We start from the raw sequence: 113,156 nt of genomic DNA, 5'->3' as shown, positions 1-113,156 counted from the left end.
ACATAACATAGATTCCACTAAATAAGACTTGGAATATGATTATAGGTCACACACAGCTGTCTCCATACTTGATGCAAGAAATATTGCTTGTGTTTGTGGCACTGTGTGCACACATGGCACTTAAATTTCACAGGCCGGAGTGAAATAATAGTGTTGAATCAGAATGAGGCATGCTCGGCCCTCTAGGGTGATTCTGTTTCCTCTTGGTCCAAAGACTGTGTCCTTCATCCTCCCTGCTTGCCCTTGTGCCTCTCATTTGCATGTCAGAGAACGAAGCAGCTCATTGGCTGAGGATGGGTTTGGGGAAAGCGGTCCCATCCTGCATCCATTAGACAATCACCTTTACCATTAACCCAGACTAAAGGCTCTCCTGAGAGCTGCTTGTCGCTCTGCATCACAGCGGTATCATACCATTAAAGAATTGACTTAGAAAGACACAGGGAGTGTAATGCCACACTTCTATGTAACTACTACAATTAACATTTACATATTGAATGTTCCAATTGAAATTGCAAAAAAGTGAAAGGAGTGCTTCATTACTTTTTCAGAATATTGAATAATCTCGATCTAAAAGAGGGATTAGTCATGACATTGTCCGTGTAAAAAAAAATCTGTATTTTTGTATGTTATTGATGATATTTCTGCAGGATTGTCGTGTTTTGATTGTGTAACTTCCAATGTATTTTCTTTGAAGTAATTATTCAGTCTCACAGGCGACAGACAATAAAGGACTTTGAGTCTGAAGGCCTTGAAAAGAATCCATTTAGATTTACCATTGAGATCCAAGTGTAGAATTTTTCATCTTTCAGGGTAAGGTCTGTGCCAAAAACCTACTGTTACATCAACATTTTGATTTTTAGATTCTAAAATGCGTCTATTGGTTAAAAGTCACCCAAATATCAGAAAAAACAAATCTACTGATAAAGATAATAACTTGAGAGAGATTCTGAGACCGATGTTGAATGAACCTAGGGACACGCAAAAACTTTTGAGTCCGTGTGTAGGCAAGAGAGATGATCTAATTTTCCTTTCAGTGGTCTAAAGTTTTGATAAGTTCACGACAGCATACTGTGTGTGTGGGCAGGTTTGGACTGGCGGCTCAGAGCTTTGTCTCTGGGAGGCAGCCTGAAGGCCAAGCTGCTGTTGTGAACTCTCCATAGAAACTTGAACAAATAACATGAAATTTCATCTGACCTCTAAAAAAAAGAGGAGAAAGGAAAGAGACAGCCAAATAACTTTCTGTTCCTGGTGTTTCACACCTCATATTTACTGCCTCTAACTTACCTGTACACATACACAGTTACACTTATATACAAACAGAGATGTATTCTTTACAGGTATTTATGCATCAAGTTGATCTTTTTTAAACATGAATAATAGATGTATAAATAAACACAGTGAACAGTAAAGACACAAAAGATGGCACTGTTATATTATTGCATTGTATTGCACAGCCCTGAGGTTTCTACTTTCTTGTAGGGGAGAATTTGTGAAAAACGAAACAAACTAAAAACCAAATATGAGCTTTTTGTCAAAGCCAGCACGATGTGTTGTGTTTTGTCTTCTCATCATGTTGTGTGAGGTTCCATGCTGATTACTGCAGAGTTCACACTGCTGGTGACCAGATATGCATCTGTGTGTTTCCCCATTAAAACTAATGACTGAAAGCATTGATATACACAGCATAAATGTAATGAGTAAGATGTAGACTTGGAGGGTGGAATATAGGGCGTCACTTCAATCTATGTGGCTTGAAAAATATCCAAAGCATGCTGATATACTGCTCTCAGGCCGAGAACAATATATCAGCTTCTTTTCGACCTCACTTTTCCATTCTTATTCAATCTGAAGTGGAAACAGAGAGACCGTGTGTTGCTATACGTTCGGCTGTGTGGAGAGGACATGCTGCTATGCAAAACAAAAAGTGTGAGATTTGAAATATCTAAGAAGTCTGTCTTGTGACTAAACTGGTGCTTCTGGTTGGAGCAAGATGCAACACATTGGGCTGAAGCATGAGGAAAAATAAGGTGAGGTAAAACGGAAGAGCAGCAGATAAATAAATCGTCATTATGGCAGCTGCTGACAATCATAGACTGGCAAGTCATTCTGCTGACAAGTGTATTGGTGTTTGGCAGGCATGGTGCAGTGTCATGGGACTCTGACAGTGATGTATTGTGTACCCATCAGAGTGTGTGCTCATGTGACACAAACAATGGGGCTGCAGTGGAGCATTGGTATGTTTCACTGCATAATGTTTACTGTTTATTTTGTATAGACTGTGTAGAAGTGTAACCATTTCAACTTCCTGCTCCTTTTAAAGTGCTCATGAGCAAAGGTGTTCCCAGAGGGTGAACTAGGGGGGCATAGTACCTGCCATGAAATCTGATTGGCCACCCCAGGTGCAGCCATTTACTATAATTGGCTATCAGAGGCAGGACTTATGATTGAACCACAACATTGAGCTCTATTTGAACAGGCAGCTTTGAGGCATTTCAATGAAGCAAATCTCTACTGTTGGGGACTTTTGGTGATACATCTTTTGAGTCTTTACAGATAAGGTATGATATTTATATGTTTCCAAACTGTTCTTAAATAGGAATCAAATAAAGGAATACAATGAATGTATGATACCTTAGTGTTTGTTGAAGGATTTGTTAAGACAGAAATGGTACAAAAAAAACAATTGAGTAATGTTTGTGGGGACATACTTCATCATGCCCCAGATTGGCAAACCAACTCAGAAAGTGTTAGACACACCCCTTGACTTGAAGAGGATTTCATCTTCTTATCATTAACTATTTATAACGTCATTCTCCCATTTCTTGTGTCTATTGATGAGTATATATTTAATGTAGAATGAGCTCTTTATTCACACTGTCCAATATTACCAGGCTACTTCTTTATGGAAAATCAACCTGTTTTACTGATGGTCAGAGAAGCACAGCTTTCACAGAGTACAACATTTATAGTCATTTATAGTTCTGAGATGCTCTCAGTTGTCCAGCTCCTGTGGATGTTAATTGTAAAGGTGACATTCACCATGACTCATGTCGATAATGACAATAATTACAAACCACAAAGCCCCCACATGTAGAGTGTACTCTTTCCACAAATTAAAGGTTGCTATGCATAATGATTCGAGGATATGAATGGGATAAGTGCAGGAAGTGAAAGTGGAGACACTCGAATCTCCTAAAAGCAACCAAGCATTTACCCTTTTTAGGCAAAACTTTTTGTTTTACTTGAGATACCCTTGGAAGTTACTAATACAAGTTTTATAAACATCACCATCCTGAGTCCTCTGCACATCTTGGCTGGATGAAAAGGTTGTCCTTGCTGTCAGCCGTTGATTAGCCATCCAGCGTGTTGTGGACACGGTTGTCTCCGTGTCTCGGTGGGAGGTCGGCAGGACTTGATGGATGTCTCTCTTTTGAGATTGCACAGCGCCGCGGAGAGGGAGGAGGACCCGGCCCTGTTATCTATTCATGCTGAGTTCCTTTCTGCTCTGCCTAAAATGGAGCAGGACCTCCCTCCACAGCGTGATTCCATCATCGCTGGATAGAGCTAAGGAGTGCATAAAAGAGAATAAGAAAAAGCACCTCTTCCGTTTCTGATCCCCAAGCACCTTTTAAGCAGAAATCCACTTAGAACTGGCATAAGTAGGGAGGGTGAAATCCCTTGATTTTCTACAAGAGCAGTGAATTTGAGGATAATCTTCACAGTATGTCGTTGTGGGATGCCTGTCTCGCAGACTGTGGGTACCCTCTCTAAAAATACCCACAGAGGCACGGTAAAACAGACAAATCCACACATACACTCACATGAACTCATTTACGACAACAGAAAAGCACCCCAAGACACTTTCGCACGAACACACAAACTCATTCCCTGACTCATTTTCTTTCACACCAGCTCAATAAGACTGCAGGACAGTGAATCCTATTAGATATGAGAAAACAAAGAAGGGAATGGCTCATTGAGGAGGAAAAAAAACCCACACTTTTGCTTCCTCTCTCTTTGCATATTCCTTCGTGATTCTGGCAAGACCAATGGGAGATTGATGTGTCTGTCCTTTTCATACCTTCTGTGACTGCTCAGCGAGGCGCAGGGCTCAATGAAACCAGCCAAATTCCTAAATGATGAATGTACACTAGTGCGTCCGCTGGGAGAAGAAACGAATCTCATATCAGCCGAGGGAGGAGGTTGATATTGAAAATCATCTGGAATTTCGCCTGGCATGATATTGGAAATCTTTATTCTAATTGCATGAATGAATTGAATGTGGTGTTCTGATAAATCCTCTCTGCCACCAAGGGAATTGTATAAATGAAACATCACCGATTGGTGTGTGTGTTTATTGTGTGTGTGCACGCGCGTGTGTTTGTCTGCCCGGGAGTCATTTTCACATTGCCTCGTGCTGTTGTTGATTGCTTGTTTACTCAAGCAAAAAGTCAGTTCACAATGTTAACATATCATATAAATGAAACTCTGACAAGATTTCCCCCCCCCCACATATTACAACATATCAAATTGTCATAAGAGGAACATTTCTCAAAATATCAGTTACGCTATGAAGGAAAGGGAGACAGCATATCAGTATAGAAAACCATTTTTTATTTCTCATAAGGCCGTCCTGTAATGTACTTTTATCTACTTGGGGGTAACTGTATGTTTCTCCATTGTGACTAATACTTTCTTGCTGTCAACTCAAATAAATCATCTTTCTCTGCGCTTCGCGAGGGAGATCTAAGAAACACAGTCAGGCAGTCGCCCATGACTGTCCGATTATGCTCCAAGTTTTTCTGCTGCTGTTTTATGTCCCTAATGCATCTGAGTGCAACGCTCAGGGGGTTGTTCCTAGTGCGGTTTTCTCTTGTGAGGCAGTTCTGTACAGTGTTTTCCTCATTTTTACAGAAACCACAAGCACTTTGGGGCTTAACCAAGGACATTGCTGAAAAACAAAAGGGACCAATACTTACTGTTATGACTCCACAGTGGCTTTTTTCCAATGCAAAGCAGTCCAACACACAACATACTGGGACAACAGCCTCTGAATACACCCAGTGGCTGATCAGATTTCCACCTTAAAGAGTCTTAAATATATATTTTTCAGCTTCTTGGATCTGTCATCTTATAGGTCATGTATTTATATATGTATATGTACACAATTATCTTACATACAAAGAAAAGAAGTGCTCATGAATTTACATCGGACATGCCCTCAAATAAAATCAAAATGTCCATCATGAAGGATGAAGGTGAAGCCAGAAGACCTCTTAAACAGCTTATCAGGCTGCTCGAGGTCTCGGCCACTGTAAACCCAGTGTTTTTTAAACAATTCTCATCCGAGTGTTTCAAAGCAAGGACGTCCAGCTGGGGTAGCGAGTCAAATACGAATGCCTTCCACACAGACATTAAAAGGATATTCAGGTTATTTCCTTCCATCGGCCCTTAGTTCTGTGTCCATGTCCCTCCACCGGATTACCTTTGGGCAGGGTGTATGCCTATCAATAATGTTTTAACCACCTCTAAATTACCCCCTGCAAAGCTGAATCAGTTTCTAAGAGTGAGCAGAGGGAGAGAAACAGAGACAGAGTCGGTCTGAAACTGGCCACAGCTGTGAGGAAGAGGAGAGTCACCAACATGGGGCTCATTGATCAAACAAGGGATTAGTCTAGTTTCAAATCCTTGGCACCACACGAGCAAAGCTGTTTTTATCTGGGTGGATATCCTTTCTGTGGTCCCAGGTAATCCAGTCGGTTGCCGTGGATGTAATAGTTTTAGTCCGTTCAGAGAAGAGAGAAAGGGTAGATGAGGGGAAAAGCCTGGCACGCAGCCCTGCAATGGGAGCTCTCTGTTAGGTCCTTGGATGAATCTGCAACACAGAGGAGGAAGAGGAGAGGAGAGAAAACACACATACACTTAGATAGAACAAAGGCATACAAGTGTGTGAGGATTACACCCAGAGGAATAGCTCCATACGCGTGTTTTCAAAAACAAGGGGAGGCTTTTGAACTGCGGAGGCTTTATAGAGCCCTGTCTCACCTCTTGGTGCCTGCTGCTACTAAAAACAGACGACTTATACGAGTGGAAACAGTGCAGAAATGGGGGGGTGTTTGGCATTTATAGGTATTGTGGGATATATTAGGAACGCTCTTCATACCCCAAAAAAACCTGGTGTGTTTCCATGCTGTGTATGTCTGCTATACAAATTGACACCCTGGCATATTCATGACTTTATTTCAGGCCCCCAAACCCCTCATTTACACCTTCATACCAAGCCAGCCAATCAAGGCAGAAGATTTCCAACCAACCCAATAAAATTACTTTGGCTTTGCTAAATGGGATCACATCCGCAGTGGAGACTGAGCTATATCTCTGTGACTCTGGTTCAGGGTCTCTTATTGAGCCTCGGTTGCAGGCCGGGACACATTTCAATACTACATTGTGCAACCTTGAGACTGCTATTGAATATCCTGCTTTTCAGCATCCTGCTCAACCTGAAGCTCAATAACTGTTTGCCGGATGTCTGCAGCAGTTAAAGCAACAAAGTTCCTTGTCCTCTTTTGACTGTCTGTGCAGCAAAAGCATGGTCGTTTGCCACAGTATTTCTCTAACTCACTTTGATCCTATTTTCACAGTTTTTTTTACTGCTTTAACATTGTACATTGAAGACATCTGAAGTCTAATGCACACTGTGGGGCCAATTAGAAATCCCATAATCCTGTTCAACAAGCAAACATAGCCATGACATTTCCAGCAGGCTTGGCAGGTGGTAGCCAGGTGTGTGGATTTGATTGTGGAGGGTGCTGTTGGCATACTGTGAGCTCATGGAGAGTCTCTGAGGTCCAATATGTTGGACATGTGAGCAAGAGCGCCAAACGCACGTTTCTGTGCGTGGGACTGTGTGCACCTGTATTCATCTAAATTGAATGTTGTGCTATTTTAGGATCATGCTTCAAACAACCAACAGAGGAGACGCTCAGGCATGATAATTTAGGTGTAATTTAGCATCAACAATGAATGTCACTGTAGTATAATGCAGAACAACTGTTTTTGTAGATTTGTGTTGGTGTTTAATGCTAACTGAGTCGTACAAAACGTAAAATGCTCAAATGCTGGATTCAAGTAAATCATTTAGGTCATTTTGACATCAATAACCTGTCGAAACAAAAAGATGCAGCTCCTTATTTTCTACCTCATCGAGGCAAACATGTTTTTAATCCTAGGCCTTGTTTTTCAATGAGCAGGATAAACTATGCTTCTCTATTAAACCTTTTTAAGATTTCAAAGATATATGATGCCTTGAAAATAGGCACGTGAGGTCAGAGTACAAGGACAGGTGTTCTGTCATGTGTTGCAATGGCATCACCTGTTGGCCTGCAAAAAACGCATACAGGAAGTGCACTTGTTTCAAAGGAAACAGGAAGTGTGCACTCTATAAAAGGAACAGGAAGTTGGAGGGTCTTCCTTTTGCCATAGTCAGAGCACACATGTGCCAACTACTGGAGAACTGACTTGTGCCGCTTAAGACGGCAACGGCTGTAAGTAATTTATTATGTATGATTGCAAGGTGGCTAGCCCTTAGTCGTTTTGACAGAATGTGGTTGCAGAATCTGTATTTTTGACTTGCTTATTGTAGCATGTAGTTTAGCTAAGCTTAGCATTTAGCTTAGCATGTAGCTTAGTTTAGCCCATAGCTTAGCATAGCATTTAGCTTAGTTTAGCCCTTAGCTTAGCATTTAGCTTAGCATTAATGTTATAATTGTATCACAAGTGAAATTGATTATTTAATTATGTAAGGTTATTTATAGCACCTTGCTAATCTGTGCATTTTCTTTGTTGTAGTTTTCACTGTGAATTCAACCTTGATGAATAAACAAGATCAACTGAGAACCTGACTCAATCATCATTTGAATCGAGGCTGACTGTCGAACTGCGTACCCACACACGTAGGGAGGACAGTTACAACAGGTGTTTTTGATGCAGGTCCCAGAATTTCTGTTTTCTAATTTCTGCAGTAACCTGGGTAAAAAAAAAACCTGGAAATGTTTGTAAAGATCCAGTATGAATTTTTTTTTTTTTTAATGCAGATCAGATCAATCATTTTCTGTCCTGAGATTATATACAGGATTGCACTGCCTTTACAATGGAATGAGCTGATATTACACCTTTTTAGTTTCTAGGATACTATAGTCTCTGAATCAAGTGATGAATGAAACAATTGGTACGCCACAGCCATTTTTTTCATTTCAGGAAAATCGTTTTGAATGCATAATGGCTTGCTAAGAAAAGTGTCATAAGTTGTCCCACAGCGCCATGTTAGGAGACACTTTCTGACTTCATGTCTATTATCGTTGCACCACAGCTTCCCCTCTGCGCATACTAAAAGTCTCATATTTAACATGACAGTGTCTTTCTCTGTACAGAATTGGTTACTTTTTCTCCATGACCCTTACATTCAGCAATCCTCTGAGGTTATCTTTCAAGCATTTGCATCCCTATTATCTATTGTAGGACGACACATATCCAAATGTATGTACTCTGTCAGAACACGAGCAGCAACAGGTTAGCCATAGCAGCTCACAGTCTGTCTCAGACCCAATCCACCTGAGGTTTGTTAGCGGAGAAATAAGGGCAGTATGCAAATGCTGTCAAATCAACCCCTTGCATTTGTGTGTGCGTGACTTCAAGTGTCCTCTGTTCTATTTTGTCCTCTGTCTCTTCAAATGAACAGTGCAGCAGGTAGCAGCGGATTGCTCAAGGATTTCCTGCCTATCCCATCTTTGCTGGCAACTAAGTAGTCTGCATTCTAATTTACAGGCCGCATTAAATTGCAATTTACTCAGACTTCAGTTAGTGAAAGGAGCCAAGGACAATTGCCTTAGCAAAAATAATTCAGTGCAAACACAACCCTACCCTATCCCTCTTTCTCTTTTAGTGCCGAACAAATCAATCATGCCAGCTTAGAAACCTCTTCAAACAAGAAACTAAAGAGCACCCTCTAAAAACAGAAGACTCCAGACAACAAAAGACACCAAGAACCATTTAATGTCACATTGACAATGAAATGTCACATTGACAATGAAAAAGGCAACGAGTATTAATTAATCAATAGCATTTGTAATGCACACCTCCACCATGAATCTGTATGAATATATCATGAGGATGAAACCCTGTCAATTGTTAAAACTTGAACTACATGTGTAAAAAAAAGTATTCATAATTAACCGCAGATGACCCACAGTTTGGTTTTATTTTCTACCTCATGATGACATCATACAGGATCACAGGTTGGGGGTGTAAGGGGTAGTGTGAAGCACAGAGGTGAAACAGATGATTTGTTGATGAAATAGAACTGTAACTGGAGCGTTCGCTTTGAGTTCATTCTGTTCCTCTGCAGTGTTCGGCCACCAGATTTGACATATTAAACAATGATGAGTGTGCTGGCAGGTCACTTCTGCTCTGAAACTGTCTCACAGATGGGCTACATTCTGTCACAGTGTGCTAGTTTGCCTGAAAAAGTGCCCTTCGGTTCTTTTTGAGGGATGTGGGTCTCTGAACAGCAAGTAAATCATGCTGGACAAGTCGGAGGTAACACACAGTGTATCAAATTGAATTACACACTTAGCATTCACTCATGGGAAATTATATATGTCATAGTGGCCTTGTGGAGTTAAAACGACTTCTGTAGATGAGTGTTTAAGTTGCCATTAGTAAACAAGTGATGTAAATTCTTGAAATGCCCGATGAGGATTGTAGTAGTAAGACATATTGTTTTCATATAACAACACTGGATTGAACAACCCTAACGTGAGGTTTTCATACGGAAGTACTCCTTTCACTCTCAATAAAGCAGTGCATAGGAACGAGAGGTGTTTTCATTACAGCTTCTCTCACTCTTCCAGTCCCTCTAAAAGTGTGTAATTGTTTGGAGGGAGCAGTCATGGATTGATCTATTTAGCAAGGGGAGTGGGTCATGCAGAACTATGGTGGGCGAGTTGGGAGGTGCTCCCCAGACTCTCTCTCACTGTGACTTCTCCAAACAAAAAAGGCCTGCCTTGTCTGCTGCTACAGAACAGGCAATGAAGGACTCCCTCTCTGAAAGACATAAAGAAAGAAAAGAAGAAACACCTGTGTCAGGCAAGGGCTCTGCTTGGCTTCTTACTTTTCATGCCAATTTCTTATGAAAGATGTTGGTGAAGTCCGTCTGTGTGGCCGTAGGTGTGTGTGTGTCTGTCTCATTGTTCTTCACTGACACTTTTCAATGAAACATAAACCTGCGGGAGAAATAGGATGGCGGACGATTTGAAAAAAGACAAAAACAAACAAACCAAAAAAAAAAATGAATGCTGGGTTGTTGGCTTGCTGGCTCGTGACAGAGCAAATACAAATGAGGCAATTTGGCCTGAGAGGCAGGTGAATGAGGAATGTTGATTAAAAAAGGGAGCAGAGTGCAGGATGAAAGGCCTTTCATGTAGCCTGTGGGCTATGTTGTTCGCTGATAGCTGCTTCAACAAGATCCTCAGAGGGGGATCAGGATATCAAGTGGCCTCTGATAAGAAGGGAAATGGGGAGAGGCCTGCCTGGGGCTGACCGCACACACACAGACACAGACGTATCAAACACATCAAACATGTGCATTTAAACACAACAAGGAGCACACATAGAAAGGAGCAAGTAGCATGTCACAGATTAGTGACTAATGGGATTGGCAGAACGGTGTAAGGCTCTGTAATCAAACCCACACAGTGGTAGATAGCAAAATCAGGACATGGAACAAAGGAGGCCATGAGAGGAAGGGGGACTGATCCTGCCATTACACGCTGTTCACAAACAACAAGGCTTTGCTGAGGGGGACCGTACCTAAATGTGTGTGTGTGTGTGTTTCCTTTAGTACTGTTAGCTGCTACTGTATATGCATTTCCACCATGCTGACTAATATATTGTAGTGATACATGTGCCTCTGTTTATGCCAAAAAAAAACGCTGCAACTTACTTTTCATTTATGCGTGCGCTTCCTGGGCTGGTTGATAAATATTTACAGAGGGTGGCGGTGCGTTCAGTATTTGTGTCACGCCTGCCTAATCATGCACAGCATGTAAACACACACTTGATTATTTTGCGCTGAGCATTTGGGTTAATGAGAAGTCATTGAACATGAGTTGGTCCCACTCCTACTGGCCGACAATCAAGTGCATTACAGAGAGACGAGAAAACAGAAACAAATAACAGCTTGAGAAAAAGACTAACCTTTACAGAAGCAAGAATGCAGCTCAATTTCTGTTGACGCATCCTCTGCATTTTGCTTCCAGAGGCTAAAAAGGGGAGTATGGCTGGGTGTTCTGCAAAGAGAGGGTCAAGAGAAAAGGACACGTGTGTATTGGGTAGAAAAGCAGCTTCAGGCCTGAGTTTTTGGCCCTTTTCTCTTAAGATTTTGATATTATCAGACCAAAGCGTTTTACTAAATGTGATGTATTAATGCTCTTTCTTCATTTGTGTGTGCAGATATGATAAACTGTGTTTCTTTTCATGTAAACTATCTTAAGAGGTTTCACTTAAAACATTTGTGCAAAGTAACACAAACAATCATGAGTTTACTTCTATCAAATTGTGCAAAGGACTGATTTGAAAATTAGAGATGCATTCTTTAGGGTGAACCAAGTTCGCAACCTTACCTTGACAGGATGAAAAGACCCCATTCCATCAAACTTCCCTCTGAAATATTTGGGTCTGTGGAGGCTGTGCAGGGGCCCCGTAAAAGCTTTATGTCTATTTGCTGGCATATAATCTGCAGAACAACCTTGAGAAGCCCTGTGTGGTCTAACCTTGACTGGTTATTCCCTCTCCCCCTGCCGTCACATTAGTCTCGGCTCGTATTCAGAGTCATTGTCACCAAGCTCTAAGAGAAGACGGGTTTGCCGATCGCGAACAGGTGGGGGGGGGGAATGAGTCAATTAAATGAATACAAATCGGGCGATCAACCTGTCACGGAGTGCAGGACTGCTTCTTTGAAGACTTAACTTGCTTCATTATTTTTGCATGCTGCAGTTGGAGTCAGTTTACAGAGCCGACAGGCAGAGAGAAACAGAGTGGCCGTTAACTTTATCTGTAAGAGGAGTGTGGCCTGAGGCAAGAGCCCACCTGTTTGTTTGTCTGCTTTATGTTTGTTCCTCACCTCAGCAGGCTCTTAGATAGGTTGCTAACACTGCACTGAGCCCACCTTGTTATACAGAGAGGGCACAGATGTGCTGAGCACTCTGGACATTTTCTATACAGCATGACTTCAGCACATTTGTTTTATCCACAGTTTGACCGTATACACATTTGTTATTAGTGGCCGATCACTCAGACATTAAGGAGAGGTTTGTCAAAGCTTCAATTCACAGTTGCCAAACACAGCCTCTTATAATTTATGGTGATATTTTTATTTATGTCAGGTCTTAGAGGTCAAATAAAAACAATACATCTATCTGCTATTTATTCCTTAGCTGTTTGCAAGTGGGGTGAGTTTGCTGATATGCACGCATGATTATGTTTGCAAGTATCTGCCTGGATTATATTTGCACATACAATGAGCTGCATACAGAACAGGCATATGCATGTATTGGACATGTGCAGTAAGTATACTTTTGTGCACCGCGAGTGCCGGTCTGTTCATGCAGGTAGATGCATTTGTGCTTCAGTGAGTGTGTATGTGTGCAGGAGCTCACTCTTGTGGTCTTGATTTTGTTCCCGGAGGAGCACATCCATCCAGAGTTGTCAGGCAGAGTCTTACACTCTTCTCCCTCCAGACACGGTTCCATCTCACACCACCATTTCCCAATTACAATGGACGCTGGGGAAGGTAAGCACAGACACAAAACAAAAAACAGCTTATTTTACCATACGGAGCCAAAAGAAGGAACGGAAGAAAAAACTTTAAAATAAAGAAAATGGAAAAAGGACATTTGATGGGCCCTTTTTTTTTTTTTTAAACAACGGTTCAAAAAGTAAACAGATGAATATGCAAATGCGAAAGTTTTTTTGTTTACATATGTGAAGGGGCCACTTGTATTTGTAAAGAAATACACAGAAGCACCCACACACTTTATTATGAGCAGCTCCAGAGATACACCCAGCCGAGTCCCTGAATGAATATTTTGCCTTCTCTCTGGGCCTCAGAGCAATTGTATCCTTGCTGCTTGGATACTTTTCCTGTTGACAATATTGTCTTATACAAACAGAAATTAATCATTATTTTGTTTTGCTATAGCTACATTGCATGTAGGGGAGCAATCTAATTTTTAATCAAAACTAATTGCCTCTCATTAACATCGACTGAATTCTTCCTCCAGCTATCAGACGAAAAACAAATATGTTCTCATCTTCTCATCAAGATCGTCTTCCCTCGTCTCTCTTCCTTTACATACCAATCCCGGCCATCAGCATGTGTGTGTATGTGAGTAAGTATATGTGATTTAAAAGTAAATTGCATCTTTAAGGTGATGCCAAATAAAGAACATTTTTTATGATATGTAAGTCCTCCCCTAATAAATCTTTCATACATCTTGTGAGTTAAATAAATAAATGCTCTTTGCATATTTCACCTGGTTCCAAATTATCAATTAATCACAATTACTCAAGGTAAACAAAATTTATTAGAAAACTATTTATATAAAGGAAACTAAAAATACTTTTTAGATTGTTTCCATAGTTTTTTCTTTGTGTAGAATCCAGATGTTTTGGCTTTTCAACCTCTCTGAGATGAATCCCACAAATCAAGACCATTTTTTTCTCAAAGTCAAGCTGCGATTCATTTATTAACCACGATGTGTGAAGGACTGTTCTCTTCTTCACACACCTCCGCAAGAGCTTCCTGACAGCAAACGTTCAAAGATCTGTGGAGTTTTAAAGGTGATAAATCGTCTCTTCTCTGTGTAGAAGTTTTCAGCAGGTATTTTGTTTTCTGAAAACTCGACCTTTAAAAACTCCTAACAGCACATTTCCTTTTCATCTTCGTGGAATAAAGTGGATGTCACTGACACGGTGAACGTGATCACTTTAACTTTTATTTCACTTTGCAAACACACTTCTGTAACATTACAAAAAAAATAAATCTCCCCCCTCAGGTTCTGCCTATGTTTCCAAGGTTACGGTGAATCCAGCAATCACTTATGAGTTAGAGCAGCATGCCCTCCTCCATTGATGGACAAAAACGGTTTTAAGTGCAGTCCAAAACAACAAAAAGCCTATTACGGTTCCAAATGAATAAACACATGGAAAAAAAAGAGTCACACCCCAGTGTTGTTCATTGAACTCACAGCCACTTCCTCAGTCCCTCCATGAGACCTGAGGATACTCAACCTCAGCATGAGGGCATCCACTGACAGGCTGTGAACTCGGCCTTTGGCTCTCCCCTCGGCTGTTTACCTTCTCTAATTACCACATGTTGGTCCATCATCCACTGTGCGCCCTCTGCCTTGCTGTTTCTCCCTCTGTCTTCATGCACGAGCTAAATATGTATTTCACATCATTAACCATGTTGCCATTCAGCGCTGTTTGAGGTGCAACACCATAACTATGCAGGAAGCCCTCGTTAGGAGGCAAATTATGATTCGGCATGAGGAAATGTGTTTAATCATCTCAAAAGAATCCAGATGATGATATGCGGCTGCGGAATCACTCTGTTTGGCCCCGTCTCTCACTGCAGAGCGGAATCGAGAAGTAATTCTTCAGGATTTATGTTCAACTATGTGAATGCAGAACGCACTTTTGAAATTGAAAATGGTGAAGTAACACCTGCAGACTGAAATCGATTCCTTTGACTGAAACCACTGAGTTAGAAAGCAGGGAGGTGAGAGAAAGGGAAGCTTAGAGAGGGCTGGAGATAAAAGTGCCGCCTCGCACATGCCGCTAAACATGAGAGCTGCTTTGCATGAACGTTGAATGATATTTATTGTACTTCACAGAACTGCATCTTCTCACCCTCTGTGCCCTGAAATGTGTGCACACAAAGCATAGATAATTTATACAATGGCAGCCTGAAACATCCAGCATTGTGTGGGCTTTTCAAGTATTCCTTTGTGTTCTTTTTTATTTTATATAAGATGACCATAAATTCCATTGCACGTTTTAGAACAGAGGGAGTTTAAGAAACACATCTGATCAAGGTACAATCCATGAACTTGATCTTACAGGTTTTTGAATAAACTCTTTCACTGATTTGAAAGTTTGTTATTAAACTAAACTGAAATGTATGGTGCACTTTTTCAACCTGTGAGCTGTGTTTTATATCACAGAGTTTCATCCAAAAGCTCGAGGTTGTTCAGTTAGTGCTTTAACAGGGTGATAAAATAAGAGAAAAATATCATCATCATCATCCAGACAAATGATCATTGGGATCTTTCCTTTGACCTCATCTTTTGCATTGAAGGCTTCCTTTGAGTTTTTTGAGTTTGATTCTTCAGTCTGAAGTCCTCGACAAGCTCTCAAGCAGAAACCAGCAGTCCTTTAGTTTACAGTGGGATGCTTAATTGTTCTTCATCAGTCCCGGCAAATATACAAATTGGAAATAAGTGCAATATCATTAGTCCCAAAACCTTGCTAATGACTAAAATATGCTTTGCCTATGTTTTTTTTTTTCAATTGGATGTTGAACCTCAACATGCAGAACCATGCAGAACAATGTCAACTACTTATATTATTGGTTTGCTGTGATTTGAGGTAGATTTTTTTGCTCAACTTTGGGGTATTTTTAAGATACTAGCACACTATTTGAACATGTCATTAAATACGACTAGGAATCTTTCAAATGATGTTCATAATATGGTAGCATCCACCAACTCATTACAAAAAATGGCATGGTCAAAATATCAAAGCTATATTATCGGTCTAATGTGTTTTTGCTTTTAGACAAGTTAAGATCCAGATACTGTAAACTAGAGCGGGGCCCTTAGTGACAGCTTCTCATTCTACTTTAAAAGTAACCTTAACCACTGAAAAAAGGAACTTGTAACAAATAAAAACAGCTAAAGGTACAGTCAAGTGAATGTTTGATGTCACAAGGTGCATATTTCTTTTGATTGTCCTCTAAGCTGTCTGGGAGTTTTTTTTAAAGTGAAAGAAACATTCAAAGGCTCAGAAGTGTTGTCTTTGTTCATCATTGTGGCTACAATGAGACGCTGCGATGGCTTATGTGGTGCGCGTAAAGGGACAAAATAGCATGCGAAAAATGCCTTTAAGAAAAATGCATGGTGATTGATGTGTTAACACTGACAGCCTTACTTACTAATATTCACATTTAAGTTTGATATTTTCCTTAAATATCTATGTCAATCACCCTACTGTATGTGGAGTACATTGAGTCCAACAAGGAACACTTGATAAGATATTGTATATACCGTATGCTATGCCTGGTCTGATGGCCACGGAGATCCAAACCAGAAACTCAAGACTAATTTGAACACACACTCTTCATGTCTGTACCCAGGCCAGGACATCTGGCTCTGACCTTGACCACTGGCGAGAAGCCAAGTCTGGGCTGGGATCCATGCATCACTCTCTGGTGACCACCGACCTCCAGCAGTCATTTTTCTTTAACTACTCCCAGTGCAGCTGTCAGCATAGAGGGTATAACCTTTGTTCCAACATCAGCAAACTTTACTCCTCCTCTGTGTCTGCTGGAGAATGTCCGTCGTCCACTGTTCAAACTACCCCTTTTAGACCGGCAATTAATTTCCAAATCCATCTGTTTATAAGCTGGAAACCTTCACGGTGGTTTAAAGCTGCGGCACCAATTAACATGATCCACACGTTGTCATAAAGAGGCTGCTGTTGACTGTCAAAAGTGACAGATGGGCCTGAAATAATCAGCGAACAAGGGCTGAAAGACTGTTTGATTCAAGATGTTAGCCATGTAGCAGGCTGGAGTCTCTAGCTTTGATGGACAAACAACCATGAATGGGACTTGAATTGATTGAGAAACACGAAGCGATGGACCTTTAACAAGTGCGTCTGTCAGATCGCTGGTGAGCTGGCAGTGTGATGGATTGAACCCGCTGACACGTCCCTGCCAGGTAGCAGAATGTTTGAACACCTTGACGGATGAGGAAGAGGATTGATTTCTGTCCGTGTCATAATGTGAATATGTGTGTGTGAGCTCCATAAAAAAGTTAATGTGTTTTAACTTGGAGGAAGGCACATCCCTTGCTGGACTGAAATTAATCACATCAAAATGATAGCCTTCCTGTGATGTAAGCCATAATGTCTTTTTCTCTCACTTATTTGTGTTCACTCACTTCTCACTTCAGTTAAGATCTCGAGCAGAAAGCGATTAAGCTTTAATTATTCGTCCCTCTGATAGGGTGAATTGTTCGATTTGGGGTACGAGATCGATGGTTGGCAACCAGCTTCACTTTCCTCTTTCACTAACTTATTTAGGTAAACTACAATCAAGATCTTTTGCTCTTCTCCTTAACTTGATACCATACCATACCTACATGTACTTGTTTCCCATTAGTTGGAATTCACTTGTAACAGCTTATCAAGGGTCAGAGCAACTTCCTAGGGGAAGACACACCGAATTGCTCCCGCTGCTTCGTTGGCGGTGTATGAATGCGTATGAATGGGATTAGTTACTTCTGATAGTCTCATTACAAAGCATTACTGCCATCAGAGTGTGAATGGGTGTGAATGTAGGTGTGACATGCAGTTTAAAAGAGCTTTGAGTAGTCAGAAGACTAGAAAAGCGCTATATGAGCTGAAGTCCATTTACCATAATGTAAGTATAAGGCTAAATAAAAAATATTAATTACAATTAAAAATTACAAAGACATTTCTCCATATGAATATAAATGAATTAGGTAATGTCCTATTAATCTATTTCTATGGTAATAGCACAAAAGAGATTTGAATATAATTGTCATAAAACAGATGGTTTATAGTATTCAAAGTCAGATATTGCAGAGTCTTATTTTACAGTATTGAGTACTATATAAAAGTATAGGATATATGAAAGTACCCAAATAAATATGAATGTTAAATATGCCTATATGCATCAAATGTTTCATGTATATTATAATAGTATAGAGAATTTGGTAGTCATATGTATAATAGAATATCAAATGTATGTTTAGCTATGAGTGATACGTGACCTGCTATATTAGTGCAAAGTAGTGGCCATGTAGGAGGAGGTTAATGGTAGTGACAGATAAGTACATGTGTTAAATAAATACGTTTACATCAGTGCCCTGCAAGTGTCCTGAGTGCTTAGATATGAACCAAACAAAAATGAACAATCAGTCATTCATTGACATAATGAGGTAAAAAAGAGTGAACTGCCTGATAAAAAAAACGAGTTAGAGGTTTGAGTTCCAGTTTTGTGTAACAGCAGTAAAGTATTGAAAGGGTCATGGGAGCATGACGTAAATGATGCAAGCGTATAATTACAGCAGGAGTGAGACTCAGACCCCTGATCTTGAGGTCAGCTTCAGAGAGTCATTATTCTACATTAATCTTTGGCCCTCTTACAGAAGAGCAAGCTGTGGTTTGATTAGCTATTCAGGAAATATCGTTTGGGTTTCTAATCACACATCTTCTATGAATTTCTGATTTTCTCATGGACTGCCCTGGCACCTGCAGATAGAAGTGGAATTCTTGTAATATTAGTTTCAGTGTGATCTCAAATGTACTCAAACTGGTTCTAGGAAATACCTGAGAATGTTGCACTTGAACATAGAAACAGCCACATTTGTCAGGAAAAATACTGCCAATCATGGAGGGAAAAGAGTGCTTAGAATGAATTTGGACCAAATTATTCACAACTTATATTAAATCTGTTGTGTTGTGGTCGTTAAAAATGTAGAACTGAACCTAAATGTTTAAAAATGTGTGTCTGCGTGTGCACTTTTAGCATCACTGTGGGAGTGTTCGTGAGTGAGTGGTGGATTTGGTGACTGTGTGTGCTTTTAGGTGTGTATTAATGGATGAACAATGACTCTTTTCCTGTTGTGTGGTTCTTCCTTTTCCGTTATGTAGGAACAAAAAGCATTTACCAAAATGAATCTCCCACACAGCGGACATGGATCTGCCTCCTGTTTCTCTTCACTTCTGCAGCTCAAACACAAACATACTTTTGTTACTCTACTAGTGAGAGTGAGAGAGAAAACTAAACTGAGGAGACCTCTGGCTCCAGCTGAGGGTCGGGTTGTCTCCTGGCAGGTTAAAGGTTGACAGTCTAATCACACCGTCCATGCTGGCAGAGCTTGACAGGATGAGGGAAAGATGGGGGAGAAAACCTGCTTCACAATCATTATCTTCAACAACTCAGGAGACTCAAAGCAATGTTGTCTCAAGAGGATTCTACAGTGTGTTTGTCTCTCCTTCCCTCAGCCTGTGTTTGTTTGTCAGTAAGTGAAAGGAGTTTATTTTTTCTTTGTATATAATGTGTTACCTTTGTCCATCCCCTAAGGCCAGATCTGCAGCAGGTTCGCATCTTACCAACCACATACAGAAGCTGACAGTTATGGCTAAGTGTGGGAGACAAACCGATGGGGAGCTGAGGCTTTATCAGGTGGGGGAGATATTACTAAGGTGTTTTTTGGTCTTTCCTCTCCTTGTAAACAGGTATGTATTAAAACTCTTAAAATCAGATTTTCTGATCTGAGGCTGGCTATCTGATCTTTGGCACAAATAAATAGAGGGACATGGCTTGCCAATAAGGAAAAATGTTATTAAGCGATATTTATACCCACATAGTTATATACTGAATCATCAAGCAATACATGTTTAACTAAAAATTGGCTTTCATGATAAGTTTGTATGTTGTCATTTGGAGAGAAAAAATCCTCAGAAACACCATTCTATACTGTTAAGATCATTTTGTTATTTTGACCAGTAATGTACAGAATGTGTTGCAGCACTCCCTGTCCCTTCCCCTTAAGTATAACCCATGTGTGTGTGTGTGTGTGTCCAAGATGTTTCTCAAATGTACCATGACAACCTGTCATGCTCGGCTCTGCGCGCCTACAGCAACACAGAAGGGTTCATTCCCCATCAGTGATCAGTGGTGAGTGGGCATCTGCGTGCATCTCTTACTGAAAGAGTTTACAGCAGCAACATGACAACAACACAAAGTGGTAGCATGTGTGCATATTAGGACATGTGCATGCCTGTGTTGGTTAAATGAGTGCATATTGTGTGGCTTTCTGTGTCCATGCCGTGGCTGAGGGCTTATAAGACTCATACAGTGGGATAAAGGCAGTGGTGCGGTGACGAGAGCCTAATCTGAGCTCGTGTGATCGGCCTGCCGACGCTACAGAGATATGAGCGTTTGACTTGTTAAAAGGGATGTTCTTCACTAAGAGCCTCGTTGGCCTTGACATAACTGGGACATAGTTCTCCTTGTCAAAGTTAATAATCAATTCCCACTACAGGGATAATCTGACAGCAGACCCCCGCCGAGCATGACACCTCCCCAACGCAAGCTGTCGTCACATCCTCATGTATTAATAACAACCAAAACAGTTACCAATAGCAACTGAAACAACCCCATGTTGCCTGATTCAAGAGGTAAACACTTGACTATGGTACTGATCTCCACTGTGTGCTTTGATGTAGGACTTTGATACTAATGACCCATAATACAACACATCAGGGAGTGTGTGTGTGTGTGTGTGTGTGTGTGTGTGTCCAAACCAAATGACCTCTGAAAATATACTTTTGATTTGCTCTATCAAAACACTGCCTATTCCTTTTTATTTTTTGTATTTTCGTTTTGCAGGAACATAACCTGTGTATGGAAAAATGGCAGCAGGTGTCCCCCAGGGGGCGGGGGATATGAGCTGGGCTGCAGCATCATTTCTCATCTGGATGGAACATTAATAACACCGAGACCCGGGGAGAAAGCTCCATCTGGGCCAGGCCGGTGCGGTGCTGAGGGAACAGGCCACTGACTCCACAAGTCTATAATCTCTCATGTAGCGCTGTGGCAGGCTGCAGGGCCCACTTGGAAATAAAATAAATAAATACAGGCATAACTTATACAGATGATCAAAAAGAATCCTTGAAAAGAGTGACCCCCACTTCCTGAGATGATTTATTTCCGATCGTAAAAAAAAAGATCCTTTAATTAAACGCCGTGTTTGCAGAGCATGACACTTGCGACTACAAATGAGCTCTTATGAATAATCACATAATTATTTCTTCTGCCCTTCAGCCCCTATCCCGTAGTGGTTTCGGTGTTAAATAAATAACAAACAGCCAGGTTTACTTTCAAGCAGGTAAAATGTATCTAAAGTGAGGAGGAAAAGGCCCCCACAGAAGGAAATAAAACTACGCAGTGGTGAGTTAATCCCCTCTTCTAGTATGGTGCAGCAGTGTTCAATACTGCAGCTCACTGCTCAGTGACTTGTCATTTCCATTTTTATCACCACTCCTTCTATAAGTGCTTGTTAATCAATACACTAACAGCAAGGACTCTCTCTGTGGTTGCCCGAAGCAGAGAGGCATGAAGTGTTAACAACATATCCCACATCTCCACCTCCATGCCTCAGTATGTGGAAATTATGTTTGGTGTTGTGTTTGTTGTCCATATTCTACTGGTTACTTTTTAAAGTATCTTTAAATCCTCTTTTTTTGCTGCATTTTTTTTTTCATCTGAGGGTTGCTTGTAAGTCGTGGGCAAAAAAAAAAAAGTCTTGGTCAGATGTCATGGTTTTTCAGGCCTTGTGTTAGGCCTCTCCAGGTCGCCCAGTCGGGGGAGATGGTGTCTGGCTGTCTGTCTGTCCTGTACAAGGACAACACAGTCTGCTAAAAAATCTCTATCTCAAGGTCAGTGCTCTGTAAATGTTTCATTCAGGTGATGCCTCCGATCGCAGAGCAAAGAAAATGTCTCAAGGACTGAAAATTCACCTGCTCACAGAAAAAGTTTTACAAGCCTTTGGTAATTTTTCATCAAACTGAGTGAAAGTTATTCTTCATTTTCCAGGATCTTCTTGAGTGTCAGCTGTGGCCAAACAACCCTGTGAAGCCCTCTGATACAAGCCTGTCTGGCCCTTCATGTAACATCCCTCATAATGAAGCCGTTTTTTGTGTCTATCTTTGCAAGAGGGCAGTCAGAGATGTGACTTTGATCTCTGCTGAAAGGTGGGGGTGAAGAGATCGAGACCGCGGAGCGATAAATGAGCTTCATGGAGCGAGCGGGGGCATCGCAGTTCTGTCTCGGTAGACTTGTGACTTCCTGTCGAATTTTTTCCCCCGTGAAGCCGCCTCTGCCTGATTGTTTTTCTCAGCTGAGGTAATTCAGGTGCACTCGCCTGGAGCTTCCCTGACTTGTGTTTATTAGTTATTCATTTCCATCAGCCTGAGCTGCCTTAGGCGATGTGATCTGCAACGTGCTCCCTGCTCAGGTGTTCAACAGCCCGGCTGGATCATCCTCCAGCTCCCACGATGCCTAGCAGCACAGCATTACTGGGTTCTTAATGGTTCAGTGTATTTTTATTATTAGGAAACTCGCAGAGAGAAAACAGAAAGCGTTAGAATATTAGAATATGCTGCAAGTTTGCGGTGTTTTTTAAAGCATGCGAAGGAGTATTTTTTAAATCCCTCATTAAAACGTGATTCTCTTTCAACTTGAATCTATCCACTGTTTCTAAAATTAAATGTAAATTTTCACCTCACATGTCATGTAGGCAGATGCAGGTAGGCAGAGTGAATCAATGAGAAATGTTCAATAAGGCACACATGGTCAAGGTAAGAATAAATTAACCAAATTCTGAAGAAATCTCTAGTTCTAAGTTTCCTTCCTTAGTCCCATGCGAAGTGTTTCTTGCAGTATTTTAAGAATATCATTCGAGTTTCAATTCATTTACAAATGACATGACTATACCAATATTTTTTTTAGCTGGAATATGATTGTTGATATTATGTTGTTGACAGTATTTTGCTTAAAAGCAATGCCCCATTTGTTGCTAATTTGAACTAATACATTAAACGTCCTCACCATCCACACAGGAGGGTTTGTTGCGTGTCGTTCCGGCCACTTTCCCCGGTAAACAGGAGCACTTGACTGTCTGAGAACGCTCCTCAATTCGATTCTTGTTACAGCACCGGTGGGCGGCAATCACCTCACACGTACCTCCCTCTGCAGAGACAAAGACACAGAAAAACAAGGTCAGAACATGCGCGGGAATGAAAAAAAAAATATGTCTCTGAAAATCACTTGAACAGAGCACATATTGCATAACAAACCTTTCCCCGGTTACATGTGTTTTTTATAACGTCAAAATACCAAAAAACAGCGACAATTTTATGAATGAGAGACATGCTTTGGCTAACTCGTCACATCATGTGAGGCATGCTGCAGTACAATCATTGGGCACTTACACTGTAAGTATGTGTAACAAATTGGCCCTTGAGGCATCTCAATTATGTCATTTAATTGCCTCTTAGCCAGTACGGGCTGTCCTTACTCCATACCAATCAGCCAATGATGAAGATCACATCATGCACTTCCTGCGTATTAATCCGCCCGCTTTTGCATCTTTAATATCTTCCAGATGTTATCAGTGTGATTAAAAAGGGATGAATCATTTGTCTATTCTTCTCCAGTGGAGACCTGAGAGTTGGCTTTGAATCCCACGACTGAGCCAATACAGTCTCAGGCTATTCTACACTAAAGCATTAACTCCAAAGCATAGGTGACATCAGTCAGAGAAAATGCTGCACAATAGGTCCCAGTCTGACAAAAGAGGATGTCAACAAAACACTGTGGAAAGAAAAGGCGATCTGTGCCAATGGCGGCGCTGGGTCAAAATAACAATGGGGAGGATTGCCCAGGGGAGGGAGAGGGGGTGATGGAGCTGAGGGACACCCTGAAAAGAGAGACAGGCAGAGAGACAGAGCTAGAGGACAAGGTGTGTCTGGCTGCCAGGGACTGGCCATGCTAGTGAGTAATGAGGGAGCCACTGGAAGTGCCCCCTTCACACAATTATAAAGCGTGGGGCTAATGCAGCCAGCGGAGCTGCAGGAGAGAGGCCCTCCATCACCACTCTCCCCTTTCCCTACGCCCCAGGAAAAACTCTTTATCTTCCCTTGACAGCCACTGCAACAGACACCGGCGTCCAACAATTAAACTGGAGCTCGTCCCCGGACAGAGGAGACGGGAGGAGAGAGGAGAGGAGCAGGGTTGAACTTATCCTCCTCAATCCACTGAATGCATAGAGTGCTAAAAGAACGGGAGACAACCAAATGCCACATTCCATATTGTTTGTGTCTGATTTCACTCGACCGTACCAGGTTTTAAAGAGAACATCCTGCTGCGGTGAGAAGATGCATTCGCTTCCACTGGCACGACAACAACCGGTGTGTGTTTCTCCTGCTCGGTTGGCTGTGCAAATGTTTGAAAAAGGCTTGCATCATGAATTACGGAGCTGAGCTCCCCGCTACCTCGACAAGTTTGGCAACAGCTTTCTTCTCCCATTCCCATCAATGTCTGCTGTGGCCAGACCAAAGGCCGCAGAGTCCTGGATTAAAAGGCAAACATTTGCAGTCCTGCTGGACCGTGCTGTCGTGCAGTATTAATGTCACTCTCTCGGAGCTTGTTGGATATTTCGGGGCAGGAGGAGGCAGAACACAGACTATAAAAGTGAGGAGAAGTATCCCTTGAGTGTGCTAAAACCTCAAACCCCACAATGTGTTGGCATGTTGAATATTTTACCGACAGCTTCCTGACCTGCAGACTTGCTTTCAAGTCAAAGCGGTTCTCTGAATAAGTGAAGACTTTACACTGCGTCACAGAATACTGAATTGGGTTGAATCCCCCCAAGCTTTGCTTAGGTGCCTGATTTGCAGCTTAGCACTTCACTGTTATAACCTGGGAACATCTGACTGGGGACAACAGAAGACAAGCTCTGTCATATTCACATCTCTTGTTCAGTGGCGCTTAAGGGGAGTTTGACATGTTGGAGGGAGCTCTGACAACAAACAGTGGTTGCATTAGGGTATCAAAGACATGATGGTTTCGTAAGGTGGGAGATAAACAAATATAGGAACTTGAGCAATTACCACATGTGCATGATTAAAAACTGCAATGCCAGTTCAGCTGATTTGCACACAACTTCCTCTGCCTGAAGACTCCAGGATTAAAATGTACAGTAAGTTTAAACCTTTAAAACACTTACATTTGCAATAAATTGACTACAAATCAGGTTTATTTAGGATTAATGTAGTTGAAGGAAGCCCATTATAAAGAATAGACAACATTCTTTCATTTTGAGGATTCAGATTGACATGGATTTAATCATGAAGTAAGAATTAGTGCAGCGAGGATTAAAAAAAATTTCATTACTTTAACTTTGCTTCAATATATTTTCTGAGAGGTAAGATCATAACTCAATCCAAAAAGCCTGCTACTCTACACAGCAGATCAAGTATTAAGTCACTGCCTGTGATTTTTTTATCTGCACTGAAATAAACTAATACACATTTTCTCCTTTACAAAAATGGAAGAATTTTAAAACAACTGTGAATCAGTTACGTTAAAACGAATAGTTTATGTGGCATTCATTTTGTAAATTAAAAAAATACTGATTTGGCACACGTGAACTCTTTGAATACTATTGAGTTTTTTGTGCATGTTTTGCTTTAAGACCTCTGATTGAACACAAATAATCAGAACACAACTTATTACATAAATCATTGTGCTCATTAAGATTATAATCATTGCCATCAGACTTGAGGAGTGTCCCTTTCACTCACACACACCTACAGAGATACTTGTGTGTGTCAGCCATGCGGCGAGGTCCAGCCATCAGCCAGGTGGACATTAGGCGTGATCACGATGAACCATCTGGTATGTGAAAGAGAGAGCAGAGTAAATGGCTTTACGATGACTCTACTGGGCCAGTCAAGAGAGCCACTTAGACGACAAATGGCCACTTGAACTAGACATAATCCCATTCAGGTAGCTGCTGGGGTAAATGGTCTGCCACTTTCTCCGTCTGTGTGTGTGGGGGTGTTTGTGTGTGAGGGTCTGTCACCGTAAGAGTTTGTCTTTGTGTGTATTTATGCATTTTATGTTCTGTGATATTCCACCATATTCTGTTAACTTCCTGGCTGGAAAACAGTAGCTGCAGTATTGGATTAGGACGACTCGCGACACAGCTGCAGAATGTGATGGATATAGTGCTGGGAGCCTGTCAGGCAGCTAAAGGGGTTAAACCAACCTGCTAAGATGGAGTGGGTGGCTGTGCACTCTAGCCTTTGGTGAGGGGAGGTGAAGGGCATCGATGGGACCACTGACTGGTCATTTTTCTCTCTGCGACCCACAGTGACAGCAGCCATTAAACGACTGGATGAGGTGATTATGTTTCAGGAAATCAATGCTTCATTGTTCTCAGCTTAGCCCAATTGCTAATTAGGAGCTGTTAATGAGGTAAGGCTGTAGAATGTGGAGACACATAGGGGGAAGGGGCTAAGAGAAAAAGAAGAAATTCATGCTTAAAACATATATTAGAGGATTTTCCACGGGGAACGGAAAGTTGAGTCGGGATAATGTTTACATTTGATTGTTAAAAAATGAAATAATGCAATGAAAAATCTTGCCAAAATGGTAATCCTCTAAATGTACAAAGACACATTTTCTGGATAATACTTTTGAAAATAAGGGGGCTGTGTTATACTCAATAAGTATTAATTACATCAGATATTGTCTTTGAAATAAATAAATGACTTCTACAATAACACTATACCACTTTCATAGGCACGTCATAGTGTGACATTTAGACGGGTTCAGCCCTTAAAAGTGTTCTGTTAGCCCTGTGCAATATACACATGTTTCTTGAGGCTTATGTTTCAAAGCCAGTGTAAATCCATGGCGAGTAAATATGAGTCTGAAAGGCCTTCAAATGCTATATTTGATATGGACCGAGAGAAGAGACTGAAACATATTAAGAAACCAGTAATTACTGCTGTCACAGATGACGAGAGACTCACACAGTTTGAAAAGTCCTAACTGATGGAGAAAGTATTTTCAACATCTTCTGAGGAGCCTGTCAGGAGGGTGTACGAGTTGTGTGACTGATAGGAGATGCAACGCAAACAAGGGATGTACATAACAGTGTGCTTTAACAGTGTAAGTTTATGTCTCCTTTGTTAACAAAACTAATATCCGGAAATGACTAGTTGGTTATTTATCTTTTTTTTTTAAAAGAAAATTTTCCTGAAAGCAATATACTGTATGAAAAAGAGGGTACATCTTATAATCAGACCTTCACAGAACCAAACACCAAACCTGGGGGGACAGAGCCTTCTCCATATGCCCTCTCCTCACAAATATTCAACACTGCACTGACTTATCCACATTCAAATCATTACTCAAAACTCACCTTTTCAAAAGAGCTTTTAATGTAAGATTGTGATGTGTGTTCTGTATATGTTTGGCTTATATGTTGTCGTCTAAACTTAAGTGTGCAAAATGGGTTTATCAGGGACATCTTATAGTCAGGCCTTAACAGGAATCATTTGAATACTTTAATCCATGCACAGTCACCAACAAAAGCTAAAACACCCAGCCACTGGTGGGTTGGTTTATTTCTGTGCACAAACTCAAGGTCATGGTAAAAAACATTTTTTTAAACATGACAGTTCATTCATCCAAAGGCTCCCGGCTCAGTGGAATGAAAGTGACATTTTCTTTGTATCCTCTGAGTGACAAAAAAACGAACTCAACTGGCAACCGATTTCCCTCTGATCTCACTGCATCTGGCAATTTTTATGACACAGAGATAAACGCAGGTGCTTCTGACTTTGTAACCATAAAAAAAACCCAACAAAACAACAAAAAGGTCCCCACTACACTTTGGCTGAGCTTGATCATTAACAATAGTAATCTATGCAGAGGAGCAATGATTGGTAATCACTGGTGCACCATCAGCAAGCTGTTTTTTTTTTTTTTACTCTGTCTCTCTCGCACTCAATCTTAACACTGCCTTTCACTCTGCTGTAGTTATTAAGTAATGACATATGGCCAAGGGAAGGAACTCAGAAAACTCAAGCCTCTCAAGGACTCGTTATAACCACTTCATCATTGTACACTTACATGAAAATGAGACGTTTGCGCAGGCACGATAGACTGCCCGAGTTGTTCTGCCAGACAGGCAGCTGCAGCATCAGCCACATCCCATCCTCTTGTTGTTGTTCCCCTGTGCCGCTGTAACTATCCACTGTCTAGGTACTAATTGTGAATTTACATCTCAGGTGGCTGGAATTATCGTTCCCATAGTCGGTAAGTAAGTGTAGACATGTGTAGAGCTAAAAATGTAAATCTGATACATGAGTGAGAGCTGTATTCAAATTTATTGCTGAAAATGAAGCCCATTTGGAAGACAATCTGAGACAGTCTCCGAATGCATTTTTTCAAGTGAATAAAGTTACTTTGTACAGTGCGCCAGAGAAGTTAATTCAAACCCCCGCAAAGTTTTATGAAGCAGAAGACTGTTTTTTTTTTCCTGCTAACTTTTTTTCTTTGTTAAATCATGCATGCATAATGCAAAATGACCTTTTTTTTTACTAGTTGTGATACACAGTTTTAAACATAATAAAAATAATCTGATTGAAATTTTGTCAGATATGTCTAAAATGAAGAAAAGTCCTATTCTGTTTGTCACAATAAGTTTCATGTTTTTCTGACGGGTATTGATGATCTGTTTCAAGAAGCAAAGGCATCAAAGTGTGCCAACTGTCCCCATGCATATATGTTTAATGACGCTCATCAGAATTTTGATTTCATTACTTAAACATCACACTGGAACCCCACCACCACCACCACCCGGATTATTTAGGATAATGTTTAAACGTGGTACAAAGCACTGCCTAGTGGATCAAATGGAGGCCTTGGAGGCAGTGCCAGGGAACTACTTTTCATGTCCTCCCTCTTGGCAACTGATACGTTTTATACATTCCAGCAGAAATTACAGAGAATTTCCTCTATTTCTGAAACAGGACCAATTAAAATGGAGAGTGTGGGGAGAGAGACCCCTTGGAGGAGTAGATTTATTCCGCCCAACTTTATTGTCATTATGGAGTATATCAATGCTAATGCTCTCTAAATCACACCTCCTGGAGTATGGAGGAGAGGTGTGCAGAAACAGAGAAACAGTGTGACTGCATGCATAGTGCATGTTTGTGTGTATGCACCACATAAGAGCTCTGCTGTTATTCATGTGCCTGGAGGTGTTAACATGGACAGTGACTGTGTGAATTCCACATGAGAGAGCACCCTTTGTCGGTAAAAGCATAAAGAAGATACATATCCTCTTACGTTTTTGGACATGGCCTACTCCTCCGCAGAGAAAGAGTTGTCCTGGCCTTTGAGAGTAAATCCTCCACTAAAGGCTGGAGCCCCGGCCACTTGTTCTCACGCTGAAGTCCTTTCCCAGAGAGCCGACTGGCGACGATGAATAATAAAAGATAGCCTCAAGGAAGGAAAGCTACCAGCTGTATTTGCACCATTCACAAAAAAAAACACATCTAGAGAAGAAGAGCTTTGGGACAGTAAAGACTGTCTCCAAGAATAACAAACAAATTAATCCCCGACATCGTTAATCACTCTTCATTCGAACTAAGACCCTTTTAACCCATGTGTCACTGACTCATCAGGAGCTGGAGTGGATACACAGTTTATCAAGCGCCCATCAGCACCCTGTTGCAGTGACCCGCAAGGTTCCTCTGACCTCAGCCTAGTGTGAAGGCTCCGGGCTGGTTTCTCACTGACCCGTCTGCGGCCTGGATCTCACTTTCCTCCCGAGGCAGAATCACCCACAGTAATGGGAGTAGACAAACAAGTGGACAAAGCAGCTACAGTAGCGCCTACAGCTACTGCAAACGTAAGGGAGGGAGGGAAAGAGAGACAGAGAGAGAGGGCGTAGAAGGGGAAGAAGAGCTCAAGCTGACTGACAGAGAGCACTGACCCAACTACGGTGAGTCACATGAAGCAATGTTGCTTTTTACCCTCAACTGGTATGGCTTACATCTGAATCAAGCTATAGTCTCAGAAAACTGCTCTACCACAGGGGGCCCAACTTACTGTAACTTGCTTTGTATTTGTTTAAAAAAAAGATCAGAAAGAATGCTGATTACCTTTTACAGCCATTCTTCATGCATGGAGACTTGGAAAATTGAGTTAAGGAAAAAAATAGTGCACCTATTGCACCACTGGTGGTAATAGTCTGACATCTTTAAAAGGTAATTCCATTAGTAGAAATAAGAGATTGGAGGTGATGTTGGCCGGGGCAGTGGTCGATTCTTAATCACCTGTATGGGTTTCCGCTCATGAGCCTGTATGACTCCAATGCTCACATCTTTATGGTTATTAAAGTTAACGATTGCTGCGTGCCTCATTTACCAAGGCCCTATCAATACCAGTTCAGCACCATGAAATTACCCCCGTCCAGAGGGAGCAGCGTGACAAACCGGATTAAGACGGGTTCTGTAATGCCCTGGCATATATAACTCTCCGTGTCATGGACTCAGTTTAGACCCACTGCCAAGCTCCAGCCCAGTGAAGGGAGGGGGGGGGAGCATGACAAGGGCTGCTGACACCCATTATAGCTTAAATGTCAATACTAGCTTTTATTACCTACATGGTTGTTCAGAAAGTGATGAAAACTAATGACTTGCAGGTAAAGAAGAAAGAAAAAAAAGCCCAGCTTCTCTGGGAAAAACACATTAAAAGTTTTCAGAAGTTTCCCTGTAGATGAATTGAGAGGATGATTATGGTAAATATATGCAGGATGTAACCTACTTCTGTGGTCTTTCAGGTGCAAGGATTACTTTATTGGATACTCTTTTATGTGCACAACAGTTATATTTTGTATGGAATTCATTGCAATTCAAATTTGGTAGAAAAAAACCCCGAAAAACCTGCAGGAAAAAAATGGCTTGTCTCTCCTCACTTAAATTTAGCTTATCTTATTTCCATGACAGGTGGGAGAAGCCAGAAATAGTGTAGTGCAGAGCCAGGAACATTATTGTTCTGAATATACTACATACTGTCACAGCCATATAAAGGGAGGCAATATTTAAAATCAGCATACTTGTCTTTTTGCCATTTTTTTCTTACTTTAATCCTCTCCTCTGGAATATTTCTCTGTGTTCCTCTTTCATCCTGACATACCAATAAAATCATCAGAACCAAGAAAGCAGGTATATAGGGCATCTCTCTGTGTTGTTCTGCAATGCTTCAGATGTGGAGTACCTGACCTCTGTCCAACGTCTGTATAACAGAGGTCAATGATTGCTCTAAATGAAGGACTGATGAATGAGAAACCAAAGTGTCCATTAAAATGTTTACACTTGCATTTTTGAATCGCACCACAGAGCAGCAGTCAAAACGTGACATTCTTCTTTGAAAAACTTTCAAATGCAGTGAGCCCTGATGAATGGTGGACCATGAGATTCAGTGCCCATCTTCTAAAATATAATAACAAGGAAAGAACACCTTTTAAAATGGCTGAAATTGAACTTCCGAGTACTGTTAAGTGCAATACATGAGCACTCCTGTATTGCATACTTATATTTTGTGACAAAGTATGACACAGTAGCGTGATGCAGAGAACATGGTGGCTGTCTCAACCAGTGATCACGCCATACAAGGGATTCTGCGTGTCGGGTCTGCAACGACAAGTCACTCTATAGGTTCAGGGGAGGTCTGCGTGGATTACACACAATGCATTATCTGATATGCATAATGCATCAGTAGGCACTTAACATCAAATTATGGTTGCATGCAGAAGAAATTCCCAGAGTAGTTTATGTAGAGAAAGGGCGCTTTGCTGTGAAAATAATCTCCACACTATCTGGACAGCGTAAGCAGCCAGGGAGCTGTGGGATAAATGCATTTCTGGGCCCTGTGTGCAATTAATTTAATCCAGATCACATTTTAATTCTGCCAATAAGTATTGAGGCATGAAATTACCAGGCGTTTTTTGATATCCTTCTTTTACTTACCCATTTATTTATGAGTTGATATATTGATAAAAAAATATATATAGTACAACACATTTATACACAAGTATTTTGATATACACTGGAACATATGCTCAACAAAACATGAATCTAAAAATTTAAGAAACAATTTTAAAAAGTGTAATAAATTATGCGTTTTCTCCATTAAATGATTGGGGAACATTTGAGTCCGCTTTCAGGCATGCACAGTTGTCTTTGTCTTCATAACAACATACTCTACAAAATGTCTAAATCTAGTTGATCTATTAACAATAGCTGACAGCTCTTGCATGTGCTCCATGACTCACTGCTTATACTTTCTCTTCTGGTCCTGTGTCATTGCCTGACATGTGCATGACAAACTGGTTCCCACTAAGCACCTTATTAAAACAGATATTGGCTTTTAAATGACGCCGCCGTGAGATGATTATATTGCAGAGCATTGATCACTTTCCCTAGGACTGACTTTCACATCATGATCAATATGTGCAAAAGCAAAAGGGAGGGAAATCAATGTGCTAAACACTTAGCTGCTGTTTGACAATGCAGAATAAAGGTGTCAAATGTGACATTTTGAGGCTGACCTTACTTTCCGGCGCAGTAAAGAGTGTGTTGTGGACTTTCAAGCAGATGAGGCTGTCACCAAAAGGTATCATTTCTCTTGACTGAAGAATTCTTATTCAAATTGGTCAGTCAACATCCACTTTTTCATACATGCCTATAAGATGATGGGTCATGCTCTGAAGAAATCACTTGATTCACATTTTTTTAAATATTAAATGTCCAAATGCACAAGGATTTTTTTTTTTACTTATCCACCATTAGTCATTAGGGTTGATCTTGTATTGGTCAAAACTTGCTGGAATGGGTTTGGGAAATGTTTTTTTACCTCAAGGTTATTGAATTGTCCTCGAAAAGACATGTTGTGATAATGGTTATACCTACGCTGTTATTCCGTCAAAATCTGATATCATATTGGTATTGAAATGTGGATTGACCAAAAAGAGATCTGGTTATATAATTCACCAGGTTTCCAACTTAATATTCTCTATATTTTATGAAATTATTAGTAATACTTGTACTTCTGTCACATTTTGTTCATAAATGAGTGCAACATTACATCTATGTCTTGTTTCGGGGTAGCATCCTTCAAAGGACCCAGCTGAGGGACCCAGCTTATTTACCCTGACCAGGTCTAGACTGGTCTTCCCTGTATGCATCACCAGCTGTCTCTGCCTTTTCCCTTATGTTTCTAAGCGCTGCCCCTGTTGCCTAGCAACCTCAACATCTGCTCCGGAACTATCTAACAAAACTCATGTCACATAAATTAGCCTATTGAAAGACAATTTGAAGTGTCAAGGCCCTTTTGTGATTTTAACATTAGTAATGGTAGCTATTGGGTTGATCAGAAATAACAATTACTTAAATGTTAAAGTATAACTCAGCCGCTTAAGAGTCTGCCAGCTTGTTGTCTACAATGAATCTCAGGATATGTTGGGCCACGAAGGATGGAAGAGGTCAAAAAGCTCCAGCAACACTTGTATTAAGAAGATCAATGCCCTGGATGGATCCTTCTTGGGCCATTAGGAATGGGACAGCCTCGACATTCTGCTGTGACGTAATCAGTTTTCAAATGTGCACCCTGAATGATGCAACCCCTAAAATTGAACTTAGCCCACGTATGACTTCCTTGAAAGACTGTCTGAAAAAATACAGCCTTCATAACCTGGGCATACACCAAGTAGTTCATGGTTTGCCCCTCCTTAAAGCAGCAGGTTTCAGACCTTTCCCTCTCACATGGAAAATCAGAACAGACACTTTTGTCTTCTAACTACGTCAGAATCTGTCACATAATTCTATTTAAATAAATTCCAAGCAAAAGAGGCATTGCAATCGTGATTGTTGCCATGCATTCCTAATGAATTAATGGATTTAATTGTAGACAACTATTGTGTGATTTGAAGAAAGGAACCAACATTAGTAATCCTCACCATCCTCAGCAATCTTTCCAAACTGAATCAGAGTAATTATCACTTTCAAAAAGCATTACAGATAACTACAGAACGAGGTGCTCAGTCTTATCAGAAGGCAGAATGTGACTTTTGAAAACACAGCACTCTACACAAAGTGCAACAAATTAACCAGGGACCAAATAGACATCGGACAATGTAGTCTATTTTGTGCCACAGAGCACTAAAATGAGGTTTTAACCCAATTCTCCACCAATGGGAAAGAAATGACTGAGCTAGTGAGAGTCAGATGGGGGGGTTACGTAGGGTTAAGAATGGGAGGGGAAGGCGAGCACAAAGTTATTTGCAGCCTGTAAAATTGAAACAATATGAGAACTGGAACACATATTGGCATCAGATTACTCACAGCGATATCCATCAAACCACACAATTCAGTCACTCAATATCATTACTGCAGGCTAGATAAGCTTTTAAGTTAGAGATAACATCTTGATGTGGTAGCACAAGTGGGAGACGAGTCCCAGTCTCATCTTTTTCCATTGTTGGGGCCACAACAGAGTAAAATGAAGCATGTACCAAAGCAAAGGGATGTGAGATGAAATGATTGACGAGTTTATCATCTCGACTCCCCATAGAGAGGAAGACAACAACAAACTTTAGCCTGTTTTCACATCTCTTTGAATCAATATTTTAGTGTTTATTAAGTGTGTTTTTGTATGAATCACATGTTCACTCTGTGTGCCGGGATAATACTGCAATCAAATGTTTTCATGTTTCCTGTGGCTTGTTTTTATACTCTGTCACTTTGGAAACAAACCGAATGGACTCTCTGAACGCTGGAACTCCGTAGAAAGAAAAGATAAAAAAGTTCAATCTTTTCTTTTTTTTGACTGAGAGTGATTACTTCATCATCCACAGCAATCGTCTGCAGAGAGGAATCAATCACGAATTGAAATATGCCATGATTCAGTCACAGAAACTATCCCCCATCTAGGAGATTAAATATCAGCTGTAATGAATGGCACAGGCTCTCGTAGCCATTAATTATAAAGATTAGAATCATGACTTTGTTTTGAACTCAAGCCCAGGCGATACTCAAGGTCACTCCCTCTTTTAAAGAACTTATACTTTCAGAGAAACACGCAGACAGAATACACAAAATGTTTACCAATATGTTTTTCTATCGCCTCAAGATTCGCTCATGAAAAACTCACGGTGACAAAACGACCAATTGATTGAATTTTTAGAGTCTTGTATAAACATTTACACCGAGCATTCACATACAGTGCATGTACCTTGAGCAATATACTGCCTCGTAACTGTGAAACCCTTAAGTAGAGATGAAATGAAAACCTGAATCTGCTCATCAGCCTTGCCTCTACATACCTGTAAATTTGATCTGTGCCACCAGGGTGGACTGTGAAATCATGTGGCTGCACATCAAAGTGTGACTGAACCCAGTGTGCATACTAATGCTAGAGCAATGCATGCAATGAGCTCTGTGATGGAGAGAGAGAGAGAGAGAGAGAGAGAGAGAGAGAGAGAGGGAGAGAGCAGGAGCACCCAGAGAGAATCTCCCTTCAAAGAAAAATAAATATATTGGAGAACTGAATTGTGTTGACATTTAGTGAATATTTTATCCAGGAGAAAAAATAAGGTTAAACACAATTTTCAAGTACATAAAGGTCTACTTCAGCTACTCTTCCATTCTGGTAGCAACTTTCCATCCACACATTATGGTTTAAAAAAAAAAAAAAAATCCCCCCTCCTGCTTAACATATCAGCTAAGGAGAGGATATGGCCTATATGGAGCCAAACGCAGCAGTCACAGTGTGTAGTCTCTTTATCCATCATATCTGCTGCATTATTTCCCTGGTCATTACCTGTGTTCTGCTGGTGCTCAAAGTCGTGACTGTGGAATCAGAGCCGGGAGGTAAATGATTGTCTGCTGGCTGCCAAACGAGAAACCTTGACAGGGGAAGGAAGAAAGGAGCCTCTGTGGGGCACTCTTGCAAAAGCTATGCCTATTTATGTCTGTTCTGTCTCCATCCATCCATCCATCTATCTATCCATCTATCCATCCATCTATCCATCCATCCATCCATCCATCTATCCATCCATCCCCAAGGTAGGTCAAAAGAAGATCCTGTTTGGCAGCTCATTTCTCAATCTGATGAAGCCGCTTGTTAGAGACTCATCAACTCTTCTCTGTGTCTCGCACTCAATCTCTCTCTCTCTCTTTCTCTCTCTCTCTCTCTCTCTCTCACACACACACACACACACACACACGTACACATACTTCAGTGCCATCTTTCACTCCAATACTTGTCTCAGAATGTCTCCATTTCAGTTTTTTTCACTGCCTTCCAGCGTTCCTTTTCTCACGTCTCAGGTCTCTCTCTCATTAAAGTTCTCTCCAACAGTGGAGTGAACTGAGAGGACGGATGGCATCTGACCCATCTGAACTGTGACGTGTTTGATGGGGTCGGATCACACCGTGTACAGCGTCTCGTCGACCCAGGTCATGCACCAGAGGTCACCGAGGCTCAGTGACCCCACTGGCTGGCAGCTGTTGGACTAAAAACGTTCCTTTTCCGTACAAAAATAAACATCTGGATATGGCACATATGCACACACAGCACTTTAAACTTTAAAAAAGATTCTAATAATTCAAAGTAATTATTGCAGTTAACTCTGTCATCTGAAACAGAAATTAACGACAGTGAATGCACATTTTCCTAATTGGCCCCTAATGGAATTGTACTGCTTGTCTTTTGCTTGACACAGTTGCAAAGAAGTGAGTTTTTGATTAAGTTCATCGCCGGCTAATTCATACATTAATTTCCCCATTATTGCCCTGATCTGTCAACACCTATGCACTCTAAACGGACGGAAATGCAATAAGGATATTTGCCAGCTGTTTCGCGCACACAAATCAAATTAGAGAGCAGCTCTCCAGGTTTAGCAACAGATGGTTGATGGAGGGGAGAGTAAATCCACAGTAGTTACTGCACTATGACACTCCTATGTTTATCTCCAAAGACCTTTCTGGAAGAGCCCTATTATCGCAACTGATGGCATTCTGCAACAGTAATCTGCCGCATGTTTTCAAAGCAGACGGACTCATTCAGCTGCACACAATAGCAGCTTTTAAAAATGTGTTTAAAAGGTCTCCTATCTTTCACTCTCAGAGTTGCTGTGGCTGAAGCAGATGCCAACTCCATTCAAAATAGAAATGTCTTCAGACCCGCCTGCTCCATTTGGATTTTCATTAATCATCCTCAAATTTGGCATGTGGGCCTCTGAGAAAAGTGCAGCTTTATGTTGACGTCACAAGAAGAGATTGACACGCCCTCTCTCCTGTCTTTGTTGGTATCAGCTGGAGGGCTCTGATAAGGCCGAGGAACACGATGGGACCCAGATTGTTGTCTGAGGGGTCTAGAGTTAAATGAACTGAAGCTAGATTACAGATGAAAGGGAATAAAGTGAAAAATGATGTTGATCTTTTAAATCAATCACAGAAAGAGTTGGGAATCAGGAAGAGAGAGAGTGGGGAGTGACATGCAGGAAATGAGCAACAGGTTCGGATTCCTTAACATGGGATGGGCGCACTAACCTCCAGGCTACAGGCGTCCCCTATGTTTCCATATCTCGAAAATTGAGTTCACAAATTAAGTGTTAAGGAAATCAAATGATGAAATATGAAACATCATTAGGAATTTTTTTTTTTTTTTTTAAATAGAGTTACAAGAGTAAGGGCTCTATGTTTTTGTAGTCTCTTTTGAAGTCTTGTTTTTTTTTTTGCCCCACCTGACCTTAAAATGTGTGTAATATCTGTGAAATATTTTGGCACCAAGCAGAGCTCAGGCGGAAGGTAAACCAAGTCTGTTTTTTGTTGCGAAAATCTTAAAATGTAAAAAAACCAGATGAATCAATTACTCTCCAAGTAGTAACTGCAGTCAAATCAGAACCAAAATGACCAATAGAAACGATTAAAATAAACGTATCATGAGGAAATCAAAAAGTTAATTTAAGTAACAAGAGTAAGAGCTCAACATTTGTGGAGGGGCACTGATCCCTGCAAAAAGCACTTTGATCTTTGGGTTTTCTATCACCTGACCTTTAAATTCGATTTGCTCGTCTGTGTGATATTTTGGCACCAAGCAGAGAGAAAGGTTAACAGGAGGACGAAGAACCATATCTGTCTCTGATGCAACATCACATACTGCAAGACTTTATCAATGAGAGCAAAGTAAATGCTTAAAGCAGATGCAAATTAACCTTTTAATTAATCACCCTCCAACTATTACATGTATTAAAATCTGCATTAGAAAATACATTATTCTTTCAGAATCTGTAGATAGATGATTTACACATAATGAAAAGTTCATTTAATCCCTGTAGTCTTCTGAAGGAAGCACAAACCATGTTGAGAAATTAACATCCCCTGAATTTAAAAGTGCCGTACCAGGGCACAGTTCCATTACACACCAACATCCACTGTGTAAAGTGACCATGATTAAATCACATGGAAAGGGCACCAGACTGCCTCTAAATAACAACACACAACTCTCAACACATTAGACTGGTCCATTAAATCTCTTACATTATTCTCTTTTTTAAGCCTGCACATTGTTTTGCAGCTGCTCGACAAACCTGTGTGCCAGTTCTTCCTTTCCAACTAATTTAGCAAAAACATACATTTTCATTTTTTATTCTTGGAATACAAAGAGGCAAATGTTCTCATGCACACCAAAAAATACGCTTCTTGCAGTGTTCTGAATGTGAACATGCTGATAAATGAGTTAGGAGAACATGGAATCAAATTTGAGGAACAGTATAATTTTTTTTATGTGTTATAGACTAAACATTTAATGTGATGTAATGGTTTAATCTTTGAAATAATCAACATATTAAGCTATGGTAAGAATAAACCTTGGTCACAGCTCTATGAGAGCTCCAGATGAAAAAGATGAAAGGAGACGGAGGAACAGGAAGCTCAATAAAAAGACAGATGGAACAGGTTGCCAGCCAGCGAGCTCGCCATACTGTTGTGTCTCCTCACATAACTCATCACAAAGCACTTCTCTCTTTTTTCTCCTTCCTTCATCAACACTAGGTCTCCCACTGACCTTGTCACAGCGCTCTACCAAAACTTTTCTAAGACTACACAGTCCAACTAAACTTTTCCCCTGCATGTGTTTGCTTGTTCGCTCCCGTTAGGAAGATAAACAGGAGCGTGAGTCCTGCTGGAATACCTGGAGACTTGTAATGTAAAACCTTTGATGCACAGTCTGGCTACGAAAAGGCTTTTAAAAAAACACTTAAATCAACTTCCTAAACTTCAGATCAAGATGATTTAACAGACATTAACTTTCTGCAACATTGGCACAACGACGAGAACCAAATAGAAAAGCATAAAAATGGTGAAATCCCAATTTCAACACTTCAGAATTGAAAATGACACAACGCTGGCTCATTGAAATTGCAAACACACCCCTCGATGGACAAATGAAAAGTTAACCACATAGAACTTTTAAACTCAGCAAAAAAAAGTTCCAAACTATTGATCGGTGCATATTGCACTGTGCTATAAAAGGGATTTATAACTGTCATATTGGTTTCTGCAAAGTCTTAAATCAGCCATGTTAATAGAAGATATCAGTCCTGCGCCCGTTACTCTGCAGTGTATGTCTCTGCAAAGCTGTGTGGATCAGAACACCTTGTCATACTGTAAGTCGTTCACCATTATGTTGAAAGGCAAATGGATGAAGTAATTAGGAACGCTCTGTTCGTTGCCACAAGTTGCCCACTCCCAGCTGTGGGCCACTGACTGCACCGGCCAGGTAATGAGCTGAGCTGGAGACACGGGAGACTCTGTATGTTGCTACAGGGGATGCCCTTACTGGAGCTGTGTTCTCAAGGTGTGGCTGGCTGCTCCCACAGAAAAGCACTGTTCATTCTGTGTTAATGAATCAATCAATTTCTCCCAGATAAATCACAGCGAACACCTCGCAACGCTCGACTGTCACCATGATGAATTCCTTCATTTCATGTAATAAGCTGGCTGGGAAGTGATTTATCCCTGGCATGCAGGCGCCCTGCTATATATACGGCAGTGGACAGAGGCGAGCGATACAAAATGAAGCGCAATATATATGTCAGTGAAATATTCTACATGAAGTCAGTGAATACGGTTGAGCCGCATGGAAACGCTTTAGTCTGAAATACAGTCGATATCAAAAGATTTCATTCATTCTCATGTTGGAGCAGCCTGGTATTGTTCTGCACAAAGGTTTCTCTGTGCTGCGTAGGGCCATGCCACACTAACATCATCATATGGACCGCTGACATTTGGACTTGAATTAAGCACTGAGACTTTTCAAGGCTCCTGTTCTCCATTCTCCTTATATTACAGAATGAGGCTGAGATAAGTGGGAGTATAAGAGTTACGTTTTAATGCTATTGATTGCCTTTGCTCGGCCCTCATTCAGGGTTAGGATTAAAAGCTGTTGTGATTTTCTTAAATGCAGACCTCTCTGGGTAAGTACGAGACGCTGTGTTCTAATCAATTCAAACCACTGCCGAGTTCAAAGCATCAAGCAAAACAATCCCAGCCAGTTTATATGTACTGATGTGAGTGTTATGGTGTTGTGCTTGTCCTAGTTAAGTGATGCTATTAGTGGACTGAAGTCCATCTGTCGCGTTTGACCCCCCAATACAAATAAAGTATATAATTTTTCACTTTAAAGGTATTGATCTCCTCTGCCTGATGGTGCAGTACTATTCTAATTTACTATATGGGAAATGTATATTGAAATGATCTTTACGAAGGTGATTGGGGCAATTAAAAAGTTGAATAATTCATCGGATTGAAAGGATATAGCAAGGAAATGTAATTAATTAGGGTGAATTCGGTGAACCTCATTCAAACAATGTGTAACACTGTATAAATGAAATACCATAATCATTCATCTTATTGATATCAAATGGCTTATATCAAAGACGAATCCTGGCAAAACTTCATTGAAGATTTAATTTGCAGAAGTGAAAAAGGCTCCAGATCCACATTTTAAAATAACCTCCACTTTAACATAAGATTGATTAGGAATCTATGAAAGATAAATTAATAAAGTCATTACACAGTTTCCAGTGCAGTGAAATAATGGAACTGAAATGTGGTGGCAAGTGCAACCAGTGTATAGAAATAATGTGACTTAGTAGACTCTTTCAAGAAGCTTTGAGATGACTAATCTGTTTCAACAGGCTGATGTGCAGAGACCCTTTGCACACATGACAGCATCAAAGCTAACAAAAAATACTGAAGGTGTTGCATTAAATTATGTCCATGTTTAACCAAAAATAGAATGTTTCAATAAATGTCTGTTTCAGAAAAGAAACAGAGAACTTTTTTTGATTCCTCCTTCCTCACCAGAAATTCAAAGTTCACACGCAGAATTAGCCCCCAAAGAGCTGTCAAAGCCCTAACCCGCATCATTACCACCACCTTTATGATGCTATCTGATAATTAATTAAAAATAAATGAGATGTTCCCTGAACTTATGGGCTGTAGAAATCGAAAGGTGATGTAGGAGGCTGCGCTTTAACGACTTAGGCAGGGTGATAATTAAGAAGCTGTCACCGTTTGTTACCTTGTCACTGCATGTGTGTCTGACTCTGCATGCCTGCGTTTGTGTGACCATGTGTGTGTGTGAACAGACCCAAGCCCCCTAATCTCTTAATATGCGTCTGAGGTCTCATTTGAGTTCAAAAGTCACCATTTAATTATACCGCAGCAAACACTTAATTTTCAATTATGATGAGGCCGGGGAGCTCACCTTGGAAAAGGACGACTCGGAGACAGGCGGACGGGGCCCCATCTAACCTTTCCAGAAATGGTTTCCATTTTTTTTTTCTACTCTGGAGTTTGTCGGTGTGCTTGATTTGCATGTAGCTGTGGTATAATGAAGGTCTCATGCAGGTGACCCTTTTTAGTTATGACTTAGAGGTCATGTTGCAGGGATGAGCTCTGGCTGCAAAGGAATCTGCCGTTTACTGGGCCAATTAGCACACACAGTTCCACCGACACACTCAAATGCTCATTTCACTCATGGACACTTCTTAGAAAATATTTTGGCCTGTCATCCTTCAGAAAGTGGTAAACAAAGGATTTATAGCAAGAAACATAACACAGCTAGAAAATAGGTTGTGATACATTTGTGCCACTTTAGTTTGAGTCATTATTCAGAAGATCATTTTCACCACAGGAAGTCACCTGCAGTGGTCAACCTGATTGATTTAGTGTGATATTGTGTGACTACATTTGAAGTCAAAGAAAGTATGTGGTACTAAAAGGTCACAAATTACACTTTACCATATTTTTCTAATACTAATATGGGCCCCCAGCCTGCCTAACAAACCCCCCCCAATTATGAGAAAAGCTCCATTTTCAGAAATGTGTGATCAAACAGGCTGTATAAATATTTTCCCTTTGTGACATCACAAAGGGCAGTAACCCCTCCCCCAGATGGGTGACACTTCCACAGCTAGGTGTTTATGCTGTCGTCTGAGTCTGCCAATAAACCTTCACAGACATGTTTTGGGGAGCTCTGAGATGTATTTACACTTGTTGAAAAGAATAATAATACTATGTAACCTTTAAACACAAACGCAATGAGAAACGCAATGACTTTAGCTTAGGCCAGAAAAAAAAAAACATTAGCTGAAATATTAATGTCTAAATACCGAAAGTGGAAGTTTTTCCAAAAGACTTCAATACAGAGTGGAAAAGTTGAGAGCATTTTACCAGTTGAAATTAGGTTAGCAATATGCAAAATTGCCCATTTTTATGTAGCCTTAAATCTATCAGAGTGGCAGCCAAAAGACAGCGCTCGGCAGGACGCTTTCCTCCCAACAGTTTGCATCGCTGAGCCCGAGCAGTGGGACAGTCTCACAACACAATGAGTGATGAAATGGCTCCTGATCCCAGCTCACTGCTTACTTCACTTTCCTTCTTCCTCCCTCTCTCTGTTTCTCTCTCTTGCTCACGCTTTCACTCAAATACTCCACTTAAACTGAAAGCTTCCCTTGTTCTCAGCGTCGAGGAGCAGATGCAGGTTGAAAGACATTTTCTTTTTTTCTGCGTCTCAGTGAGAAAATGAGCCTGCTTCTGGCATTCGTTGGAATGAGGCTTTTTTCTATGGAGAGCAGGTACAGTATGTGAGTGCCAGTTCTCAACATTTCCATTTTGCCAGACATATAAATATGTCCCCTTGCACTCTTTTCTCCCAGCTATAGCTACACCAAAGACCCATCTTGCTCAGCTGTCAGAGAAGAAGGAATAAAATGTAGTGAGGCTGGCAAGAAGATATAGCGATAAAGAAACTTTTTCTCTGTTAAAAGCAATTTCCTCAGCTCTTTGTATGATTCACTGCTGCTCATTTATCAGGAGAAACTACCTGCCAAACAGGAGAGAACATACACAATAACTAAATCCCAGCAGAGTTAAAGAAAGAGGAGGAAGGGAGGACTGAATGCAGCAAACAGCCCTGTTTCCCTTGGCTGACTCACTTTTGTCACAACTGAACCCAATCTGTTTCTCTTTCTCTCTCTCTCTTTTTTACCACTCAAACACCTACACTCATTCTAAGGTGACATCCGCCTGCATCATGAATTCAGGCTGAGAACTGGGAAATAGCAGCGCTCAGTGATGCTGACTAAGATTTGGTATATTCAGCCTCTGAAAATAACGGCTAACTCAGGAAGGGTTTAGTTATGTTTGAAGTGTACGGTAGATGATTACATGATAATGGTTGTGTCTCTGAAAGAATAAGCATAGGATAAATTGTCAATACTATCTTGTACAGTTTGGTCATTTATTAAATAAATTTAAAATGTTATCGTCCCTCTATTCATATCATTTACAAACTTCCTGTGAGGCTATACTCTGCAACGCAACTACTGTATGAACATGGCAGTTATTTTCTGTTGAATATAGCATGTTTTTGGTGCAGCAAGCTGCCTTTTAGGGAGAGAAAAAAAAACTACAAATCTGCTGTATGCAGCCCCCTGAGTAAAGCATCCATTCCCTTCTCAGGAACACTATGTTATCTGCAGGAGTTGTCAAGGATCAAAAACTTTGCCAAAGGGAGAGAGGATAAAAAATAAAAAACTACTGGTAACAGTAACCATTAGGGCTGGGTAAAAATATTGATTCATGTAGTGCAATATATTTTATTCCTATTACAATATTGATTGAAAAAAAATCCTGAAATTGATTATTAAGTTGTCAAAAATGAATTCATGTTCTAATCTAACAGTTGCACTTTTAAAAAAGCAGAAGGATTTGTGTTTAAGTGTCCATACAGATTGATGTTTTTCCATAACAGCACAGTAATGTTTACTACTTTGGCTATTTCAGCTCAGGCACTAATGTGCTCTTTAAAGCATTACTGTACTTATTTTTTTTTTAATAACTGTCCTCGACAAATAATGCACACATGACTATATAACAAATAGAAGAATTATCTGGGTATTTATCTCATTTATGCATATTACTGAATTGAAATCGAATCATATTGATCAATACTGAATCGGATAGATATCAAATCATGACCCAAAGAATCAAAGTTGAATTGAATTGTGAGGTTATTGACAAAACCTACCCCTAGTAATCATACAAAATGAAATAGTTATTTAAAATACATCTTAAAAACGACTGTAATGTCTTCCTATTTGTACAACGGGTCTACATGGCACTACTAAGAGACTACCTTCTTTACACTGAGACACTGCACATGGATTAAGGCCACACCCTGTTTATACATTTTTCATTCACGGATCACGTCCAGCCCAATCAATGGTGGGTGATCCGAACAGATCGTGGCTCGAGTGTGGTCCATTTCAATATGTTGCGTATGTTTGACTAAAATGAAGGCATGACCTCAGTGAATGAATCCAGAAGCGGGCAGTGGCAGTGGAAGATGACTTGGGCTGTCAGGACTCAGGTGGCACATGCTGCGTCAATGAAGCTCATAACGTTTTTATTTTTATTTCTGGATAACAACGACCATATTCTGATAAAAAAAAAAAAATCTGTGTCCATCTCATTATCTGTGCCTTTCCTAATTCTTATTCAAACTCAGATTGTCACTACTGCATGTTCAACATAAAATGCACTCTTTAGGCAATGCTAACATGAAGCTATGTTACGAGGATACCCTGTCCGTTTGGGCCCTCAAGAACAGTAACTGTGGAAGATACCAACTGGTCTCTTTGAAAGTTTTACTTCATGGCCATTGAAAAGAAGAAAAATGTCAACATCCTGCACTACCTTATTTAACATAGATGATGTGTCACCTTTGGTCAAGCATCAGAAACACCTATTGTTCCACTTTTCTTCCACATCAAATTTCACTGATTGCTCAAACTATTTTTATATTGTCCTCATCCTCATCTCTGACTGGAGCATCGTGTTATCTGAGGGCTTGCTCTGCTGCATACACCAGCTGGCACTTCACCAACACAATTTCAAGAATGCAACCTAAAATATAACCCCTGTTTTCTTACAACTCATTTAGAATAGTGTATTTGAGCCAAAGTACTCGAAGAATGTGCAGATTCTTCTGGGACGTACAGAAGGCAATATGCATTGACAAATGCCAATCTGTATGAGTGGCTGAGCACACTGCTTCTAATTTCCTTTTTCTTTTTTCAACTGTTCTCTCTTAATGAGCAGAGGAGACCTTGAGGCTCTGCTTTCTCTTCAGCACTATAGGGAGCATTTAGACAACTAAACAGCACCTGGGCCGCATGCTAAAACATGTGGTAGCCATCTGTGATATTTCCAGACTGTAATAGAGGAAAAGGCTTAGAGGAAAGCAGTGCACAGTTCACAACTTACTGAACACATCAATGTCTGCATGTATCCACTGAGACTTGTACACTGGACAGCAACACTTCATGCTCAAGCGAGAAATTCTGCAGCATAAAATTTGAAGAGGTGGGGGGTCTGACAGGGTCTCGATTGGACAGCAAATTGGTCTGCACTATTTAATATAATCAAAGAAAATAGTCTGAGTCAAATTGCAAGTGATGGAAGCAGAGAAGAGGATGGGGGAGGGGATGTTTCCCACAGAGGTTTATCACTGGGTGGTCAGAGCATCCCAGGGAGTTCCCTTTTCCACATGTTAGAGGTTTAATTAGAGATTCAGCAGCTCCACAGAGAACAAGGGAAAGCGGAAGAAGGCCGATGTGCGATAAGATAGAGCAGTGGTTCTCAAATTTTTTAGACTGTGTACCACCTCTGAAAATATTTGGCTCTCCAAGTACCACCATTATGGTAGATGTTAAAATACACTGTAGGCCTATTTCTACACACATTTTATGCAGGAGGTTATTTATTATTGACTGTTGGCAGCCACACTATAGGACTACTAAGGGCTAGCGCTAGAACTGGCACTTAAACTAACACAACTCTGACATTTGCCCAAATCCAAAAAAAAGTGCAGCACAATAAAATTGAAAACTTTATACCAACAACCTGTTTGAGAATATTTAATCTCCAGTGTTTCCCACACAAACACGATACCTGGGCCCAAGTATATATCCCACCTGTTCTTATTTAATTTTTCATTTATTCATAAAATTGCTGCGTGCCTGAGAGAGCGAGAGGGAGCGGGGGAGAGAGAGAGCGAGAGGGAGCGGGGGAGAGAGAGAGCGAGAGGGAGCGGGGGAGAGAGAGAGCGAGAGGGAGCGGGGGAGAGAGAGAGCGAGAGGGAGCGGGGGAGAGAGAGAGAGTGCAGGTGCGCGCTCCACAGGCTCTGTGCAATCAGAGCCGCTGTATTATAAGTCTCTGCGTTCAACATAGCAAAACTGCCTTTTAAAAAAAATCCCTCTGGACTCCTGAGGAGTGTTAACACTAGAACCGCCAAGACCGTCTGACGGACAGTTTGGGTTTTTATAATACAAATAACTCCTTTTAAATAAAAACTACGAGCCTCTCATCCAATTACTTTTCTTAAATATGTGTCCTGTATGTTTTCTGAAGCCTATGTGTAACTAAAATAAAACACACAAGATTTCTGAGCATTTATACCTCTAACCGCCGCCGCCTTCATATTGACGGCAGTTGAAAATGATAGATTTCCCTGGATTGTTTTCGCGCGTCGTTTTAATTTGTATTAGTTATTGTTTCTATTTATAGACTTCATATATATGCGCAGGAATTTAACAAAGAGCGACATATAGATAGGATATACAAATAGATAGATAGAGACCATAGACAGATAGATACATGCGAGAGAGAGGAACACCTGCGTGTGAAGTCTGACGTCGGTGCCCACTGAGCCACAGCATCCACAAGAGCTGAGAATGAGGCAGTGTCAGAGAAACACGCACTGCAAGAAGAATATGACCATTGTCTCCTGCAAGGCGTGCAAGCACCCTGTGAGTGGGAAGTGCACCGTAAAGGTTGAGCACTTGTGCAGCAGGTTTGTGCATTACGTGCCGCGGCGCTGTCCAAGGTGACAATCGTTCATTATTTCATCTGTTTGTTTGTTCGCCGCTGCATCTGTTATGGATTTCTGCAGTTCTTTTTCTAGGCTATATAGTTTGTCATGCCCATAGATAGCCGTGTTGTTGTTGTTGTTGTTGTTGTTTTTGGCGTGTGTGTGTGTTGGTCAATGATTTCCTCTATGTCGGGGAAACAAACCCAGTTGCAGAGAGGAGGAGGAGCATCGGTGTTTATCTATTTTTTTTGCAGTGTTTTTATTAAAATGCATAGCCTAATATATCCAACAATATAATAGACTAAAAGTTATGTCTGTTTCATTTTTGTACAATGTGTTTTAGAAACGGGAGACGTGGAGCAGCAGTAAAAAAACGGCGCACTAAAAAAGCCAACAGATATTGTAAATTGACATGCGACATTTAAATCCTGCTTTATGCTGATAGTCTATTTGGTTTGTAGATAAAAGTAAGTTGTATTTAACTTTATCAAAAAAAATGCATTATTTGTGTGCTTCTGAGCACAAACAATTTTGGGCAGATTAAAGTTTTTTGTTGCAAAAACTAGATTAATTTAGAGGGGAAAACACATTTGATATAAATACAACTCAACAGATACAAGACAGATAAGATAAGAGTATGTCAAAAAAAAAAAAAGTACTTTTATGCTGAACAGGTTTTTTTTTGATATTGTGGAGATTTCTTTGCGTACCACCACAGGGAGCCCGCGTACCATAGTTTGAGAACCACTGAGATAGAGCACTTTACGGAGCAGAGGACCTCTTTTGTGTTTATTCTTGAAGCACAAATTGCAAGGCCTTGTTTGTTCTGGATTAATCAGCAATTGTCCTACAATTGAGAGCTGGAATATTTATTCTGCAGACAAGCCGATAGCACTAATGATGATAATAATAACAACAATAACAACAGTTGAGTCTCTCGGGAGAGCCTTTTTTTCTGTGTGCATTTCTTCAATAATTACATGATGCATACCCATAATTCAGCACTAATGTGTTTAGAAAAATGGCGGTAGCTGAGAGGCAAGTTACACAACTGAGGAAGGCTGAAGTCTGAAAATAAACCCTGCAGTGCTAACAAGAGGCTGTACTACTGTACGGCTCTGTGTATTTAAGAGATAAACCCAGCGGAAAGGCAAAAATAATAATCCCAACGAGACATGGGTGGTCCTGGAAAATGCAAATAATGTTTTTTTTCCTGCTGATCCAACTGCTGGGACCTGTGTGCCCATGAACCCCTCGCGGCCCCCCGAGGTAAGCCCAACTTGCTTTGACAAGGGCGCTTGCTTTTATCTCATGCTAGGTTTCTCCACGCTTATGATTGATGCAGACATTTCGAAAGCAGCAGCACTTATTGTTTTTTCGGCTGCATACCTGCGTTATGAATGTTTAATTCAGGAGACTAAATATGAATTGCCAGACTGAGAGCCTCCCCAGAAGCACCCAGGAACGGTTGTGATGTGGACACTGAGGTCAACGGCAAGAATAAGGAACACAGACCATGTTCTTAATCGTTTCTTCTGCTTTTGTCTCCCCTTTGCTAATCATTCTCAAATCTTCTTACAAGTAGCAAAGATTCAGGGCTAAGTTTCCAAAAACCACATGAACATTTTGAATGCAGCAGCAGAGTAATAGATCCATCTTGTTGACTTGGGAGACGTGGGGAATAGTTGTTGCTGCAGCGACACGCTGGCCTGTCATATCTGAATTCAGGCAAGATTTATCCATATAACATGCTGCATTGGTGGTTGACAAGGCTTGCTGTGTCCCGATGTGTTGTCTGCTCAGGGGGAGGTCTTGATCTCACCTCCATATTCCATGCTAAGGTAAGGGAGGAAGCCCCCATAACTGTCCATGTTAAGAGCAAGGAGTGGAAAAGATTGAAAAAGCTGTCATCCGTGTACCAAAACATGTCACATCTGCAAAATGACAGTGATGGAGATACGTGTTTGTAAGAGAGATAATAAGATGCAGGTACGATGTGTGTCAGGTGTAACATGCAAATCATTTCGTTGGACTCTCTCAAACACACACACACACACACACACACACACACACACACACACACACACACACACACACACACACACACACACACACACACACACACACACACACACACACACCTACACACACACACACACCTACACACACACAGACACTCACCCTCACTTAAACTCAATGTGACTCTCTGGTGTCAAGTCCCATCCAAGCTTAATAGTTGCTCTCACCATGAGCAGATTATGATTTGTAGTGAACTGAGGCACACTAGCTGCTTAATGGAGTTGAACAGGGTGGAGGAGTCTCATTTTCATGCCTGTAAAGACGAACACACCCACAGAGGGACTGATTGAACGAAGGAAAAAGGAAAAGAGAGAGAGACAGAGAGAATGGGAAGAGGAGAATCCACTGGGATCAGTCAAATGTTGCATGAATCACTAAATGCTTCCTGCTCTAATTGGCTCTATTTAGCCATGGAGAACAAAGTGCTTGAATCAATTGCTGAGGTAGAAGTGGCAATTCCACTGCGTGTAAGTATTCTGCTTCAAGTCAAAACTGTAGATAGAAAGTAAAAGAATACAATAAGACATCAAAGCGTACTTAAAGTATCGAAAATGTGAAATATTTCATGAAGCAAAAAAATCCCTTTAGAGAAACTTCATACCCTTGTATTCCACATGGACAAATCGATGCATTCAAGTGCATTTTGATGTTGCAGCTGGAAAAACGAGTGCTTATTTAAGTATTTTTCTTTAGAAGTTCTCCCCTAAGGTTGCTACTTTCTTGTGTTAACCTACAATTGCACATCCTATTTTATATTTTTGATTATATGTTGTATTATTAATATTAAAAGATAGAGGAACTAGAAACTAATCACATCAAAAACACATCTTTCCCTCTGAACTGTAGTGCAATAGATTTATGACGTAGAAGTAATAGGAAATACAAGTACCTTACAGTACTGGACTAAATGTACTGAGTTTTTTTCAACTGCTGATATTGAATCAGCATCCCCTGTGGTGTGGGCCAAACGCCTCCTATTGTAAACGTGTGTGTGTGTTTCACATTCAACAGTCAAACTGATGGGGATCAAAGGATTGCCACTGTGCGTACAGTGAGTCATGAAGTGATATTGTCAGCTCCACAAAGGCTCAGCTCCTTGTATGCACACATACGGTGGGGCTCAGGGCTACCGTGTGACAGATCTACAATGTTTTATTTCAACAGCTGAAAGGATGGCATCAGCGTTGAACTGACATTCAAAGTGAATACCAAAAGGCCCTTGTCCAAGTCCATCATATAGAACGATCAAATCCAAACAGTCTGAATTCATTTTCATGATGAGGCCCCCTGAGTACTCCTGACACACACACACCGACATGCAGACATTGAACCACGCACTCTCTAAGCTGTTTGTACAGATACTGTTGAAGCACAAAGAAAACTCATGAGGACAGAACCAAAAAAAGGTGAAATGGAGCAGGAAAAGCGGTTCAGGTCTAACTGTTCTGACTAATGGCTTTCAGGGACTTACATCACCGTTACATCATTTTTACCATGTGCTTAAGTATTCATGGATTCTCCAATGCCTACATTGTTGAAGTAGCCATAATCTCCTTACTGTGTGCGCAACAATGGAAAGCGTCACTGTGTGAAATCCAAAAACATCCTGCATGTATTTGTAGCATTAATAATCTAAGGGACACACAAGCTCAATTATGAACCCTTGCAGTTGAATATCATCCTAAGACACAAGTGCATTTATCATTTGTGAACCAACTTGCATTGTCTATGGTGTTGGCAATAATAGTCTTTACATTTTAAGATGGACAGTGAAAACTAAAGTACATTTTAGTGAGAATATGAGTGATACATAATGATTGGATTTCTGCACTATAATGTTAAGAAGAGTATTCATTGGTTCCACATGAGTTTTTGCACATGGTATTACACAATGCCTGTAATACATAAAAAGGCTGAAGCACGCATGTACAGTATTCTTGGTTTCCAGGTGTACCGTTTAACGTGTAATCTTACATGTGAGGATAACTGTAGGAAGGAGCTTATTGCAGTGTGTGGGCAGTGGGCGCATGGAAAGGAGCCGCTTTCAAATCAGCATGCAGCTCGATCAGCCTGCTCTCCTCTGCTGATGGGTAAGTACACATCTGGGATGTTGGTGTGGTGAATGTGGACAGGAACTGTGTTTGTGTGTGTGTTTGTGTGTGTGTGTGTGTTTGTAAGTGGGTGGAGGGATGGAGAGGAGTATCGAGGTCAACATGACCACATAGACATGATGGGCAAGCTTGCATACGAATAATGTGCCAGACATCCCCTGATATGCATGTGGGCACTGTTCTCACTCAAATGTGTTGGCTGTGTGAGAAACGTACAGGCCTATGCATTAGATTTATACAAGAGGAGTATTATCCGTCACACACTCTCTGTTCATGGAATTCCTGTCACATACAATTATGTATGACGATAGATACAGGTTTAGTATTTTTTTAATCGTGTATGTAAAAAGTCTTCAACAGAGCAGCATGATATACTGGGGACCGTCTCATTTTCAGTGAGTTGACCCAAGATTTCAGCTACCCGCTTTAACAAGCATAACAAAAAGGGGGAAATGAGAAAAACATGTATGATGTGATATGGCTCAAACCAGCTGACACATGCACAATGTACCATATTGTACTGTACTAAATGTCATGTTTATTGTATTCCATTCATTGGTAGTGAACACAAACAGCACATTTACAGAACATTACTAAAGCAATGACTAATCCATATTTTTTTCACAAGGTAGAAATGCCTGTTGCAGTGGTGATGCCTCATTCATTAGAATATGTTACGGACAAGGAAGATAGGATAACAGGGCACTTGCATAGTTCTTAATAAACAGTGGACCGCAGTTGTCAGTGTAAAATTGAAATAGCTAAAAATTAAAATAATAAGCTACAAAAGCTGACTAAAAACTTGCTCCACAGTGTAAAGCCTAAAAAGCACTATAACAGCAATAGTTTTTTAGGACATATTATGGTTTTATTAGGTAGATGACAGTAGATAAATAAAATAATGATTAGCAAGATTAGAATTTACATGCAAAAATTATCCCTAGCCAATTTCGTTTCCCAAACAGCAAGTGTTAATTAATTTGAGGCAACATGGATAGATTTAGGTGTCAATCCTTGATTTTCCCACTTTAAACCTGTGCCACACACCCAAGCTGTTAAATAACCTGCAATGGCTGGGCAGAGTTTATAAAACGAGAAGTTGGCGATGCTCTTGATTACCATTTCCTGTTCAGAAGTGTTGCTCTGGATCTGCTGTATGTGTCTTCACTTTCTCCAGCTCTCAGACAATGACCTCAGGAACTCAATTTACCAGGTAAGGGTTGGACTCTTGGGGCGGCTTGAATGCACGGATAACCATTAGATTGACTGACTTCAACTTACACAGAGAGCATAGGCTATGGAAAGACTGTCTATATACATCATCTCCACACATGAACACAGCGTTGTATACCTGAAGATACAGCGTAGGAAGCAGGAAGGAGAAAGGAGGGCTGCCAGCGAAAACACATCATTTTCTCGAATGGATCTCAGAAACTCTTGGTAATTCTGAACTGAGCGACTTTTCCCCTTTCTGCTGCCTCTTGATGGTAGAGAAAATAAACCTAGAGGACACATTGTGGTCTGTTTCATGGCTGAAACTACCCAGCCTCACCCCAGCTGAGACGTGGGATTCTCATACATACAAAACTGAGCCCTCTAGTCATTTGGCCCTTTGTAATTCTAACGCTGTTACAGTCCACAAACATTCGCTTAAAAACAGCTCTCCAGGTGATAAACACTATCTGCGGTAAATGCTGTCAAACCCTGTGTTTACAGTAACCCTTATGTGTGACCATGAAACTCTTTAACTCTATTTAGGATAACTTTGCTAACTCAACTTGTCTTTCCTCAAGCGATAAAGCTGGCAATGACCAGAGTGCAGTCATTAAAGGAATAACACTCTGGGAACATCAATAAGTGCCCAGAAGGCTCTTGGTGGAGGTCAATCATTCTAGTCAGTTAACGGTCTCCAAACAACAGGGCAAATTCATCATAAGGCCTAATCACATTGGGCGAGTCCACACTTCGCCTCAGAACAATATCCGCTAACAACATTAGTGAAGGGCTAGTAATATGATGTGATTTCCTGCAGTCAGACAGAGGTGGTGATCGATTGCCAGAATGAGTGGGGTGTAATTCAGAGTCCTATGTTTGTATAGAAATATTTTGTCCTGTTATACATGCCAGAGGTGGTAAGACACATTCTCTATCCAGACACAAGTGCTAGTGTTTACATAAAAATGGACTATGTTAAGAGCAGATGTACTGATTTAACTTTAGTTTAAAAAAGTACAGGTGCTAAAATATACTCTCAATGTAAAAGTACAATCCAGCTGTTTTTGAATAACGATAATGTGTCATGTGTTGGTAAGTTTCAAATACTTTATTCAGCTTAATTTAAATAGATTAACAGTTTACCAGAAATGAAGGTCCTTCACTTTGCTCCAATATGCACATCAGTTTAGACAAGTGAAAGGAAATGTGTTGCTGCTTTAAATCTTCTCTGAAGTTGTCCGCACTATCGACTGCTTCACTTTCATCTATGTTGCCATGACTTCTCCCTATATAAAGACAACACCTTCAAACATGCCTCTTCAAAGAGAATTCATTTCACTCTTTTTTCCATATGTCAGCAATATGGCATTCATTACAAGATGATTACTAATGGAAAAGTTTCAAAATTACTTGCAATGTTTTGATTTTCACGAGTTTCTATGGAATAAAAAAATGATCAAGCCATTGGATTTTGTCATCCAAGTTATTTTGAAAATAGTGTCAAAATATCGACTTGTTCTCGTGAGCCCAATATCTTGTATCATCTCGTTCTCCTGAGCCGAGTGTATTGTCATACCCGTTATAAAGAACTGTACCCTTTTCATGTGTTATTTTCCCATCTATTTTCATTCAAATCAGTCTTGATTGACTAAGGGGTTGGGAAATGATGAACAACAAGTCATTGATAATTAGTCTCTTCATGAAATATAGCTGTAGTAACTCTAAAGTAACTGGTGTGATTTGGAAATGTATTAAGTAGAAAGTTTAGAAATTAATTTTGAGACATATTTTCAAAAGTAAATCGTTTTCACAAAATGTAGCAGTCAGTGCTTCTTTGACTTCCAACCTGTAGTCCAATCAGAGTTAGGTGTAGGTTGGGCGTGGAGGGTTTTAAGCATTTTTGTGCCATACAACGCCAGCAAAAAAAAAAAAGTATGTATTAAACGAAAGAACTAAAGTTTGAAGGAAACACATCTATAAATGTCACGGGTACGACTGGAAAATGTTGCTATGTTGCTTTGAGTTTGTCTATTTCTGCTCTTTGCTGGAAGTGTGACTAATATTTTCTCTTTCCTCGAGTATTTCTGGGGTCAACAGATTCAATTAACCTTTGAGAAGAAAAGCATCATACAGAAAAAAGGCAGCAAAGAAACCCTTCAGTGAACCCATGGGTGCACTCAAACTCACTGTATGAAGTTTCAGCTTATTGTGAATTGAGCCCAGTCACTGCGTTTCCCTCAAAAGAAGAACTCCTTCTGGATCTATAGGCTGTACATCTATTATGACAGTAATTGCTGTTTTTTGTGGTTGCCGTATGCCGTAAACTTTCACTTTTTGCGGTTGGATATTGGATCTAAGATCAACTAAAGATCCCGTATGCCGTAAACTTTCAGTTTTTAAACAAAGAAAAAAATGCTCCAAAACAATACCCACAAATATTGTAACCAACGCCAAGATGGTGAGACATAAATTATTATTTGATGTCATTGTTAATGTCCACATCATGAACCAAGAGCCTTTTAATGAACTTGACTGGACCAAAGGTGGTGTCTTGTAAATGTTTTAATAGGACAATGAATCACTGGCATGTTTGCCTTTCTAAAGGGGTTACAGCAGTAACTCTACCAAGTGTGAACCCAAAGATCAGTGACTTTTACGAAAAAATATTTCACCTCTATAGGGCAAAGATGTTTGAACAGCTGTTTTGCGTATCAAAATATGAAATATGAAGCCACTTGCTACAGCATTTGAGGTTTCAAAAAAGGTGTTTTTTTTTATTAGTTACACTTAATTCTGCTGAGCCCCCTTGTCCAAGTGGCCTCTCAGATGGACAGTGTGGTACTCAGCAGCCACTGAGAAGTAGCTTTTTGGGATGTTCATGGTGTTTGAGCGTTACTGGGCTCTTGAGCTCAGTACAGAGGCAGCCTGTCTTCTTTGCCACCTCACTTTCAGGCGAGCAATGGTCCTTGAATTCAGGCGTCTGTGGCTCCACTCCTCCTCCTCTCCAACCAAAATTTACACCTTCCCAGCAGCTCCTCCATCCATATTCACATCCGCCTGCTCCCCTGTCATACTAGCCTCCTTGAGCTTACTCGACTGTCCAGCCTCATTGTCAGTCAGCTGGGGATGGTTGACCAGGAAAGCTTGGAGTAGGCCTGGGCCTGAATAATGGCTACTCTTCCTCCTACCAAGAGAGGATCAGCAGCCCGTTTAGAGCCAATCTTACTGTGCCTATGAACACACACTCCTGAGAGACTTGCACAATAAATGTGTGAAAACAACAGGGAAAAACATCCAAAATGATGCAAAAAGAAGGCAGCAGAGGGCTGACAAAGAAAACACAGAAAAATGCGTATCTCCACAACCTCTCAACATTTCCCCTGCTGTTCTTATCTGTGGTTCCATGCAATTACCACATCATATATTTATTCAACAAACACAACAATTCACTGCCACAAAACACAAAATAAACTCTAAACTGAAACAGCTAAACACATCTCACATTTTTGTGACATACCAAAAAAGAAAGGTAAGACAGTGCATCATATTTATTTAATGTAGTGCTGTGTAGTTGGGATGTGGTGTGCTTTTTTTGTAGAAAGAATTCCTGAGAAAAACTGATGGTGGTCCCAAGCTGACTTGTATGCATAACTAGCCTTTGTTTATTTACATCTGCCCATTACCCAGTATCCCCCTGAGACAGCGGTAGGTTTAGGGGCAACACTCTGAAGTCACCTTGGGTATTCAAAGTAACTCTTTACCCAGCCACCTAATATGCAAGCTTACACTGTCAGCAGATTTTGGACATGGGCTTAGTACTCAGAATCAGACCTGCTGAAAAACTGGTAAGGCTTGTAGTTCCAGTACCAGAAGGGTGTTTGGCAGTTCTCTCCTGTCTAATCCAGCTTTGTGCCTGGGCCAGGTAGCTGTCAGCTCCAGCCTGGTCAGCTGCTGGGCTGGCAGCTAGCAGCACTAGGCAAAGATGGCCCACTGTTGTTCACCTGGGCAAAGGGGCTCACATCCATCCATCTTAAACACCAAGCTGTTGGGCCGAGGTGTGACAGAGGACCTGTCACAGCTCTGGTGGAAGTGCAGCTTTGATGGAGAGGACCCTGCAGCAGATGCTGGAGTATGGGCAAGGTTAATGTTCCTGATGTTACCCAGGAGTCCATTGGCTTGTCAAATTGAACAGGACTGCTTCATTGAGTCTCAGCAGGTTATAAGGAGGTTTGCAAATTTAGAATGACCTAAATTGTAAATGGTGTAAAGTACGCTCTGGTGCTTGAAGTTCCCATATTCTCCAGGGACATTCCAAGAGTCTGCAATATCAACAGTCTAAGTGATAAGCAGGTCAACTGGGCTTGGATCTTACATGTTTATGGCATTTTAAAAAGGAATAATGCTAGTTCAATGCTTTGATAAAGGTCAAGAATAAGAATAGTAATAAGATACTTCTATTCTAAAAAGACATTTTCACTCAAGAGTAAAAGCTTGTCTTTTTATGTTTATGCTCAGATATGCATTCTATTTTTATTCTGGTACAGAATATCTTCTAATATGTGTTTCAGCTTGTTTATTAATATAGTTTCCAAGCCTAGAGCCTTGGGTAAGACGTTTTACAAGAGATGCTACTGTCACATTCCCAACATGCCACCCTGGGACATGTTGACAAAAACACAAGTAAAGCGTTCCACTTTTACATAGTTCCTCCAGAGATGGCTGATGCACACAGCATTATTAGTATGCAGACATGTAGTAATGTAAATTAATACAGCTGCTAAGAATGAATGATTTATAGAAATGAAATGAAATGAAAGAAGTGAAAGAAATCAATCCCTGTACACAAAAAGCCTGATAAGATGCAGGATTGGTGACAGACACAATGCATGGAGAAGGTGAAATAGAACGGTTGAAAACTGCAGCACCAAGTCAATGAAATGGATGTCACAGTTGGACCTTGTGTGTCCACAACTGTAGCCTGAAGGTACAACAGTGGAGTCCAACACCAAACGGAATTCACTCTCTTGCTCTCTCCGCTCTGAAGTCCAGTCTACTCTATATAAAGCACCATGTCAGTGAAATTCACTTAGACAGCTACACGTTTTTCTATTTTTTTTTCCTAGGGCTGTATCATGCTTTCAGATCATTTATAAATGAGTTGGCGGGATGTCTGCATCACAAGACGTGCCTGAGCATGGCGAGAGAACGATCATAGACACGCTCGCTGTGACTGGACGTCAGTTTTTCTCCTGTGAGGTGGGTTATGGTGAGGGTTATTATGAAGAATTACACTCGCAGCCATGCAAAATGTGCTCACAGTGCTGGTACTCTGCCAATTTTTACTGTGAAATGCAACAACAGTCAGAAAAAAAAGAATGTTGGGGAAGATGTTTCCATGCCTACACACATATTAGCAAACGCTAAGCTCCTGTGCATGCTTTTGTAAAGAATTCAGCTTGGAGGTAAAAACAGATCTAAATAATCCTGGCACTTACTGGATAAGAGAAAGGATAAAAAAAGTAACATGGCTAAAAGAGCAGGTCAATAAGTAAGCCGGTATAATGGCTTACTGGAGTCCAGGATTAAGGCAATGAGGCATTGTCAGATTGCTGAGCCTGAGCTGTCTCTCTTCTCATTCATAAACCCACAGTAGACCACACATACAGTATTACCCATGCAGCACACAGCAGCAGACATCAGATAGTGCCTGGGTATTTTGCCAACCTGGATGACATGTGTGTGGAAGAAGGCAGACAGGACATGTCTGCATGTGACAGATCCAGATAGCTGAAGGTCGAGTTTGTGCAGGTGTCAGCCATTCCCTGTCTCACTCATTTAGGGGTTTTGGTGTGCCTCTGCCATCTCTATTGACTTATGCCTGAAGTCCCGCCATGTCAGCCCTGACATATGTCCGTATACCAGAGAGCTTCTGGTGTCTGCATTCAAGGTCATGCATGCTGCAGGGGGTAAGTATCAGCAAAACCCTCAAAAGGTCTCATGCAGCTTGAACGAACGACAAGTTGGCCTGAATAATCAGTTTGTCAGCAATTTTCTATGCAGAGGAAAAGTGAGTGCATCTGGACAAGCAGCTAACTGCAGCTGACTCCGACCGCAGGGGGACATGTGGAGATGCCACCTTGAAAGGCACATGGTTCCTCCCACAAGCACAGAGGGCCCGACCTTCAACAGCCGCATCAGAGAATTTTGGTTTCAGTACAAACATCCTTTTCAGAACCTGGGAGGCATAAGCTTTCCAAGCTGTCTGAGTAACATCTGGATCATGTGCTTTATTTCTAAAAGTGTGATAAAGATTTCATCACATCATGCATAATTGTACACTTTTTAAGCCAAATGTGGCTCCAGGATGCCAAAAACAAATGTAACAAGCTTTTAAAACAGCACTTCTTCTTCTGGTCTCCTCCCACAGCTAGTGTATTCGCTCGATAAAAAAAAAAACAATGGTAGGAGAAGTGAAACAGTTGCATAACAATTGATCAACCCCCTCATTGTAAATGGCTGAGCGTTGCTGTCTTGCCAAATTTAACTGGAAGCTTGGGACTGGAGTTGTGGGTGGACGTGGGGCCTGCTTCCCCCCTGGCTCTGACAAGGGGCCTGTGGGCTGCCCACAGCCACTCGACATCATTTCAAGGCCCAGTTCCCTTTCATCTCCATTATTTATAGACTTGAAGCAGAGAAACAATCTCCCTTGCGGCAGCTCGTTGGGCTTATGTCTCTGCTGCTTCCCCCCCACCCCCATTACACAGAACTTTATTTACACAGACATCACTGGCTTAGCACTGGCCTCACAGAGACAATGCTGTAAGCCCCCTGTGTAATATAGACAATATGGGGGAAAGGCATCAGGGACTCCGTGCTTAAGCAATTCACCGTGAGCAGCAAGATAATTTATCAACTTTGATGAAACCACTCTTTTGGCTTTGTATCTGTGCAATAGCGCTGAACTAGATGTCATCATCTTCCAGTGTCCTCGTATTTTCAAAGTCTTTTATCCTTTAGGGGAAGAAAAATCAACCCAGAGTTAGAAAAAAAAAAACTTAAAACCTGAACTAATCATGGTGTAGTTTCTGATTGGATTTTCCATCTGCAACATGTAGATAAACAAAAACCCAACCTGCCATGCCCAAGTCATGGCAAGAAGGGCTGGAATTCATAGAAGAATCTGTTAATGACACTAATGCCAACTCTCTTGGAAATACTTTAGACAAAGGAAACTTTTACTGTAGAGCAAAAAAGAATGATGATGGGAAGAGAGAAAGTGGAAGGGGGTAAACAGACTAAGAGAAATGCCAGTGCTGAATCCTGTCCCCTACTTTATCTTCATCTGAAATGTAAAAGGGTAATGTTTGGAGCTTTTGTCATCCTGATTTTTAATACAAAAGCAACTCTATGGCTTCGTAGGACAGCAGGAAGATATAGTTGTCCCCCTTCCGGGTGACACATCCAGAGCCAACCACCCCCCCCCCCCCAATTTCCACAACCGATTCTTATATGTCAGCTGCTGGGGATTCTGTGGAAATACCAGCACTGATGAAACCTGATGCTCGGCAATTCTACTTTGAATAATCAGGTAAAATTGTGTGATATATTGCATGTCAACTTAATTCCATATGACTGTGTTTGTGGCTGCGTGAGTTCCTCAGTGTGTGTACATACTGTATGTGTCAGTGGCGCCATGTGTTAAACCATGTATGAAAGTAATTACATCCCTGGAATGAACCAGTGTAAAATCTTGAGGATGCAATTATGCTCCCATTGAATAACTCATCCTTCCTGGCAAGAGCTAATTGCATTAAAATGGATTGCGTATAGTGCCCTAGCATGAGGCATTAAGATTAACGCCAAGAGAGTTAATAGTGTGTCATATCCTAACCCCCCCCAACAAATCGCCTCTCTCCCATATCTTTAATACTGTAGAAGATTAGAAGCAGGGAGAAAAAGAGTGCAGGAGGATAGAAAAAAAACATGTTCTGTTTCTCCTCTCAGCATCTGCTTCCCCAGCTGGGAAAAGACCCGAGCTATTCATCAGGCTCCACACTGCTGTCTCCGTGTATTCAACTCACTCAAAGGTCACACCGTTAAAAACACCAATCTGATATCCTGTGGCCTGTTTCTAGAGCTCTGTCCCTTCAAATAGAGCTACCTGTAGGCCAAACTTATTTACATACAACACAAACCGGTGGGGGTAGATGTTTTTGCATCATTCATCAACCTTTACTTTACCTCTGTGTTTTGTGGCCTTGGGTCCTGTTTCAATATGTCTTCTTCCATTCTTTAAACTTTTCATGCCCTGTTATGATGATGAATTTGTTCCACTTTTTTTTTGACAGAAAATTCAGCTTTTAAAGGCGTGACATGCAAAAATCGACACACAGCCGTCCTCAGAATACTTCAGAGCTACCTGTCCTCTCTCAGGTACAAGTGTTAGGTGTGTGATCTGTCTGGTAGCTTACACTCACACACACTCAGGGTCCAAGAAAACATGTGTGCTCAGCTGTAACACTCCCAAATGGCTCAACACGCTGTGTCATAGTTCCCTGTCAGGCCCTCAGCGCTCCACCAGGCAGCTAATGCCTTGAAGAAATGGGCTTCTGAGCTCAGCATTAATCCCTACAGCATTTCTGTCTTCCCTTCCTCCTTCCCTCCTGTCAGAGCAAATTTAATGTGACACATATTCACAAGAACACGGGCCATTGTAATTGTTTAGGCTCTGGTGGATCCTGAGATGTGATAATGGCAGTTAGCCGTGTGGTTGAAGTCCTAGCATACCACACTTCTCACAAGTTGGGACAAACCCTCACTAATGGCTGCTAAGGTATGTCGAAAAGAAACACCGTTTCTCAGTTAAATGATGTGTAACACTGATCCCACACAGGTGTCCCCGCCCCACTTTCCTCCCTTCTTCCTGTTCTTTAGAGAACAGTCTTTAATGACAACCATAAAGCCTTTTCTTATCTAGAAACACTCCAAATAAAACATATATATTCTGCATAGCAGTCAATTTATGGACTAATCTTCTTTGTAATGTTTTGATCACTGCTAAAGGATTATAAAAGGCTGTTCTAATGTTGAAGTGTGACTCTTAAAGTTTAATCAGGGAGGCGTTTGATTTACAAGACCTCGTGAAAAATATAAACAAACATAAACTGGCTAGTGTTTTCATGGAGCACGCAGTTTTTAGTACCTGTTGACTTTGTAATTTCTAACTGCAGTTATGGCTGTAGGCCGATATGGCGGTGGCTCTGTCATAACCTACACAGATTTCTGAATGTGGATTCAGCCTGCAGAGAGATCTTTCATTTGAGTCACCACAAATGCCTCTGCAACTTGGCTTTTACAGTGGAAATTAATGCATTCAATTTTAATTTGCAATGATTTTTTAATGCAAGTTCTTTACATAATTATTAGAATTCTTAATGTAGCTTGTAGAAGTGTCGAGCCAGCATGCACGCTACATATACATATACATGTAAAAGGTAGGAAAGGTAACACCACTGCCTACTTTTGAGCGAGGGAAAAACCCTGAATCATTCTCAAGGATAAGACTGAACTCTGACTGAGGTGATGGGCAGAGGAAACACCAATCATCAACGTTCAATCAATAATGTTCTGCAGAGTTCCATAGGGGGGCTATTAAAATCTTCTTGTCGGCTGATTGCTGTGGATAACACGGATCAAAATGAGAGGGGTTTATGCTTACAGTACCAACGTCTGAGTGCATGTAAATATTGAATAAAAGTCAGCCATAAAAGTCACACTTTCGTTAGCGGATAAACTAACCTGGTGTGATGTAACAGCCTTGGGGTATTATGATAACATAATTACAAACTTGAAATAGTTTTTCCAGGGTTCAACAATGACCTGAGGAAGAGGCAATTCTAATGAGCTGTTACATCTAGGCTATTAAGTTAACAACAGGTTTGATGAATTCATGTGATGTTTATGCAGTAAAACACATCAGTCTTTGAGGATGAGTTACAAGAAAAAAAAATGTAGAACACTGAAAATGGAATCAGTATTCCTATATGTACAGTATATGCTGGATGGACATTTTCATGTCTCTGTCCAAACAAAACTTTCCCTAATTCAATGAAGACGTCTATGCATACTGCTGTCATTGACTAATATGATGTGGCTGTCTATTAAGCTTGAAAATAAATCCGTTGGAGGACGTTATGTTCATTTGGCTATGAGTGTAAACACACTGCACATTGCATTTGAACTCTGAGTTAACATGCAGGGAGCTAAAAGATTTATTTTCAACATCATGAGCAAAGTAAGCACATGCATGAGTGCATCTGAGTTCAATGTGAGTCACTCAAAGCTTGGTCAAACTTCATCCAACCGACGGACTCCCAGACATTTTTTGGATGCATCTACTCCAGCCATGGAGGGATTGCAGATTTTGCAAACTGGCATTCAACCCCACAAGACTTTATAACACTCACTTCCTATTTGAGCGCATGCAGGCTACCAGATCAAACATTACTGGTTCCGAAAATGAGATGAAAAGCTAATGCTGGGGAAAAAGGAGTGCTGGGGAATGGGCTATTTTTTCCATGTTTTGATTTGAATGACCTGACAGCAATCACGCCAAAACAGACACTGGGGGACAACAGCTGTAGTTTTGGGAGCGCGTACCGACTGACAGCACAGTCTCCAGAGAAGACATTTGCAGCCCACGGCGTGTCACTTCCATGTCGCTGAGGCAGAGGTGCGTGTGAATTTACTGCCATTAGTGAGGAGCGGGCACATTTTTTAAAAATGTGATTATAAAGCCTTTGCTCCTGGTGCAGGGGAACAATACATGGTCTCACTATCATTGGGCCTTGGGTCCTACTCATAGGCTATTTTAGACCCTTTTTAAGGATGCCTCAGAACCTATAAATTTCATCATTAATGACAGGGGCATGAACCCCATCAGAACTTTGAAAATCAACAGAAACTTTGTGTATATTTTAATTGTATATTTGAGCTATAATATTGAATAATGTGTACAAATATCATATTTTAAGAAAAAAAAGTAATAATTTGCCACTGCCACCTTATCCCCCCCCTCCTTTCCAGATTGTTTAATCCTAAAGTCTGATTGAACCAGCAGCGCTGCAAAGACACAGACAGGCAAGCGAGAGCTACAAGCCATTAAAATGCGTAAACAAGCAATATAATAATTTAAACCATTCTTAGGTACCAGTCAGAGATATTAGCCTTTTCCCTATCAGGTGGTTTTAGCGCTCTGACTCACAAGTGAACATCAGTTATGCCGTGTGATAACGTAGCATCGTGTTTAATATTAATGAAGATGGCTCAGAGCTGCTATATCATTTTATGAACATCACTATATCACAGGTAATACGATGTTAAACACTACATTTGAAATGGAAATTCCCTGTCAGGATGCAGAGGAAAATGTTTCCCTTTCTTATTTAGAAAACCCAGAGGTCAATGATTCTTAAGGTAGGTTGTTTTTTGGTATTTTACACAGAAAAGTGATTTCATTAGTGAAAAAAACCTCCAGGTTATTAACTTTAGTCAAAGTAGTAATAATACACAGTATTGATATGCTTGTAACATGCACACTAATAAGTAGAATCACCTTTTATACTGAATTGCTAACAAAATAAGGAACTACTACTAATAATAATAATAATATTAATACCTGTACAAATGGAATACTTTTTCAAAAACATCATATTTCAGCTTTCATCTCCTTTGTCAACTATGTATGGTGCAAAACTTGTGTAACCTCATGTTACTTTCATTTATTTATCTCACATATAGGAAACTATTGTTCTTGAGGTGAGTGGTTAAGCAGGAGGATTGAACAGGAACTCTCCATGTCACAATTTCTTTCGGAGCTGAGCACCCCTAAAGGCCTGATTCTAAAATCGCCCCTGGTCCTACTGCTGTGGTTGTTTATTGGCCCTTGACTTCTCTTTTGTGCTGAGGAGACACCTGCAGAGTCCTGACTGCCAACTGACAGACCAGATTCCTGAACTCATGGCTGGGTGGCGGCCCGTCCAATAAAAGCCACAGGAGCCCACACATGCTCTGGAAAGGTGTGAACACTGTGTGTGTGTGTGCGTGCATGTGCCAGTGTGTGTTTGTGTGTCTACCAGCTGTCTGTGCCTAAGGACACGTTTCTGAAGTGTGTGCGTGCTAACTTGTTTATGTGAGCTGAGTTCATATCGACTGATAGCAGTGTGATGAGAGTTGAATCCAAGCAGGGAGGTGTAGATTAATCGAAGAAGCTGGCAGACAGACACCTCTACAGACAGCCGGTCAGTCAATGCCTCTTTTTCAATACATATCGGTGTTTGTGTGTGTGTGTATTGAATCCTATCTCTTCTTGCTAACCCTTCATACTGAGATATCTATCAGACTAGGCAAGTTACCCAAAAAGTAAGTTTCAATTTGAATGAGTTACAGGCCATGTGAAAAAAAAAGGGGGAAAGTGAAAGTTTAATATCAATGAAGCTTTTTAAACAAGGTCACGTAAGAGGCCCTTGTCACAGAGAGGAAGATCCCCTTTATCCCTTTTTTCTATCAGAAAGAAAACTGGGAAGTAAATTCCATCCCTACACTCACACTCTGTTTTAGAGGAAAGAACCCATTAGGCCTGGGACAAATGGCTGATGGGACAGGAAGGACTCAATAATTCAGCAACCATTGTTTCCTCTGATGTGCACCACGCTCTCGATTGACCTCTGCTCCTCTGTTGTTTTTCCTGCTCCGGCTTGATGGATCTCCTCACCATGAAATAACTTTAGGAAGACTCTAAAGACCTTAAGAGTATAAATAAAAACAGAGCTGGAGGCAGAAACTGTACTGGCTGTGTTATGTATAAACACACATACAGTACATGTCAGCCAAAATGAAGCGAGAAGACAGAGAAACACATACAGATAAGCAGACACACACCCTGGACTTAACAACACATTAATCAACTCCTATCAGTTTATCGACGACAGGCAAGCTTCTGCCCCACAGCTTAACTGTCGCTCAGTGATAAATTTAATACCGCAGCTCTACTCGTTTCTTTGGGCTTATGTACTTCATGCATTAAACTCATGCATCCATGAAAAAACAGGCTCATACAGAGGTCCAAAACAACAGAGGCATAATCAATTTGCATTATTTTCCAATTTAATGGCTAATTAAGCAGCTGAATGCATTCACAAAAGTGATTTTATAAAAAATATCAACAACAGAACTTTGAGTGTGTTTTTTGTACACTACAAAATCACAGGCGAGTTGACCATTAACACAAATATAACTGCTTGCTTACAACGTCTGCCAAATTAAGGGTTATAAACCCAGCTCTAATTATTGAATGGATGGTTTGTGATCAAAACGTTGCCCCCTAGCTAGAAAGAAAAAAAAAACATTGATTTCAACAGAGAGACGAGAAGATGGGATGAATCTGTACGTGGTTTGGTTGTCGATATGAAATCTGATGCATTTACAGGCCAGTGTGTCGGAGCCACACTTAGTTTTGTCATGGTTTACTCTTGTTGAGTTTAGTTCAAGTTTTATTGCTTAGTTGTAATTTCCTTGTCTTATTTGGTTGTTTTAGTGTGACTTGTTTCTCTTGTGTGTATTTGTTATTTGCTTTATTTCCAAGTTTAGTCTTTAGTGTAATTTCTTATCTCTGTGTTTATTGTTACTGTTACATTCTTGAGTTCTCTGTGTGTCTTCAGTGTTTCCTGTGTTTATTTAGTCTCAGTGTTCATTCCCTCTTGCTGTCAGTTCTTATGTTTTCCAAGTTCTGTAAGATGTTTCATCTTGGCTTCTTAAGAATTTTTTGTTGGACTTTTTTGGACATTGTTTGAGTTGACTAACAGAAGTATCTTTCCCTTTTGAATTTTTTGTTATAATAAAACATTCATCTGTGAGTTCTGCACTTAAGTCCATAGTTCCTTTTTCCAGTTTGTGAAAACTAGACTTTTATCTACAAAGTTTATCGATTTTTCCACATGTTCACTCCATCCATATGTGGTGAAGTTCTAGCTGCGTTGTGCACACTGCATCACGAGGAAAAGACAGTTGACTTGTGGGCTCGTGTCCGTTTTGTAAGCTGTAATGTTGCAGATGCCATCAACATTTATCTACTTGGCCTGCAGTCAATGACGGTATCTGATGTGACACTTCTTCTCCTCATCATTCAGTATGTGCGTTGCCATCTGCGGAGGGGGCACACATGTTTGTAGAAACATAAACTATGGGGGAAAAAAATCAATAAACAATGGAAATGAAAATAAAAACCAATGCGGCTGTGACGGTTAGAAGCAGCTTGCTGTTTGGTCTTTAAGAAATAAATGAGGCAGAATAATATCTACACTGATAACATGTGAAGTTGGCTGATCTCTAATTGTCCTTCAACTTGTATGTTGTGCACGTCAGCACTTTGACAATGAAATCTTATCTACTTGCTCAGAGTTGTGCAATTCAGCATGGGGCTGCTGTAATTATTGCTTTGAGTAATTATTTTTTCTCCAGTAGGCAAAGACTAATCCATCATATTGATAGTCCACACAGATCCCTATGGGGCTGCGCGTTGACTGAATATTTATACACTCTGTGGTGAACCACATTTTACTGAGTCACTCATTGAAAAAGTGCGAGAAAGTGTTTTTTGTCCCTCTGAGCCACAGCAAAGACTTCTCTGACAGCAGCCTGGGAACAAAAGAGCTTTATCCTGCTGCTATTGCTCACTTCTGATTTTGTGACTGTGAACTGACGGTATCACAAAAATCCACCATCGGAAAAATACAAAAGCTGTTATACTCATTTCTTACACACCTCCACATTTTTCAGGGACGGGGCATTTGGGAATGATTTCAAGGATTACTCAAGGCTCTTAATAACCCAATCACTTTAGCAGATGAAAGCACACACCCCCAAACAACCCAAAAAGAAAAATCATTGAAGCGCAGAGCTCAAAGTAGGGTAAAATAATGCAGAGGCATGTTTCTGCTCCTGTCTAGCCATGGCCAACTGGATTAGTTGAGCCACTGATAAGCTAGAAAAAGTGAAGGTCTTCTCTATAGCACCGGAGTGTGCTACATTAAAAGCCTCTTTCTCTTCATGGAAATGCAAAAAGGCAAACAAGTGAGACAGACGAAAAGAATCCCTTCAGTGAGAGAGGCACTGGCTGTTCCTTTTAGTGGCAATAAGCCTGCATAATACCATTCGGCTCAAGATACATAATGTAAAATTAGCTGGCTGTGGAAGCAAAGCTATCACGGGAAGGTGATGCATGATGAACGGAAACGCTGCACAGTCCATAAAGGCTGAACTGTGTGAAGAGAGGAAGCTGCTACGCTCTGCAGCATCTCACGTTCTAATCTTTCTATTGGTTAATGATTTTTTTTTTTTTTTTACTCTGTTCCTGTGGGAGCTATTGGTTCACTACTGAGAGAGGTCAAATTCTGTCACTACTGCCCGGAACACTTTAAAGAACAGGAATAAAACCTGTTATGATTGAACCAAAGTGAGAGAGAGGGAGAGAGAGAGAGAGAGAGCGAGAGAGCGAGAGAGCGTACAGGGCTCTCACTGTGCAAAAAACAATCAGCTCGCAAGCTTCATTACACACATTCAAAATCGAATGTAGATATTCAGCCAGTTAATTTATAAGGACGCAGTTTTCCTTTAACCTCGGAGATAAAATGTAGATTTTGACAAGCAACCTTCTAAACATTAAACCATGCTTCAAAGGAGTTGAAATTAAGTGTTCATTCAACTATCAAAGTTTGGATTTACATAAGCTTTATATCACTGTTTTATATAATATGGTAAATAAGTACTGCACCTTGACACCAGTGCAAGAAACCTAGATATAGCACCAACCACGCAGCTAAGACACACACCTACAATAACTCCATCGCCCACATACACACATGCAGTGTGTGTGTGTGTGTGTGTGTGTGTGTGTGTGTGTGTGTGTGTGTGTGTGTGTGTGCTTTTGTTCCAATCTTCTGTTTTGTTCTCTACTGTAATTGGAAAGCCAACGAAAGCTTTCTGGGAAACATGACCAAGGGAAGGCATCCAGGCAGAAGATATTAAAATGTATCAGTTTCACCTGTTTCTTTTTCCTTTTTTTTTCTTTTTATTTGCAGGGGCAATTGAGAGTGAGGTGGAGGCATTGCCACCACCAACACGGAGCAGAGGGGACAGTCATCTTGTCACATATAGCCCCTCCGGTGTCCCGGCTGGTCATCTGGTAAGGATGTTTGAGCTTAACGCTGATGAAAGCTGACTGACATCATGATAAATTAATGTTACACATCAGCCAGAGTGCTCCTGCAGCTCAGGGTGGGGACATTTAGATCTCTTACTTCTCCTGTGGGGAGGTGGATGCTGGGTTTGACGGCTATGTGGTTATGTGATGGCCAGGACTGTAGTGTGCGCTTTTCATGTAACGGATATGGACATATGAGGTTAAAGGTCTCAGGAGTAGCTTTCACTCAAGTTTAATTATGAGAATTTTTTAAGGAACGCTAACCAAAAGAGATGCTTGCATACATTAAAAGCCTGAAATTGCTGGGATTTATTAGCAACTTTGGCAACAACCATGTCAATGGTCTCTGTAGATTAATTAGCACATAGACAGACCTACCGTCAGACTAACACCTAACTTTGTTCTTTGTTATGTGCCAGGTCTTTAATTAGCCCAGTGCCTTGCTGTTCTTGCTATTTATACTGCCAAACATTTTTGTGTTGTTATCTCCTTTTTCATGCACTGTCAGCCTGTGCAGAGGCCAAACAGTTCAAAGGGTGAAGCAGCTGCTAAAGATATGTCTGAAACCTGAATATGTGCTGTTTGTGTCTAGCTCTTTTCTGTTTTAGTTTTTTTTTTTAAATACAGACCTCATTTCACGGAGGAGCATTGCAAGCTACTTTGTTGAGCAACTTATAAGCTGGACTTAATTACAGCTGCAGCGAAAGTGCCTGTCGTCAGCATTCAGCGTGAGAGATCAGAGAGTTGACTTCTTTCTTCTTCAGGCTAATTAGCATGTATATGTAACACAAGTGGAAAACAAGCGTTGTAAAAAAATCATTATCACGGGGAGCATAAATCTCGGAATGCATGATTATTTTCCAGAGTGCTCCACACTAAACAAAGCTAATGTCTCAATTCCATCATGACGCATGCAGATTTCGAGCCATAACTGTGCTTACATTTCTTTGTAAGCACTTTTCCCCCGTTCAGCGCCCTGAAATCACCCTCAAACTAGTGTAACCCTGTTTTGCCGTATTAACTCATGCCCTGTTTTCCGGAGTGGCAGCTGTTGAGAGTAGAGGGTGGGGACTTCTATCTGCTCCTCTTATTTTGTAGCTGTCTGTGTATCACTTTGTAATCTTTTTTTTTTTTTTGCAGTGCAGGGGGGGGGGGGGGATGTTAGGGATGATGGTTTGGATGAAAGCTGGTGGGACAATTTATCATTCTGTTTTCTCCCTTGTCAAGTCAAAACCCAAGACTGTTCTCTTCTTAGCCAAAGAGCCGTGATAACAATAGGCAAACAGTCGAGCCATTTCTAACATCTGTATTTCACACACAATCCCCCGCTGACTCGGATTTGAACATTCCCCCTACAGCCCTCGACACAGCGAGCTGTCTGCCTCCTTACTTTGGCAATGGCAGCACACAAACATACACGGAGACACACGCCAGGAGCTCGCACATACCCCAGCAGAGATGCAGATAAACAGTGGAATAGATAAGGAGCCAACAAGATGAAATGTAAAAACAATTTGACTTGACATACCACAAGCACACACATTTCTCTTCCTCCTCCTCCTCCTTCTCCTCCATCCCTGCAATAAAAACAACATCTCTGTTGTTGGCTTTGTCAAGCTGTGGTGCTGTGAATAGCTCCTTTTAGAAATGAGATGGGTGATCACAAGTAATTAAGGGTGAGGACATGATGAAAGAAGTGCTGCTTTCCTTTGTGGTCGAGGAGGAAAATAAACCCAGAGGTCTTAAAGCAATAGGAGATCAGGAGAGCCCTGCAGGAGTGTAGAAATGTTCAAAGACACACACACATCACTGTGCATTAGTTGTCTGACAAGCGCAGAGGACCCACCACAGGAAGAAAAATACAAGTTTGGTTGAGTTTAACTGTAATTTCTGCTCACTTTGCAACTACATTATTTCCTGTGGGCATCATTTTATCATTCAGCTCACAAAATATGCCGAGAGACATTTTTCTCTCCCCCTTGAGCACACATTCTTCTCTGCAGGAATCTCTAGCACTAAAACTGTCTGAATGTTTGTGGCAACTTTACCTTTAAAAAAAAAAAAAAAAAGAACCCATCTGGGGGAGAAAAAAGTTCTCACTGTAAAATTTGATCCAACATTTGTTGAGAATCTGGCATCTATAAAAAAGTGAGTTTCTGACATGAAGAAAAGTGATATAGACTTCTGCACAAGTCTGAATAGTTTTGCTCTTGATCAAAGGACTTTTACAATGCATGCAACTGACAGCTTCAGATATGGGAAAGCCTGCTGCATACTGTATAGTATCTATACCAGACAGCTTTTTCAAAAACTATGCATTTGTTTTTATGTGCACTAGATACTAATTCAGGACTTCAATATCACATCAAAGCGAAAAGCAACAGAACAAAAAACCAACACCAGAAATTATGGAGACACCTAAAGGGGGTGATTGGGAGGAACAGCCAAGCTGATCTTAAACTGAATGCTGCTTTGTTATTGGACTTCTGTGCTATGGATTAGCCATAAAGAACACCATGAGCGGGCATAAGGATGTTCATAAGTGTACCCTGATCAGAACACCAAGGTCAAAGTGCAATGCTTGAATTTGTTGAATAGTCTGACCTGTGGCTGCATGTCTAGGCCACTGGTGAAGAGAGTCGTATGGCTGTCGACTGATCACCGCCTGGTGGTGAGTTGGAACAGATGACGGGGAAGGCTGCCGGACAGACATAGTAAACTTAAACGAGTAGTGCAGGTAAAATGGGAACATCTGGCTGAGGACCCTGTCCGTGACATCTTCATATACCATCTCCAGAAGAATTTCTTGTGCATCCCGGTGGAGGTTGGGGACATGGAATCTAAGTCAGCTCCTGTTCAAAGCCTCCATTGTGGAAGTGGCTTCAAAAACGCCAGAAGGTCACAACCTCGGATCATTGGTGCCTGTACATTTTCAAATACATTGCTTTTCTTCCAAAAAACAAGTTCTTTTTTTACTGTGTGGTTCAGAATCTTTGACAAAATTGACATTACTCTCACTACCACCTCAATGCTAGGCCATTATCAACAAATCTAGTAAACACACCTAATATACTATGCACTGAAAATAGAAATATTTAAATGTCTCAAATGTTCATAAGGTAACCGTGTTGTTCCCTTCCCAGTGCAGCACGTGACCCAGGTCTGAACTGACAAACTCAGCTACTGTAGAACACTGCAGGAGGAAGGGAACCGAAAGGACAAATCTTAATATTTTATTCAAATACCCTTGGCTTTCTTTTAACATTTAGTGCACATTTGTTGACTAAAAATATGCTCCATAACTATACCCAAAGCACATACTTGAAAGCTTAAACTGAAAGCTTAAAGTCAGCAACAAAATATACACACTCTGTAGTCTTTTCTTTATATTTTAAACCCTTTTTAAAAACACTGAAATCACTTAAAGATTTAACAGACATTGTTTAAATAGAATTTGTCATAGTAGCAGATCCAAAAGAAGGCCACAGCTTCCACGACCACTCTGTGTCTACAACACATCCCCAATATTTTCATCAGCTTCTTCTTAATTTATTTATATTTTCTCAACAGCATCCAGACTATGCAAACACTTACACTGCCTTTGGCAGAGTTTGTCTTCCTTATCCCTAAATATCATAAAGTATTTAGAAGTTTTTGTGAAAGCTGAAACATAAATTATTTACTCATGTTTAAGTTGTAGTATACCCCTCCCAGCAACAATGAGGGCTAGCAGACTTTTGGGGTTTATAATAATGATTTTAGTTGTATTCCAAGTTGTATCACAAAAGACAGGTTTTACCCACTAGGATATGTGATTTCCGTTTTAATCTATAGACTCAGGAACTTGTTTCTTTTCCGCTCTTCAAATGCCACTTCACCATGAAGTTCATAAATATGCACCAGCTCACCAAATCCCAATTCAAAACTTCTTTCTGTCTGCTCTCTCACTTTTATAGATTTACATTACGCAACATCGAAGTCAGATAAACAAGCAGAAACCCTCAGTTTGCTCTGTGTGGTTGTCTCATAAAGTGAACAAGCAGTGTCTGCCAAATAGATGAACAAGGCAAATGGTACAAGTTTCTGCCAATTTGCATGATGAGAAAATGATATGCTGGGCAATGGCCCTGGTGTTGATGAAAAGAAATATGGAAAATGCGTTCTATATTTAGCATCCCCATGAGCATTCAGTCGGGGGTGGCTCTGGCTCAAACTCGTGTTGCTTCCTGTGAGAGCACTGGGATGAAACATTGGCAGCGGCTGTTTTTAAACACCATCTTTTGACAGGCATGGTAATGTACAATTTCAGGAATTGCTTACTTGTCCTGAAGTGACACCGAAACAAATACAAAATTTGTCTCTGGGAGTAAAATGAAAGATGGAGGTGTATGAAATACATCAATTTGCATTTTTATGATGGATGTGGTCACGGGTATAATGTGTCGAGCAATGGTGTGTGGGACCAAGGAGCTGAGGCCTGAATGAGCCCCTTAAGTACCATCAGATAGTGATTACCACTTTAGGCCATCATGAGTGCAATACAGTCTCATCGCTGCCCAGTCCAGCCCTCTCCTCCACTCACACCAGGAGTGAGCCAAGCTGCCTGATTATAACCTATACAAACACAGGTGCAGTGAGTCTGTGTGTGTGTTTACGCAGATTATAGTGTATCCTCTGCAGGCAAACTGCTGTAGCCTCCACCTCTGATTAACTCGACGGGGGTAAAATGACTGTGAGGGCTGCATGGGGACTGGGATGAAGAGGGCTCAGGATGGAAAATAACAGTGCAGAGAAGAAGTGGGGCTGGCTGTGGGAGTGTGAGGACAATTTGACCAAATTGCCCACTTTGTGTGTATGATTGTGTGTCTGAGTTGAACTCTACTCTTTGTTTTAGAGAGTATGGATGGTATAAAACAGATTGTCTTGCAGGATTGGACAGTTCTGAAGACAAGGTTTCAGAAGTCTTGTTTTTTCAATGAACTTGTACAGCAACTCAAGTGTTTAATATCACTGATGTCTTTTTAGTGCTAGTATTCAGAATAAATGATTTGGTTCTGTTTCAGCCTTTTTACGCAGAGATTGATGGAGTGACTCAAACTTTACAAATAATTTCTCTTGCACCGGCTGTTCAAAGCCATCATTGCAGAACCCTCACTGTGATTACTCCTGGACTACATCAGACTCTGATTCTCAGAAAGAAATGTTCATGGGACATCATGGCTATGTTTGAAAGTAACTAAATCCCCTTAAAATTATTTTGCAGGTGGAGGTTATATGTATAGAGTGGGTATTTGTTCAAGAATACTCCAAAGAGCAAACTGAGTACAGACTATAAGTTATTTTAGTTTACAAGTACAGCCAGAACAGAGAAGTTCTCCAGAGATGCCCAGTTCAGGTTCACTTCACACACTTTGTGTTGTCTCTACACAACACTCGCTGACATGGCCCTTCCTGCTCTCATTTGGAAAGACTTCATAGTGCGTGCCTCTGCTTCTAGGCGCCCCTGACCTCTCCTTGGCCCCCATCTCTTTCGGTTTCCTTGCATCAGCTCCATTTTTGTCTCTGAGCATCTGTGAGAGCTCAAGCCATTCCACCCGCTCCAGCCTGAGCCGGGGGATCGATAAGCGACCGGGCTTCTTACTGTAATCACTGACCCGCTTCCCCTGCCACCGTTTGGCCCCTGACCTTCTTTTTCCCCTGTTCTGAGCTCAGAGCTTTATTTCTGCAGAGCCATGTCCAAGAGGTTGTAATGATTGCAGTTCACTCAGGTTACGGCCCCTGAGCCGACTAGAACTCAAGAATTTATGACTGATTTTAACCCCCTTAATCAGCCATCGCTTCAACTTTACATTGTTGGCATAAATCAGCAAGTATAGCAGAAAATACACTGCACGATTAAGACAAATTCATAAAAATCCAAGGTGTTTCCTACATTTCTGTCTCGAAAGTCGATTCTCAAAAATATCATTCTGTTCCTGACAGATTCTCACTCCTTTCTGACTGTCCAGACACTTTGAGGAGTTTCTTCAGCTGAGAGCCTCCAGTATCTAGGCTATACATACCTGGGGGTGTTTTGATAAATCATAACTCAGGTAGTCCGGATTTCTGTCTCCATGGCAACCCTCAACCATTGTGCATTCAATCTGTAGCACTGCCTAGCATTGCAAGGTTCTCAGCAGCTCAGGGCAACATTCACCTCACACTTCCTTAACAACTGTTGAAGGAAGGATGAGAATTTGATTGATGCCAAGGGCCAAGTAAATAGTTATTTTCACTTTTCACATTCAAATTGTGAGTGCATGGACCCTGCACTGCTTCTACAGCGGATGAAAACCCCTTGAGGTAATGGTGTTGTGATTGCTCAACCCAAAGGGTGCTCCTCAGAAAATGCTCATTACTAAATAAAAGCTGGAATCAGAAGGATGAAGAAAACTGTGGCTAATTAAGTGCGAGGCAGTTAGGGCAAGACTGTCATAGAAAGCTTTACTTGAGGCAAAGCAGCGTGACAGCACTGCTGATGTCGGCCATGCTGTAATGTTTAAAGTTTTGTGCATAATGCAGGAGGTGGATAAGGTCATTATTTAAAATAACAGCTCTCTCCTTGAGATGCTGAGTCTATCATCTGTGAATCACAAACGCAGAGTGATTTATTCCTCTGTTGCAGCTCCTCTTCTGTTTGAGCTGATAGAAATCATGTCAAATCATGATCACTTTAGAACATACACATGTGAAGGCATGTTATTACTTTCCATAGCACTCATGCTGTTTCCATGTGCAGTGAGTCATTAAATTACAGTGTAAAATGAAAGGACCGTTCCCCACAGACGTGTGCAGTCCTATGTGTGAATCTCTTGTGCCTCCTTCAGCCGCTCAGAATGTGAAGTCATCAGCACAAGTCTGCATATGACAAAGGTTGCTTCAAATCGTACCTCAGTGCTCTGCAGTCTTTTAGATTTTAAGGTTTAAAGTCTGCTTTTTTTGCCCTGTACCTTTCCCATATTTTTCTATTTACTTATATTTATGTGACTTTGTAATATGACAATCATCTTGCATGGCCGATAGTTTTTTCATATTTATTACCTCAAATTAAACACATTTATCATGTTGACATCACAATGATGAGATTAAACAAGCTCATTATTTGCACATGAGAGAGTGAACACAACATCTATGCCCGACAGCAACAACTATGCCCAGATGAATTCAAAATATTAACAGTGATACTGATTTATTGCTGAGCTGTGATGTGCTACAGTGCATGTCATATTATAGAGAATGGGTCTTCATAGAATTCCAAATAACAATTTTGTGTACGTTTCTCAACAGTAGGAGTGCAGCTGTTAATTTAATTCCAATCATGTATTTCTGTTTACTGTAAAACACCAAAAACACAGAGACAAACTCTTCTTCTGTGTGAACCATTATTGTGATACTGATTCCGAGAGAATGTATGGGGAGAAAGTCTGGTCACCTATATCGTGTGAAGGTCACACTTTGTTTAGCTCCCACTAGCCAATGGGACGCAGAGTCACTCAACATTAGCATCACCCAATTTCCACCTGGCCCCCTCCCAAAGGTGAGTCAGAGGCAAAGCTGCCATTGCCTCTTCGGTGCTCAGTCTCAGTCACGTTGTGTTTCTTATTCTCCACTTGAACACTTTCCATCTATCTTCTTCCAATACCTCTCTTCCTCTCAAATTCATATGAATAAGTCATATAATCGCAGGCTGCAGACGATGTTCTTTGCTATGCAGCACATGTTTTTAACATTTCTGGCTCACAGAGTGCGGTGAGCAGCGAACACAATGGAAAGGAAAAATGCAGAGACTGGATGCAGAAATGGAGCACTAAAACCAGCCATTGTTTATTCTCCGAGGAGCCTAGCTTAGAGGCTACAACGGGTGTTTAAAAAAAGGTTTTGTTTATTCCTGTGTATAGTCGGTAAATAATAAATAATGAATTAATTGATTCCTTTCTTCAGGGGTACTTTGCTTTGAAGCATGGTGAGCTTTGAAAACTTTGGCATCAGAGAGAATTTTGCCAGGTAGCTGCCTAATTACACATCCAAGGCTTGGCTGTCTAATAAATTTGATTTTTTTTTATAACTATCACAAAAGCTGCAGTCTGCCCTCTGAGGCATGTATGTCCTTTTGAAACCGTACTACAGGATTAATAATTCTTATGTTTGTTATTTTTAGCTGAGCCCATTACAACCCATGGAGAGAAAATACATGTTTTTTTACACCTTTCTTTTAATATTAAGAGGCAACATGTTGTTTACGTCTTGACCCTGCATACAAATAAAGTTTGGACATTGATCATTTATAGTGTTGATGTCTGATATGTGGAGGGCCTGGTTGCAGGATCAATCATGTTTAAAGAGATCCAGGTCTGACTTTTATAGGACATAGGCAAGGAAACATTTGATCAATATCGATATCAGTTGTTCTGAAACATTTAAAGAGCGCACACTGTGTTTCTGCAATCTTTATTTTCTCTGGCCTGTCTCTTTCCATCAGCAATTTTCTTTTCCAGCCTGATACCATGTAATTTTGCCCTTTTTTTATGCGGCCTGGGCAATTATTCTGAAAGCAAATTACCTTAGAGCTTTCTTTTCTCTATCAGGACTCCTCTGAGCATAAAGTCATCACAAAATCCCTGGTATTATCTTATCTCGTGATCATGAAGAGTTACTTGTGTTTTGGGTATGCGGATCATCACAAAGAGACAACCCTCTTACATTCAGGCACAGTTGCAAGGCTTTGTAGGATATACGTATCTCTAGAACATATCATCAGGCTGCTCTTGAGAGGAGAAGGTTGCCATGCAACATCACCAATTACGTGTAATTGTATGTAGCATTGTGTCAAAGCAAATGACTTCTGGAAGAAAAAGCAGGCGGACAGTTGTGGGGGTAGTGCATAAATTTCACATGATTACGAGGAGGCTGGCAATCAAATTCGATGACTTTAATGTGAAAATAATCTGATATAATTACATGTGGATGAGTTCCTATTTGTGTGTTTGCAGAACTCTTAGATATCTGTGCTTGAGAGGCAAAAATCACCGGCAAAATTAATGAGCTGGGAGGCACAGACAAACAGAGACTCGCAGACTGAATGAGAACAAGCTGTGGGAGGTCGGGGGGGGGGGGGGGGGGTTTAACCAGAGTTCTGCACTGAAACAGTTCACTTATAAAGGATGAATGCAGAAACCTGCAACGTTCAATATGCATCTGTGCACCAGCATATACACTCTTTGCAAACACACACGCAGCAACACACAAAGCAAGAGCACACAGCGTGTCCACTCACTCACAAGTAAATGAACCAGCAAATATCTCAGCATGCACACATCAATGTTAAGTGCCTCTCTTCAACGGGAAAAGTTAACTTACACCTCCTGGCTGTCATAGAGAGACAAGAGCAGAGAGGGCAACATGTCTGGACAGAGACTGAGCAATGGGGGAGGAGAGGGGGGACACCCCACTAAATGATAAGTTACTGCATTTACAATGGTGCCAGACACTCCATTAACACTAACAAGCATTCTTGACTTTCTCTTCACATTTCCCAATTCTCTTGTCTGACTCACGCTAATGTGAGCGATTGTGAGTGTACCGGTGTGGGTGTATTTTAATGTCCCAGCAGTTAAGACTAGTAGTGTAAACAGGCAGCCCAGCACCATCTGTTTCTTTACGATCCCTGCTTTGATCGTCTTGCTTACTTTAACTTCCTTCTTAATGGCAGCTCTCTAGAGACAACTCTGATACCGAGGCCTTACTTTTAAAGAACAGGTTCTACTGTAACATAAAAGGCTTTTCCATTTTGCTTCATCCAATCAGTTGTAATTGATGTGCAATACAGCTTGCATGTGCTAAAGCAAGTTTCTGCAAGGTTTGTGTCTGCATTATTTAGAATCCACGTGCTGAGTGACTTGCTGCGTTGAAATTTGAAATCCTATCGCCTGCATTTCTTCCTCCGTAATCTGTCTCTCTGCCCTCTCCCTTCTCATGTGTTTCTCATTTTGATTTCACTCACGGATCTCTTGGCTCTCCGCACCATCCTCCATACCACCGAGTGTGTCCTTGTGTAATCTATCATTTAAGAGCATTAGTTAGAGACGGGCCGATTAAGAAAACACCACGCAGTCCGATCCTTTCCTTTGCAAGTTTTTTTTTTTTTTTTTTAACTTGAGGGATGAAAGTATTCTGTAATCTCCTGTGCTTTTCCGGAAGTGTTGGATTAAGTAGGTTAGCAATGATTCGGCATTTCTGAGTGCGGAAAAAGGAGACATTAAAAGCCCTAACTAGTATGCTACTATTTAAGATTTGATTCCTTTGGAGTGAGGGAACAGTAGAGCAGGCATAAGGAATAAGGGAAGAACTGTGAAGCAGTGAAAGTAAAGCTGCTTATAAGGATCTAGCTGATTATGCTGTTGTTTTCTATTTGCAGCTTACAAGATCTGAAAGCTCTGTTGCTTATAATACGTGTGAGTACCGCGTGACTATAAATATGAAAATGTGCTCAGGTTCCTGCTATGCCGTTTGCATGCGTGTCGGCTTGAATGTATGCAGATAATATCTGTGTTTTCATCTCTGAGGGGCCTTGGCAGGTCGGATGTCTACATCCATGACGGATGGGGCCCAAGTGGTTTTCCCAAAGTGCTGCTGATCCCGTCACATCAAAATGAAATGTTGATAGTGCAGCAATCGGGAAGTCGAAGGCGGTTTTGGTTTGTGTGTTCCGTACAGGCTGCTCTGCTTATTGATTTGTGCTTAGGTTTTTGAGGGTTTTGATTTCCTAACGATTCACCTGTGGTTGTTTTCCTCTTTGACCAGAAAGAGTGCACCCTTGGGATGTTATCCTATGCTGTATCAGTCTTTGTTTGGCTGATCTCTGCTGCAGTAAAGCCGAGACACTCCTGGACACTATTAAATACACATTTGTCTCCACAGAGTAACAGCTTGCTGCCTTAGAGAAAGGCCAATGGCTTCTATACAGCACATATACTACTAATACTGTTGCACACATTATGATGGGGATTTATTCACATTTCTATTAAAGAGAGGCATTTCAGTGGTTCACAAATATTCAGGATATAAGTGCTATACAGAAATATCCAATTACCAGCTATGTGTTTGGCCTCTTGAAACTAACAAGTCTTCAGCAGTCACATGAAATGAAACTGAGAACTGTGACTACCTTTCATTAAAGGCAGCTGTAGTGTTTTAATAATGACAGATACAACTTCCGATTTGAAAGAGGAATTAGTTATCCAAGAGGCAGAAGAATGATTGACACAACCTCAAGAACCATCCGATAATTGCCTCTGACTCCTTACACAAACACAAAGACGACAAGGTGTCAGGTGGGAGGATAATGGTAGAAGACATTGGCAGCAGCGCTGCAACTTTGTATACAGAGTGTTTTGCCACATCGTTATCGATGTGTTGTGCTGCTCACAAAATCTGCGCCCATTAACAGTCTATCTTACTATAAGTAACATTCTGATTTGAAGTGACTGGATTATTGACTTCAAGGTAATCATGGCTGAACACTTCTCTTCATCATCCTCGGAGTAATCATCTTGAAACACACAATAGCCAAATAGCCCCTTTTAGCTGGCACGACCTCTGTCTGAGGACCAAAGAGCTTTCTTTTTTTTTCTTTTCTTTGTGCTATTAGCTGAGCAAAAAAGAGTCTGATATAAGTCTGTCTGGTTTTGTAATAGCTTGCCACCACAGGGACATGGGTCTGTTCATTGGAAATCTTAAACAAAGCACAAGGTCTTTTGGCCCTGTCTGATTTGGGAGTGGGGAGAGTGGGATTGGCTATTATCTCCCGGGGGCTGCCGCTGAGGAGCATTGAGAGGCTGCAGCCAGACCCCAGGTGCACTGTCGTACACAGAGGAAATTGAGCAAACAGGAGATAAGTGAGATGGAGGGCTATCTCACTCTGTAGGGCTGCGTCACGGAACCATCCCTCACTATTACATCCAAGGGTTTCCGTTCATCTCAGCTTCTCTCCTTCCCAATCTGTTCTATCCCTCTTTGCTATCTTATACATGTGGTGAAATGTTGTTTTTAAGGACATTTTGGGTATCAGATTTGTTTCTAAACCCTGGCTATAAAAGCATAAAAGTCCATTACTGTGTGACATCAAGCAACCTAATCAAATCCAGCACTGTCTATTATGCTTTGCAATGTATGGTATGAGTATAACATATAGTGGTAGAAAGCATTTATAGTCAATGCAGCAGCTTGTGCTGGAACACCCTGAGGCGAGTGAATAAACAGACAATGCTTTGTCAATGACTGTGTACAGATATGTAGCAGACAAGCAAGTCAAAGTGCAAGACGAGCTCCATTATGGTAGTTCACATGCCTGGAGCCTGGCACAGAAATGAACTGAGCATGATTAGAGACAACACAAACATAAACATGCACATCAGCCCATGTCAGCTGGCGGAGGTGTACACCCCACCCACCCAGAGGAGATGGCAGCAACCGGGACCCTGAATGAGGGTCTGCTCGTGGGGGTTATTACAAGAATTCTCGAACAGAGCGGTAGTGGCAGGCTCCAGATGTGGAAGTACCCAGGGGGCACCCTCAATGAATGTCTCCACCCATCACAACATACCCAAGAGTGGGTGGAAAGATGATGAGGGGGAGTTCGCTGCAAGCTTGAATACATCACTTTCGATGGAAAAAGAAAGGAGATGGTTGCACGCCTCAGAATGTCTCATTTTGGGAGGAAAGAAATGTGGGAGCAGTTAACGACTTGTGTGCTACGTGTGTTGTGTGCACTCCAGTGCATGGTCGTGTTTCTCTGTGTTGCAGTGACACAAAATAGATGAAAGGAAATGATGAGATACAAGTTGTGAAGAAAAGTCAGAGTTTGGTGAGTTATCATTTTTAGAAACAGCCCTGCACCTTCTGAGTTTAAGAACGGCTTACATAAGGACAGGAGATAAAATATGTCACCGTGTTGCATCATGCTGGTGGGCAGCCAACCTTTACTTTTGTCTCAGTAATACAAAGCTTTCCCTGCTAGCTACTGTATTTCATCTGTTCTGCTAGACTCATTAAAATAATGCTATTGAAATACATTTAAAAAAGGAAGACCATACTGAGTACAGAATAAGAAAAAAAAAGGCTTTATTAAGCCCATGCTGTTTTCCTAGTCCTGGAGTGAATCCCTTTAAATGTAGCTGTGTTTAAAAAGCACAGAAGAATCTGTTCTATACATTCATTATATCATCTCAAGCAGTGGTGACTCTACACTTTTCCTTCAATGACAAACATGTCAACTTGTCTCCCGTACATGAGCGACATTATCATGAAAACACTGAACATCTGTGAGGCTACTCTGCCTGCACGGATATGTGTAGTGTGTTGCCAGAGTGGTGAAATGCTTATTACAGAGATCACGTGTGTTGATGCAACATCTACAAGTCATATCATGTTTGGTCTGACATTTTTTTTTTCTCCCTCATGAAATTAAAAAATGTTCCAAGCACTGCAGCAAGCACTATCACAGTCTTCAATCACACCTCACCTCAGCCCTGGCCTTGCTCCTTGATATCAACAAGTAATCCTTATAACACAAGAGCACAAGGTACATCAGCGACCCTCTCTCGTCTCCTGCACTGTTTCCTATCTGTCCCTCTGTCTCTCTCTGTCCATACAGATTTATTATGTCCTGGAAGTTGTTATACCAATAATAATCCTGATCAATCTTCATTAGTCAATGGCCAGCGTGGGTTCAGACAAAGGGGGAAAAAAGGGTTTCCTGTCACTGATAGAGATATCCAGGACTGGTCGTTGCCATAGATTCTCAGAGGAACTGACCTTTGCTGTAGTCAGTCGGGCTTGAGGGTGATGGAGGATCATCTTAGCCCTGTTTTATTGAGTGCTTCTTGGTAAATCTTCAGGTTGATTGTTCAGCCCCTCCCTGCTTTTGTGTTTCTTTCCTATGTATTAGAGATACAGATGATACGATCCAGTTAAATTCTACAATATAAATGATTGATGATCAGTATGTTCAGAACATTCTCTATTCATGAGAGCGATATAGGAAGAAATTGCAGCTGCACTGATGATTCCTGCTGGGAGACGTGAGCATGATAGAATATACACGTGATCTTTCATCAGTGGTGGACAAAGTACACACCTTCATGACTTGAGTCAAAATAATATAGGAACAACCCAAAAATATTCCAGGGGAAATGTTAGCCAAGCTTTACAAATTTCAGTTTAAACATTTTTCAAACACAGTTTAAGATATGGCCATGGGTGCTCAGGTGGAGAATTGTCATCATTCTCTCATGTAGCCATAATTACCACCCACTTTTTTGGGTTTCAACCCAAAAAATATTCTGTAAAGTACAGATACAAAAAAAGTCCTCCAGTAAGTTTATTTTATTACTGACCTACAAAAGCCTCAGATGCTTATCGCTCAGTGTGTGCGTGTGTGTGTGTGTGTGTGTGCGTGCGTGCCTGTATAAAGGGTAAATGGCAAATGAACTTGAGCATGTATAGCGCCTTTCTAGTCTTCTGACTACTCAAAGCGCTTTCCATCCACACACTGATGGCAGAGGTTGCTTTGTAAAGTGTCCATTCATACGCCGCTGACGAGGCGGCGGGAGCAATTCAGGTTAAGTGTCTCGTCCAGGGTCACATCGGACATGTTGCTGCAGGAGCTGGGGATCGAACCCCTAACCCTCCGGCTGAGAGACAACCGACTCTACCATCTGAGCCACAGTTGTGTGTGTGTATGTGTGTATCTGTGTGTCTATAATGGGACAGATTACATTGAAGCTCATCTAAAGCACAAATACTCTCAGTTTGTAGACATGTCACCATTGAAAACCAATCAGCTCTATGAGCCACTCTGAGACAGGCAAATAAGTGGAGCTCTACGCTTTACCTCATCTATTGTAAACAGACATCCAGCTGGTCCTGCAGATGAGCCACTTATACCCCTGTAATGTGTGTGTGTGTGTGTGTGTGTGTGTGTGTGTGTGTGTGTGTGTGTGAGTGTGTTTTAAGGTGTGTGTATGGGATGTTTTAAGATGGAGTGGGGGACACCAGCCATCTCCTCCCACTTGAGATTTTCTTTTCTCCGAATATTAATGTTCCCATCTGATTAAGTGTTATTGAATTGAGAATAGAGCAAGGTGAAGTCTGGGGGAGTGAGAGAAACTGCAGATAAAGAAGCTTCAGAGTGAGAAGCTTATTTTCTTTTCATTTAGTCCCGAGTGGTGATTTCACAGATGCAATCGATGCTAGGTAATAAATAAAATGGAAAAAAAACGTAATGCGACTGTGTTTCTTTTAGATTAGCACATATTAGAGTTGAGCTTCACAATATCTTAAAGTGAGGTGAGAAAAAGAAAAATCCGCTGCAATTTATCCTGATAATGGAGGGTTTTATTACAATAAATAAAGCACTCCCCTGTTTCCCTGCTAAAGCTAATACTTTGCAAGGTGTCACTGGCAGTCTGCAAATGTTTTTACAGCCAATGTTGGTGTGAATGAAAAAAAAAAACATTCCTGGGAGAGAATCTGTTCATGAATATCATTTACTGACATAATGGACTTTCAGCACTTCCTTGCAGCTGGTTGAAATAAGTGAGGAAAACCATGCTCCACTCTCCACACTTCTTTTTTTAACCAAGCCAACAGTCCAATTATAGGGACTGGACAGATGCAATATAGCAGTAGAGTGGTAAGTATCATAATACAATTTATGAATCATTAAGAGAGAGGGATCGTTTATAGTTCAAAGCTCTTAGACCACCAACAAGTGTTGGAATGGATTCAGTAAACTGGCGCACACACTCTCACACACATGCATGAACTGCAGCAGGGGATCCTCCATCGCATTTATGCAGCAGTGGCTGCTAACGCACCCTGCACCATAATGCAAATACACATACTTAGCCTCATGGATAGCCACACATACAAACACACTTTGACCCCCTGGAGGAATTCTAATTGCTGTCTGTGGAGATGACATGGCGGAGAATCTGAAATCAACCTCCCAGCACTGTCTTCTCAACTTTCACCCTCAACTGAATCCTCCTCCTCTCACTGGATTCTTCACTCCTTTCTCCTTTCTCCCCTTGAGCATAATTACTCCTCTGCACACAGACACACTATTGGTTTCCTCTAACTAAAGAGCAGCAGGCTCCTGCTTCCTCCTATCACTCTAGACCTTAGCTGGGTCGCCTCTCCTAATCACCCACTAAAAGCCTGGAACCATATCAAAGGGGATGTGTGTGCGCGCAGGCTTGTTTCTGTGTGTCTGGTGAGGTGCATGTGTTTATACGAGAATTTGCGGCGGAGCTCTGCGCTCATTTGTGCACGTACGTACACTTCCTCCCCGTTCACACCATTGTGCGGTAGATCAAAAGCATAAACCCCTCTGGGCTTGACACACTCTAGCTAGGCTGCTGCAGCACCGAAGTCGAGCTGCAGTAATTCTGCTGATACTGTATGTTGCCATTAGAAAAAAAAAAGTTGAGTAGGGGAGTAAGGGTTTTTTGGTACAACAGAGGATCACAGAATTCTCTCACAATTCTGCAGAGGAGGTGTAGATGTGTGTGTGTGTGTGTGTGTGTTTGTGTGTTGACTGGATGGGGAAGATAGCAGGGCCGGATGGAGAGAAGAAAGCGATGTGTTCACTCATAGATCTCTCCTGAAACATTCTGGGTAGAAAGGACTTCAGGACTTCTTGAGAGGTCGTATAGAAAAGCACTGGTCACTGTTTGGAGAGAGTTTGCTGACAGCCAATGCCACGTTGTAAAAAAGAAAATATCTAAAACAAAAAACAGCTCCAGCATATGCACCATGGGGAATACAGTTGCTGAACAGAATGTACAACAAGGCCCCAAATGTATTTTACTGGAAAAGTGTAAAAGTTTTTAGCTCTTTCTTTTTAGCTCTTTCCTTTCCTTCACAGAGAATAACAGGATCACACTACTCTGATAGGGGTGAGAAGACACCATAATTGCTGTGTGTGGAGCTGCTGCTGGTGGAGACAACCAAATGAATATTCTCTCTGTCCAAAAAAAAAAAAAAAAAGCTCTCTCATCTTGGTCAGTGGTCGGGGGTCTTGGAGCAAAGTAATGCTTGTAGCTAACGACATGAAGGGGGACATTGTGGGTGTCATGTTTTTCAGAGATGAAGGGCGTCTTTCGGTTTTGGTCTCCTCCCTCTGTAGTGGTAGGGGGACAGGAGGAGTGATGGCTAAATCAAGAGAGGGAGTCTTTGAGGTAGCGGGTCAGGCCTCACAAGAGGGAGCTGCTCTACCTCTTCTGTGCTTCTCTCTCTCTCTACCCCGTCATTTATTTTGCCTTGGCAGCCTTTGTTCCTTATTCACAGGAGAGCTGTGGCTCTTAGAGTAACGAAGGATAACTTTTGGCAGGGGTCTCTGTGGGAGGACAGGTATAGAAGAGGGGACGCTTCTCTAAATCAATCTCTCTATCTCTCTCTCTCTCTCTCTCTCCCCCCTCATCTTCTCTTTCTCAACGCTCCCCAGCTTCAGCATGAGAACCTGATGAATAATGGAGCAAACCGTGACCTTTGCAGTGTGGGTTCAGGGCGGCTCTGGCATCCTTCTGATCTGATGAGCTCCTTTGATCCGACCCACACCAAAGCACTGCGAAACCAGGGGTTAGGTACAAAAGCCTCTGATAGACTATACTGTACACGATTTAGCACTCTGATCCCTAAAATGACAATATTCTCCTCAAAGTGAATCCACAGAAAGCTCAAATATAAGCAAAAAACATAAATCTACAAATATTTCTTAAGCTTGTGCTGTCACTGCAGCATCGTGCCTTTTAATGACTTGGAACAAAGTTTGTTTGTTTTCTGCACCTCAGAGTTGTTTGCTTAGAGGTATTATGTCACGATTGCACCTCTACGTGGGGTGTTAGAGAAGCAGAGTGTGAACAAAAACTATAATCTCGTATTTGTGTCTTTTACTTTAACGTTCTAAACCATATGCCTTTGTTCCCAAGTGTCAAAATCGACTCTAAGGCGAGATATGAAATGACAAAGTGTTGAAATAAAACCGGAAATTTAACTGCAACGATTGTTTTATTTCCAAAAAGAATTTTCTCTTCTTGTTGAATATGCATCGCCCTGGCCTTACCCTCCATTCTGCTTTACATATAGCAGACCTCTGAGTCAAGGCTCTCCCTCTTTTCACAACATACCATCTCTCTACCTTAACCCACAGGGGAGTTTTATCTCAGGAAAGACTTAAATAACATGTTCACACTTCAAGAAAAAGGAGAGGTCAAAAGAAAAGTGTAAGACAAGAGGTGAGAGAGGGAAAGCAAAAAAAAAAAAAAAGAGATGCCACACCTGCCTCAGCAGGCTTGAGATTGGGGAGAAGACATCCTGATTAAAACAAGATGTAGAGTCTGGAAAACATTGATCACACAATATACTCTTCACCTCGGCCAAGGAGTCCCAAGACGTGAGAATTATTAAAAAATCATAGAAGAGTCAATCCCGCTCGGTTATGTCAGGGCTGTGGGGAGAGATGGTATGAAAGAAGCAGAAATAGCATGGCGATGGATGGAGGAGGAGACTTTTAGTGTTCCTGCCAGGTGGAGCGTGACGTAAGGTCAGGAGAGCCGCATGCAGGCGAACAGAGAGGGGAGAAAGGAGGTTAAGGGGTGAGTCCCTCATTGTAAGAGGGGAGAGAATGGAAAGCTTTAAAAGAAAAACTCACTGATCCCTTACTGATTCTCATGTCACGGTACCTGGAACATAGTCTGTATGATACAAAATGATGATGATGTCTCATGCTGGAGTACCATAATAGATTATCCAAGAATTCCACTTCATATTGCTTGTACAGATGTATTAAAGAAGTTTCCCTGCTGAGCTTGTGTGATGAAAATTGGTCCAGTCAAACTTTGCTAAATGTTTTCTGACAGCTGGTTAATTAGGGATGCTATAATCATCTCACTGGTTAATACACTTCTGACACAATGATGTTACCATAACTCAGATTTTTTGTTTTTTACAAGATTGCAGATGATGCTCAGTGAGCTTCATATAAATAGATTGATGCAGCCGCTTATATTTGAAGTGGACAAGAAAGAAACATTTGGATTAGGCTTGGACGACTATGTTAATATCAGCTACTTGAATAAAGCATACTAAAGCAATTTAGATTTCTCATGAATTCATCTGGCCTTAGAAATAAGAACAATGGCCTCAATGTGATACGATCCTTTGCAATGCCATGCTTAGTGAGTGGCGCCATATGTTTATCTGCCTCCTCAGTAGATAATCATGATGGATAACATATTGAAATAAAGGCTAAATAATCTAAAGAGGAAGTGTTTGTCATTCTCCTGGACTGACTTTACAATCTGATGTTGTTACCCATGTGGTCAAGAACTTTCAAATAAATGTTTGTTAGCATAGCTCTAACATTTCTCAAGCTGGACACACACTAGACGACTTCAGGCCAGATTTTGGGTCTGATCAAGGGGACGTGGCCCAATGTGTGGCTATTCGTATCTGATTTATTTTGTCCATAGAATCCTCAAGTGTGTGGTGACACTACCATTATTTTACTGCTGCAGATTGAGTGGGAGCCTCCCCAATCTGGAATCATAATATCAAACATGTCTGATAATTGTGATTCCAGGTTATACCGCCTCTGACGGAATACCGTCAATAGCCAATGAGAGTGAGCAGACATTGAAGCGTAACCAACGGCACGATGTGTAGTCTGACAACTCCCCCTCAGCTCACACAGATTCCCGTGAGTTTGGTTTAAACTGTCCTTATAGCTGTGGTCTGTAGTTTTTAAACGCGGTTAAGATTTAAAAACCGTCAAGTTTGTGGCCAGCTTTACTCTCTTCAAGAAATAATTAAATTAAACTTAAGCCACTTTTATAACTGGCTTTGCTATTGCTGCTGTAAAGGGAAAGCATTGTAGCGTTTTGATATGGACTCTTAAAAAAAAATAAAAAATAGTTAATATGGATGTTAGTCAGGTAATGTAATCTCTGATTGTTCTTACGCAATGTCTTACCAGTAACAACAACTACAACATTAATGCTACAGATGCTGTTGCAGCAGTAGTAGCTGCAGGTCTGTTTGTGCTCTCACAATGTTAAGGCTGTTATCAACAATGGAGGAATGATGTTTTGGTGCAGATAATTTCATTTTCTCCCACTCTCCTTTTCCATTTTAAACACAGCGAGAAAAGTAAAAGAATTAGAGCGAGACAGTCGACTACCTGTGTTAGTCTTCTTCCAAAATGGTTCCAAATAATTAATCGCAGTGAAAAAAAGTCATAGGGGTGCTTATCTGACAGCTGGAGAGAGTGCAGACAAAACCAAGCTAAGAAACACAAAAATAGTGCGGGGGCGAACGACTAAAACTGTGTTTCCAAGGAAATGTTTTCAGTCAAGGCTCTGAATTTGTGCACTTCTTTAGGGAAATCTTTGACTCTTTCTGAGATATACAGTCTATCGGTTGGTGTGGTTTTAACACATGCATAAACACACTGCATACACAAAAGGGGATCAAAGGACCTGTTAGAGTTGAAAAGGATGCAAGAAAAGTGTTGCTGCCCCGCAGTAATGACAGACAATTTGCCTGTGTTGTTGTTGTTGTTGTCGCTGCAGTTGAGCCCTGTGAGCTCTGTGATCATGTTCAAATGCAGGGAAATGGAGGGAGCAAATGGATTTAAGCAGAAAAGATAGCTCTCTCAAATCACCGAAATTCAGCACACCAAAATTCCACTGGCCAAAAGAAGCACAGCTCTGTGACAGATGCTCGTTGCTATTGAAACTTGCCATCTGTGATTTTAGTTGAAGGTGCATCCACACTGGAAAATGTGTGCAGTGACATTCAGCTGCACAAACACCGTCACACACACATTTGTTCTGCTCTTCCAACTGTGATTGTAAAGAGAGGTGTGACATTTGAATGTGCGGCACAATGATGACACACCTTTCTTGAAACTTGAGAAAATCTTCCACAAGTGGATACAAATTAATTGAATTTGATTTAGCTATGCTGCGCGGTGTGATACGAGACTATCTTCAGAGAGAATGTTCCGTTATTATTCTTCAGAGCTCACTGTTTGTTGAAAAAAATCATTACAACTTTAATTATTAATTATTAATTATTTTTACATGTAAATGAGAAATCCTGTAGCCACAACCCCCGATGCAGTACTCAACACTATGCACCATATGTTCCCTCTCTCTTCCTACTTAGTCCATCCACTCCTCGAGGTAAGATCCTAGAGAGACAATTTGTGCAGTCCATTAAGGCCTGATGAATTGGATTTAGACCAGCGCACTGGTATGAATGGAAGGCATGGGCACACAAGCCCACACACACACGCCGCTGCAACTCTATGAATAGTTTTGGCTCCATGTTTGCGTGTGTCTCGAACACACATACAGTATTACTCATTAACGCGTTGCAGAGCTCCTGGCTGTATTCACAACAGGAGCACAATGGAAAGTTGGCTGTCTATCAACTGGAATCTATTCTGTGCTGTATGGGCTACACAAGGGAGTGTGTGTGTTCTTTTAAAGAGACAACAGAGGCGTTAATCCCATAAATGTAGTAGTGAATGACAGGGGGTTCAAAGACACATGTAAACACATGAGAAAATTTGTGCTGTGCCACTAATATACTCTTGTTAACCGATTGTTCAGCCTTAAATTCAAACTCTTTTGTTATACAAGTTGCACATGCTTCTATACGTTTTGGTATTGGGGGGGGGAATCAGTGCACGCTTCATTTGAATAACTTTTTGGTTTCAGATTCAAACTAAAATAATTAATAAAAAATGGAAAGTTACTTAATATTTCAAAATTACACCCTGTGCGGTGGTTAACCACAAAACCTCACACATAATGTCATGCACAAGCACTTATCCTAAGCAAATGTAACGACATGCTATATTCTTAGCAGCCAGTATTAATTTAGTCAAAGACGGAGACATTGAGTTCTGACTAAGCCAAATAATGTCATGGCAATTTATGAATAAGGCTGAGATCTCGATATTGAAATTCAGATCTGAAATGTATGATACCCTAATAAAGTGCAAGATGCTTATATATGGAACATGCATGATGAATGCTGAGTAGATCCCCCCCCCCCCCCCCCCCCCCCCCCCCATCCATTTAATATGCATCCAGGTGTGACTTTAATTCAAGAAGTAAACAGTGGTTACTTATATTTAAATTCTGAGGGAGTATTTGATGATTTTGCTGCTTTTCCGAGTGTTGAAGTACAGAGGCAGATGGAATTTAAAACTGGCAACAGTTAATGTGCTTTTTCTCCACAGTCTGATGAATATGTAAAAATAACAATCACTCATAAATATGAGATGAATTACAGTTTTTAGACAGTTTCTAAAGACTGTTGTAATCTATTTGAGTCTGACATTTACAGGCCCTTCTTTTAGCTGTTACAATTCTAACTGTCGGGGGCAGAAACATTAATTGTATAGCTATTGAACAGCCACTGAAGTGTGTGTTGAAGGATAAAGTATATTCATTTGACAAAAGTATTTAAAAAAATGATTGGCATAAATGGGGAGAAGCGAAAAATGCAAGCGAAAATAAACGGTATTTAATAGACTGTAGGTACATTTCTGCACTCATGCAGACTGCTCTGAAATCAAAGTTGGGGCAACCCAAAGAGAATATTGGTCTTAAAGCGTATCTCCAGTTGGTGATAAGCTTATTTCTGCAGAGGGAGAGTCAAAAGGTTGGTTTGATACCGTGCATGTTTGAAGTAGTCACCCGGGAAGTGTCTGTAGCAACCTAACAGAGTCATTAAATATTAATTTCTCCACTTAGGATCCACTGATTCAGAGAGAAAGTGGAGGCCATAGGGAACTTAATGGGATACTTATCACACTTACCGTGATAGCCCCACAGCTTATCTTGCTATTTAAAATTTGCTATACTCCAAATCACGCTGAATACTTTCTCATCAACACCACCATGTGACATCTGTTTTGGGTCTCTGTGTGTGGAGGTTCAAGCATTTGATGTTTATCTTTTATTTTAAGCACTCTGATGGTGCAAAAGCAAAGTATGTGAATCTGTGTATGGTTCAGCAGCTGGATTTTTACAGTGGTCTGTTAAATGTCCAATATCAAAACTCAGCCCTGCTGCTGAGCTGTCAGCCACACAGCGAGCACAGGCCCTAATATCTGGCATGGACCGCGGATTAGTTTCTGTCTGTTGCTCAGGGTAAAATGTGTAATCTCGTATCTGTAAAGAGGGGGGAGAAGAGGAGGAGGAGGAGAGAGGAGGGGATTCTTGCCATTAATGTCTAACCTTTTAAAACGATCTGCAAGTGTGAAGAGATAAGAGCTAAATGTGATGCTGAAAATGTCTCCGCTCCGTGACAAGTAATTGGGTCAAAAAGAAAAAGGACACAATCACAGCGTTCAAAGAAAGATTAAACATTAAGGAGTTGCCTCTCTTCTTAAAGAACAATTAAACAGAAACAAACCCTTCTGTGTACTTGGCATGTTCTCTGTGAACTGAAGCTGAAATGAAAACATAAAACATAGATGGGCATACTGGGGATCAGCAGCTAAGGTTATGAGGTCAAATAGTTTGATAATGGAGCAAAGAGCTATTCCCATTCAAATCTGATACACATGAAAACAGTTGTATACAAATGTGCTACAAATGACTGAGAACATGATTGGCAAACATTTCACTAAAAAGGGATCAGGCCAGTTTCTGTTATCTTTTTGTTAAAAGGATCATTTAAAAATTCAAACAAGAGACAAAAATAAAAAAAAGTAAATCATGCCATACAACACAATAAAATGCATGAAAAATCTATGTGACATCTATGTGACATAAAGCATTGCCAGCTGATTCATTGCAACAGTGCAAACACAATCACAACGAGTGTGCTCAATAATTGGATTGTTTGTGCTCAATAACGTCTGGTGAAGGTACTAATTAAACAAAAAAAACATCTGAATTTACAAGTCACTTATTTTCCCAGCTCAAGACTTCTCTTATTTGCACCTCAGTTACACCTTATCTGCATCGTGTAACACGCTGAGGTGGAATAGTGGGGTAAAGTCGTTTTGCCTCTGATCCACCATAAGACATAGCAACAGAGAAGTATAACATCAAGAGATGGTGGCGATGTTAGGCATCAGAAATGGCAAGATGAACAGCGCTGTGTGTGTGTGTGTGTGTGTGTGTGTGTGTGTGTGTGTGTGTACATCTCAGTGTGTGTATGTGAAGCTCCCACTGTGCGTTTAAACACCATTCCTCTCGCACTTATGCCATATCCCTTTTATGTCAGAAAAAGATGGTATCTTACTATCCACAATAAAACAAAGCGTAATAGTCACAAAACTATGAAATACACAATACAAGCAAAATTGAGAGCGATTCCTAGCAACCCCTGCTGTACTTAGTGGTCATTTCCCTCTTACTGTAGTCTAAGCATTCTTACCCTAGCATGAAACTCGGGACTTGAACACTTTATTGGAGCGTGATTTGTAGCAGATCTTGGCTTTATTAACCAACGTTTAAATTATTTTGTTGATTTGGTCTCAAGACATGTCGGGACAACAGTAAAAACATTCATGACTGTATTCAGTAAGCATGGACAGAGAGGCATGTCACCATTGATGTGAAATACACGTGTGCTCATGTCTAAATATCAATCTGGCAGAACAACCTGACAGATCAGTAAGAGAAAAACAAGGTTATCTTTGTAAAGGTTCAAGTTTCACTGCCAGGCACGATGATAAGTATTGCCTGCTCATGAACACTCACTGGGCGTCTGTCTTCGCCATTCCTGGCCCACCATTACAGCATCTCCCTGATCAAATGGATACCATCTGTCTGGCCGCACATCAGCCTCAGCACGGCAGCAAGCCCTCTTTTGCATACGGAGCTCTGCTCTCTGAAACAGGTGAATCCAGCCAGACATGTAAAACTCCAGAGGCAAGTGTTAGAAGATGGCAGCTAGCATCTTACTAGGGAATGAGATGCAACAAGAAGAGTACAATGATCGATGGTAGTCTAGTTCTTGGACAGGGGATGGGAGATTGATCGGCCAAATTTTCTCCCTGTTCAAAGTCATTTCTGCCTCCTCCAACTGGCAGCAATGCTTGAACAGGATCCACATATCCACAGAGAAGTAGGAATCGTCTTCACTCTTGTATTCAGCAACAAATAGGAACAAAAACTCTCCCTCAATAACACAAAAAGATTGGACTTTTTTCAACGTTTCACACTATTATATAGCTAAACTTACATTGTATGCATCTATTGTTTTATCTTTATCCTTTACGCGTGAAATGCAAGAGTCACATTCCTCATTAAGGACAACATAAGCTTCTCTTCTTCATGAAAAGGAACATGAGGCTGTGTAATTGTGGCTGTCCCATGTGTAAGACACCTATAACAAGTGTCGCCACTCTCAGAGGTCACACATGAGACTGTACCCGCTTCTCATCCAATTCACCTCATGGATGAGATGTTGTGGTCACCAGAGCCTTCCAAGTAATCACCTTCCAATATCACCAATACTACCATCATAAGCACTTGCCTCTGGTAGCTAGAAAGTGAGAAAGAGGTCCCCTAGTCCCAAGCCTTGGTGCTGGATAACATCTGTTTGGCTCAGCTGTAAAGCTTTCATCTCCCCAGGCTCCAGAAAATCTCATCTAATCGATTCAGAGCTGAAGTGGTGCTCAAGTTAATTCCAGGTGTTTTCAGGCTCAAGGTGTATTAGGTGAAGCATATTTTCACCACCGCAGGAAAGGTTAAACATAAAAACAATAGAATGTCTTGTGCTGTATTTGAGTGTATCGTTATGCATTGTTAACTATTTCAAATATGTTTCCTAATAAATTATTTTTAATGATATCTAAAAATACATTTCTGTTGATTGAATGATGAACTTGGCAAGATTTCTGTGGAGATGTATATTTTAGTTGTTGGTGGTTGTGGACTGTTTAGACAATTGTTCTGAGGAGAAACCCTTCAACTGACGGGTTGATTGTATTTTCTGGGGTTTTCTTTTGTAATTTTTCATTTTTTTACACGACCAGCCTTATTCTAGCAGACAGTAATTGAGTCAAGTGTTATTTGAGTCAAAGCTACAGATCACGTTTTTACCATTGGTGTAATAAAACAAGGACTTAGTCTCAGTGACTCATCCATTGGATTCTAAAGAGGTGTTTTGAAGTCAATTGATGTTAGTTGCCTTATTAGAAATGCTACCTCCAGACTTTGATTAATCTAGTAACAGCCAAAGATGTGGAGTTGTGGTGGGCAGTAAACATGTTTGCTTCTGCTGTGAAAATTGACATTTTAACATGGGGGATTTCGATTGGGGATTCCAACTTTACCATCTACATGACCATGAAATAAAGTGATCCAAATATGATGTGTGTGTGCATGTATCAAGCATTTGATCCAAATAAAATCATTTAGACGTGCAGTCTAATCAACCTGAAATAGCAGCAAGATAAGCTGTTCCTTTCTGTTAACATATAAAACCTGTGCATAACTTTTGAGAAATTGATCTCTGTTCTTACATATGTCAGATACGCTTCTGTCAATGGGCTTTGAGTCAGAAAAGTTCTTCTCTGGATCGAGATCTATTTCAAGCAGAACTCAAGCCGCGCTATGTGTTTATGAACAGAAAACAGTTTTTAGTAAGCACGCCAGAGTCACCGTGCAGATTGACTCCCCCTGTCTTGTAAACAAACAATGCTGTTTCTGCACGTCTCCAGATGTTATTCCTCCACTCTCCCACTCACTGTGCGTCAGAGATTTCATTCTCCTCCTCTGTAACGTCTGAGACTTTGGATATCTGGATTTTTATTTGACTTTTCTTCTTCTCTTGCAATTATTGCAATCTCAGCAGTACATATATTGTCCTGAAATCAATGAACAGATGGAGAGTGCCAGGCCGGTCTGCAGGAGGGTTTTTAGACATGCCCACTGAGAGTAGCTTTATCCCAAACAGTAGGAAACAATCAGATCCAGGGATTACAGATGGAAACTAGCCTTTTGGCTAACTCTGGCATATATACAGATGTGTTGATTAATATGCACTCACTGTACCCTGTAAAATCTAAATAAATACAATAAAAAATACAATAAAGCCTGAACAACGATATTAATCCGAATGAAGATCGGCACAAACCACCCCTCTGGATCGGAATGAAATGTTTTTCCGGATGAGCCGGATCAGATCAGTCCCTTCAGATTGAAGTGTTTTACATGAAACATTTTTATTGCAATTTCTACTCTGATTATTCGTGTCCATGTAAACAAAGCCAGTGTTTGCATTTCAGTGACTGTGTTAAATTGTGCTTTCAGACTTTATTAGGAAGACATGCTCCAAACAAGCAATAAACAGGCTGCCATTAACTGTATTCCTACATCCTTTATTGTTACTTTATGCACACCTTATGAGCCCGAGGAGCGGTTTATTTCAGAATCGATTTGACATTGTAAAGTCCTGTAAAGCAGCTTTGATTAAACTAAACAAAGACAGAGCTATAGGCATTAAAGTAACATGAATTAAAACCCAACAGAGGTATGTTGGAGGTTTGAGAAAATGACACAGGCGTTCTAGTATAAGAACAGAAAGGCTGTCTGACAGTTTTTCTGTGACACTGAAGCAGTATGACACATATCTAACACCAGGTTATCAAAAGGCTAAGGTACGATCTAAAACAGGGTTCAAGCTTGAAAACATTGTTCGCGCCTCAGTGGGTGCTTGGGTGTAAATAAAACATTTTCTATTTGCACATCTCAACCCAGGACACAGTGTAATGAAACACACAAGGCTACATTTATACACACCTGGGTAACTTTTGGGTGGAAGTTAAAAGTGTCAGAAATTGACTTTGTATGTTATAGTCTATTTTAGCACTCCAAATGAGCCTTGTCCAGGGGTTTCTATATTCTTCACCACTTTTACCTCCCTCTTCCTCTTTGTATTTTCAATATTTCTCTCCCACCCTCCTTTTGAATTCCATATCCTTTGGTATATATATCGGCAACTACATTACACAAGTGGAGCAAATAGTCACAACTTTTCTAATATGTACCCCCTCAGGCCTGCCGCGACTGCAACTGTGGGTGACATTTCTCATTTGCTGAAGAGCCAAGAAAAAAAAAAAACAGTGATGCTGTCGGCCTGCCTGCCCTCTCATGTGAATCATCCAAAACTGTAATAACATCACTACAGCGACATGGTGCTGCACAGAGACCTGGCCCGCTGTGACGGCCCTGTCAGGATGTGTGTAACTCCACTATTTCCAGCAAACTCAGCGAAGCTGCAATTGCATGCTGAATGCATGTTTATTTGTAAGGTGAGATTTGCCATGTACAGTATTTATTATCATAATTCTTATCATCCATTATGATATGAGACAGGAGATGAATGTGTGAAAGTCTGACAACAGCGAATGAATAATACTGGGGACTGTGACTAATGTGAGTGCTTAGACAGAGCCAGTGTCTGCCATCGCTCTGACGTGCAGTCTGTGAAAAAGAAAAGTGCAATATCCAAGCTAGACAAAAGATGCTGCTCACTCCTCTGAATGTATCTCAAAACAGTCCCTTGGTTTATTCATGCTCAAATCAAAGGCGTACGCTTTGATTGCACCTAAGAGAAGAAGGGGGGAGTCGTGCCGAGATGTGTGAGCATGGCTCGGCGCGAGTCATGCACTCAGCAAAAACAGGGGAAGAGGTGGAATGTAATACTAAAAGCTAATATACAGTTAGTGAGCCAGAGGTACTGCTTCTCTTTTCAGTGAAACATCACACTCGTATAGAGCTTTTTTTGTATTTGCTTAGAGCAAAACTAAAGCCCTTGATCCTAGAGAGAACACATCCGCTCAAACTTTTCATTACACGCTTAGGTTACGATGGAAATTTACTGGACAAAAAAAAAGTCTAAAAATATTTTATAAAAATGGAAACAAAAGGAAAACCATTCATGCAGCATCAGAAAATTGCTTTAAGAGTTCAAGAATGAGTTTCCATTACATTGATACACCTGATTTTACATTGAATTTGGTGTGGACAGTATACACTAACATGCATGGTTTGCTTTGGGTCTAGTTTTTGGGGACAGACCGGATGCTTCAGCTCCCCTGGTTCCTCATAAATGGTTTTGGACTCAGCCAAGTTGTCCTTAAGTAAGAGCGGGGCAACTTGATTACATAAACTGATGTTTTTGTTTGGCTTTCATGAGGGAGTTTGAGCTCGAAAGCCTTGATGTGGATTCAACTCTACAAGGACAAAGAAAACATTATTATGATAAAAGATGAGGTGAGGGATCCAGTTATTCTTCAGTAGAGTTCCAGCGCTCTTTATTTATCATGCATGTGTGCTTTGCAGTTTATGCCTCTGAGACGGCTGAAATCCACAAGGACGGGGAAAAGATGTTATGATCAAAGACATTTTGCAGGAAGGTATTCAGTTCTAGCAGCTCGGTTCCAATAACCTCTTATTTTGAACATATGTATACCGTTCTCACACTTCCACCAATGTCCTCAGGGAAAAGGTTGAACAAGTTCCTCAGAGCAGGCATTAATCCTCATTTAAACTCAACTCACAAAACTTACAAAAAGCAGGTCAAAAGGTCTTTTTGTTGGAAAAGCTCTGTAGCTCATACCACTTAAACCTCTGGGACGTTAGATGAGAAAGAGAAAATCCTACACTGGCTGCCTGAGGTTCTAAATAATATTTCCCCGCATATACACACTGCCAACTTTGCTCAGTTTCCCAAGATAACTGAGGCTAAATGTGTCCTTTTTGGCAAGCCTAAAGAGGAAAGTGACGCGTCGAGGAGTTAGTGAGTAAAAGAAGAAGAAGATTGGGATAAGACCCGAGGCAGATAAGCCGCGCGGCTAATAAGAAGACAAGATGTCCGGAAAACGACTAAGATAAAGAGCATAAAAGTGAGGAGAGAGACAACGTGTGTGAGAAAGAAGTCTCCTCTGGGTCATTAGGCTACAGACAGACACATGCAGGTGCCACGTCGTCCTTCATTCTCTCTCTGCTGGCCAACAGGCAAGCAGAGAGGTGTGAGGGCATCGAGCCATGTTCACAATACCTGACATGTACTGTGGCAAATGAAGACACATTGCAGGGCCAGTGAATACTAATTGTCTTCCCTTTTCCCAACAGTCTGTCACTTTTCTTGCCATCTACTGTACAGCACAAGTGACTGGCACTTGTAATACAAGGCACATAATAGTGAGAAGAACTGCAAAGAGACATGCAGTCCATTTATTCAGGTATTTGTGCATGTCCATCTCATGTGTCGTATTCTGTATTTTTTATATCCGTGATGAACAGTTAACTGTGACATCTCAACCTAAGTTTCATTATTAGAGGCTCTGCTGTCAGATAAAGCTGTGATAAGACAATACGGCGCTGCCTCAGCAGCATAGATTCAGCGGGACACATCAGACAAGACAAATAGTGCTCAGCTAATGCTGACAGAGCACCCCGGGTGGAAAATTTAGACGGACTTTCAATCATTCCTCTGACAGGTGGGGACATATTCAAGCAAGAGGATTTCTGTTTCCATAATTCCAAGCACCATAATCCATTTTTGTCCCCTGTCAGGGCTCGAATGAATGATTCACTGGGAAGCACTGAGAAAGCAAGTCACCGTAGCAACAAATTAAATATACATGGATCCCAAATGTGCTGTTATTAGGAGACTGAGAACAATCTTGAAACCCAGAAGATGCAAACATTAAGTGGTTTTCACAAGTTTTCTCAGAGGACGGTAGTGAGATGTGAGTGTGTTTAGAGTTGTACTTCATGGACATTAAGTTATTATTTCACAGCAGAAAAGAGATGTGCATCAATTATGTCATATTATAAAATGTTTTATTGATATTATGAACGTGTTAGCCATGCCACTGGCTTGCTAGTCATGTATGTGTCCACCAGATGAATCTCCGTCGCTCTATTTTTGGTTCCTCACCAGCTCCTGAAAAACAAATCTGACTCTTTAGTAAAGATTCAGTAAAGTTCATCAGTGGCTTCCTTTGTTTGTGTGTTGTTTGATACCAGGTGTCGTTTTTTTGCTGCCTGTTGGCCAAAATCAACATCATTCGAGACCTGACAATAAACCAAAAATTTTAATGTGTTGGAAACAAAACCAAAAGCACAAAGAAGAAAGCTAAACACTTTGTGAAGCTCTATCCAGCTGGAAGACTGAAAGGTAATAATTGTGGAGTTGTTACAAAATAGACATGTGATCAGTTCATAAAGATGCATGGAAAGTTTAAATACAGAAATTAACTATAAATATTTCAGAGGCTTGAATGTCAGTTTGTCTTTTTTTTCTGTATCAATCTCAATATATCAGAAGTGAAAAAGAGAGACAACAAGAGCGTTTCTGGTATCCCTCAAACTAACAGTGCTCATGGAAGGGAATACTTCAAAAAAAAGGTGGAGGGAAACTTGAAAACAAAAAACATTGGTATGAATGATCCAAGTCCAGGCACTCGGGATGGTTTGAAAAGTATAAAAGGGCTTGTATTCATAGGGCTTGAAACATTTGAAAAAACCCATCGCGCACACCCTGAAGAAGGTGTAAGCCAAGAAGACTCACCTTTATATCAGAAGTGAAGTTAAAGGAGACATTAAAACTAGGTCCCGACCGATATAGATTTTTTAGGGCCGATATATCGATATTGTGATATTTTTAGATTTGTGAAATCTGTAGAAATAGATAGATATAGATAAACAAATTAGTAGCGTTGATCCCTCAAATGCAGTTATCAGACACTTGTGGAAAAGATGTACAACAAAGACCAGATGGTCACTCAACTGGAAAGTAACTGTGCATGTACATGCATTGACACTCAGAGTGATTCTGCTTGTTGTAATCCATAGCTCTAATTAAAACAGCCGGTTGTTTAACTTGACCATATCACTTACAATTTCAGTGATATGGTCATTACAGAGGGTGTTACGTTTAGGTTGTGTTGGAGATGAGACTAAGATGAACTTTTTTTAAATCTCCGAAAAGTTTTCCCAATAATTGCCTTCAAAAAAATGAAAATAAATGCAGTTAAAAGTGTTAGAAAGAAAATTTGCAGCATGGTTAAGAAAACCTTATTTGACTGCCACTGGGTAAATGACTTGCCACTGCAAAGTGAGTCTACTGCAAACAAAACACTCAATGAGTAACATTTGTCCCCTGCAGTGGTTCTAAATGATGCCACCAAGTAGCTCTGCTGCATCACAATTACCTGCCAGTGTGTCTCTTTACTCCATTAACATAAGCAAGCTTTTTTTTTTTTACTTCAGTGAGATGCTACTGAGGGTCCAGAGGTGATGGAGAAGCTGCATAAGATATTGTATATATAAAAATGGTAATGATACAGTCACTTTCTGCTGCTCTCTTTAGTGAAAATGATATGGATGTGCTAAAAGCAGATAGACTGAAGAAATCCAGGTAGAAAAAGTACAAATAGCGGTCTACTCTAAAATATACAGCTGAAAATAGACTACCCTGAGACACAAATGTGTAACCCAAGGTGCAGCTAGATAGATGGGTTGTTTGAACACACTTTGCACTGTGCAACTTGTTTGTCTATTTATATACTTTTCCACTCATTAGAAATAATTGGAGGAATGAGCCACCCGGTATGAAATTGAATTTTTGCACTCTGTCTGGGACAATCATCAGAGATAAATAGGATGTAATCTGTCATCTGATCGCACTCAAGGAGTGAAAGTACATGCAGCGCAAGGCGTGAGGTGAGAAAGACCATTGAGCAAATAAATACTAATGACATGGCAACTTTGCCACAGGTGAATCTTTCTATTTGCCCATTGAGACATGCGCTGATTATTTCTCACTAACTCATTCACAGCTGTGAGTGGCACTTAAAACTAACTAACAGTAGGGGACAAAGTCTTGAAAAGGCAAACATATAATTGGCCACTTGCTAACTCCTTTGCCCTGATGCTGTTTGTCTGCTCTACAGGGACTCTTATCAAAACACAATGTTTTACCAGCGTTGCCTCATACCATCTGGGTCAACCACAGTGTGGTGTGCCTGATGCTCGTTATACTCAGCTCACAGTTGGTTATATTTTCACTTTTTGGAAAAGTTAGCAAAACCATAACCTTTACAGTGTTTTTATAGGGTTGCCTTCAGCCCAAGAAGTCTGAGGTAACTTAACAAAAAGGTGATTTTGAATATGTTCGTTATCACTGATTTACTCAGACACGTGAAGATGTTCGCTCCTAGTAACTGATGGAGAGACTGTTACCTCAAATGTTAAAGTTATCCTTCTATTTTAAAACAACTCTCACATTTCTTAAAGCCTTTTTGCCTTAATTTGATAGGACAGCTGAAGAGAGACAGGAGGGGTAGGGAGGAGAGAGTAGAGGATGACTTGCATGACGGGGCCGAGGTAGCCACTGCTACGACGACTATAGCCTCTGTTCATGGGGCGCGCAACATAACCACTAGGCTATCAGCACTCACAAGTTACCCTTTCCTTTTACTCAATGACTTAAACTCTATATTGGACAATATGTACTACTGAAAAGTGCTAAAAAATATATTTAAATTTTAAAGGAAGAAATATTATGTCCAACAATAATACTTCATAAGGGTGTCTGTTTGGTGATATTGCAGCTACAAATGTTATGCCTTGTTTACCCACCAACTACCCAAAGACATGACTACCTAAAGAAGTAAAGGTAGTCAAGGAAGTAAAGGTACATTTTTTGAAGAAACTCGAAACTTCGAGGGCTCTGAAAGGAATTTGTAACCATATCTGGACATTTAGCAATAGCTTATGCTAGCTAGCTAGAGCTAGTTTGATCCACTCTTTCATTACTACTAAGACCCCCATAATTACTGTGGGTTGAAATGGATAAATTGATCTACCGCTTGTATTATATTAAAACTGCTTATGAGCTGGGGAAGAATGAACACTTAGTATATAGTAACAGCGGCAAACAGGCAATTAAATGTCAACTAATGCAGCAAGAGGTGAATCAAGAACAAACAACTAATTTCTGATCTGCTCTCCCAGTTGAGACGCATCATTGGAGCTCACCTCTATAAGTGAATATCTGATTATGTGAGGAGAAAAAGTCAAGAAATGGCACGCGGGCTATAGAAAGTGCCAATTCAACCTCCACTTCTCCCTCCTCCTCTTGCCGGCCATAAAACGCAGTGTAATAGGATTCCTAAGCTTTTCCACTGACTGCTTCCACTATCACACAGACATTTAAGTGCACTAATCCATGACAAATTGTCTCATCTGATCCATGACAAATCGTCTGAGGGGCCGATAGAGACGAGGAGATGGAAGGGAGGGAGGGAGGGGGGGGACAAGAGGATGGAGTGGCAGGCTGCGGCCAGGCAAAGCGAGAGAGAGCGAGAGAGAGCGAGAGAGAGCAGCTCGGCACCTGAATGATCAGCCAGTTATTGCCTAGTTTTTTAGGAAAGGTTGCTTTCATTACCTCGAAGGGCATGCTGTGTGATAGAGAGTGGGATCATATAACGCTGATGAGCTCCCTACCTAAGCCCAGTTTTCAAAGCAATTATATAGTCATGTGGAGGTGCATTATGGGATTTTAGTTCCTCTGTTGGCAGGCTTTGTAGATGCCATGTTCAGGAAATGTATGTTTTAAATCAAATGTTTGTCATGAATATTTTTTCTTTAATTTCCCTATAGTTAAATTAGGATCTGAAAGAGGTGCTTTTACATGATAAACACCAATTTAAAAAAAATAAATAAAATGAACACAATCCTACTTCAATAATATAAAAGGCAATTCTACAGCCTGGGGATATAATGATTGGATTGTGTGTGTGTGTGTGTGTGTGTGCGTGTGTGTGTTAATTCTATATGTTGCCGTGTTTCTATATGTTGCCGTGTTTCCTCGGCCAATGCTGCCAGAGGGTTCTAAGAATTCCTTTTCAACCTCTTATATGACTCAGGTTTCATCCATTCAAGTGACTATAATTTAATTGAATTTTCTTCCACCATCAATTCTCACTCTAATTAGTCCCCACAGTTTAATGGGGATGTAAATAAAGCAGATTTAATTGGCAAAAACAAAAACACTATAAGGGAAGGAAACGTTTTCTGAGGGTAATGTGGATGGATCACAAAAGCTCTTACACCGGCAGAAGAAGCCGAGTAGCAAGAAGATTTCCTCCACTGAAGAGGACGATGTAAAAAGAAAAAAGCAAATTTTCACGAGGAGGAGTCCAAAAACTATGGAAACGAGCTCCAAGTTAAAACGCAGTGTGTGCATTCAGGTGTGAGCCAGTTAGGATAATTTTCAAACATTCCCAAACACTGCGAGAAAAATCATCAATCATGTGAAGCAGCCAATCATTCAGGGATAGAAATAAAGAGAAAAAGAGATACAAAAAAAAAATCAATCCACACTTAGAGTGGGTATAGCTTCCAGACCCGTCCTAATTTACTGAGACAGCAATTCTAAATCAAGTTCAAGGTTTGTATCAGCACCTCGTATCTTGTCAGGCTTCCTCTCCCCAGAAAACCCTGATCCTCAGATCTTAAGTTAAAGAACTGGAGCTTCATTGGACACATAAAGCTAAAGTTGAATACAACAGTGTTTGAAGAGCAGAGGAAGAGTTTCTTATTTCATTACACTTTGACTAGGAACTCACTTTTGCTCTTTTTCCATGTTATGTTTCTTGGCTAATCCAAGTAATTGCATGTTTTTCTTCCCCCTGAGAGGACATTGTGGCACACTGAACAATCAGCCAATTAAAATGCTTCTCAGCCATATTTGATGAGACATTATAAGACATGTCAAATCAGTGGATAAATTCTCAACAGCGGCACCAAGTCTCTTGTGTTAATCATTTTGTGCAGTCGTGTATAGTATTTTCAAAGTCTGCATGCCTTTGTCTGCCATTTAAAGTTCAATCACATTTCATTCCAGCCTTTGATTAAGCTCTGTTTTCAAACCAACAGCAGGTAACTTGCATAAAAGGCGCTTAGTAAAACAAGACTGTTCCCCTAATAGTGCAATGTACACTGTACAGCATTGTCATTATGGCTGACACAAAAATGGTCAAACAAAACAGATTGCCATCAAAGTGTAACAGGCAGTGTGGAGTTAGTTTTACAGCTGCACCTGGAACAGATATCATGTTGTTCTATTAGATCTGAGACTCTCTTTATCTGCCCTGTCAGAGTCATAATACAACAAAGCAAGAGCTCAAGCGTTGTTATATTCAGACTGCCCCTCTGGGTATTGATACATTATGAACATGACTGATTTTAAACTTAAGTACACTAATGCAGTTACATAACTTTAATATCCTGACTAGACAACTTTTTTAGGGAGCATGAGAAGAAAGACGTGCCAAATATTCACTGTCTCTCCTGCCAGCAATGCACTGACAATGTAAATTGGTTTTACTTTTACTGACTTACTATTGAGTCCAATACTATGTGCTGTCATGAGAAGCCTGGTTTGTGCAGCAGCAGTCTTGGCAATGAGCACTTCTTGCTCACTGTCTTGGCAGGTGGGGAGGGAGTAGAGCCGGACGAGTGTATGTGTGTGTGAGTGTGTGTGTGTGTGTGTGTGTGTGTGTGTGTCATGTCACATTCGGCTCATCTGTCAATGTAGTGGATTATTTCTTGAGAGACCAGAATTGGCTGCCCGGAATCAGGCCGCCATCAATCTTCGGCGGTACAAGCAGGACGCAAAGGAGAGGCAGTGTGGAGCAAAGGCTCATGGGAAGGAGAGCAGGCGCTGCTTCCTGAACAGGTGACGAGGCAGTAAGGCAACTTGTTACTTGATCTCAGCCTGGGCGATGACTACACCGATTTGTCAGAGAAACATTTAAAATAAACAAATGCAACTTGAAACTTTATATCTTCCTTTTGCAGCTGAGTGCTGCAGAAGGCAGACTAGCTAATTTCTAAAGTGTTAAACGCATCAACAGGCTGAAGAATTACATCTGCACCTCGCTCAACATGACCTTCACTTCCCCTCCTCAGATACCCTCACATCATCCCCACGTCTGTTCGTCTTAGTCTTTATTTTTTTGGGATGGCTTGTGAGTTTTTGTACCACTCAGTTTCTCAGACAGTCTGCCGGGCTGCATGCCAAGAAATACAAAAAAAATTGATATCAGGATGTGGTTTCTTGCAATATACCAACCCCCTGTTTCCCTTCAAGACGTATGACTGTACTGAAGACAGTACAGTAGGAGGAAAACAGCTTCACCCATCTTGTCAGCCAGCTATTTTGCAGAAAATGCATCAGAGTCAGCAAACAAACTGTGTATGTGAATCCCATATAAAACACTTTATATGAATCTGCTCATCAGCACAGACAGTTCGTATCCTGAGATCCTCATGCGTCATTAACAAAACCATATTACAACTTAATCTTCTGTGTATCACGTATCTTTTCATCCTCCCTTAGAAACACAGACACCTTATTTGATTACAGAAAAAACTGCCAAGCATGAAACCCAATAGATTTTCTTCAAGGCAAGACATCTCTCTCCATTTTTTTTTTCTTTCTTAGCTACGTCCTACACAGCCATATCTATTTATATCTGAGGGCTCTGGCCTCAATGAAACCGGAGAGCCTCTCAAATTATAAAATCAATTCTAATTCAAATATTCATCATAGCATTTCAATTCTGAGAGAGCAGTTCTGGTTAGATCGGTTAACACTACTCCATGGATGAGTAAGATTGATGTCGGCTTATTCTTCTTTAAAAAAAAAAAAAAACATGATGTACAGTAAATTGTACAGTCACAGAGCTGCAGGGAAATAAAAGAAAAACAGACATGTGCGTTTCCAACGCCTGGTTGTGATGGACACTTATCCCTGGGAAGCCTGCTGATTAAGACGATAAAAACCCACAACATATCTTAATATTATGATTGTCAGCACCAATTACAGCCGTCATCCATCATGATTTGTTTGAGTTTTAAAGTTTACTGCAGTGTGAACGCTGTGGACTATGAAATAGCTTCTTCTGATTACATCTTAAAATTTGTTTTTTTGGCCTAAATCAGCCTCTTATATGAAATCCAAGAAGATCAAATCAATGAACTCCGTATTTATTATCCATCTCAGTTCTCTAACCTCGCATCCTCTCAGGCTTGATTGTTCTGAACAGCACCAGTAATCCCCACAAGAGCCGTGAAAATGCCACACCATAATGGCCTGAGTGAGAAAATGCTGGTCACTGTGGGAGCATGCACCCTCCTCAGCGCTGCAAGCAGTAAGTGTGCGCTTTGAACCACCTGACAGGAAACCTTACAGAGAACTCTCACCCATAACTATCCCTTGCCTGGATGACTCTTCTAGATAGGTGGTGCTTGAAGCTGGAGGAGGGAGGGGAGGTTGGGAGAGGGGCTCTTATTTTTCCCCTTCTAGCCCTTTGGGACCACTGCATTATTCAAGAGACACTTACTGAGCCTTGCACTTGCTTGTACATCTTTGGCACCAAGCTCCACTTGCCAACCAGTCAAAAAGAAGGAAAAAAAAACGACAGAAAAACTGGAAGCCAGCTTTTAAGAATTCATTCAGAGCTCTGTGTCGCTCATCCCTCACCCTCTTGTTCCAATTAACGGCAACTCGGATACTTTAGGAACTTTTCCATCTATCATGTGTCAGCTGTTCCACAGCAAAGAAAGCCAATTCTCTGACATGCTGCTTAAAGCCACCAATGTTCAACACAAGCATGGAGAATTCAATGCAGGAGTTTCCCCCCCCTTTTGCTGTGCATCAATTACTGTACTTTTGCCTCGCAATGTAACTCACACACACACATAAACCAACACACACACACGGGGAACCAAGCAGAAGATAGCATCAATGTTTAACAGCCGCTTCGCTTCTGGAGAGAGAGCCTCACTCTCTGTGAGGGTTCAGCATGGGAGTCACACTCATTGTTAAAAGCTTAAAGAAAGCCTTTGCTTTGCTCTAGAAAAAAAATCGTATGCCTTCCCTTTAACACTCCCACATACACAATAAGCATTGCTGGTAAGCTCCTCGATAATCAGAGAATTAAGATCTGCCTCGGCGTCTATCCTCCCCTTTTACCCCTACGGTGCAGAAGGCACCGGGCTTAATTGCCAAACGTTTCCAGTGCAAAAGAGGGAAACATAATTGTCATTTCCATCTAAGCCACAGTGATCAAAGCTCCCTAGGCTACCAGCACAGTAATAGGGATTTTTGCCTACAGCTTGTCCTACTCCAAGCAGTCTCCCAGCAAGACTCAGGGTGTAGTAAAGAATTCTTTACTGCATAGACAATTCATCTCCCTACCAGCTTACTCAGAGTGTTTGAAGAGGATCTTTGTCTAGCAGGGTTTACATGTTCAGATTTAAGCAGCACTGCCAGAGAAACAGAGATAGCAATATGTACAGTCTACAGATGTCTTCTATAAATACCATAAAATGAATATGGAATTTTAGATTTGAGGGTGACTAAATATAAGTAGGTAACCTGCAATTAGAAGCACAATTAGCCGCCTCCCCTTTACTCATCCTGTGTGACTGTGAGCATGGTGAATCATCATGTTACAGTGCAACGCCGTGGCAAATCATTCTGACATACTGCAGCAGTCTCTCTCTGTTGCCTTCAAACAGCCAAAGCAGAGAAGTGCTGCCCATTCCAGAGGGCAGCAGCTCGCACGGTTAACGCCGCGTGTGCTGTGAACCCAAAATGTGAAAAAAACAAACACGTACCCAGGGTGAGGATGTCTGTGCGACCGGGCCGGGCCACATGGTGCTGCTGGATGGTCTGATAGAGTGTGGCCTGGCACAGCAGCAGGAAGCCCAGGCTAATCCACATGGCCAACAACCAGGACATGGTGAGGCCGGGTCTGCAGGGCAGCACACCGCAGGGGAGGCACAGCAGGGAAAAACAGGAACAGAGATGAGTTACAGTACCTAAAATTTTACAACACAAACATTATGTGTACTGAAACGCACAACACTGAGGAAGCAGAGATGTACATATTCCACTTGTGATATGCTTATGTTACATAAATATTTATGACAAAAAGTGTACAAGAGACTTCTACTTTATGTATGAAATAAAATAAGAAAAAAAATCAGGATTTAAAAATACCTGCAGAGTACAGACTCTAACAAAAAAATGTTTAGCAATATCAGGCTTGCCCATGAAAACTAACAATGAAATGCTATGTCTTATCTATACTGTTAAAAAAAAAACTACATTTCCATTAACATCAGCAGCAACAATGAAGCCAGGATTGTTCTGAAAGGTTTCGAAATGATTTAATTTGAAAAAACGAATGGCTGTGTTGCAGTTTTGTTCAGCGACTGCCTAATGGCTGCTGAGGGCCAGCATATGGAGACACGCCTTAGCCCTCTTTGAATAACGATGCTCTCCTCCTTTCCAGGTGTTATTGGAGCTTCTCTCCACTCAGAACCTGCGGCGGGATATAGAAGCATCACACCATCTCCTTTAAACCAAACCGTGGCAGAGTTTATTAACTTTCCCATAGCTGTCCACACACTACTCAGCAGTTTTGATAAGAATGTATCTTCAATCCAAATCACTTAGACACTGACTGCAAATGTACATTCACATGTTTCATTTTTCATAGAGGTTGTTACTCGAGTGAATATGATGTAGGAGGTGTGGATCTGATGCTCTTTTTGGTGTTCGATTCTACAATATCTTAATACACAAGAGAATGTGGTGAGCCCCAGGGAGTCTCTTCAATATGAACTTCAAACCCAGGGGACACATTTCAACACATGAATGTTTCAAAAGTGCCATAAAGCAGGTGTGAATGAGTAACTTGTATCCAGAAAGCACCAACGCTACTGCTTGCTTGTTCCAACTAAACCCTTTTTGTGCTCAGATGTGTAACTGGGATTAATTGCTTCATAAGGCCATGTGTGTTTTGTGCCCTGTGTGACATTGACACTGCTTAATATTCAGGCAAAAGTAAGCATATAATTATGAACAGACCGTTGTAAATCCCCACCCCTGAACGGAATTCAGACTAATCCGCCGGTTTGATGGAAATGTGAACTGGTCCCCTGGATATGTTTTCCTCCCTTTCTTTTTTTTTTTCTACACCACACAGTGTTTCTGATCGCCGAGCTGACTGAATATTCAGAGGGATCGTTGCGCTCGCGTGGTTAGCTGCATATTGCGCAGAGACTGTGAGCTGCTCCCGGTTATCGGGAGGCATTCTTGCCGAAAATCAAATGTGGTTTCTTACCAGCAGCGTTTTACCAGAGGAGAAGGCGCACAGCAGACATTAAATAAAGCGAACAAGCTTGGGCATCATATCAGACGAAGTTCAGAGGGAAAACAGCTCTCAGGAAAAACAGAACAGAACTCTTGTAGTGGCTGTTGTAGCCTCATTTTCTCAGTAAATATCCATGTTGTCTTCCTGGCGAAACAGAAAAACACACCGCAGGCTGTTTACTCTTTGTTTTTGTTCTGTCACGTAAAACGAGAGACGACAGCTCCTCTGTGCGTAATTGGAAAGTCCAGCGTGAGAGAGTAAAATGCGGTCCTTAAACAGCAGAACACCTGCAGGAGCATAAATTGCCAAAGCACCTGCACAACGCGCGACGTGATTTTAGAAAATTAGCCTCGATCTGTTTCTTTCAGCCTTCACTTCGATTTCAAAGACATCTTCAGGGACGACTCGTTGTCACACTAATGAATTTAACCACTCAGGAAAAGGGAATGAGACGCCTCTTCTCTTCCAAACGCACTTTAACTCAAATTCAGTGAACACTTTGACTTTTAGTCTGTCTTTCAGCATATACACACTGCTTACATAAAGAATGGAACTAACTGGACCAATTTAAACATGTTTGAAAGTCTTGTGTATTTTATTTTTTTTAGAAGATTTAAATTGGCAAATTCTGTTTTCATTTTGTCACTACTTTCATGCAGAAGAAAAACAGTCATAGTCTGTCATCCTTTCAACAAGCAGTAGTGTCTCCTAAAATTAGGTTGTCCAAGTTAATAAACCCCACCCCATCCCACCCATCACATCCCCAAAACAGCAGAGGAAGGATTCCTCGAAAGTCCCACACCCTTACCTGAGCAGTGTGTTCAGGAGGAAAGGAGCTCAGCCAGAATCACTGCAGACTCACTCCTCTGTCTTAAATACATCCATACTTTGAAGCAAGGGGTTCCCGCCTGAAATTCCAGTCCCAGAAAAGCTTAACAATACACAAAAAAAAGGGGTGCTGAAATGCTCTTCTTTTCCCTCAACACAGTCTCCTCTGGACCCCTGCTTCTCACTTCCGAGTGCAAACAGTGAGGAGAAAAAACAGCCTGGGGTCTAAGTAACAAACTGGACAGGATGGGAGGCTGATCATGTCACTGCTGTATCAGCCACATGCGATCACAGATCTCTTGCTCTCTGCCTTCCTTCAGCCCGTGTCTCTGCTCCGTCTGTAGAACTCTTCTGTTGTGATGACAGGGAGCTAATTTAGCCCCCTTACTTGTCGTCTCCTTCTCACGCATGCGGCGGAAGACTCCAGTGGAATGACTGCTCTGTCTGCTCTTGGCTGTGTCCCCCCATTGAGAAGCTTTGCTGATAGTGTGAGCCTCAGTCCTCTCTCCAGCGCACTAAGTAGAGAGTCTGTGTGAGAGAGCCTGAGCGAATGTGTGAGAGAGCGTGCTTGGGTGTGTGAGAGAGAGAGTGTGTGTGTGTGTGTGTGTGTGTGTGTGTGTGTGTGTGTGTGTGTGTGTGTATATTACAATGAAGCCCAGCTGGAAAGAGCAAGAGTGAGAGAGAGGGCTGAGAGAGAGTCGGATCACATGTCTTAAAGCAAAGACTGCCCACTTCTGCATCAAGACTTCATCAGTAAATTAGACATGCTTTATTAACCCAGCCCTGTATACATCCCAGGCTCCCATCCACATGTGAGCGCAGCATTCAGCTGACTCTTAATGTGTCTGAGTGTATCCATGGGTGCGTATTTGTGTGTCAGCTGGAGAGGGTGTGGAGGGGGAGATGACTGAATGTGCCTCTTTTAGTCATCGCCCTGCAGAGTTTGAAGGGTGGGAGAGGAATATGCTCCCAGCACTGCACTTTTAATAGAAGGCAAAGTGCCTCATCAGAGCTCTGCAATCACCATATTATCCACCACGAGCCAGCTGTGCTTTTCTACCTGTTTTTGTGGGGGCTTGTTTGTACTGCCTGGCCACCCCCCCCCCCCCCCCCCCCCCCCCCCCCTTTTTTTTTTTTAGCTTTCCCACCACTGAAACAAAACTTGTATCCACTGCAGCTGCCTGACAGAGCCAGCTTCTGTCACTGTCTTCCAAACCAAATCTGCATGGTGTTGAAGGAAACACAACCATTGTCTTTTGTATGTGTTTGTGTGGGTGTATTATGCATGTGTGTGTGTTTCCATTGTGACTGAGCCATGCAGGCAGGCAGGTGAAAGCAGAGTACGTTTCCATTCCATATGGAGGAACTCCTCTTTAACTCATTATACTGTCAACCATGAGATTTACAGTTTATGCCAATCCTACGCAACCTGCCATGGCTGACTCACTCACTGTCTGACATTTTATGGGAAATGAACCCTATGCTGCTCACGACAATGCACAGCTGAGGGGCTGCTGGCAGACTGTGAGGATGGTGTTGGTGCTGCGGGGGAGTGCAGACAGATACATTTGATGAGAAATAGCCAGATAAACTTTGTGTCAGAACACTAGATACTGTTATTTGTTCAAAATGATCAGCTGTGTATTTGGCTCTTGCAGTCCGTTTATCTTGTGGGTGGAATTTCCCAAGATGGCACACTCAATTGCTGGTCACTGTTCTGTGATTCAGGTTATCTTGGACCATCTCCTCTTCCACCTCTGCGTGTTCTGTAGACGCCACAGTGAGATCTGATGGCCAGATGTGCACAGCATTACTGCAGTTACTGCAGGGTGAGAGAGGGGCTGCACGTAGACAAACACAGAGTACAAAAATGGAGGC

General features: G+C 41.1%; 1 protein-coding gene across 4 annotated transcripts; it reads right to left on the bottom strand.

Moving 5' to 3' along the window:
• Positions 1–4,593: 4,593 nt before the first annotated feature.
• LOC132977611 (chemokine-like protein TAFA-1) lies at positions 4,594–111,891 on the bottom strand. Of its 4 annotated transcripts, none has more exons than XR_009673837.1 (6): positions 111,259–111,887; positions 108,907–109,043; positions 22,982–23,122; positions 12,714–12,838; positions 11,254–11,345; positions 4,594–5,875 (listed from the first exon to the last, which is right to left on the bottom strand). XR_009673837.1 is itself a non-coding variant. In XM_061042336.1 (5 exons), exons 2-5 carry the CDS (start codon positions 109,028–109,030, stop codon positions 5,858–5,860), a joined length of 408 nt encoding a protein of 135 aa, XP_060898319.1. In that variant the 5' UTR covers positions 109,031–109,043; positions 111,259–111,891; the 3' UTR covers positions 4,594–5,857. The 4 variants fall into 4 exon arrangements, 1 of the variants encoding a protein (XP_060898319.1); XR_009673838.1 differs by lacking the exon at positions 111,259–111,887 and adding an exon at positions 110,421–110,790; XR_009673839.1 differs by lacking the exon at positions 4,594–5,875 and adding an exon at positions 8,774–10,101 and having other exon boundaries at positions 111,259–111,888.
• Between the last annotated feature and the right edge of the window lie 1,265 nt (positions 111,892–113,156).

This window comes from Labrus mixtus, chromosome 7 (assembly GCF_963584025.1).
Source record: "Labrus mixtus chromosome 7, fLabMix1.1, whole genome shotgun sequence".
In the NCBI taxonomy this organism is placed as follows: domain Eukaryota; kingdom Metazoa; phylum Chordata; class Actinopteri; order Labriformes; family Labridae; genus Labrus; species Labrus mixtus.
Note: the sequence above shows the minus strand (reverse complement) of the source record. Positions and strands in the feature narration are given on the sequence as shown.

Coding starts and splice junctions, on each gene's coding strand:
- LOC132977611 (XM_061042336.1), bottom strand. CDS start 109,030: ATGTCCTGGTTGTTGGCCATGTGGATTAGCCTGGGCTTCCTGCTGCTG. Junction 23,123..108,906: donor CACAGACATCCTCACCCTGG/GTACGTGTTTGT, acceptor TTGTCTCTGCAG/AGGGAGGTACGTGTGAGGTG. Junction 12,839..22,981: donor CAAACCCTCCTGTGTGGATG/GTGAGGACGTTT, acceptor TACCTTCCCCAG/CGTCCATTGTAATTGGGAAA.